General features: G+C 41.1%; 15 protein-coding genes across 22 annotated transcripts in view; 13 read left to right on the forward strand and 2 right to left on the reverse strand.

Moving 5' to 3' along the window:
* Positions 1 to 10,874: 10,874 nt before the first annotated feature.
* Positions 10,875 to 15,480, forward strand: cdcp2 (CUB domain containing protein 2; the record flags this gene model as incomplete). The annotated part of the gene is made up of 6 exons (XM_083782099.1): positions 10,875 to 10,941; positions 11,315 to 11,662; positions 12,057 to 12,398; positions 13,186 to 13,539; positions 14,639 to 14,817; positions 15,171 to 15,480. 6 exons carry the CDS (start codon positions 10,875 to 10,877, stop codon positions 15,477 to 15,479), a joined length of 1,599 nt encoding a protein of 532 aa, XP_083638225.1. The 3' UTR covers position 15,480.
* A 176-nt stretch (positions 15,481 to 15,656) lies between these two features.
* Positions 15,657 to 19,128, reverse strand: tceanc2 (transcription elongation factor A (SII) N-terminal and central domain containing 2). The gene is made up of 4 exons (XM_083782101.1): positions 18,991 to 19,128; positions 18,724 to 18,865; positions 17,579 to 17,772; positions 15,657 to 16,101 (listed from the first exon to the last, which is right to left on the reverse strand). The coding sequence occupies exons 1-4, from the start codon at positions 19,090 to 19,092 to the stop codon at positions 15,913 to 15,915; spliced, it is 627 nt and encodes a 208-aa protein (XP_083638227.1). The 5' UTR covers positions 19,093 to 19,128; the 3' UTR covers positions 15,657 to 15,912.
* An 18-nt stretch (positions 19,129 to 19,146) lies between these two features.
* tmem59 (transmembrane protein 59) lies at positions 19,147 to 25,162 on the forward strand. The gene is made up of 8 exons (XM_083782100.1): positions 19,147 to 19,446; positions 19,719 to 19,824; positions 20,104 to 20,198; positions 20,302 to 20,454; positions 21,146 to 21,218; positions 21,583 to 21,709; positions 22,464 to 22,581; positions 24,339 to 25,162. Exons 1-8 carry the CDS (start codon positions 19,291 to 19,293, stop codon positions 24,489 to 24,491), a joined length of 981 nt encoding a protein of 326 aa, XP_083638226.1. The 5' UTR covers positions 19,147 to 19,290; the 3' UTR covers positions 24,492 to 25,162.
* Positions 24,500 to 27,863, forward strand: LOC310871328 (low-density lipoprotein receptor class A domain-containing protein 1-like; the record flags this gene model as incomplete). Its single annotated transcript, XM_083782814.1, has 4 exons — positions 24,500 to 24,515; positions 27,087 to 27,224; positions 27,338 to 27,466; positions 27,678 to 27,863. The coding sequence occupies 4 exons, from the start codon at positions 24,500 to 24,502 to the stop codon at positions 27,854 to 27,856; spliced, it is 462 nt and encodes a 153-aa protein (XP_083638940.1). The 3' UTR covers positions 27,857 to 27,863.
* Positions 27,864 to 27,889: 26 nt separating this feature from the next.
* lrrc42 (leucine rich repeat containing 42) lies at positions 27,890 to 31,113 on the reverse strand. The gene is made up of 7 exons (XM_083781066.1): positions 30,586 to 31,113; positions 30,051 to 30,182; positions 29,692 to 29,816; positions 28,865 to 28,950; positions 28,670 to 28,783; positions 28,478 to 28,562; positions 27,890 to 28,358 (listed from the first exon to the last, which is right to left on the reverse strand). The coding sequence occupies exons 1-7, from the start codon at positions 30,987 to 30,989 to the stop codon at positions 28,057 to 28,059; spliced, it is 1,248 nt and encodes a 415-aa protein (XP_083637192.1). The 5' UTR covers positions 30,990 to 31,113; the 3' UTR covers positions 27,890 to 28,056.
* On the forward strand, positions 28,319 to 40,116 carry yipf1 (Yip1 domain family, member 1). 3 transcript variants are annotated; one of them, XM_083781917.1, is made up of 10 exons: positions 28,319 to 28,400; positions 31,729 to 31,874; positions 32,151 to 32,305; positions 32,412 to 32,492; positions 32,806 to 32,893; positions 34,556 to 34,672; positions 34,768 to 34,934; positions 35,040 to 35,222; positions 36,915 to 37,017; positions 39,556 to 40,116. In XM_083781917.1, exons 2-9 carry the CDS (start codon positions 31,841 to 31,843, stop codon positions 36,987 to 36,989), a joined length of 900 nt encoding a protein of 299 aa, XP_083638043.1. In that variant the 5' UTR covers positions 28,319 to 28,400; positions 31,729 to 31,840; the 3' UTR covers positions 36,990 to 37,017; positions 39,556 to 40,116. The 3 variants fall into 3 exon arrangements, with proteins under 3 accessions (XP_083638043.1, XP_083638041.1, XP_083638042.1); XM_083781915.1 differs by lacking the exon at positions 28,319 to 28,400 and adding an exon at positions 31,389 to 31,455; XM_083781916.1 differs by lacking the exon at positions 28,319 to 28,400 and adding an exon at positions 31,432 to 31,493.
* Positions 40,117 to 41,713: 1,597 nt separating this feature from the next.
* LOC310871329 (uncharacterized protein) lies at positions 41,714 to 42,463 on the forward strand (the record flags this gene model as incomplete). The annotated part of the gene is made up of 1 exon (XM_083782815.1): positions 41,714 to 42,463. The coding sequence occupies one exon, from the start codon at positions 41,714 to 41,716 to the stop codon at positions 42,461 to 42,463; it is 750 nt and encodes a 249-aa protein (XP_083638941.1).
* Positions 42,464 to 44,766: 2,303 nt separating this feature from the next.
* Positions 44,767 to 55,296, forward strand: ndc1 (NDC1 transmembrane nucleoporin). Its single transcript, XM_083781442.1, has 18 exons — positions 44,767 to 44,902; positions 45,756 to 45,876; positions 46,604 to 46,705; positions 47,410 to 47,584; positions 47,689 to 47,821; positions 47,912 to 48,020; positions 48,103 to 48,154; positions 48,429 to 48,561; positions 48,716 to 48,808; positions 48,920 to 49,001; positions 49,266 to 49,421; positions 50,035 to 50,286; positions 51,513 to 51,628; positions 51,788 to 51,838; positions 53,777 to 53,840; positions 54,019 to 54,119; positions 54,656 to 54,816; positions 54,914 to 55,296. The coding sequence occupies exons 1-18, from the start codon at positions 44,834 to 44,836 to the stop codon at positions 54,975 to 54,977; spliced, it is 2,034 nt and encodes a 677-aa protein (XP_083637568.1). The 5' UTR covers positions 44,767 to 44,833; the 3' UTR covers positions 54,978 to 55,296.
* Positions 55,297 to 56,085: 789 nt separating this feature from the next.
* glis1a (GLIS family zinc finger 1a) lies at positions 56,086 to 90,733 on the forward strand. Of its 4 annotated transcripts, XM_083781206.1 has the most exons (10): positions 57,512 to 57,609; positions 62,537 to 62,608; positions 65,692 to 66,855; positions 72,778 to 72,939; positions 77,975 to 78,088; positions 81,068 to 81,197; positions 82,542 to 82,698; positions 88,190 to 88,341; positions 88,597 to 88,722; positions 89,713 to 90,733. In XM_083781206.1, the coding sequence occupies exons 3-10, from the start codon at positions 65,932 to 65,934 to the stop codon at positions 89,856 to 89,858; spliced, it is 1,911 nt and encodes a 636-aa protein (XP_083637332.1). In that variant the 5' UTR covers positions 57,512 to 57,609; positions 62,537 to 62,608; positions 65,692 to 65,931; the 3' UTR covers positions 89,859 to 90,733. The 4 variants fall into 4 exon arrangements, with proteins under 4 accessions (XP_083637331.1, XP_083637333.1, XP_083637332.1 ...); XM_083781205.1 differs by lacking the exons at positions 57,512 to 57,609; positions 62,537 to 62,608 and adding an exon at positions 56,086 to 56,342; XM_083781207.1 differs by lacking the exons at positions 57,512 to 57,609; positions 62,537 to 62,608 and adding an exon at positions 57,047 to 57,164.
* A 4,851-nt stretch (positions 90,734 to 95,584) lies between these two features.
* On the forward strand, positions 95,585 to 103,567 carry LOC310870137 (uncharacterized protein). Of its 2 annotated transcripts, XM_083781211.1 has the most exons (3): positions 95,585 to 95,736; positions 99,146 to 99,246; positions 99,615 to 103,567. In XM_083781211.1, the coding sequence occupies exons 2-3, from the start codon at positions 99,237 to 99,239 to the stop codon at positions 100,853 to 100,855; spliced, it is 1,251 nt and encodes a 416-aa protein (XP_083637337.1). In that variant the 5' UTR covers positions 95,585 to 95,736; positions 99,146 to 99,236; the 3' UTR covers positions 100,856 to 103,567. The 2 variants fall into 2 exon arrangements, with proteins under 2 accessions (XP_083637337.1, XP_083637336.1); XM_083781210.1 differs by lacking the exon at positions 99,146 to 99,246.
* A 3,796-nt stretch (positions 103,568 to 107,363) lies between these two features.
* best4 (bestrophin 4) lies at positions 107,364 to 115,234 on the forward strand (the record flags this gene model as incomplete). Its single annotated transcript, XM_083782817.1, has 11 exons — positions 107,364 to 107,515; positions 107,597 to 107,697; positions 109,163 to 109,396; positions 109,855 to 110,015; positions 110,456 to 110,533; positions 110,812 to 110,964; positions 111,059 to 111,139; positions 112,373 to 112,521; positions 113,554 to 113,714; positions 114,862 to 114,992; positions 115,160 to 115,234. 11 exons carry the CDS (start codon positions 107,364 to 107,366, stop codon positions 115,232 to 115,234), a joined length of 1,476 nt encoding a protein of 491 aa, XP_083638943.1.
* Positions 114,505 to 125,481, forward strand: hectd3 (HECT domain containing 3). 2 transcript variants are annotated; one of them, XM_083781758.1, is made up of 20 exons: positions 114,505 to 114,623; positions 115,160 to 115,643; positions 116,597 to 116,850; positions 118,680 to 118,815; positions 119,233 to 119,354; positions 119,488 to 119,601; positions 119,966 to 120,054; positions 120,308 to 120,473; positions 120,691 to 120,772; positions 121,085 to 121,267; positions 121,399 to 121,451; positions 122,222 to 122,390; positions 123,229 to 123,342; positions 123,515 to 123,604; positions 123,788 to 123,994; positions 124,146 to 124,275; positions 124,509 to 124,583; positions 124,688 to 124,769; positions 124,861 to 124,932; positions 125,279 to 125,481. In XM_083781758.1, the coding sequence occupies exons 2-20, from the start codon at positions 115,293 to 115,295 to the stop codon at positions 125,361 to 125,363; spliced, it is 2,574 nt and encodes an 857-aa protein (XP_083637884.1). In that variant the 5' UTR covers positions 114,505 to 114,623; positions 115,160 to 115,292; the 3' UTR covers positions 125,364 to 125,481. The 2 variants fall into 2 exon arrangements, with proteins under 2 accessions (XP_083637884.1, XP_083637885.1); XM_083781759.1 differs by having other exon boundaries at positions 119,966 to 120,048.
* Positions 125,482 to 127,805: 2,324 nt separating this feature from the next.
* On the forward strand, positions 127,806 to 129,728 carry LOC310870208 (heat shock 70 kDa protein-like; the record flags this gene model as incomplete). The annotated part of the gene is made up of 1 exon (XM_083781298.1): positions 127,806 to 129,728. One exon carries the CDS (start codon positions 127,806 to 127,808, stop codon positions 129,726 to 129,728), a length of 1,923 nt encoding a protein of 640 aa, XP_083637424.1.
* A 3,518-nt stretch (positions 129,729 to 133,246) lies between these two features.
* On the forward strand, positions 133,247 to 136,408 carry rps8a (ribosomal protein S8a). The gene is made up of 6 exons (XM_083781113.1): positions 133,247 to 133,297; positions 134,119 to 134,225; positions 134,457 to 134,556; positions 134,762 to 134,937; positions 135,935 to 136,064; positions 136,253 to 136,408. Exons 1-6 carry the CDS (start codon positions 133,294 to 133,296, stop codon positions 136,360 to 136,362), a joined length of 627 nt encoding a protein of 208 aa, XP_083637239.1. The 5' UTR covers positions 133,247 to 133,293; the 3' UTR covers positions 136,363 to 136,408.
* Positions 136,409 to 137,989: 1,581 nt separating this feature from the next.
* The window catches only part of acadm (acyl-CoA dehydrogenase medium chain), a 9,727-nt gene continuing 6,053 nt past the window's right edge, over positions 137,990 to 141,663 (forward strand). The window contains exons 1-3 of the mRNA XM_083781264.1: positions 137,990 to 138,104; positions 140,436 to 140,535; positions 141,296 to 141,393. Of these exons, the coding sequence (XP_083637390.1) occupies positions 138,090 to 138,104; positions 140,436 to 140,535; positions 141,296 to 141,393 (213 nt within the window). The 5' untranslated portion in view covers positions 137,990 to 138,089. The remainder of the gene's footprint in view (positions 138,105 to 140,435; positions 140,536 to 141,295; positions 141,394 to 141,663) is intronic.

Genomic DNA, 141,663 nt, shown 5'->3' on the forward strand with positions numbered 1-141,663 from the left:
GGACCCTGCAATGAAAGTTATGAAACACAACCTGCCACAAAGCTTCAGAATCAGAACCAAATACTATTCTAGACTGTTTGTGGGATCTGTAACCCCTGCTTCCACACTTCACAGATATAGCTTTGAAAATATATTTCTCAATTAAGTTTGCCAGGTACTCCCTGGTAAGCTAAAGGCTGTCTAAAATTATTATTAATTCAGGTGAATTAATCCTGTGAATTTATTATTTATCCTGTGGGGGGAGTTCAAATTGTGCACACACACACACACACACACACACACACACACACACACACACACACACAGTCCAAATAATTACAACGCACTGTATCTAACAGTTAGCCAGCCTACTTATTCATTCCATGCAGCAGAGCTATTTTGACATAACTCCAGCATTAGTTCCAGGTTCAAGTTCAAGTTGTTTATTGTCATGCAACATTGCAGTCAAATTACTTTACTTTAAGCTTTTCTCAACAGTGTGAACGCCTCTATATAGGTCCAATTGTACCTTCATTTTCAGTTACGTTCAGTAACAGTAACGTGCTCTGGCTCTTCCAGCTCCACTGGAAAAATGGTTAGTAAGAGATTACACCAGTGTATAATCACCTCCCTTAATGCAAACATTATGTATAACACAGGAAAAAAAATATCTTGACCATATGGATCTTTACAGACAGGGCAGGAAAAGGCCATGAAAGCCATGCATGGCTGCCATTCCCCTTCAGGCTGGCCTTATTATGCCCCTCAAAAAGTATATGCCCTGTGGCCACAGTTTCCTTGTGCCCCATCTGATTTAACATGTTTTCCTCATGCTCCTTTAGTTTCTTATTTATATGGATTTTTATTAAGACAGCAGTGTCTAAGATTTCGAGAATGATATGAACCACTGCAACTGGATATTTGTGATAGTTTGACACAAATCTTGATGTTATTCCCATACCGCAAAGCTGTGACCTTTGAGTGAACGTTGGAGAGAGAAATGCTGACTGAGAGAAGACAGTTTGATGATTAGCAAACAAATAAGACAAGAAACTCAGCATATCTCTGCTGTCGAGAAGAAACCACCCCAACATTTTCAGGAAATAATCTTTTTAAAAATTTCAGGAAATTAAGAAAAACGTATATTTTGAAAACAAAGCAATATACTGCCTCATCAAAGTTGGTGTTGTGACTTTATATATTGTCAATGACTTGCATGAGAGGTGGAGGTAGAGTTAGTTGCTTTAGCAGACAGTTTGAGGGTCCAATGGAGTTAAGAGGTTTTGTCCAAAGCATTTTTTTACCCCTTTCCATTGGTTCAATATTTTGGAAACACTAACACACTAAAATGCTATGCCTAAAAGTAACATAGACCCAAATACCCAGTTTTGTAATGTTACACACATACTGTACCTACCAGCACATATTTTTAGATATGTGTCCAATATCCCAAAATAAAGATGAACTGAACTGAATATAAGCATAACATTAAGTAACACTAGCTAGCTATAGTTAGCTGGCTTTACAACAATAACTCACGGCCACGGTTGTCCAGAACCGCCCCAAAAAGGCCTCTGCCCGGGCTCTGGACCGGGCCCCTGCCCAGGGTCTATATATGGACCTGGCCTGTTCTGACCACACAACACTCCATATTTGGGCATGCCTGACACAGAACTCCAAAGGCCGGCCTGTTCTGACATCCCAACACTCCATATTTGGGCATGGCTGACACAGAACTCCATATAGTAATAAAGGGACACAGAGAGACACATACAGAAATCTGACGTCGGGCTTAAATGGACACAGACATAATATCTGGGTGGGGAATGCATTTCCAGTGTTGACTGTATGAGGTGGTTTAAATGGAAGCTAATTCTTAATCATAGTATACTAGTTTTGTGGATGAAGGATATAACCTATAGGCCTCTATCTTTCAGACTGAATACGATGCCATAATATTAGTCATGACTCCCAATGACTTGCCAATGCCAAGAAGTATCATCATTATCAATATTGTTCTTGGTGGTGGAAATGTAACATAGCATGTTGGAGAGAATTGGAACTTATAATAAGGGAGGCAAATAAATCATGTCTGGCTGCAAGGGCATCAGCTGGGAATACAATGCACAAGGTTGTAGCAGTTCCCCTGTATATTCATTTAGCCTGGGTGGTCTACATGCTGCAAGAAAATTGCCACCACAGCACTGGAAATTGGAAAATGTTAAATAAACTAGAAAAAGAGCACAGGTCTCCGACAGTTCAAGAACGTTTGTGGTGTTTGCACAAAATGTGTGGAAGTAATATAAACATGTGTTGTTCTGTTTTTTTTTTTTTTTTTTTTTTTTTTGGGGGGCAAAATCTTTAAAGGGGCGGATGCGGCATTAATTTTCATCGACATCATGGAAATGTCCGTGCACAGTATCACAGCAATTGGACTCTGCGTTCATGATTTGAGGCATTTTGTTAAAAACGGGCCACACCTGCAATCTTAGCCAACCACGATAGAATAAAAATACAGACAGAGACATACACACAGATCTGTCTTGATCACATGAGTAAATTAAGTGTACCCATTTGCCTTTTTAAGGACTAATATAAGTGGTGCAACTCCGTGTGGGGGTCCCCGGGAGGTCCCCGGAAGTTCCAGACCCACAGGAATACGGCCAGGGTGCCGGCCTGGTTCCGGCGAGCCACCCCACGAAAGAGTTACCATGTGGGTGTGGGTAGCCTCGGAAACCCAGACGTTTTAATTCCTGGAAGAAAGAAAAAACATGTGGAGGTCTCCGGGGGTCCCCGCCCGGAACATCCAGACCCCCAGGAACGTGCCCAGGGGGCAAGACCGATTCCGGCGAGCCGCCCCGTGTCTGAAACGTTTGAGAATTGACAGTTACCGTGTGGGGGTCCCCATGGGGTCCCTCTACTGTATACTGCACTGTACTGTCACATCCCAAATCATCATATAGGCTACTGTATACAGTTAATGTGTGTGTGTGTGTGTGTGTGTGTGTGTGTGTGTGTGTGTGTGTGTGTGTGTGTGTGTGTGTGTGTGTGTGTTAGGCTGCGCAACAGTGACAACGCTATTTCGTGCTCGGACAGAGTGACAGACCCAGGGACACACATGAGCTACTTAATGGAGTGGTTGCACCACTCAAAAATATTCTCAAAAGCATTCTTACGCATATCGGTGCAATTATAGGTGAAGACACAACTGGGCCTCTTATAGCGCCACCATGAGACTGATTTCTTCCTCAGTGGGAATGTGCGTGCACAGTTTCTTGGGCAATAGTGCAAACTTTAGATGTCAGCCTGGTATTAAACGTAACCCCAGTAAACTATGCCTAAACGGTTAAACAAACTAAACCTTATTCCTAATCCTAACCTTAACCTCAGTAGAACGGTGCCAAAACCTAACCCTATTCCTAAACTTAAGCCCAGTAAAAGTATCAAAAATGTGTTTTACATACTGTATAAGTCAGCCACCTGATGGTGCTATAAATAAAAGGCAGATGTGAAAAATGCAGGGCAAAGTTTTTTCATTGGCCTAGGGGAGTGCAGGGAGTGATATGGATAAAAAGGTCATTGGCATTCAGGGAGTGTGTGTGCACAGTTTGGCATCGACCGGGCCAATGGTGCCAGAGATTAGCTGTATACAGTATACACAGACAGATGGACGGACACACACATAGTACTCTCTCCCCATTTGGCCTCAGTGGGCGAACATACTGTAGTGTATAATCATAATCATAATGTTTGGAATTGGGGTTTTAATCATAATTATTATACATAAAAATCACACTTGTGTGAAGTGAGGGGCGCTCTCATACATCATTTTACATCACATTCCGTGCTCAACCAATCAAATCATTGCATTCTGTGCTACAAACACAAACACGGCTTATACACACAGACACACAAAGCTGTGCATAGGAGGGGCTCGTGCCCCTAAAAACACATGTAGGCCTACTATTTAACTACAGCTTTAACACAGCCACGTGCAATAGAACCCATAACAGAGACAAACCTGGTATTAAAATCCAAAACACTTCCCATCACCACTCCAAAAACAAGAACAACAATAAAAGATTATTGGTTGCGAACACTGGGGTGGCAGTGTTTTCTGAAATGTTAGCCAATTCAGAGCTTGCTGTAGGCTCTTGCTGCAGACATATACCCCATAAACCTACATTTAAAAATATTAAAGAAGAAATCACACTAACCAAGACAGCATGGGAATGCTCAAATGTGGCATGGAGATGTGCTCCTCTGTTTTCAGTCATGGATAATGTCCATCACCTCCTCAAACCCCACCTGTAGCTTAGCCGCAATTTGCAACTCTAGATTTTTTTATAATGGGATGAATCTAGAGTTGCAACAAGCTCCATCCACTTCCTATTCATCATTTTTGGTTTGTGATCTGCTTGTCTTAAACGACGTTAAACTCACCAACATTGCAGCTGTAGTCCAAGCTTGAATTATCCTCTTTCAATCTGCCCAGCTTGTTTTTCATAAAAATCCACCGTAGAGATGTTATGAGATACTTTCTGTCAAGACATCCTCTGCAAGTGATTATTTTTCTAAGTGCTGGAGTTTGGAAGCACTCGTCATATGTCACTGAACGGCCCTGCATTCCACCTGTTTCGAATTTGCACATAATGCAGGAGGCAGCAGCGCGACCCGTTAACAAAAACGAGTGCTTCCAAACTGCAACACTTCAAAAGAATCACTTGCAGAGGATGTCTTGACAGAAAGTATCTCATAACATCTCTACGGTGGGTTGTTATGAAAAACAAGCTCGGCAGATTGAAAGAGGATAATTCAAGCTTGGACTACAGCTGCAATGTTGGTGAGTTTAACGTCGTTTAAGACAAGCAGATCACAAACCAAAAATGATGAATAGGAAGTGGATGGAGCTTGTTGCAACTCTAGATTCAACCTAGCCCTCCAAGCAGAACCCAATGGTACTGAAGTTTCTGACTTTTTGACGACACAGACCATTGGGTCCTGTTCCAGCAGTATCCTGCCACCTGGTACGCGGACATACATAAAACATAAACAATGTGGATAACGCCTGTCTGCGCTCTTTGACGACATTTTTTCGTGTGAGGGTTTCTGAATATGTGAGTACCCATACATGCCGCTGCGAATATCTCCTGTGGCGCGGAAGCCGTTAAGTATTTTTAATCTTTGTTTGACCGATTTGGTCGCTTTGATTCTTCTCTTCCTTCCTTGTTTATTGACACCTTATTGTACCGCCTATCTGGCTAGCTAGTGGCGCTATAGCTATGACAGAGCAGATCAGAGGCAGGGACGTAGCCGGCACAAGCCAACCAACCGCACACCGGGAGGCGGTACAATAAACGGTAAAAAACAAGAAGAAATAAAGCGACCAAATCGGTCAAACAAAGATTAAAAATACTTAACGGCTTCCGCGCCACAGGAGATATTCGCAGCGGTTTGTATAGGTACTTATAGTTCACGAATTCAGAATAACTTAAACTAAAAAAGGCCGTCAAACGCCGCAGATACGATCTTAGAGAGAATATTTATGTCCGCGTTCCAGAATTCCCATACGGAAATATAGTTATGAGCAGGGACCCTACATAAAACTCATCCAAATTTCAGAAAAGCTTTATGGAGGGTCCCGAAAGGGGCTAGATTCAACCCATTGTAAAAAAATCTAGAGTTGCAAATTGCGGCTACCTGTAGCTGTACAGGTTCAAGTATGTCCACGCATCATACAGATGTCTGATATTGGTTTTATTTTCCATGCGACTTTCAACTCCTCCAGTCACCAAACTGGAAACAAAGACATTTTGTTCAGGCTTTTGAGTCCATACACAAGGAAGCAGAGTCCTTAGTTAGTGAGAGTCCACACATGTGAGTCCAACTTGTCTGTCTGCAGTTCCACATTTACAGCAATATACAACACACCACAATAAAAAAGAACACATAATAAAGAATATATGTACCGTGTGCGCCTTTGAACCATGTGCAGATGAACTATAATTGTCTCTCTCTCTCTCTGACGTTCCCAAAACATCCAACTTCTCTCCAGAAACTCAGTTCAACCTCTAACCCTTACTGACAGGTGACGCGTGACACTCTGATCATGTGACTCCCTTCCAAAGGGTGCATTTTTACCTTGTGATATAACCTTTTAACATATTTATTGCCATTTGTAATTCTATTTATTCATGAAATGAACCCAAAATATGCATGAACATACATAAGCAAAACCATACAATATTATTTATATTTATAGCTGAAAACCCTGTCTCTCGTTCTGGGACAGTAACACCACCCATGAACATTATAGTATAATGACCTACAGCAAGCTATATTATAGACTGCAGAGAGCAATTGTCAGGGAGAACAGTATGAAGCAGCTACTGTAGCCTACTTTGGTAGCAGAATATCATATAATTTGGATTTACAGCTATAAGAGCTATATTATGCTTTTCCATATTTTCCTATTTATGTCTTCAAAATGCCAAAAAATAAATAAATATCAGCTGAATAAGTAGCTGCCTTACTGCTATGTTTCTCTTTCAATATCTTTATTGGTTTTTCAGAAAATTATGGACATACATCACATTACAATAAAGACAGAATCAACAACATGCCAGCAAATATAGGAATCCAGAAAAAAGTAGCAGTCACGTGTACAGTTCATCATACAGTTTAACTTATTCTCATACAGTTGTCACACCCATAGATATTACTGCTATGTTTATATAAACTGTCAAATATCCCTACAAAGCCCAACAGCGCACGCACGCACGCACACACACACACACACACACACACACACACACACACACACACACACACACACACACACACACACACACTTGATTGATTGAAATATTTATTAACAGTTTATAGAATTACAGTACATTTCAAGCACAAACTCAATACAAAGACTGTTAACTGTGAGTGGACGACCCAATTAAGCATTACACTTGTTTACAACAGGGTCCACATTGTTCAATTCATCAAAACATTTAGAGACTTACAAATAGACACTTCTATGTAGCTAAAGAACAGAACAGGAATTCATCATATAGGAAGCAAAAAGGGAAAAGATACATATACAGTGAGGGGAAAGGGGGGCGGTGGGGGGGATTCAGATTTTACAGAGGCCAGTTTCGAATTGCAGCAATCTGTAGGTGCCCTTTGAGAGCAGTTTTGAAGGAGTCAAGGGATTCACATGTCTTAATGACTGTTGGTAGGGCGTTCCACATTTTGGTGGCATAGGAGCGAAAATAATTTAGTCCCTTGTTTGTGCCGAATCTGGGTTGTACATGGTTTGTTGCACTCCCTCTGGTGTTGTGGGTGTGGATTCGTTTACATTAAGGAAGTATTTAGACAGGTACATGGGTATCTTAGTGGTGTATCGAATCTTGTGGACCAGACCCATTGCAAGATGCTGTACTCTGTCGTCGACCCTAAGCCATCCCAGCCTGTCAAAGTGGGCAGGGGTGAGGTGGGTTCAGGGGGTGAGGCCAAGTAGGAGCCTGACCAGTTTGTTTTGGGAGGTCTGGAGCCTTGTTTTAAGGGCCTTTGAGGTGCTGTGGTACCAAGAGGTGGATGCATAGTCAAAGAAACCTTGTACGAGGGCTCCTGTTAAGGTCTTCAAGGTGTTTTTGTTGACCAGTGAGGAGATCCTGTAAAGGAATCTTGTTCTTTGATTGACTTTTTTGATTACGTTGGTGGCCATTTTATCACCGGAAAGATTGGCCTCCAGGATGGAACCTAGGTAGGTAATTTCATCTTTACGTGTGATAATGTTGTCACCCACTCTAACCAAGAAGCCATCTGCCTTGCTGAGATTACTATTTGATCCGAAGAGAATGGATTCAGTTTTTCCCAGGTGTAAGGATAGTTTGTTATCAGCGAGCCAGGTGCAGATTCTACCGAGTTCAGAGCTGAGGGTCTTTTCAACCTGCAGTTTGTTCCTGTCCGAGACCAGCAGTGCTGAGTCGTCTGCGAACAGGAACAAGTTGCAGTCACAAGCTGATGTCATGTCGTTAACATATATTAGGAACAGTAAAGGTCCTAGTATGCTTCCTTGTGGGACACCACAGCTCACTGGGAGGGGGGGGACACAGTGTTCCGTTCACCTCCACCATCTGTTCTCTCCCCTCCAGGTAGGATTGCATCCAGCTCACTGATGTGCTATCAAAACCAATAGCTTTAAGCTTGTTACACACACACACACACACACACACACACACACACACACACACACACACACACACACACACACACACACACACACACACACACACACACACACACACACACACACACACACACACATTCATTCAATTAAGTGCCAAGAGTCTCAATGGGCAGATATTTGGCAAAATTGGCAGTGTCTGAACACTTTATTTATTTAATTATTAAAGTGGCCCTTATTCAACCTAAAGTTTTCATTAGTTTAAGACGCCTCCTTATTTGGATTTGAATAAGTGGCATTTATTTGCTAATAGGTGATTTAATTGCTCCAAACAAACGATATCTTTCTGAAACACATTTCAGCACTGCCCAGTGCCCACATCCTTGAACAATGACAAGCATTCAGAGAGGATAGAATTAAAATTCAAAGGCGAGGCAGCTCATTTTAGTTCCAGGAACTGCTGTGTGAAAAACACTTGACTGATTTTAATCACATTCTTATTTATTTCAGCTTAGAGCTCTGCATGACTTTCTTTTTCTTGTTTCAGAAGCTGGTGGTGAGTTTCGAAGTGGTCTCGTGGTGCAACAGCACCATCTAGCAGGTTTCATGATGCACCTGCAAATGCACTCTTTGGGCAGTATATATTGATTCAGCCTGCACTCAAGGATTTGTAGCACTTCCAGCCAGGGCAGCACTTATTTATTTGAAGAACAGCCTATAGCTAAGGGTGTTTTGTCTTCCTGTCTGGTCTTCCCTCCATCTACTCACCTCTATTGTTTTGTCTACATGAGTCGGGTGAAGCTGCTGACAGGGAAGAATGAGTCAAGCGCTCTAATATATGACATGCATTTGGCACTTACATCAGAAAACTATGTCTGGAACATCACATCTGCAGCATTCACTTCAACAGTAGCCAAAGGGGTAAACAGCAACACACACACACACACACGCACGCACGCACGCACGCACGCACACACACACACACACACACACACACACACACACACACACACACACACACACACACACACACACACACACACACACACACACACACACACACACACACACACACAGAGAGAGAGAGAGAGAACATGTTTACATTGCCAAAGCTGCTGCCAAAGCAGATATTGTATACTGTAACAAACCAATTAAAAATAAGACTAAGCAATATGTGCAATGTGTAAACAGAGCTGTGCTACAATGCATTAGAAAAACTAGCTTATGAAACCAACACACACACACACACACACACACACACACGCACGCACGCACACACACGCACGCACGCACACACACACACACACACACACACACACACACACACACACACACACACACACACACACGCACACACACACACACACACACACAGAATGTTGCGTCTCCACTGTCCAAGTGAGACAACACTGACTCAGCTATATAAAGTGGTACAGCACTGCAGATTATGATGAGTGAGAGTGGGTAGCAGGAATTACTCAACACTAACAGTATTATGTTCTCTGCCTCCACCATGAGATTTAAATTCACCATGCTTAATCCCAAGATCATGATAATAATGACAGGCTTAATAATAGCAATAAAGTACTTTTGTTCACAGTGGATTTCTTAATCATATAGATAGACCATAACACCCTGCATTTACCATCACACTTCATCATCCCTATCTCAACTCCCCAGAGAACCGTCTCTCACCAGCCCTACCAATACATACTGTACACTGTATAATGCATTAGGGGTTATCCATTGTGCACACTGCACAGTATGATTACCAATTACCATGGTGTGGGTCTGCAAGAGGCTAGCCATACTGTGTGTGTGTGTGTGTGTGTGTGTGTGTGTGTGTGTGTGTGTGTGTGTGTGTGTGTGTGTGTGTGTGTGTGTGTGTGTGTGTGTGTGTGTGTGTGTGTGTGTGTGTGTGTGTGTGTGTGTGTGTGTGTGTGTGTGCATCCCTGAAACAATGACTGCCAAACTTTGTATGCACGCTGAGTTTATTAAGTTATTGGGGCTGTGATAGCAATGAAACCTTGACAAATTTGTAGTCATACGTCATACATGGGCAAATGGTGGCCCGGGGGCAGGGAGTGTGCAGGCCAGGGAGTGTGGAAATATAGTGGCCCTCTCCATTGTCAATGTTGCCCACCCTTGTCATAGATAGACAATTGATGTCATGAATGATGTGACTCGCTGGTCACATGAAGTCAGAGATCCAATATGGAATCAAGTATAATGCAAATTAAGCCATATGCTAACATCTTTGTACTTTACTTAATTCAATCAGTGTATGAAATCAATAGTATTGGTCCCTTCTCTAACCCTAACGCACACATCCTGATCCTGCTAATGATGCCATTTAATACAAGTGACAAATGTGACTATCCTCCTCTCTCTTTCTTTTCAGACCCACAGCAGCCAGTGTGAGTGACAATCATAAAAAATGTATACCGTCTCTGCAAACAGTGTCCTGACAAGGCACTCAGGAACATTCGATATCGGTCATTAAAATTTAGCGAAGGAGGCGAAGGGTGGCCCAACTATCAGGTTTCCCATTCAGGCTGTGGATGAATTTTTCAACGTCCCATTACAGCTACTGGCACCTTTTGCTGACGTCTCTGTGGCTGTGAGCTCTGACATCGCTGTTCCCTTTCTCTTTCTCTCTCTGTTGCTATTGTGAGGCGTGACAAAACTCAAAAGCCGATTCAATAATAACAACATGAGTCTCAGGGTGGCTATATTGATTCATTTACTTTTGCTCGTTCACAAGGCTGACTCCAAAAAAGGTGAGTTGCTATTTGTTATCTTGATGGTAGCCTGCACTTGATGGGAGTACTTATAGGCACTGTATACACTGTGTAGCCTTATGTCCCATAGGGGACGAAGAGGAGTAAGTAAGTAATACGTACTCCATTGGACATCCATTGTTCAATGTCAGTTTTTATTGCACCATCAAAGTGTTAGGAAATGGGAAATATATAGGTACAGTAAAAAATAAATACAAAGAAAAGTAAGCAGGAAAGAGGAAACCATAAATTATGAAGGCCATGTGCATTACCATAGCTCAGGTAATACTTTCTTACATGGCATGCTGTATGCATCTTCCAGAGTTCTTTTTAGAAACTGACAGATGGTTATTTATTTCCCAATAACTTCCAGGTGTCAAATGCGGTGGAATTCTATCGTCTTCATCTGGCAATATATCTAGCCCCAACTTCCCAGGCATGTACCCCTACAACGTTGAGTGTGTCTGGCTGATTGTAGTGGCTGAGGGTTCCTCAATTCTGCTTACTTTCCACCACTTTGAGCTGGAATACCATGCTACCTGTTCTTATGACTACATCAAGATCTACAATGGTATAGCTGAGGATGAGGGGAACCACCTGGGGACATTTTGCGGTGACATCTCCCCACCCCAGTTCACCTCCTCCTGGAATGTCATGTCCATCATCTTCCGATCAGACCGTCATGTGGTCCATAAAGGATTCACCGTAGGCTACAGGAAAGGTGATCTCTTATATTCTAATTGCTTGAGTAGTGTCATCCACCTAGCCACCTTTATCTCAACTGAGAACTAATAGTTATAAACTTTTGGTAAAGTTTTAACATGTACATTTATAAACCTTTTGTGATCTTCATGGTAATTGTTTGGCTTCATATCTTGGCCAGAAAATGAAAACCCTGAGTTGGAAATGTATTAAATGGAAAGGCCCAATATAAAGGTAGTCTGTGCAATTCTGTTTTTACTTTAATCACACTTCCATTATTTCCTCATAACTCCCCACTCAAGGTTTGTTGTGTGTTGTTTCAACATAGAATGTTTTCAGTTGTGTTCTGCAATATTATTTGTTTTCACATTTATAAAGGCACATCCAAATTGATTGATTCCACCCCTCTCTAGATATGTGCGGTGGAGTGCTAACTGGTCTGTCAGGTGTTATCTCCAGCCCGGGTTACCCTCGGGAATACAGCAACAATGCTGACTGCTCTTGGACCATCCATGTCTCCAACGCCACTGTGGTCAGCCTGGTCTTCCTTGACTTCAAGCTGGAAAATAATGAGGGGTGCAACTTTGACTTTGTAGCCCTATTTGATGGTCCCACCATCACCCACCGTCACCTGGGTAACTACTGTGGAGGGGATACACCCCCCAAAACGGTCACCACTTCCAATCAGCTTCTGGTCGTCTTCAAGTCTGACTTCAACATCGGAGGACGGGGATTCAAGGCATATTACTACTCAGGCGAGGCAGTTTGAAATTAAAAAAGGATGGTATAACTCAAATAATAATAGAAAGCAATATAATATAAATATATAATACAAAGTTACAGGCCTTTACATAAAACTGAAGAAATAACCAAATAAAACATCAGAATGAGACATGTGTACAAAATGTGCCATGTCAAATAATCAAACAATCAAATAGAATTTCAAATATTTAATTTGGAAAGCTATTGAATCGCTATTGAAAGCTATTGAATATTAAATATAACCAAACAATCCTATTTCACACATGCGCACGCACGCACGCACGCACACACGCACACACACACACACACACACACACACACACACACACACACACACACACACACACACACACACACACACACACACACAGTATACAGTATATACAATTGGGACAATTTTTATTTTGAACATGCAAAAACAGTAATACAGTAATAACAGACATTCAAGGTTCAAGGTTGTACTTTATTGTTACATCTTGTGTACAGGTACATAAGAGTAAACTTATCTTTGTTTGGCTTCCTTACAGACAATGCAGCAGCATAGATAGCATAACATTAAAAAACAACAAAACCACAGCAAGCACAGCAAACAAGAATAAAGAGTGCAAGAACAAAGATCAAAGTGTAAAGATAATAGTAACATAATACATGTGCATGCTTTCCCTGTAGTAGCAAAGTTAGGTACAGCTTCACAGTAGGTTCCATATATGTTCCATATATACAACACAATTTAGGTTGAGAAGGTGCACATAACATGTCTTATTATTTGTACTTTTGCAGGAGAATGCCAGCAGGTCCTTTCATCACTAAGTGACAACATCAGTAGTCCACACTACCCCAATATATATCCAAACAACATAAACTGCCACTGGACCATTAATCTAACAGCTGGATATCGGGTCAAACTGTTCTTCCCATTCATGGAGTTGGAGGATCGCAACAGTCTAACAGACGGGTGTGACTATGACTCCGTTTCAGTGTATGATGGAGACAGTCAGACAGACTCCCTAATGGGGAGCTGGTGTGGCAGGGAACAACCTCCCACCATCATCTCCAAGAGCAACAAGCTACTGGTTGTTCTCAGCACAGACAGAAATGTGGCTCACAGGGGCTTCACTGGCTCATATGTTGGAGGTGAGTGTAAGCTCACCACATCAACATTCACAGGATACCTACTCCGACCATATTATACACTCACAAATATTCAATGGTTATGAAATGTGTGGAAATTGGCTAGGGTATACAGGAATTCAAATATGGAAAACCAATATTTTTGCCTCAGAAAATAGCCCATTTACATGAAATATAGCACTTTCATGTACAAGGTGAGAGCTAGGCTTCCTTTGAAATCCCATTCTAATACTAATCTATTCCATTTTCATGGACATTCCACTGCACACTACCAATAAATGTATTTGCCATGAACACTAGTGAGATGACTCAATGTAGATGAATACATAAATCATTCTTTGGCGTCTGAAGCCTGTCCTGGACGGGGTATCCGGACGTAAAAACAAATCCAATGTTTGCAAGCATTGGACACATCATAGTGTCTCATCGTACATTGGAAACTGGCATACTTTATTAGACAAGCAGACGTCTAATGAAGTGTTCATGTTCACAAACACCTGGTTTCACCAGCATAGCCCATTGTTTCCCAAACCTTTTAGCTCAAGTCGAGACACAAAAACATTTTGGTGTATGCCAAGGACCCAAACTTACAAAATACAATTAATTAACCACACAAAGCTGATAGCTCAGTCATAACGCATCACAATGCGATGCGATGTGAGCTTCTAGATCTGCTTTTTCCAAAGGTTTTTACATTTATGAAATGTTTTGGAATATTGTTTTATGATCAAGTCTTTACTCATAACCTCTAATTCCGGTCCCGACCCATTGTTTTGGAAACACAGTAAACACTGTATCCTAATGCCATAATAAAGCTTAGAATAGAAAGCTGCACAATGAGCATACAAGATATGACAGAACACTACACAAAGGCTTCCGTTACTTTGCAACCTATTGAGCATAACAAAAGACCAGTATATAATGTGTAGTATTGATTGAATGATTTCAGGGACAGTTATACAATAATGCTAAAAGGATAAGACAAAAAGCACTGAGAGCTCGTTTCCATTGTGGTCCTATGTATTCAACTCATCAAGCAGTAGTACCTTTCTGTCAAACTGGTGTTGAACCATCTAATCTCACCATGTGTCCTTTCTCAAAGTGGTGCCGGTGAACATAAGCTGCACAAGAAGTGAATTTGCAATCCTGATACCCCAGCAGTCCTTACCCCAGCTTGACCGTGAGAGCATTTACCTGGGGGATCCATCCTGTGCAGCCCAGTTGACAGCCACATCATACAAGATACTTGCCCGTTTTGTCAACTGTGGAACTGCTGGCCAGGTGATATTACACCTACAGTACATCTACAAAGTATCAATTAATTAGGACCGCATGGTTATAGTTAAAATGATATGGACATGACAGCACATGCTCTGGTCATTACAGTAGTTCTTGTGTACAGGTGAATTTCACATTGTGAAACGTGGAATCGCATTTTTCTGTTATGTTGTATTATTACGCAACACAAGTATTAATGCCCTTTTTTGTGCACCATAATATTTCCCCATGTCCCTTGTCAGGACATTATATTAACTCTTTGTACTGGTATCACATACCATTTTGATTTCATGACTTCTTTATATATGCAATATAGCAAATTACTTCTGCTTATACCAACTTCTGATCCACTACAGAAACGCCGGAACATCACAGTTCTGGTAAACATACTCTACATTGACTTCTCTGATGGAAAAAAGCAGAACATGCAAGAGTATGAGGTGCAGTGCGATGCCCAGAGGAAAATTGCGACAGTGGCCATCATCTCAACAGAAGAACGTCAGAGGCAAGCAGATCTAGCTCGCCTGCAAGCAGAGCTTGCGAACGGGACAGGGGTGGCTGCAGAGCCTGAGCCTCCTGACCCCAGTGATATTGTCTTCATCGCCATTTGCGTATTGGCTGTCATTCTTATGGTGATAGCCATTATATGGCTGGTGCTTCTTTAGAAATACAATTCTTCAAAGTCAGAATCAAAATGAGGAAGAGACTTTTTTTTCTGTCGTACTATATCTATTTTTGCAACAAAAACTAAAATCGAATAAAAAAATAAAACAGTATTTAAAACAGAGCTACATGAAGAATGTTTACCCTCTGATTAAAATGACCATGATCATCTCTACTCAACATTAAATATGCAATGATTTACATTTACAACAATAAATCAGTACAAGTCTAATTATGTGCCACAAACTAAAAATAAAAAAATAAGCTTTTTATAAAATCTATTTAGAGGAAATTATCTTAAAAAAATGGAGAACAAGTATGGGTGCCAAGGAAAGAAACAGCAGCAATAATACATCCATAATGATATCTTGATAATTACACATCAGCAGAGTTCTTTGCAAAAGAGGTCTTCTATGCTCAGTCCAACACAGCTGGCTATTTCTTATAATCAGAAACCAATTTATCAACAGTGACCGTGCCGTCTTTAACTTGTGCTCTAATCTCAGGCTTGTGTTTGAAGGCAAAGACCAGTGTCCTCACAGTCCTTCTGTATGAACTGCTGACCAACCGCGAGCTCTGGTGGAAAACTTCTCGTTCAATGTTGTCAACTAGACCAGAATCCACCTGCAGGATCAGATAAGCAATAATCATCAACACAACAGATACATTCATTACTCAGGGTTTGTGGTTATTGATAGGTGGTATAGGTGGACGAGGACGACATCACAAACATAACATGCCCATGACACAAATATATGGAGACTATTCTGTCACACAGAGTGATGCACCGAGTAGAAAGTCTGTCGAATTAGTGGATCTACAAATCACTAAATCCGCAAATCCCCCATATATGGCATTCCATAATATATGGGCATATACAAGGGACAGACAGACAGATACAGAAATATATATGGGCATAAACGGGACACTGACAAACAGACCAGTACAATGGTTATATTGTTTCCAAATTGAGTAGCCTACTTCTTGTAAACTTTCCTAATGCAACCATGGCTCAAACCATTCAATCTATAATTACAACACTACTGCATGCCATGCTATCTGAATGCACATCAATGTAAATATTGTACAGATAATTGTATAATCTAATCTCTGAAGTATATTGTATGTTTTTGTGAGCGCCTGTTGTCCCCTGCACACAACTACTTTGCTTGAAAATATTCCTGAAATAGGATTACCTGGGCAAAGTCCTGCATATTTATCATATTTGTTTAATGAACAAATTCTGATTCTGAATTACCGGTATGTAAAAAGAGGCTGTAAGTGACTGGTTTAAACATTACTACAGTAAGAACAACCCCGTGAAATCCTTTAAACTGCATGGCTAATCCTTGCTATATTATGGCTATGTAATGTTATGTTTATCATTTTAATTTTAAGGAATGCACTCATGCACTATTATGACTAACATAATATGATTATTTTTGAGTGGTGCAACCACTCCTACAGACAGCCCTCCAGCTATGTGTGTGGCTACTGTGACAGGGACACTGTGTCCGAGCACGAAAATAGCGTTATAGCGTTTGTTTACCACCAAGTGCCACTGTTGCACAGCCTAACACACAGCCACAGACACACACAGGCCAGGGAGGAGGGTTTGTACAGTACAGTACAGTACAGTACAGTACAGTACAGTACAGTACAGTACAGTACAGTACAGTACAGTACAGTACAGTACAGTACAGTACAGTACAGTACAGTACAGTACAGTACAGTACAGTACAGTACAGTACAGTACCACTCACTTCAGACAGGTCTGATTTTTCATAATGCAAAAGGAAATAGAGAAGCATAGTATGGATTAGCCCTAGAATGGCTGTGATATTACATATGTTTTCCAAATACACAGCCATAGATCGCTCCTATATGCCTGCCGGTGTCTTCAGGCATAAAACGATCAGGCTGCTAGTTGCTACCCGAGCAGGCATAGGATAGGATTGATCTATGGCTGTGTATTTGGAACATACATGAAATGTATAATATCACAGCCATTCTAGGGATAAGTATGGACAAGAAGCAGGAGAAAATGTCTGACTACATTGGTATTTGGTATGTTTCAATTGCAGTGCCCATCAATTCATACCTTTACTTCCAGAGCATCAGCCATTAGTCTTCTCGCATTGCTTCTGAGTCCTTCAGATTTTGGGTCAGAGCGGACTTCAATAGATGGCTTACTGGAATTTTCTTCAATAAAGGTTTTCCACTGAGTATAAACTTGTGCTGCCAATGCACTCACATCAGGGTCAGCATGCTTTCGCATTTTGTTGACAGTGTGACCTTTGAACAGACAGAATAATGCATTATATGTATGTATTACTTAATATGGTGATATGCATGCATAGAAGGCGCTGGTTGTTTGCTATTTGTTTTCTTTCTATCTTATGTTGATTTGTTCAGTGCAGCGTTCATTTCGGGCCCGTCAGTGACAGAGAATGTTGTCTGTGTGCAGTAATCATGATGTTCGGTCATAATAGCACATGTGTGCAAGGATGTATTAGGATGTTGATATTTTTTATTTCAGTTCATATACCTTTTTTTTTCATCGGATATCGATGATTTATTTGTCTTTGAAAAACTAAAAAGGGATCCAGAATAATTCGAAATCAATAAAACTGTATTTATTTTATAGATAGAAACTTGTACCATACATTCATAATACTACTTTTTTACATGCATAAAGTAGGTAGGTAGCAAATAGCTAAACCTAATAATTCAACATTTCAACCTTCACAGAGAAGCTGAGATTTGACAGTTTCGACAGTACTTGCACGCTCTGCTTGCGCACTAGTAGAACAAGCAAGTAGGCACTCGACAGAGTGCAGTTCTAGTTTATTACTATGTTGCCGATTTTAGCCAATCAGGAGAGTATAGGCTACCAATGTATCAGCTTAAAATGTAGTGTTCCAGTTTCAATTTCATCTGCTCAATTGACTTGTGTCATAAATTCAAATTTCACTTGTTTATCCTGCATATTATGCATATAGACTTCTCTCTCCTCCTGATTGGATAAATCTGGTATCAGAAATGTTCTGATAAAGATCTGGAGAGATGGGGAGACCTTGACCAGTTACTGACCATTGTGATCAAACACTTTTTTACAAAAAAATAAATAATGTTTTAAACAAAAAGGATAATTTTACAGCAACCCTGTGTCATAATCATCAAAAATCAAAGTGTTGTAAGTGTAGCGTAGGTAACAAGATACTTCAGATGAATTGAATAGCCTACCTATTTTTGTGGACTTCAGGACCTCCCTGGATGGTATCTTTTTGTTCAGTTCTGTCAGGGCTTGCAGGAGGTTGTCTTTGCTCTGACCAGACAACTCTAACATGGACTTGTAGCGCATGATATCATCAATCACAACCACTCTCTGAAAAGAACACACAGGAATGATTATTATTGTTGTCCAACTTGTCTGTCCAGATGTTTCGAGACCTTCCTTTCATTATGATTATGTTCGCAATCACTCAGTCACTGTAAAACTCAGCTGCTCACCCGTAATGACTCGATTGTAGTCTGCCGATACCTCTTTCCTCCCATACTCTTCATATCATTGGATGTTTCACCTTTGGGCAGCCGCACTACGAATTTATCCATTTCCACGAAACACCAAGAGCTCTGCTTCTATCAACTATAGACTGAAAATATAAATATAAACGTATTCTTCTCGGCTAGTTAACATAGCAACGCTGGCACAAATCTCGTGCTACTCAAATTCACGCGATATCAGCACCTAGCACGACGGAGGAGGAAGAAGGAGAAGAGTGTTGTTTGTTTAGATTTTAAAAAGACAAGATGGGGACTTATTCGTCCTTTTATTCTGTTTTGGGGCTTTCCGTCGTGCTCGCATGCACATTGGCGTCTTCCGACGTCTTTGACAGCGTTTTAGGAAGCACAGCATCGTGTCACAAGACATGTCAAATGACATACAGTTTGCACACTTATCCCCGGGTGAGTACTGACTGAGTATTCATTGTGCTGCTAGCTCTGGTCCATAGCTCTCTAATGCCTAGTTTGAGCTATGGACCAAAGCTATTGTGCTGCTAACCATGTTAACATCTGCTAGCGTAGCAAGTGGGCCTTTCAGTGCTTTCAGATAATCATCATGTAACGTTACCATAACGATTTGACAGACAATGTGTGTATATAGTAGAGAATAATACTGTGCTATTCTGCCGGGGGGCAAAGCGTTGAACTTGAACTGGTTTGTTTGTTTTGTTTAGGAGGAGGAACTGTATGCCTGTCAGAGAGGATGTCGTCTGTTTTCTATATGCCAGTTTGTTGGCGACAGCGAAGACCTGAATCAGACCAAATCTGAGTGTGAATCAAGTACGTTGAGAGATATGTGAGGGTTTTGCTGAAGAACTAATTGGTTTCCAGTCCGCCAAATGGTCACATTTATAATTGTATATAACTCCAGCATCTGTAAAGGGGAAATTGTTCTATTTGCTCAAATGTACAAGTCTACTCAGTCCCACACCCACTCAATTTCCCACACCACTGTTTCAATGAGTTAACTACAGTTAAGACTTCTATGCCAAGTCTGTCCTCCAATCTCCATAATCCTGTCTAACCATCTGTTACCATCTCTAAATGTACATACTGTAGCCTGCCGTGAAGCCTACACCCATTCAGATGAGCAATATGCATGTAACCTGGGCTGCCAGAGTCAGCTCCCAATTGCTGAGCAAAGGCAAGAGCAGGTACGAAAGGGCAGCAAACCACTTCAGTGCTTCTAGAAGACTGTTAGTTTGTCTGAGTGTACAAATGTGTCATCAAACCTACCTCACTTCTTTTGTTTCACAGTTGGTGGCCATGATGCCCAAGATTCACATGCTACAACCACTGACACTGGTTAGAGGGTTTTTGGATGATGTAATGAGCCAGGCCCACAACTTAATCACTTCCTCATGGACATTTTACCTTCAGGCTGATGATGGCAAGGTTGTCATTTTCCAGGTACTGTCTGTCATAGAGTAACGTAATAGTCATATTACCTGACAATTAATTAGAGTTGTTCCGATACTGATACCAGTACCGGAAATGCCTTCATACTGCCTATAATGCTGGGTCGGGTAACGCCGAGTTTGGCAGTTCGCAAGTGTATCCACGACCCAATGTCATGATGATAGCCCATTTAGGTTACACAGGCAAACAACATGTGCCGTGTGTAGCATACAGATACTAAACATAAAATGTAATGCACTATATATTTATGGGTAGCCGGGGTTTGACACTTGACACTAAGGTCTCAGAAGCACTTACCTGTCGGGCAAGTACAGGTCATGTTCTACTTGCCCAAAGGCCCGAAAAGTAAATCATCCATTATAAAATGATATGTTACGCTTGTAGAACAAATTCATGTTAATTCCAACCGATAACGCTGAGTGCGACAGTCACTCGATTGAGGGAAACTGCTAGTTGTAATCGTAAAAAAGGTAGCATTGTTCTTTATGAATAGCCAATAATATTTAATCTATAGAAGAAATGCAAGTGCTCGTCGCGCAACCGTTCGTGTGGACCCCTGGTAGGTACTCTGTACCACCCACAAGCAATTTCAAGTATCGGAAAGGAGAAAATTGTGTTTTAGATAGATAACAGCTAAGGTAACATGACAGTGAATCAAAATATTTTGTTTTCTGACCAACAGACTGAACCACAGATCCAGTTTATTCCCCAGTTTGAGCCGGAGAAAGAAGCCAAAGAACAACCACAGGAGACATGTATGCCCCTCTCATACTGTTAATAAACTAGGGCTGGACATTTACTTAAAAATATATAAACAACCAAAATTAACCAACCATCTTAATGTATAGATTCTTACAAAAATAGAGAAAATAGCACATCTACATGCTCACAACGTGCCGCATTGCAACGCGTTGTGAGCTTGTAGATCGTGTTTTTTTTTTCACTTAATTTTTTTAAATAATTATCCATTGATCGTTCGTAATTGAGGCAAAAGTTTGAAATAATCATGATTTGATTTGAAGGTTATTCATTTGTAATGAGCAGAAAGCACAATGCCTTCATTCAATGTGGAAAAAATAATTCACGACTTATTGGATTCCTCTCATATCTCGTTTAAAGTGCGCGGTTTGAGCAGCCCAATTTACAAAGACTACCAGCGCAGCTTCATCCAGGAGAGGGAGAGAGATATGTTTGCAGACCGCACCGTCAACTACGATGACTACAACATCTTCAGCTGTCTCTCAAGGTAACATAGCCCTATACAAAAACGTTGTCTAACTTGTATCTTATTAAAATCATGTAACCAGTTAATATTTTCAAAGGTATTAAGCGTAGGTCAGAACCATTTCCTCAATACATTTTGTCCTTTTGAGCATCAATGTTCTTTTACAGCAGTGCCTTCCTTCCAGGGGTCATCCATGTGTCCGTACATGGACAAAATGTGTCTGTGGCTCATAGACCATACTGAATGTCAGTCTCTGAGTTTTCTTCAGAATATGTATGACACTGATTTACTATGACAATATGTCACAATACATTAGGAGTCCACTAGGACAGTGGTTCTCAACATTCTTATTTTCAAGGACCCCTTATAACACGCTCAGAGTTATAAAGTAAAGTTCATTTCAGTTTATAGCTCTGTCTTTCTGATAATATCATCCGTTCATTTGTATGTCCATGGCAAAAGTAGACTTTTGACAAAAAAATATGCCACCACAACCAGCATGGCAATCACCCCTGCTTCCTTCATATGCAGTTACAACCCCCATTCTTCAAGACTCATTTGTGGAAAAAGACCATTGAATATCAAATAGTCTCCGATGACCCCATTTTTTAGGATATTTCCATTGGAAAAAAAGCCTAGTCTTATATTTTGGCCAATAGGGTATTTTCCTTCACACTTGAGTGGTGTCAACTTAAGTACAATCACAGTCTTATGTTCAGTCACTGAGCTGGTCCATTAACTGATTTATGTTTAATCCATTATCCTGTTTCCTTAGGAACCCCTGGCTCCCAGGTTGGATTCTAACCACAACTCTGATTCTATCTGTACTGGTGCTGATCTGGATCTGCTGTGCTACTGTGGCAACTGCTGTAGATCAATATGTACCCGCTGAGGTCAGTCTTTGGCCCAAACTGTACCAATGATTCATCAACTACTCGCAACCAAACGGTTGCGAGTAGTTGCGTGAAACCATTATCCCCAGTTGCTTTGGTCGCGGTTTGGGCTTTTCTTTTACACCCTCCAGCTCTTATTTGGTTTCCTAGCGCTTCTATTTTTTACATGAAAACTAAGGGCATGCAGTATTTATAACATATTATGCTGAAGCTGTGGGTTCAGTCTTGAACCATGATTAGTTGCTTGTAATATTGACCATCTAGGGATGTAGCTATCTTCTGCTTCACTCTGGATAAAAGCATTAGATACTGTTAGTGTACATTTAAAGTGTAGTCAGTGGCGCTTTACCTGTGTGTTTCTAATGTAGTGGATAGCCAGTTTCGAGATGAGTTTTATAATGTGTATTAAAAGTGACAGTGCAGAAGTATTTGTAACTTTGCTCTCTTCACACACTTACCTATCTTTCTCAGAGTGAAAATTGTTCACAAATAAGAGGGAGTAAAAGCCAGTTCGAACCCGGGCTCCCCCAGAGTTACTGTCGAAGTGTCCTTGAGCAAGACACTGAACCCCTAATTGCTCCCGATGTGCTAGTTGGTGCCTTGCATGGTTTCCACTGCGATCGGTGTATGAATGTGTGCGTGAATGGGTGAATGTAATGCACATGTAATGCACAATCTATGTAAAGCGCCTTGGTTATATAAATGCACCATTTACCATTTACCAATATACACTGACCGAACCGAATGAAAAGCCGGATTGTCCAAGTGTCTGAACATTTGTGACAACTACCATCATGTCATTGATTGCAACATAAAATGGTTGTGGCTTCTTTGGTAGCCTACGTTCAGCAGTTCATTGCACAGAATACCACGGCGTGATACAAAAAAATAATTACGTGCATGCATAGGTACGGTGCATGCACGTGCACGCTAGAACGCGCCCCCCTACATTCAAGACATAATTTAGTACCCAAATAAATCCATTGGTTACTTGCATAACAGGTTTTCTGGTGGTGAGCGTGCTGTCTGAGCCCGCCCCCTAGATTCACGACTTGTCAAGTACTCAAATCATTTGCATGGTTGCAACAGGTTTACCTGTTGTGTATGGCTATTGGCTACAGTACTCCTGCAGTGTTCTGTCTGCACGCAACAAGAATGTCTCGTCCACCAAGAAGAAAAGATTTGTCCAAAGCATTTTTAGTTTCGCTACTAGTAAAGAAGTTGTCTGATTATTTTAACTCTACTTTTGTGTTTGTGTCTAAATTAGTGCTATACCAATGTGTGTGTGTGGTTGTGTACACGGCACGCAGGCACTCGCGTTCATACTTAATTTCACCCCATAAGATGGTGACCCGGTCAACAAATTCTTGACACAAACTGAGAGTAGTGACCAAAAGACAACAAATTCGACTACAAATTCACACCCACAAATGAGACAGCACCACCACTTCTAACTCATACATTGCCTCTGATTGGTCTACCAAACGTTCCCTTCAGTTTTGTGACGCACGGTCACACACGGAAGCTTAGCAAGCTTCTGCTTCCGGCAAAAGCTTGCCTCCATGTTGCCTGCTCTCAAGAGACGCACGCCCCAGAGCCGAAGTAGGCGTCTACCTTTTTACCGTATGTCTATGTGGGGAGGAACCACTTCAACGTAGACTTGCTATATGGTATACAGGTTGTTGAGATTTTTATTTGGTGTCACTTTTGATAAAGATTCTATACCAATGGCTGTGTTTTCCTTTGATTGATTTCAGAAGCTGAGCATCTATGGTGACGTTGACTACATTAAGGATCAGAAGTTGACTCCATACCCAGCATCCTCCCTGGTGATCATCACTTCCTCAGGGCAGGAGGAAGAGGCTGGGCCCCTGCCTTCCAAAGTCAATCTGAACCAGTCTAACATTTAGGAGCCAATATGATTTTAAATGAGGGTAATTTCTTCCTAATAATAAAGTAAAATTGCTTGTTTCCCTTGGGCAAAATACCCTTGTATCTTGCTGTCTAAATGGGGTTAACTACTTTAAGCACATTTTCTATGACTGTTGTGTAATATCTTTCTTGCATTTGGAATTGAAGTGATGAGCAGGGTGTTTTTTCTGTATATTGGTATAATTGAGGCATTACACTAAAGTAATGGCGGTACAAGCCAAATAGCTTTTGGGGATTTTTTTCCTACTGTTTTCATTAGTACTCTGTTGATGTACTTATTTTATTGAATAATGCTTTGTTAAACTATTTGTGACTTGAAGTAAAGGTTTCAAGGAAAAGCTTAAACCTAGGGTGAAACTGATTGGTTTGAAGTAGATTATGCTTATAATTGCTGACTCTCCCTTTGCGGTCTCGTGTTTCGGATGCAGTGGATAGCCGGTTTCGAGATGAGTTGTATAATGATGCCGTTAATCTGTATTAAAAGTGACAGTGCATAAGTATTTGTAACTTCACTCTCTTCACACACCTATCTTTCTCAGAGTGAAAATTGTTCACAAATAAAAGAGGAAGTAAAAATCCACATTGATACTGTTCTTTTATCTTTTTCCTTATTTGTTTTAAACTAACCATTAAAGATGGAGTGCCACAATTTTTGTATTTTCCAGTTTTTCATGTGTTTGAGGTGACAGTACTTCATTAGACACCCTGGAGTCGTTTTTATGTGCAATGGTGTATAGAGCGTCGCAGTCCCTCCCCCTTTCAGAACAACGAGTGGCCCAGGAAATGTTTCTCCATTCATTTTCACCATAGGCGATTCCAAAAGTATTTATTTAAAGACTGTTACGCCGCGGACAAAGCCAACTCGGATCGTGACAAATCATGACAATGAACACAATGTTTTGGGCCGATAAAATCATTATAAAGAAGAAAATAAAGGCAGGAGACAACACTATTTGTTTTGTTTTTCTTCTTATAAATTATTTGATCGGCCCAAAACATTGTGTTCATTGTCATGATTTGTCACGATCCGAGTTGGATTTGTCTGCAGCATAACCGTCTTTAAATAAATACTTTTGGAATCGCCTATGGTGAAAATGAATGGAGAACCATTTCCTGGGCCACTCGTTGTTCTGAGGGGGAGGGACTGCGACGCTCTATTAACTTTGTATTTAGGGTTTCTTCCTGGAGGCTGAACCCTTGACAGTCAAACGGGCCAATGAAATAGACAGTATCATACTACAGCTGTGGGTGCGGTGGATCACCACCCACCAGGCAAACCTGGCATACTTAATGAACTGGTGGACGTGTCCACATAAAGCATGATTTTAACAAATGCTGTACACTTTTTGGAAAAAGTTCTTGCTCCTTATATTATAATACCTGATGATCATGTTTTAGGGTGGAAAGAAATCGTGGCACTCCATCTTTAAGGCTCTAAACAAATTCCTCCATGTTGGCTGTATAAATTGCAATCATGTAATAAGTCCAGTGATTTATAAGGTCAGAAGTGTTGTACATTAACTAACCTATTGCCTCTTTGCAATATAATGGTCAGACTATATTGGTTAATTTATGAGTGCTATCAATCCTTTTTCCATAAAAGTGACACCTACACAATCTGATGGTGAATGTACTGTAGTCAAGTGTAGGTATTGTTTGGATTTGGTGAGCAATGAATTTGGTCTGCATGTCTGAGCTGGCATCAGAAAAGGTGTAGTCCTCTGTTTAAACTGTAACCAAGTGATGACCACCAAGCCCTCTTGTCATACAAACAGCATATTTCACAGTGCTGTATAGCTGAAAAGCCAAGGTCATGAATTGGCAAATTCAATATGAAATCTAACAGGACCCATCCACAGGTAATGTAAAGTCAAATGCAATATGTGTGATGTTTACAGTATTGGGGTGTTATGTACATATTTTGTTTGATAGTACATGTAATGGTTCTTTTCCATGTCAGAGACATTTGGATGTTCATTCAATTGGAACAGCTACAACACTAGAAGATGGTAAGCGTATTGTTTAAAGTGATTCCAGTATCACTACAACTTTAGTTACTGTGGTTTTTAATCATACATTTTTATTATTTAACTGCCTACCCGAGACAACTATATCCCATACAGTAATCATGTTTCATCTCTACATTGATGTCATGTTCTTACATATTAAATTGTTACAACCAAAAACAGTGTTGAGACTTAAAGTAGGAATGACTGATATTGGTTCACAAACAAATAGCAAGTTTGGAATCACTGTACAATCCAAGATTTTATTTATTTTTATAAATATAATTCTGTGCCTGTGGTTAAGCTGGGTTAAAAGTACCTTCTTATTCCTAGACTGCTGTCTGGAATGCTGTGGGTGCCACTGTTGCAGCAGAAGGACCATCTGTGTTGCTAGTGTTGTGCTGTTATGTCTAGCATTAACTGTGATTGGTGTTGTACTTGCCTTGCTATTAGGCATTCCCAAACAACCACCTGGTAAGACACCATGATTTTTGAATATATTGAATATTCCATTTTTACTAAAACAAGTGTCAAAGGTGTAGCATTTATTTTTCATTAATTCTACAGTGAACCGTTTATGTAGAACAGAAAAGAATGGCACAGGCTTCCTTTGTGATGACAGAGTGACCTGCCTACCACCCTCAGACCTCTGTGATGGAGTCTTGAATTGTCTCAGTGGAGCTGATGAGGACAGCGCCATGTGCAGTAATGTACCATGACACAACTTACTTATTGTATTGTGAATAGAAGGGTATTGGAAAATGAAATGGGGGACAGGGCAAAATTCACAACTACCTTAAATGTGTTCATGTTTTTAGTTGATCTACCCATCCACCTTCCTGGCTATCTTGTCTTTCGATGTGGGAATCCATCCAACTGGATTTTCATTGATCAAAAATGCAACCACATCAATGACTGTGCGGATTGTTCAGATGAGATTGGAACATGTAAGTTTAACAAATGTAGGCTTTTTCTACAGAACAGCTGTAGGCCTATGCTATTTTCTGACAGTTAGCCAAACAAATCTCCTCTCCACAAAGCATAACATACCGTAATGTATGAATATTTGAATGTTAACTTAATTCCAGTTTAATTCAGTAGGGTGAGAGCACAAATGAGCCTACAAATCTGTTTATTCAACATATACATGATGAACTATGTGTAAACTGTGTGTCTTGTTAGATGCTGCCTGTCCGCTTTCCTGTAGCATGGGATGGTGGCCCTGCAGTTCTGTGGAATTCCAGTATTGTGACTGCATCCCACGCAGTTTGTGCCAAGATGGCCAACAGCACTGTCATGACTGGTCTGACGAGTACATCTGCACGAAGATAAGCTAGCTAGGCTGTGGCCCACAGAATATAAATATAGAAAGAAGATTTATACAAATTAAATGAATTTATTTGTAAGAAAGAAATAAAATTACCAAGAAAAAGTGTAGCAACTCTGCACACAACTTTAGAAATGGACCAGCTTCAGCTTAAATATTAAGTTCAGCATGCTTCCTGTTCTTCCTGTTCCAATATTACCACAACATGCTTCAATAGTTGTCCAGCAGGTCCATGTCCTCTGCTGTCAGAGTCGACGAAGAGAAACGCTTTGATGGAGGACTATGCTGTTGATTGTCATTGTTCTGTGATTCACGCTGCCTTTTTTTGACACCGTGTCTGGCAAGCTGTTTGTAAAACCTTGTTGTGCCAGACAGTTTAATCTCAGTCTTCGGATTGTTCTCTTGTGGTTTGCAGAATTGCAGTCTGTCCTGCTTGTCTTTTTCTTCCATCTGCTCCTGCGCCGCCAACGGCATTGCGTGCAAAACATCTCTGACAAATTTCTGCCTGCCAACTGGAAAATAAAGCATTTTAAAGACTATATCTGCTATATCTGGTGAGTGATGGTCATGCTGGATAGCAGTTAAGTTTATGGCTGCAATGTGAATGTCACAGAACGAAAAACACACTCACAAAAGTGAAGCGCTGATTTTCTGGATTCCCCAATCTCTCTCTGTTTTGGCATCTGTGTTGCATTTCTTTCCCATTGGTTTATAACCTGAAAATTAAATAAATATATATTTTAATATAGGATCTTGACTGAAATATTTATACACAAAGTCTAATACTGTATTTCTTCTAACAATCAACTTAAAAACATTTTACCTGTTCTGCCCAACCTTCCGTTTTACATTTTGAATGATCAAAAATCTCCAGTGGTTGCTCAGAACAAACAAGCCCCATTAGGTCCCATATGGTTGATTTTAGTGACGTGCCAAGCTGTAAAAATGAATGACATTTAAAATCTCAACACTGCTACATTATTGCAGGCAGCATAACATCACTGTAAAGTCAACTCACCCTCAACTTAGTCCCTGATAAATCAAGCTTCTCTACTTTTGGGAGGCAGGCAAGATATCCAATAGCCCTTTCAGAGATAGGATTGTCTGTGTAATAAAACAAAAGTAGAATTGATCAACAGTAAAACACATTCATTATATTTTGTAGCCGCAATTTGCAACTCTAGATTTTTTTTACAATGGGATGAATCTAGAGTTGCAATACCCTCCATTGACTCCCCACTCATCCGATTTGCTTTTGCGATCTGCTTGTATTAAACGACGTTAAACTCACCAACATTACAGCTCTAGGCCAAGCTTGAATTATCCTCTTTCAATCTGCCAAGCTTATGTTTCATAAAAATCCACTGTAGACATGTTATGTTTCTGTCAAGAAATTATCTGCAGGTGATTCTTTGAAGGTGAAGTGTTGGGAGTTTGGAAGCACTCGTTTTCATTAACGGGTCACGCTGCTGCCTCCTGCATTATGTGCAAATGCAAAACAGGTGGTACGCAGGGTCGTTCAGTGACTTACGACGAGTGCTTCCAAACTCCAACACTTGGAAAAAGAATCACTTGCACAGAATTTCTTGACAGAAAGTAGCTCATAACATGTCTACGGTGGATTTTTATGAAAAACAAGCTTGGCAGATTGAAAGAGAGATAATTCAAGCTTAGCCTAGAGCTGCAATGTTGGTGAGTTTAACGTCATTTAATACAAGCAGATCTCAAAAGCAAATTGGATGAGTCAATGGAGGGTATTGCAACTCTAGATTCATCCCAAAAAATCTAGAGTTACAAATTGCGGCAATATATTTTGATGAATCAGTGAAAGGGCCATTGACTCACGGGATAGATCCAGGACTTGTAGATGGCTCAGGCCCCTTTTCATCATAATCCTGATGGGTGCAGTCAATGTTTGTAGGCCAACATCTGACATATTGTTCCCTCCGATGAAGAGCTGAACCAGACTACTGCAGAGAAGATTAAATCAGACAACATGTACATCATCCATTGTTTATATTGTTTTCTATATAATTTATCCATGAAAAGGAAAAAGATACGCCCACATACTGATTATCTTCTCTGTACATGAGTTCATTCTTTAATAAAGGCAACGTTTTGGTCCCTCCCAGACCTTCCTCAGGCATCTATATAATTTATCCAACATTTTTAAACAAAGTATTAAGTATGGAATTATTTATTACCTGGCCAATGACCCAGATGTGAGATGCTGGAAAATGTCATGATTGTCTCCTAGTCCACAGCCAAAGAGATCCAGGGACTTCAAACTATGAAACGTTTTGATCTCATCCATCCTTTCTGACAGGAGAGCAAACCTACAAAATAAACCATATGTCCATGCTGCTCAATGATAACTATGATAACTGTAGTGACCAGATGGAAACAGTTTGTAGAATTTACAGTACATTTTAAGCACAAACTCAATACAAAGACTGTCAACTGTGAGTGGACGACCCAATTAAGCATTACACTTGTTTACAACAGGGTCCACATTGTTCAATTCATCAAAACATTTAAAGACATACAAACATTTAGAGACATACAAATAGACATTTCTATGTAGCTAAAGAACAGAACAGGAATTCATCATATGGGAAGCAAAAAAGGGAAAAGATACAATATACAGTGAGGGAAAATGGGGGGGGGGGGGGTGGGGAGGAATATGGTGACATTGGATGGTTATTTACAATGGAGGCGCTACAACACAGCGTACCCTACCTGTTTCGCAGACAAAGGGATCCAAGTATCATGTCCCCATATGCATCACTGAATAACTGCAGGGCCCTAGGGGCCGTGTCTGGTTCCAAAAACACATGTTTCTCTTCAGATGCTGCAAACAGCTTCTCTCCTATTTGGTCAGGGAAGCCAACCAGAGACTCCACACAGTGGATGTTGTCAGCTATGAACGTCATGCTGATATCAAAGAGGGATTTGGTCGAGTATCTTAGACTTCCCTCTGCATTGTACGTGAACACGAAGTGTTCTTTCTTTAGCACTAGAGGTTTTGCCCCATTGCGTGATGATGACACCGACTTTGTCTCCTTCAGTACTATGCCTTTGACGAGACGGAGTTTTCCTCTCTCGCGGACATAAACCGTACTGTCAGCACCAGGATCACACATTTCGACTGCAAAACGAGGTTCTGCAAGAGGGAACCAAACGGAAACGCGATTTATATGAAACGAGTCTGCCCGATTTGTTTTTATTTAGTTTTGTTGTAGCCGCCGTCTGACGGTAACTTCCATGTGTAAATATCTTACCGGACGTTACGTAGAGTTTCTTGTCGTTAGCCTCTTTGCTCTGATATCAAAATAAAGATGAAAGTTGGGGTGCAGTAAATGTATTCTGATGCAATTGTTTATTTTAGCTACAACAATATCAAAACATTAAACGTGCATAAATACACATGTGAAAATATATTTGCCCAGACAGCATTATTTCAAATCACATTAATTTAATAATAATATTCTGAACTCTTACTTTGAAAATAACATAAGAACGCTATTGTTATGTTGTCCTCAATGTCCTGGTCTGACTGCAGCTATACCCCAGAGGAGTGACATGATTTTTGGGACCAAACAGAACAACGTACGTGTTTTTATGAATATATAAATGATGCATTACATGTACGTATTATTTTATATAAGATTAAGCTACTCATCCAGTACTCCCTTAGCATTAGCGATAGCATGGTACTGTCAAAACAAAACGACGTGGCACTGGCATTGTGTACTCAGCTGAGCTAACGTTATAGCTAACTTTTGCATACTATGCTTCACTGAATCTGTATGTATGTACATGTTTTGCTCGAAAACGGGGAATGCTTAATATAGCGTCTAATATGTTTTATGCTTTCCACAGGCTCAGCTGACTTAGCAACAAGTGGTGGTTGCTAACCTAAACTTCATGACAAGTTGTGGCTAAGCTTTCCTTGAGATCATAATCTTCGGGATCTTAAAGAAAATCCTTCTAAATGGCGTCCTTAGACGATCATTTTCAATTTAAAGGTGTGGTTACATTTCAGTTTGCTCTCTATAATTACAGTACATAGTTGAACTTCTCTGATTATTAGTCGTATGATATGGGCCGTTAAAGTTATGACTCAACATCCAACGACGTCATTGCATGCTCTGCATTTATAGTAATACTTTTTAGTAATTAGTACGGTAACATTAATATTATATCAAATAATGACGTTACCTAGTAACATTACTTTATTTCTCAAAGTTTTTTTTGTTTTGTTTTTTAACAAATTAAAGACCTGCATATTTCTTTCTTGTAAGACTTTGAGGAGGCAGACAATCTGCTGGGAGGCAACAGAAATGACATCACCATCAGCATGGAAGATGAGGATGTCCACACACACAAACACAGCAGACTAGCTGGGATGACTGCAGAGGACAGTGAGGACACACTTGCTGATGACGACAAGGCAGAGGTATAGGGAGTAGGGACACGGGAAGGCATTAGTAGTAATAGTGCAAATGTTACAGGCATCTAACATCAATATAACCAACACATTTCTGTTTAAACTTTCTTTGTAGCTACTCGGTGGACAAAAGAAAAGTGCCCCTTTCTGGACGTTTGAATACTACCAAACATTCTTTGACGTTGAGACACATCAGGTAGTCTGTCATATTAATTTATGAATCGAACCAAAATATAAATTATCACAAGTATCCTAAATTAGACCAGCTATTAGGGTTGAATGATTTGCGAACTATTACGAATGGGGTTTGATAGTCAAGCTTCCACTCTGTTTACAATACAACTATCAAAACATACTTTCTAAAGTACGATACCAGTGTTATAGCATGTTTAATCCATTTTCTGACTGACCTACAACACTATTTTGTAAATTGCTTGCATCATTATGATTATTTTTCAATGAATTGTTGAGCCCTATCAATGCCCTGTCAATGCTAACATATCATTCAGGTGAAGGATAGAATCATTGGATCGGTACTGCCATGGCCCGGAAAGAACTTTATTCATCTCTACATTCGCAGAAACCCAGATCTCTATGGTTCGTAACAATAATCATCATCTCATTTTCACACACACACGCACATACTGCTTTCCTTATCAGGCTCAAGAGCAGGCTCTAGTGTCTTTGGTGACTACTCTACACAAGTAAGGTGCACAGGGCATTCCTTGTAATCTTGTGTTGCAAAATGTGTAAACATTCCCTCACAGGAGCCAGTTCTAAATACCCCACTCCCATCCAGCATCACATTGGCCTAAGGTAGTCCATTACTGAACCCAGAAAGCTTGCTTCCTGGGTTCCTGGTTCATTTCTTTCTAAAAAAGAGATTTCTTACTACTACTTTTTACTACTAGGAATTATCATAGGAAATTATGTAAAAATAATAATTACTAGAAAATTCGCAATTTAAAAAAATTGCAGAGTGTGGTTGCCGCAGTGGCTTACATATGCAAATGGAATTGCTTTTATAACTTGGTTGGTTGAACCACCCCAGACATCTGATTCAAATTTGGGATGGATTAGACATTCCGTTCGTGATTTGTGGCATTTTTTGTAAAATGGGCCCCTCCCACTAACTTCGGACGACGATTACGGCCGAACGATACGCACTATCGAAGTTCCGCCGTTCGAGTTTTCATCGGAAAGGTCCAGAGATCACGTGTACAGATGTTTGTGAGATTTGGAGAAAATACATTTTGCGAAAAGCAAAAAGTGTGTTTTGGACAAAATTCAAAATGGCCGAAAATCTATCATGGCGGAAATGGGCGTGGCCTATATGGGGAGATGCGTCATGACCCAAGGAATCCAGGGAATTCTATTTTTTTTCTTTTTTTTACGACCTACGGTTCAAGAGTTATAAGCCAAAACGTAAAGTTATAGCGCCACCATGAGGCCGACCGATAAAATTATAAACTTATAGGTTAAATAATTTTAGTGATAAGTATGAATTTTTCCTCCAAGTTTTGTAACTAAAGTGCCTACAGTCTCTGAGGAAAAAATACTTGAGTGTGAATTTCTGCATTTTCCCATTCATGTCAATGGGAAATTTTAATTCACTAATAAATTCTTAGCAAAACACAAGCACACAATTCCCGTCAATTTGCGTACAGTCAAAACTGTGGGACAAGTAGTGCGCCAAACTTTGTCTTACTCCAGTTGTGGAATAATAAAGTGTTACAATTACTAGAGTCTGGAACCACACTAATAATATATTAATAATTTACATTTGGGGGATATCTTTCACAATAATAAATAAAACATTCTAATGATCACAAAAAACATATATTACAGTTATTTTACTTACTTTTATCAGGGTTAAAGGTCAAAGGTCATAGGTTCAAAATGTCAGCCTCTTATTTATATGCAAATATCATGACCAATGGCATTGCAATGAACATCAATGATGACGTTTAGGTGAAAAAAGAACATAAAAAATAAATTAATTAAAATATGTTGTATTATTGCGACGCTGGGTGTTACAGGGATATGTCATAATTTGTCATATACATGACTTGCATGTCATACAGCTGGTGGCCCCTAGAGGCTGTGCAACTCTTTACACCCAACTGGATAAGAGGTTTGAACCCACTGACCCAGGCCAGAGTCATTACTATAGGTATCCTTAGGATTGTATATTATGTATCCTCAATCCTATCATGTTCCTCTTGCCCTTTTTGTAATGCTTTATTCCTGTTATTTTAGGTCCATTTTGGATTTGTGCTACCCTTGTGTTCGCCATTGCCATCAGTGGAAACATATCAAACTTCCTTGTGCATCTTGGCAAACCAAAGCACAAATATGTGCCTGAATTTAAAAAAGGTTTGTTTTATTTTCTTTGCCATTCATGAACAGAGAGAATATTAATTTTAATTCTAAACATGGAAGTCACTTTATTTTTCTCTGCGTTTTTCCAGTGACCATGGCTGCAACAGCGATCTATAGCTATGCTTGGCTGGTGCCTCTTGCCCTCTGGGGTGTCCTGTTGTGGCGAAATAACAAGGTCATGAACCTGGTGTCGTATTCCTTTATGGAGATTGTCTGTGCCTACGGATATTCCCTTTCCATTTACATTCCTGCAGTGGTAGGTGGTCAGAATTACGCAGAACTACTTGAAAATGAGTTGGACCTTCATGTGCAAATTTGCCTGTGGTTGAAATGATTCCATGTACAATTTCCCTGTTTGTAGGTGCTGTGGATCATCCCAGCTGAACCACTGAGGTGGTGCACCATCGCTGTGGCGCTCTGTCTCTCTGGCTCAGTGCTGGTGTTGACTTTCTGGCCAGCGGTCAGGGACGACCACCCCAGGGTTGCCATAGCAATCATGGCATCCATTGTGGCTTTCAATATCCTCCTGGCTGTGGGATGTAAGGTAATCGCACATGTTCGAACAGTGTCCCGCTACAGTTGCGGTGCTGATTTCACATAATTTTTCACATGACGTAGACCCTGCACTTTAGCCATATAGAAGGTAAAGTTTTGGAGAAACGAGATACAGCAATCAGTGGTGAACCATACCTTTACTGACCCAGTTTCGCGGAAATGGTTGCACCAATCTCATTTACCCTCAATCACCCCTTTAACTTAGCCCCGTTTGGAAAAATATTGGTCACCGTTCGCTGGTGTTGCACTCTACGATTGGATCTACCTTTTAACTTGGCTATCTGTCTTTGTTTGTTTGAACAGCAGTGGAGTAATGCGAGTGAAACAGCCTGGCTCTACTTTGTAGCGACTGATTGCTTGGTTATTTAGCTAAACGTCTAATTTAACCTGTTGTGGTTTGCTTAGCAACATAGCCTTGTTAGACAGTGCGGCCAGCTCTCTACCAAGAGACAAAAACTAAAGTGTCACAAAGCCTCAAACAAGCAGAGTGCATCTCATTATTCACCTGAGCCATAGCATATTCTGATTTATTATCGTTTACTGACTTATTTCTTAATTATACTAACCTGACATACTAGAAGGGGTATGATATTTCTTTCAATGAAATCTAATGAGAGGTATGTCTGATTGAAGGACATTTAATGACAAATGAAATTAATATTTTATTATTCAGATTGGATTGAAAATGATGATCTATCATGTTAAATGTTTTACTACAACAACAATCCCACCCCCATAGTAGAGATTCATAGAATAAATAAATGAATAAAAATAGCACAACACAAAACATCAAAATGTACATCACAGAATATTAACATTGACTGCCAAGAATGGCTGTTTCAAATGACCAGAACTACTTAATATTCACCAAAACAATCACGTTTTCAGGTCATGTCTAGGTTCATGTCCAGGTTCATGAGAATAGGGTGTGGACGTGGTGGGTGTGGGGTAAACAGTCCTGTTCACAATATCTGAGCTGAAGAGAACAGCGTAGCAAAACAAATTAATTGTTCAAACTTCAAAGGATTAAATTAATTCACATTGTCATGCTGAAACATATCTGTCCAAATGTACTGTGGATGTGCCTCTTATGTCATCTCTTATTGCCCCAGGCATGGGTCGATCTGTATATCATGTGATCAATCTTAACTTAATTTATCCTAATTTCATGCCAGATATTAGATGTATGATTTATCATCCAATTTGATGATGCATTTCGCATAGTGGTATTAGTATTCTATCATTAGTATATCATCTGTTTGCTTTTTATTGATCAAGTCAAGGATGTATGGTCACCACACAAACCGGTTTTCCACCAGGGTGCCATGTACTGTATATATCTCTATCTGTGTACAGTATATGGAATGATTATTAGTCGGTGTCACGTTTGCAACCAACTCATGCCCCGGACCTTTAAAGGTCGTTAAGCATATTCCGTGCGTAAACTCAATCGGTCAGGACTGTAGAGGAGAGGCATCAGATGTCTAATTACTGTTTCATGTAATTAGTCTCTGAAGCTTGTAACAAGCTTAATTTGAATGTGAATGGGTACAATTGGAATCAAATGGACCCTTACGTAGGACACATTCTGTGTAACTGTCTACCGTTTGGATTCACTTCACTCATATGAGCTCATGTTTCGTCAATCTCTTTTTTTTCCCTTTTCTTCTTTCCTATCCAGGCTTATTTCTTCAGCAGACCAGAACCGGTTACGCAGGGTGATGTTACAACTCCAGCGATCAAGGCACCATCATAAAGTCCCTGCTCTCGTTCATTGTTTAAAGGTGAATAGCAGTGTCATAGAATACGTTCTGTTTCATAGAACCATCCCTCAACCATTGTATTGTAAGCCCATTTTCTCCTACACACAATTCTTTTATACATTAAAGGGACATTTCACAGCTAGAAGAAACTCCAGTTACAATTTGAAATTTGCACTCTATGTCCAGAAAACAAATGAAGTCTGTGTGTTTGAAATACTAAAATATCTAAAACCACGTATGCTTACCTTCACCCTACAAAAGGAATCTTTAGTGTACGTTATACAGTATCCATTGCCACTGCACAAACTGAACTGTTTTAAATAGACGCTCGTTCACATACATTTCATTACACTTTAATTTATTATGCAAATTATTGATTCTTATTCTTCTGATTAGGATTAGACTTTTTAAATCTACTAGGAAGGCTGAGTCCGAAACGCGCCAAATTCTCAATAAATAAGAATGTAAATGAGCCAGTCTTGGTTGCTAAACAGTGAGGTGATGGATAATTGGGGTAAGTTGGTGGATCATCTACAACCAAGTCAGGGGGATGAGGTGCATCATTGCATGCTCTGATCCAGCAGTTTCCTGATGTGTTTACCGATACTCCTGGTTTGACCTCGGGGGTTAAACATGATATAGAAATAGGGGATGCATTGCCTGTCAAGGTTCAATCCTTCTTAGGTTCAATCCTAAGAAGATGGCTGCAGTTAGAGAAGAAATAAAATGCATGCTAGAGCATGATATTATTGAACCTAGCAGTAGTGATTGGAGCTCTCCCGTGGTACTCGTTCCAAAACCTGACGGGAGTATTAGGATGTGTGTTGATTCTCGCAAAGTAAATGCAGTGTCTAAAGCAGATTCATTTCCTCTTCCCCCGAATTGAGGACTGCATTGATAGGTTTGGCTCTGTCTAAGTTTGACTTGTTGAAAGGATATTGGCAGGTGCCTTTGACAGAACGGGCCAAAGAGATTTCAGCATTTGTGACTCCCGATAGCCTATATCAATTTCGGGTCCTGCCGTTTGGTTTGAGAAACGCTCCGGCCTGTTTTCAGCGTCTGATGAGCCAGGTCACCAGAGGGCTGATGAACTGTGTTAGTGTGTAACATACATCGATGTGGTTTTGTACCATGATACGTGGGACGAACATGTAAATGAAGTAGCCTTGCCGAGCCATGAGGCCCATAGGGCAGGAGCCTATCTCCTGTTTCTGTAGCGTGAGGCAGCTTGATGTACACCTGGCGCCAGGGGACTGGCGTCCCCTGGACATGACGCCAGTATGTCGCAGGGACTTAACCCCAATCCAACCCTTGATGCTGAGTGTCAAGCAGGGAGGCATTGGGTCCCATTTTTCTTTGGTATGACCCGGCCGGGGATCGAACCCCAACCTCCCAGTCTCAGGGCGGACACAAGGCAACTGAGCTGGGACGAACATGTAGCTCAGATAAGAGATAAGAGTGAGATTGGCCAGGCCCAAGTGACTTATTTGGGGCACGTGGTAGGTCGTGGCCAGGTCCACCCACGTGCTGCTAAGGTACACGCCATTACTGATCTTCCTGTACCTCAGACTTTTAGAGAAAGTTTGTTCGTAATTTTGTAATTTTGCGGCAATTACAGAACCACTTACAAATCTCTTGAAGAAAACGGTGAAATATACTTGGAACGAGAAGTGTCAAATAGCATTCGAGCAGGTAAAGACCATCTTATCAGCCTGTGTTAGCTGCACCTGATTTTGGGAAACCATTTAAGCTGGCGGTAGATGCATGTGATGTGGGAATCGGAGGGGTGCTCATGCAGGAGGACAGTGATGGCATGGATAGACCAGTGACTTACCGTACTATTCAAAAAATCTGAATCGACACCAAATGTTCTATTCAACTATAGAAAAGGAAGGGTTGGCCTTGGTGTTGCAGCATTTTGAGATCTATGTGACAAATGGTTGTGGGGAGGTGGTGGTGTATACTGACCACAACCCTCTGGTTTTTATTGAGAAGTTTAAGACCAAGAACCAGATGCTCTTCCGATGGGGCCTGGTACTGCAGCAATACAATCTGAGCATACAACATTACGACACACGCACTCTCACACGCACACACGTCCATCCACGTCTTTTAGGTCAGGGTAGCTCCTATATATCTGTTATTTAGCGAGCCATAGGAGCAACCCGTGACCCTTTTATTTTGGAGTGCTGCTTTTTCCACTTTGGTGGTATTAGAAGTATAACCAACTTAATCATAGCTGAGCACCCACTGCCTAAACAAAAAGGCATATATGATTAGAATATAGTATACTTCTTCATATTTACACATACATTCTCTTTTTTCGGACCCGTGACACACTGTCAGCCTAGGTGCCCCAACGTCTATGCCAGCCGCCCGGGCCTACAAATACATTCTCAATCAATTGTAGCCACATATTGGTATCTTTTAATGTTTGAATGTCTACAAGGGACATTATCTGGGCTTGTTTTCCGGTGTGTTGTCAAACACGTGATACCAGACTTCCTGTACACGATTCTGTCTTCCCCACATCAAGTGTGATTTGTTTTTGAATTGCAGGTTCTCCCGTTGCCTTATTAGAGGGAATCAGGTTGCCGTAAATGGTGAAGTCATGGGTCGTCTGGATTTCACCTAATGCTTGCCTATTCTGTCTTAAGCCATTAAGACCCAATCCGCAAATGAACACTCTTGGAATGGGTTCTAAACTTCTTTAATGATACAGAATGGTGTTACCTCTGCTTACTGTTTCTGGTTATGAAGGCATTTTGTATATATACGATTTCATATAGTTTAATGGGATGTCCATACATTCTTTGTACTTTATGTAAGTATGAGCTGCAAGAATTCCACTTTTGTTAGTTTGTAAATGTCGGGTGTAATACAAGCACAAACAATAACTGCATTTTATCTTGATTAGATGTGCCCTAATTTTAATGCCAAAGTTCTAATTCATGCTAATTTCACATGGGATGTGTAATTTGTGTAACTATCTCTTAAGAATGTTGTCTTATTGTGAGACATTGTATTTGACTGCAATCAAAGTGTGTTTTTCTTCTAATAATGTATCTGTTCATAAGTGTTTGGGGATGGGAAATAAAACACATAAAATTAAACATTCAATGTGTATTTGAATGTTACTTTTCTATCACACAAAATGAAATATATTTATCAAAATATTAATTATTGAAATAACATGAATATTGTTGCTGTCAGGAGGAAACCACCTAACTCCATTTTTTTAGGTTTTTGATTTGAAAAATCACACCTGTGTGAAGTGAGGGGTGCTCTTATCATCATCACATTCTGGCCAATCACAATTTTCTGTCCTCACTTTTTATCCTCAATATGTACATTGCTCAGCCAATCAAATCATGGCTATGTGGTGCTCAGCCAATCAAATCATCGCTATGGGGTACGCACAGCAAGCTGGGCATAGGAGGGGCTGGTGCCCCTGAAAAATATTGAACCAATAAAGTATTAAAAAGTACTTCAGACTAAACCTCTTAACTCCATTGGACCCTCAAACTGGCTGCTAAAATGGCTAACTCCACCTCTCCCCATCTCATGCAATGCATGAAGTAATTTACTATATAAAGTCATAACACCAACTTTGATGAGGCAGTATTGCTTTGTATTAAAAAATATAAGGTTTTCTTCATTTCCTGAAAAGGTTATATTTGTAATCCAGCAACCCAGTTATATTTTCGGAAAAATTAACATTTTGGAGTTGATTGGTTCCTTCCCGACAGATATGTTTAAAAAACCGAGGAAGCTTTGCACACAAACAAAAATAAGTTTCATTGGTGGGACAAGTGTACAATTACAGATTTGCAGACCAGAAATGTGGTCTATAGTGTAAAGGATTTTAGTTGTAATTAATTATCTTGGGTCATCTTCAATGTTTTAACTCAATGTGATATAATGTGTTGGAAGGTAGAATCTATTGTTAATTATATAGTTGTAGTCATTACAATGGCATTTCAGACTTTCCATACCAGTCAGTCCAGGAGGTCTGGGGAAAGTGTATCTATGACTGCTGCAGACAATGTCAATGTCAAGCTAGTACATCTGTACAATTTGAAATTTTAAATATTTAAGGATGCGATTGTAACCAATAGGGGCACAAGTAATTGCAGCATCCTAAGATCAAGCCATTACTCTGTGTGCTTTTGGCTACTGCTACAGGTTTTCCAGTGCATCATTCTGAAAAGATGTGTGGTCTGCAGCTACAGATAAACTCTACACTACAGTATCATTGTTTTGCATGGCTCGACTGCAGTGGAAAATGATATTAATAGCCTGCTCTAGTACTGTGGGCTGTTTTCTCATCTTGTGGTCAGAACACAAATATCCCAAATCAAGTGTGTTTGTAACAGTTTCTGACAAAAAGGGTTTTAATTAACAAAACAGAAAAGATGTTACTTGAAACTGTGTCAAGGGGTGGCGGTGGCCTAATTAATGGTCATTCTAGCCCTAGCTTTGAGTTACACTGGAGTTGGCTCTCAAACAGATAACACTAGTAGCAGAATGTCACCTGCCTCAGACATGTGCATGCAGACTGCCGCTCTTCTTTTTTAAGTGGATTTATGAGTGGATGGTGTCCCAAATGGGAATTATTTTCAGTCATTTGTAAGTAGTAATGATTTGTCATTTCCATTGGATGATATTTTGTAATAATGCACTTTTGATTACTTGATCGGTGAGACTTGAATTCAAGATGGCCACATCAAATGGCAAAGACAAAGTGTCCAAATTCGAGACATTAAGACTGTTGGAAAAATGCAGAAAGGAAAGGGACGATGCCGTACACAGAGAGAGTGTTTTCAGAGAAAAACTGAGAGCATACGAATCAAGGTTCCGCTCCACCGAGGCACTAAAACAGAAATTTAAGACTCTAACAACAGACAACAAGGAGCTGAGGAAACAAGTGAAAATCCTTCGTTCTGAGATTGGACTTGAGGCAAATCCCAAATTCAATGGAAAAACCACAAAGGACATAATCAATGACCTGCATGAGAAAGAGCGTCAGTGTGCTTCCTTGGTTGAAAAGGCTGGAAAACTGAGCTTGACTATTGATGATTTGACATCAGAGTTGGCAAATACAGTCACCTCTAAAACTCTTCTGGAGGACCAGGTCGTATCACTGCAGCAGAACCTGAAGGATATGACAAATAATCAGCGTCGTTTGCTGAAATTGTGGGAGGACAAGAAGGGTCAAAGAGAGCAACTTTCTCTTCCCGCAATTTCGAGACCTGGACAGAAGCCATTGGTCCATAAGGCAATCCAAACAGAGATGTCTATCAGTTCATCCCAAAAGCTGCCAGTCAATGCATTTGAGACCAAGCCGTTCCGTCGAGATAGTGAGAAACGGTCCACGTTGGATAAACACAGTTTCACAAATGGCAATAATCATCATCATGACAAGAAAGCTTTTGTACATGATGAGACTAAAGGATTTCATAACTGACAATGAATGGCACATTGACTGATAGTCCTTGACAGCCTGATTTATATTTTTCTTACTGCCTCTTTGAAAAAGAACCACAGGCCGAGATGGTTATAAATGATGCAACATTGAGACTCTGAAAACGAGGAGCGATAATTTGAACATACTGTAGTTGTTTTATTGTAGGCCACGTTTTTACATTGTTTTTGTTAAATTTTGTAATTATTTTACCATTCATAACACATTTTATAAGTGAATTCACTTGACCATAATGTATTTTTTCTACTTGTATATTTGTATTTGTATATTGACACAGTTTTTTATTATGTGGCTATGGATGTAAATTAGCATTCTTGCTAAACTCCGGCATGTTTACATCTTATATTTTTATACTGATTTTCTGACTGTCTCTATCAAATAAACAAGTGCATAAATGAAGAAGAAAAAATTAAATGAATGCTCGTTTTGTGAGCTTCAGGTTGCCTAATGACTGTATGTGGATACATTTAAAAAGAATCACACCCGTGTGAAGTGAGGGGCGCTCTTATCATATCTTACAACATCAATTACAACATAATGTTTGTTTAAGCAACGGGTGCTTATGTTTGTTTTAGTCCTCAAAACAAAGTCTTGGCGTTTTCATAAAGAAGCATCGTTGAAAGACAAACATTAAAGCTGCATATAGGAGGGGCTAGCGCCCCTCAAAAATATAGGCCTACCTAGGTGATGTAGTGCAAGCTGAATGTTTTGTTACGCAGAACAGGCTTTATTGGGAAATCTGATGTACAAATTAAATGACTGAATGATTCTCAGATTGCCATTATTTGCTGCTGTCGGATCCTAGGCCCAGCTATATCTCAGACATGCTGAAACCATATTAACCCCCAAGAACCAGGTCATCTGGGGCTGGCCTACTGGCAGACAAATATAGCCTGAATCAGATCTGTGCCAAATCAAGATTGAAATCCGATTGATTTAAATGAGTCTGACTCTAACAGGTCACATGACTCATTTAAACAAATCAGATTCCAATCTGAATGTGGCTCAGATCTGATTCAGGCTGCCTAATTGTTCTCAGGTTAGGAAATCCCCAACCATAGCTGTTTTTAAGTCCAATTTAAAAAACATATTTATTTAACATTGCTTATCCTAATTATGTCTCATAACAGCTAGGTCTTGCCTGGGCTTTAAATGGTCTCTTTTATTTGTTTTTATTTTATCAAAGGTGGGAGTATTTGTTCTAATTGATATGCTCCTTTATCTTATTTTAATTGTATCTATTATATTCTTAATTTTTTAAAGTGCTGTTGCACTCTGTATTCTGTAAAGCACTTTGAATTGCCTCGTGTATGAAAGGTGCCTTGCTTTGTCATCAGACCTCCATCATCAGCCTGTCCCCAGTGCAGTAGTGGATTTAAACAAAGTACATTTACTTGAGTACTAGCCCATAGGCTACTTTTTGGAGCATCTGTACTTTATTTATTTATTACTTTCACTCCATACATTTCAAAGACAAATATTGTACATTTTACTCCCATAAGGTACCTTTCTAGGAAGGGGAAAGTAGGCCAAATATAGTGAGCATAGCAGCTCAACAAGCTCACAACGCGACATGTGAGCTTGGGAGGAGAGTAAAATTTGACCAGGAGAAATAGTTTACTTTCTTTGTCATCGACTGGGATTAAGGTAGCCCTGGTCCAGGGTTTACAGCGAGTCTCTCGCTGTAAACCCTGGACCAGGGCTAGGATTAAGGTAGCCCTCCAAGCAGAACCCAAATGCTACTGAAGTTTCTGACATTTGTTCGACCCACAAAATATCAAAAGTTTTACGTAGGGTCCCGAAAGGGGCTAGGATTAAGGTAATCATGGGTTAGGTCTTTAAGGTCATATATGTTTGAGGCAACAAGGGCTGAGAATAGACCATGCTCTGGTTTTAGTATTGTTTGTGCGATACCGCAAATGAAATGTCTTTTTTGTGTACCTGAAGCGTCTCTGTAAATAAAGTTATTTCACTTTGAGGTTGAGCTATTTGCCATTTTATGGACGAGTTGTTCAACTTTGTGTGCTATGGCGTATTTATGATCCAAATAATGTCATTTAATATCCACATGGTAACGTGCTAGCCCTGAAACATGACTGTCATAATCATGACATGTCATGGCTAGTAACGTGCCTGATTTATAGGCATTTGTATATTTATTTACAATACTTCGTACTAGAGTGGAAGCGAGTCAAGCTTCCTCACCCTGGCAAATGTTGCCAACAGGCAGTGAGCGGGGCAGGCTGTAGAGGACTAGAGGTCCTTCGAATGCATGTGGCGCGCGATATGGGCAACAAGCAGTCCAACATGACCGGTGTGTAACTTTGAAAGCGGAGAGCCAACACTGTTTTTATGGTTCATTATTGGCTCTCCATCTACCTCATCAACATGGCACCAGAGCAGAGTGGCTGGTTACGTAACGTAAGTATTATAAGTTATAACAACCAAAAGTATGAAGCCCAGAACTCTCATTAGCCACCGCGCTATCGTTAGCTAGCTGCTCTTATTTTATGCACCTAATGCAAGCAGCTGAGCTCACCGTAACATTTTAGCCACCTCAATGTTAAACTGGATATTTTTTCCAAAATGTTAAAAGTATTTATATATATATATAAAAAATATATAAATTAATTTGGTAAAGGTTCTGAAGTAATTTAAAGTATATGCTTCATGAAACTATAGCCACTTTCAGACATAAACACTGGACCCTTCAACTTCTTGTTTGTGCCCATAATGAGTGTCATGATCTCTTTAATTGCGTCAGACATTTGTGACATATAGCCTATGTTGCAACTTGCAAATGTCTGACTTGATAAAGAACATTTCTTGTTGACAGTCTTTGTCCGAGGCTGGACTAGCTATAGCTCTGGTCCATAGCCAATGCTTCTATGATTCTGCCCAGAATTATAGAAGCATTGGCTATTTGGCTATGGACCAGAGCTAGACTAGCCAGCAATTTATTTTGTGATATTAAAAAAAAATGTTGGGCCTTAAATGTCAAATGTTTTGGGAAAAAATAGCCAAAGGTGCCCACTACCCGCAATGTTTAGGTACCCACAATGCATCCCTCAGGAAGACATCAGGTTTTACATTTTTGTGGATGGCTCAGTGTATTTCTAAAATATCATGACCTCATCGCAGTCATGGCGTGAGCGGCTTGAGCCATCGCATAATTTATGTTGATCAGCTAGTTTGATTATTGAATGTTTAGTTTAGAATGATGATGATCTGCTGCTGGAGTCTGGAGAGTTTTATGTTTGACGGTTTTATTTAGGTGATCTCCTGGAGAGCTGCGGCCAGCATCGCCTGGGCTGTCTCGTTGATGCCTCCAACCACAGCTCTGTTCATAGTGATCAGCAGGTTGAGTCTGCTCCACCCCATTCAGTGGATATCAGGTCAGCTGGCTCTTTGACTTAGTGCACAATGGTTAGATGGTAACCCAAAGAAAAAGAACATTTGTCCCCATTTTTTGAGCTGAACTCTTGCGCATGCTGTTGAGTGTTCTTATAGATACCGGTAGATCTTTATTGATCCCACAGGGGAAATTCTGACGACAGTGACATCACAGCCGTTTTAAGCTACAGATACAGGGCATTAGAAATACAGTAAGATATACATTCATAAAAAGAGTAACATCACAATAAAGACACCCTATACAATCATCCTGTCTGCTAGAGTTGTCCCGATACCATTTTCTTCAGACCAAGTACGAGTACAAGTAGTTCAAGTAGTATTTGCCTATACGAGTACTTTATATTTTTGTTGAGTAACCACTTATTTTACCCCCTTTTTCTCCAATTCAATTTCATTGTCATGCCGTGTACTTGTACAAAATATTCTTTATTTTGCTTATTGGCAATGAAAGATTTTGTTCTAATAGTCAATTGAATGTTTTGGTACTATGGGTACCGAGTACTTGAGCATGTTAGCATGTTACAAGATATTTAACTATCAGAGCTTTTTTATTTGAAGGACCCCCAGGGCCACAGACCCCCATTTGATAAAGAAAAATCCCCAAATCTCTGGGATGCCAACCTACAGTGTAAAATCATGCAGTGTTAAAACGTATTGTACTAGTTCATCACTTATTGTGATTTTCTTCCCCCCCTTTTCTTTTTTTAGATTGCCTTGACATCTTAACAAGTGCTAGCGCTATCTTTTCCTTCATCCTGTTGTTCGCAGTGATCCTGGTCATTGGGTTCTTGAATCTGGAATATTACACAGGTGAGTGACAGCAGTGCACTTTCACCACTTAATAGCCCAAAGTCACCGTCCGTTAAGGCAGGAACACGCCAAGGTGACTTGTCCTGACTGTCGGGAGATCAGATTGGGATCACCCTCGAAACTGCCCCGAAAAACCTCATCTGATTGAGTGCAGATGGCACAGTAGGCGCTAATGGACCGTGTGATCTCGGTTTGTCATCAATTCCAGTGAGGTTAGATTGTTATCGAACTGTACTTTGTCTGGCTACTGTGAGACTAGGCTTTGGCATGTTTTCAGCATGAGCTAAGCTAATTGAAAGAGAGCCTTTGGTCAACAAGAAAGGTAAAACCAATTGAACTGTTTTGGAAAAAACTTTGGTTTCAAGGAGTCTGACTAGGAACTACAAATACTGTGCAAAATTGATTACACAGTCCTTTATTTATTACACATGCACTACACTCACACCCTTGGGTTGGTGTGCTGACCGTGACCCATTTAATACACCTATCTGACAACCATATAGCTTTTTTCCTTCTTCCTTTCTTATTTTTATGATGTTCTTCCTTTGATCATGTTTTAATTTCCAAGCTGTACATGAAGGTGAATGGAAGATGGACTTGCGTTATGTTTGTACGATGTTTCCTAAGCTAATTAAATGTGTTAAAATAAGCCATCTTAACATAATGGAGCAGCACCAATAACTGCCATTTTTGTCTCCTCATAGTCGTCCCATCTATTGCCTGTTCAAAAATTGAGCTGTTGGGTCAGCTACTCCACCCTCGCCAGATCATCCATTCCCTGTTGCATTGCGTCATGGGAATGATAGTGGCCTGGTGTTGTTCTGTAGCCATTGGAGGCAGATATCGGACACTTGGCTACCCATGCACACAATGTGATGGGTAAGCAGTACAAGATGTACTCAGATGGTTTTCACTTTTCACAAACATGTTTCTGCCTTTATCTATCAGTAGTTTTAACAGTGGCACCTTTTCTTTTAATACAGTGGCGGTAGCCCTCAGCTGTATCTGAATGAGCACCTCCTTGTACTGCTGTTAGCAGGAGCCTTTAGTGGCCTCAGCCACAGCCTACTGGGAGTGATCCACAACATGAACTATGTGGCCTTTCACACTGTTCAGGTATGTTATATTACACTCAGATTTTAACTTAACTTTTTATCTTGAAGCTTTGAAAATAAATGTCAATGCTATCTCTTATTTCCTTTTTAGCAATACAAGTTCCTTCGCTTTAAGGGAACATTGCCTTTGGTGGTGAAATGCAGTGCGATCCAAAGCTTTTATTTTGTCCGGAACTACCTTGCTCTATATTACTTCCTAGGTAATTGTTTGTTGTACTATTCACAATATTCACAATGTGAGCAGGATTTATTTGTTAAGCTTGATGTCTCCCTTACTCACAGGATATGTTCCAAGAACATGGATCTGTAAAACACTAAATCTTCACTTAGACAGGTTAGTATGAATTATTTATATGACTGACATTATATTCACTGCATACCTACCAGAGTGGCAGGGTATTGTAAGCGATCCTATAGTTTTTGTTTGTTTGTGGTTGTGTGTTTTAATTTATGTTGGTGAAATAACTACGTTGAAAACAGATTTTTATGAACCGTGGAGGGAATGTTCATTAGGCTACGCTGAAGAGATGATTACATTTGGGGTTGAATAGGTCAATCAAGAGAGGTACAGACATATTGATGACATTTGTTTAACTTGGTGTTTGTAGCTCCCTCCATCCTCTTGACACCATAGCTGGGCTGCTGGACATCTCTCTGCTCTACCACCTATGGATCTGCGGTACCTTCCTCCTGCTGCAGTGGTACATCACTGTGCTGCTCTTCAGAATCTTTGTCACCGAGGTGCAAATGTTTGACTACTGTTTTTTTCTTTTGCAACACCAGGGGGCAGTATTGTAACAAATGTCATTTGTGTTATAGAATGGCCTTCACAGGTTACATATTGGTTTATATTGGTTTTCCTAAATGCTTAAAATATTGTATAATTATTTTGCAGGTGTTGAGTTTTCCGGTGCAATCATCTTTTACTGAGGATGATAATCATTGTCTTGCGAAAGTTCTCACTGGCAAGCAGCCATTTATTTTGAAGGTAAATCAACACATTTAAAATGGCAATACCATTATCAGTTGTCTATCTATCTTGTGTTAGCTGACAAAGCTTTGAAATGCAGATTATTACAGGTCTCCCCTTCTATGTCAGTTTTTAGCGCTGCAGGACTTGGCATTACTGTCCCAGCACTGTCCTACACGACGTCTTGAGGTCTTCAGTCTTAGTCAGCCAGGTTTGTTGCAACTTTGCCGCTTAACACAGAGCAGATGTCCATGCTCAACTACTGTTAACATTAATCTTTAGTGTTCAGCCCTCGTGGGATTGAACAACAAATGGATAGGCCTACATCTGGTTTAATTGTAAATGCTCTTTAGTGCAAGTATGTGTCATACTGTGACAACGATTCTGACATACACTTCAGTGACATACATCACTGAAGTAGAAATGTATTTTCCGTTCCCAAAGGTGAGAATAATGTTAGTCTTGTCTTTCCTAGGTGGCCATCCTCATAACTGGAATGCAGTCAGTAAGGAGTGTCTGTCTCTGCTAGCTGACCTGACTCAGAGGCTTGTTGCCCATCATGACACTGTAGCCACAAATGGCAGGGTTAAGACCCAGTCTACTGGCAGTGACAAGACGTCGAACAGCTCCGGTATATATATAATACTCAACAATACACATTCACATAGGGTATTTTGTTGAGCAGATTTATTTTATTTAACAGAAATATGGCTTCATTGACAACCATAGACAAATAAATGTATAGAATGGACTTTTCCCATTTATGGCAATGCTGTGCTTGCATAACGGCATCCATTGAATGTGAGGATGAGTTGGTTAATCGGGTGCCCCAGCAAAGAATGTGGCAAAGAACATTGAAGTAGGACACTTTTATATAATTAGGCATTTAGCAGATGGACACTTCCAGAGTAATTTACAGATGATGATCAGAGTAAAATGCATGAACTAAATGGTCACATAAGTAGAAGACAAAGAAAGCAATTGAATGGCTTCAAAGAAACTAGGATGCCAGGTAAACGATAAAACATCAAACCAATCAGCATCTGTCTTAACTCTAATCCACATGTTAAATGACATAACTAGTATTGTGGTCAAGCAAAACAAAAACAAATTACGTTGAAATAACATTGTGAATAAGTAACCAGATAAAGATGATTGAGGAAATTGTTGTCTAGGCCGAGTATAGAATTTGGAATTGGCAAATGAAAACCCTGAATCTATTTAATTGTGTATTTTCTTATTAGTAAGTTCTGGTACAGAGGAGGTGATCACTCCCATGAACAGGGCCTGGATCCCTGCCTCAGTGTACATGCGCTCCATGGTGAAATCCGGCCAGGCTCTGACCTCTCCGTTCACGCCAAACGTGGACAGCCCTTTGGCCTCCCCAGGCCTGCGGCGCCTCGCCGGACCACTGGAACCCTCCTCACCTTGGTATGGCTCCGTGCAGAGCCCACACATTATGAGGAGGGTCCCCAAACTCTGGTCCACTTCCACAGGTGAGATGTATGTATAATAGATGATCCTGCATTTTGCGACTGTACTACTCTACTGATAATAGTAGTTTCCACTTATTAAATTCAGAAATGTCCTGTAAGGCTCCAACAGGTTGATTTAATTATAAGTGCAGGTGTCGTGTGCATGCGGTGTGTGATAGGAAATGTAAGCTTACTATATAAACACAATCATTATTTAGTTATTTTATGTTCAAGGGCTTCTAGAGAAACACAATCCATCTACTATCATCTGACAACGATTTAGCCTCTCGGGGCAAGGGACAATGTTTCTGGGCTTCTGTTGTAGCCATGCCATGTCTTCCTCTATCCTGTGACGGACTATCCGATTAGCAACTTGAGATGCGAAGAATGAGAATGGAGTTGAGAGATGACATGTAGGATCAGATTGTTTCACAAGTAGCCAGTTTACACCCAGTTAAAAGTTTGTAAAACGATATAGAGTTGAGACTGTTTTTCGGGAAATACATTCCACCCTTTTTGTGCTCTCTAAGTTTAGTTTACCTGGATGCTAACCTCACATCTGCTTCTCAATCGTAATTGGTCAGCACTACTCAGACTACAAATGTAAACCCGAACACCAAAAAACATTGTCCCTTGCCTACGGATTCTACAATCATATGCAGATATAGCCTGGATCCAGCCCAAAGACCCCGCCCACTCTCTGAGTGGACTGCATCTCTTGGTCTGGAGTTGCACTGTGAACCTATAATTTCTTCGGTACAAAAATGTATTATCCAATGAGAATCGGTGGTGGGGGTGGGTCTAACGAACAACCAATCAGCGCCGAGGCCCGTTTTCAGCGTCATCACACAGCGCAACACACATGAGGAAGAAGGGAAAAACGACAATTATTGGTTGAAGGAAATTCTAATCCCCTCCCCCTTGAAATCGCTCAGACAGGAGACAATGTCAGACTGAAGCTTCAAGAAAGCTACAGTCTGATAATCAGGCTAATGCAGATACATAGAGATTAGAGAAACAAAACTAATACATAATTATTTCTAGGATCCTTGTGATATCTACAGATAACTTTTAACATATTACACACTCAATTCAGACAAAAAAAGACGTTGTATGATGTTTGTACATGTCTAACAGCATAACTGGTCCATGGCATGAAGTCCAATACGGCTGCAACAGTCTTAATCAATTTCATCTATCATGAAAAGTTGAGCACATGCTCACTCTCTTGACTCTCTCACTCTCAGTGGATTCACAGTCTAATGGCAGTCCCCCATCAACCCCATCCCCTGCACCCAGCCCAAAACCAGAAGTCTCCAAACCCAGCCTCCTGGCTCAGTTCCTCCAGAACAGACAAGAACAGGTATTTCACCATGAACACTATTCAAAATCACATGGTAGAGGTAGATGATGTTCCTAAGCACTATACCTGTTACATGACACTCTTTGTCCTGTGTTTTATTTTCTGTCAAGCTATAAAGAAATGTAATGGTATCTTTCTACATTTAATTGTCTCATTCAGGTTAAACATTTCTTGGAAAGGCGGGTGCTGATAATGTATTTGTTTAACAAGGTAAGGTTGCGTGGAATGCGCATGCTGTCTCTCTCTCTTAGACTGGTAAATTATGTGAAGGACTCAAGCTGCCCCCCAACCCCCCCCATTATTGTAGGCATCACTAATCTAATCCCATTTTTCAAACCTGCACCTACAGGCATTACTAATTAAACTGGTTTTCCACCCATCTTGCCATGACAATCAACCCTGCTAATTCCTTTAAGAGCTCCAGTTAAGAAGAGTCATGTAACACTTGGCAGTTATTTGACTACGATAGGACCCAATGGCAGGAGTGGGCAACCTTTTCGGGCACAAGATCACTTGGCCGTTTTCCAAAGCCTGTGAGATCATCCAGTGCCAGCGAGTGAAAAATACTATTGCTTTTGCGTCTTATTATAGGCTGCTCATTTGAATAATACAATCATAGAATGATTCAATACGTCTCTAATAAAATGTAAAAATGATAAGTCAATAAAGTTAGAGGAATTAAAACTAAGAGAAATTGTGACTGACTAAAATTTTAAAACAATATTTATGAAAGACATTTTTTTCACTTCATGAAGAGGTTTGTTTGACAATATGATACCACGGAAAAAATATATTGCACTACTATTCTTTCAAATATAATGTAATCCGTGTTACATAAGCGCCTTGAATATCTCACCACCCTGAAATTATTTCATTTGTTTGGCATAAGGATGACACACAATAGGACTCGGAGGCCGCAGTGCAGTGGTCTTATTAATTTTGCCAAATGGCATTCTCAAAACACAGCTGTGTTGGTAGTTGGGATTTCAAATCCTTCACCTTTCGCAGTTGGCTGCAAAAGTCCTGTCAAATTTATTTGTGGTTTGTCCAAAAGTCTTTCTTCTGTAACAAGTTTCCTTCTTCACCTTGTTACAGATGAGACAAGTACATTTTGTTGTCTGTTGTTGATGTGCTGCTGACAGGGGCATTTGTATGCCAATTTGTATGCCAATATGCAGTGCACCGCTGCATATTGCACTGCTGCCCTCGTGTGATTCATTGGGGTTCATATTAGTTTTAACTGCTGTGCGATCACTCAACAATCCATTGAGATATGGGAAACCGGTCGAACGAAAAATACTTTGTTGCCCAAAGGTGTCCTCGGGTTATCAAATTCTGATTTATTTTTTATATTTGGTCGTTGTACCAGCCTTTACTGATATGGTAAACCCTGTCTCTTACTTGTCCTAATGTCTCCTCAGTAGAAACTAAACTGGTGATGTCATCTGTGATGACCTCCCTAGAGCTTTTGTGCATCCTTTGTCCATCCTCTTAACACGTATTATTCCCAGGACGTGTCCACACGTCTTCAGGTCATTTTTATTGATATAAAACATGATAGCTAAAATCTATTTTTGACAGTGGCCGTTGCTACTAGGCAACACCTTGCTCGTCCGTCCCGGAGCTGGTTTGCTGCGCACGACATTCACTTCCGGGCCCACAAATCTTGCTATTATCTCTGAATCTATGGCGCTGTCTGTGGTTTTGCTCAGAGCGGCGATGTTCTGTCCTAATTTCTAACTTCATCATGCATCTCGTTTGGAATATTAACGCTTCTAACTTATTAGCGCAAGGTAGTAAAACCTTCCGGTTTTGCCAAGTGCTTGGCACTTGGCAAAAAAGTGTTAATCTGATTCTAGTCAAGTGCATGATGTAGTGTGCACCTCTGTGCACTCTCTAAGGCTTAATTTACTTATTTATTTTGTGTGTCTCAACGAAATTTACATATTGTTTATTGAGCGAAAATGGTCATTATTTAAGTATACATTTCTCCAAGACTGCCTGTCCTTCCATCCAACTACCACCTTCAATCCATCCTAGTCAAAGTCTGCATTCAACTAATCCGTAGATCACTGCCAGCTAACCTGGTTTCTTCGCATACAACAGTAGAATTACTGTTGACAAAATAATGGTCATCTTCCACCACAGCTCCCAGAAGCTTCCAGTCAAGCTCTCTTTGCTGACAGCCAAGCTCACATCTGGGCACTGGAAGGTAAAATTATTTAAATATCAAGTCAGTATTATTTACTTTATCTAATGCACAGTAGTAGTTGTTGAGCTGTTCTTTTTACAAAACCACTGCCTGTAAATGGAAAGCATAAATTGACTTGATGAAAAAATGTATAACTTGACGTGAGCTCTCATATTTTCTCATTTCTCATATCTTCTAGGGCTGTCTCACCTAGTAGCAGCCTCCTTCTCCGAAGACCAGTTTGGGGTTGTACAGACTACGCTACCCAGCATTCTCAGCAGCATGCTGGTCCTTCAGGAGGTAATTTGGCTGTTACTTTTGGACACTATGCGTAGGGCACAAATGGGAGAAAAGGGTTTCGTTTATGACATCTGGACAAATAACTTGTTGAAGAGTGGGGTGTGTGTTGTGTTGGTGTTCAATGACAGTAAATCATTACACAATCTTTGCGGAGGTGGCAATGGAAATTGGAAAATCTATTTAGCTATGATTAGATTTCACCATCCTTGCAGTACTCTTGACAGTATGAAATCATACTTTAGTGTATTGCTGTACTCTGGACAGTATGAATCACACTTTAGTGTAGCATACAAACTGAACTATTTGTCACCTTGACAACCAAGTGTAGAACCTTCAAGTTTGCCAAGAGATGTCAATCAACATGTTGAGTAATCAGTGTAGCAAATTATGGAGGGATTTTAGTTTCACACTGACCCACAAGGAAAAAGGTCTTGCAGATCCAGTGCAGTTCGTAAGGATGTTCACTAAAGTACATGAATTTCAATTTAACTGAATTGGACGGACATTGATGCAACTGTCCCATTCCTTGTCTTTAGGCAGTGGACAGGCACTTCAAGCTGCCGCATGCTTCCAGCAAGCCTGTGAGGTCATTCTACAGCATGGGAGACCCTACTTACAAAACGCTGCGCTTCGCTCTTAGAGCCACCCTCAAGACCGCCATCTACAGGATAACAACCACCTTTGGGGAACACTTGATGTACGCCCACGTCCATAAAATGTCTCCAGTATAGTGAAATGATTTCTAAGGATTTTCTCCATGCCCATCATACTAACCAGTTATTTTATATCCTCAGTGCGATACAGATGTCAGTGGAGCACCGGAAGAGATTGCAACAGTTTCTGGAGTACAAAGAGTAACACCTGTGCACCTAGGCTTTCGAGCCTGATTCCTCTTCAAAAGGAGCAAAGTGACAAGCAGAATCACATGAAAGTGCCTCATTTTGTTATTATTCATCATCAACTATACAATGAGGCACGCAGTCCTACTCGTAAGGAGAGCACAACTCTTCAGTAACAGTGACAGATGTGTGCTCCAGTGTTATGGCCTCTTCATCTATGAAGAACTTAAGAGCCGAGAGCTATCCCATAGAGGATTTTTGTACGAGTGCCCCATTTTCAAAGGGTGTCGTTATCGGCTGCAAGACGTCATATCCTGGACATCGTTCTTTTTTTTTTTTCTTAAAAAAAAAAAAGAAAACTTTTGGTACATTCAGATTAGATGTAAAGGTCTCTTTGTATTTCCTTTGGAAACATGAACATGTGGTGTTGGTTTCATGCTTCATACTACACTCTTTTGTTGAATACACATTGTACCCACAAGATTTCTAAATATTTCGTTCTGTGCTTGAAGAGCAAGAGATGGTATGATTCAGAGATGCCAGTGACGAAGCTGTTTTCTGTATTTGTGTCATATGAGATGAAACCCCCACAGTTACAATTTTAAAAGAGAATGTTTCTTTTGTGGATTGTTTTCGGAACATCTGGTTTTGTTTTCCACACTGTCCCAGGAGGCTTGTTTACAACCCTGTGCATCAGCTTTGGTATCAGAATTATATCTCTGATTTGCAATTTTACTGTAAACACATTTACAGATTAAAGGTTCTGAATGATTGTATGTGCTTGTGTTTCTGTCACTTTTGTTGTAAATTACAGCCATATACACAAACGTATACATGCATCCAATACCATCCATCATCACTTATGATAGGATTAGTTCAACAAGAGTGGGGAAATAGCTTCAGTGTCTTGGCTAACAAACGTTGACTTTCAAATGGCAAATGGCCACCCAAAAAAATATATTATTTTGTAAATACCCGTATGTCACGCGTTTATCATTAAGCTACCCCTCACGGACCCGAGTGCGCAATCCAGGTCCATTTGTCATGGAAGGTTGGTTGGGGAGGGGAGGGGGCTGGGGGGGGTGTAATGTGATGAGTGATTTCCCCCAGCGTAAACGGGCAAGAGTTGCTCCAGAATCTTACCTCCCATGGACTGTACTTTGTTCATGGATACATTACACTGTTACAACAGAGAGCAGCCTCGTTCTGGGCGCTGCTGTGTACAGTGCGTTACGTATAATAAAAAAGCGCATGTAATTTCAAGCGCTTGGAATCACGTGAGAGACAGTTGTCCAGTCCAGTATGTGGGCTGGTGTGAAACGGCACGCATGGACTAGCAGCGCAACGAGCAGACGTCGTCACGGAGCGAATTAGCGCAGCAACGGTAAGGATAATGGGAAACTTCCTATAGTGTTGCATTTTGTGTGTGTAGTATTAGCTTGTGAAAGGTTTAGTGTCTTTATTGTGAAACGCAAACCCTTTGGTGGTTGCTTTCCTACCAATTAGTCTGCCCAACAATTAGACTATATAAAGTTACAACCTATTGCTCAACAATTTGCAACAGAGAAGTTATAGGCCGATTGTCATTTTGCCATCGTGTCTATTAACACCCTATTAGCACTGCAATTGCTCCCTAAATTTGAAACCAAAACACATTCGTCAAAGTTGTATTTGGTTGGGGTGGTGGGTGCACAGTGAACGAATGCATAATTGCCTGCCGGCTGTCATAGCCTATCTAATTAGAAATGCTCAATTAGGTGGCCAAGTGTCTATACTGTTCCTGAAGAAAATATTACTATTCTTGGATCTATTTTTATCTTCGCAGGACATCACAATAATCACATACATGGATTACACAAGTTGTTATGATTGTGCAACATCGTTGAAGACTAATAAATACACTATTTGAACTATAGCACCGCCAAATAGGGCACCGTGATATCCCTCCCCCTATAATCAGAATCGTCCTTCCCACTCACTCTGCTTTCGGCTGATTTATGTAATGTGGTTGGAATGAAGCAGCTATGCAGGGGGTGGAAATATGACTTACAGAAAGCCCAACAGACGTGGAGGCTTGTTTAGTCATTAGTCTCATAGTATCACTAACATGGAGCTTTTGGAGAATAACCCAAGGATGATAGTCTACTGTTCATAGAGGATAGTCAATGTTTCCACTCACCATCCAAGCTTGTGAGCTCTGCTGAAGGTGTGAGTTTATAAAGCTTCGTAACTGGCTTATATCTTGAAGTGCTTAGGCCTATTGTGCGCCATAGATGTATGTATACTGAGAGGAATACAGTGTGTTCCCTCATTACAATTTAATAACATTATAGATCTTGGATGTACTTATTAAGTCATTAATTAAAAACTCACATGGGACTAATTTGTGATAAACGAATACATGCAACCCTTAAAAAAAACGGATACTCACCAGATTGATGCATTGATGATGCAGCATTATGGATTTATAGTGATGATGAGACAATCTGTTAATTGATTATGTTTTCTTTCTCAGTTGCAGTCCCTGTATACTATCAAGTGATTAGGTCTGGCAGATGAATAGTACATTCAAAAACATATTTTTGTTGGCCAGTTAGTCCTTTGCAACTCCCAAGGGTGACAGAATTGGATATTGGACTCACTGTGAGTAGGTAATTGTTTCAACATTATTTTGGTGTATTTATTACAACTGTTAACTTGGGATAATTATTTCAGCTTCCAGAATACTCCCTCTGCCTAATTTGTGGGATAATAACAGGACCGGCTATTACAAGGTTGTCTCTTATGTCTTCAGCCTATGATTTTAACATATGATGTAAATTCAACTTTTCCCTGTGGAGGCTATTTTCGGAGCACTTGAATTCATTTTAAGGAATTGGTGTGTGTGTGTGTGTGTGTGTGTGTGTGTGTGTGTGTGTGTGTGTGTGTGTGTGTGTGTGAGAGAGAGAGAGAAAGAAAGAGAGTGATAGGCATTATAAGCAGCTCTTGAGCTAAGATGCCTTAGCTATAACTCCTATTTATTATACATATTATTTTGTTTTCACTCCAAAGAGATTATGTGTACATGTACAGCTGTCAGGATCTTAAGTGTCTGATTCTGTGCTTGTTGGATTGTGACGGGTGATTTATACTATTAAGCGCAACACGTGAGCTTGTAAACTGCCTATTTTTGGTGCATAACACGGCACGCAGTATAAATCAGGCATTAAATATTTTATGCCAGATTGAAAAAGTGTGTCTTGACACAGATCTACATTTATGATCCAGTAGCAACAGAAGTGTAAGTAAGTGGTTGGTGTTGGGAAACACACACTCACAGAGAAAATCTGACTCAATAAAGACAAGTTGCAAAATAATAATAATTCAAATATTTTTACTGGAAGCCACCTAATGCTAACATACAAACATAACAAGTAGAGAAGTTACATTAAAGAGCTCTGTCAAGATTGATGAGGCTTCAGTGACTAGGTGGAGGACACATACAGTACGTAACGCTTCTCGTTTCATCTGCTCCCAGAGGAAAGCACATTTACATTTCAAGGGGTTAGCATGAAAAATGAATGATGAATGTTTCTTGGCCTCTCTGGGGGTCGCTTGGAAGTACAGATGGATAAGTTATGTGAATTTCACTGGCTTTTACAGTGATTTTTAGTCATTACCTTCCAATAGAGTTTGGATTATTCTTGGACAGAGGGCTGGTACTTGTCAGGGCTGGACACATATTTCAAATTATTTATTTGAATGATATGGAGACAAGGAAGTATTGCAAACTCATGAAATTAGTTTGAGATAAATCATTGTTTTGTCTGTCATCATTTCCTCATCTTTCATCCCTAATGGTTTTACAATATGACCCTCAAAAGGTTGATTGCGCTTTAATGTTTTTTTCTGTAATCTGATGTGTAAAATTCAGTCCACCGATGACATCAAGTAAAGGAGTGGCCCACAGTCTGTCAGAGAGTACCATATCCTGCTATCTGATACAGTTCAGCCTGATGTATGGGCCCGTTTAGATAAATACACAAGCTTGCCAGAAGATGAGTCACAAGCTGCTCTTACCTCAGCCTTTGTTGGACCCCCCAAAAAAACTGTAAACCCACCCTTAAGAAAATTGATTTTGAATCATGTAGTGGAGCGAGGGTTTAAATATACAACGCACAGGATGCAAACAGGCATAAATTAGTTTTAACAGATTTTAAAGCTGCTCCTGTTTCAAGATGTTGGCAATTTGTGGACCCCATGAGGAGTCCATAGTCTCTGGCCCTGGTGGTTCTGGTCCACTGACTCCACTCTCAGTAACTTGTGGTTTTGGACCAAGCGACTGTCATTTCACTGGAATTTCCTGCCATCTGTGCATGGCCAATGTTTCTCACAGATTCACCTGCTTGTAAATGTTTAGGTCTGCCAGGATGAGAGAGTTATATGGTACTGTACAGTAGGTGTGTAGATTGATAGAGGATGTCAGGGATACACCTATTCTATTGAATTGAGAGCAGAATAATAATTAATCATTAAATTGTGGTTCATGGTAGAGACACATAAAGACAATATTGGAAAAAGATTCCACACAAGTGATATCATTTGAAGCATGTGTTCCCTTTTCCAACACACAGCTCAATTCATGTCTGTAATGTTATTTTTGAGGGGCGCTAGGCCCTCCTATGCCCAGCTTTTGGTGTGTGTGCACAAACTTTGTCCTACACAAACATTAAAATGCCATTGACAATGAATGGACAATTTTGAGTGTTTGTGTAAACACAAACATTGCGTAACACAAACATTGATGACGAAGGTGAGGACACAAATTGTGATTGGCTGGAATGAGATGTACAATGATAAGAGCGCCCCATACTTCACACGGTGGGATTTTTCTCTCTCTAATATGTGTTGGCCCCTGCAAGGTCACCTGGTCCTGGAAGGGGTAAAGAAATCACACTTGTGTGAAGTGAGGGGCACTCTTATCATCATACATCACATTCCGTGCTCATGCACACAAACACACAAAGCTGTGCATAGGAGGGGCTAGCGCCCCTCAAAAACTATACTTTACTTTACTATATTTTACGGTGTGGTCTACAGTAGGGGCCAAGCCACGCTCGCGCACTTGTGTGTGCCTTCCTGCCTGCCTGTCCGTCTGTCCATCCGTCTGACGGATTAGGCTGAATCTTTGCCCAAATATGGAGATGATTGATGTCATTGCACATCCTAGTACTGATGTCATAAATTGGACGTCTGATTCTGATGTCATATAGCAGACGGGCCACATGACAACAAATACCAACAGGAAAGCCCATTCTGTTATTAGACCCTGTGTTGTTTTAATAATTGTCCTTTCAATTAAAATTAAAATAAACAGAAGAATACACTCGGTCATCCAAAAATATGCCGGTTATACAAATGGAATCCAGTCTCGTCCGTATGATGCCAGCTATCCTTCACCATTATAATAATAACAGCATTATTGATTTGGAATGTTAACTGTCTTACCTCAGAGGAGCATTAGCGACAGCCGGTCTGCTCATTGTGTGTGAGAGCATAGAGAAGGTGACATGAGAGTGGTGTACAATCTGACTGAAAGGCTACACGGTAGTATTCATTAATATATCTAGTGCTTTATGCAAGATTGCTCTCATTTTGTGTTATTTGGGTATTTGGGGAGTTTTAAAGGAGAATATTTAAATTGTGACATATAGTAGGTAAGTAGGCTATATGTTTTGACAACCAAATCGAGATATTTTGAAACTAGAAAATGTTCTCAGTAGAGCAAAGTCTTCCGCCAAAGTAGTATTTTGTGAGCTAGTATAAGGTGCTTGTAGTGCCATATCACTTTTTGGCCGATAGAGGTACCGGTAATCAGTTCTTCCTGGGCCTTGGCTTTCTTTGATACAATATTTGTGGTGTTATGTTAATCTGTTAAGAAGTTACGTGCATTATTACGACAGACCACGCCCACTACTCTTTTGGCAAATAGTCATGAAAAGTTAACAATGTTCTGCCTTGGTCAAGGACCAATCTTTCCAACAAGTTTTCTGCAAATTTTCTGTTCATAACTGCTTGAGTTATCCCACTAAGATTCAGGCAAGCAGGCAGACAGACAGACAGACAGACATGTCGGATAACATTGCCTCCTTGGTGGAGGTAATTAAGAAAATCTCAAATATATCTGATATGCAAAAAATTGTACAGTACTACCCTTTAAAAAATAATTCTGTGATGTTAAAACTCAATATTTATTCAACTTTTATCCTCATCAAAGCAACAGAGAGGCTAGTATCTGAGTAGCCTCGATAGCCAGGCTTTCATTTCGTCTGCGCGAAAGATGAAAGCCTGGAAAAAGCCGTGGGCTGAACAAGTCTAAAAGTGGGAGTCAACCCTTCCGGGTGGGCGTCGCTCTAAATGATGTGACGTAGCGCTGCACTAGGGGGGAGAGGAGGGGCCGGGGGTGACGGACAGATCGATGAGATCCAATCAGGGTGCGCGCATTTCTGAGGCGCGACCCGCCCCTCTAGACGAGAAATGTCTCGCTCTGGGTCAGGCTAGTATCTGAGAGGAGAACTGTGGGCTGACATAGGTGGGAAATGGTGGCATTGTTTTTATTTGATTTTGGGTTTCTTTTTAATTCCAGGCAGAGAGGGCTAATACAGGTTAGGCTGTCTATATTTAATACGTATGGCACATATTGTACTGCATTCACAGATCCAAATGAATCCATGTTATTTTGACTTTAGACCAGATGTTAGAAATATACAGTTGTGTATCAGATGGTATCACCAGCAGAGCTAATGACCTTTTACTTACCCGTTATATTACCCCACAAGGATTCTCATAAATTGTTAGATGTCATTTGTAGTATCTTTGCAGATGTACCAGAAATTGTGCATCTGAACATTTGCAAAAATGTAGTAACCACTTTTCTAATAAACACTCCGGTTGCTACTGGATCATAAATGTAGAACCCATTGCATCTGGACTTTAAAGCTAAACTATGTAACTTATTCTTTTGTGAATATAATTTTATTTTGAGTATGTTAATGGAATATAACTCATCACATTTTGGTGTTTGTATTTGGTCTCCCTGTTCTTCTATTGGGACATTGACCACGACTGTGCAACTCCCCTCTCTCCCACCCCCACCCCCCTCTCACATTAGCAGGCAACATAACAGTGCAGCACTATCTCTCTCTCTGTTTCTGGCACAACAGCGCCACTTTTGCCCCTACTGGTACTCATAGTAACATAGTCACATACATAGTCACATACATAGGTTAACACATGGTTAACACGGACATTGCTGTTCCTTGGAGTGGTTGCACCACTCAAAAAGATTATGCAGCATGCAGAGGTTTGAATCATGGATAAGACTTTATAGAATGTAGCTTTACGTGAAGATAAAGTTAGAGCTAAAGATAGGAAACTATGATACAGTACAATATAGACGCTGTGGTTAGATTAACATGAATTATTGCTCTTGTGTCATGCACACAGAAGGTAAAGGTATATGGATTCCAAATGGGACTTGTTTGGATTATATCTGAAAACCTTTGGCTGAGTGATATGATGTGGCTCATTGTGTTTTAGGAAGTGGATAGCCATATGCTGGGTTCTTTGAACCATATGTCTCAGCGTGATCTTCCGGTTCCATTCTTAAAGGTAGGCAGCAGTGGAAACCATCATCACTATTATTATTTTAAAAATAAAGTGGATCCCATTGTGATGCACACAGCACCAATTGCCCTCAATAAAATATTAGCATGTAATTTCTCTCTGGTTTTCATCTTCCTCATTCCTCAAAGGACACAAGCATGCCTTATGCAAAAGGGGTTCATGTGTTTGGTCCGACGGAGCATTGGTCTGAACGACAACCTACCTCAAACCCTCACCCTAACCTCCCCCGGGGCAGCACACCTAAACCTAACCCCAACCCTCTCCCGACCCTCAACGCACCTCGGACCAATGCTTCTTCGAACCAATGCTCCGTTGGACTATAGTATGCCTCCAATGCAAAAGGCCTGGTTTATGTTGTTGTAACGTACGACAGTGTTGCGTACAATAATACATAAATCTACAAGCTCACATCACATGCTGCCTCACATTGTGATCTTGTAGATTTGCTAATTTCGGACTACGAATTCTTTCAACCTGTATCTCTTAATGACAAGGTGGGGGGAGCTGCTGGTTTGAATTTGTATATGTTTATTCAAAATTGCATTACTTTCACAACATATGACATGACAATTTGTCAGATGTGTAAACAGTTGGTTTCAGTTATATGATGTTAGAAAAGGCTGATTGTCTTTGGCAAGTGACCTTCACTCTGATTACACTGGATTGGAAAAACGCTTATTTCCTCATGCTCTGGTAATTATCAACTTACTCTCTGCTATGTTTAAGTGGCAAGAGTTTGTCTAAATTAAATGAAAAAAATATGCATTTCAATAAGTAGTTTATTTGCTATTATCATCATCATCATCAAGATATTTAATGCTAAAAAGTAAAAACCCTTTCTACAGAAGCATTCTAAGGACGTGAATATCCTTTTCAGGAATACATGCCTGTTATTTATTTCAATGAGGAACCTTTTTCCCATGTTTCAGTTCAACAAAAAGTGTGTAATTCAAGAACCGAAGTGCTTATTGTTGAGACAAGTACACATTTACTTGTCCTGAAATGCCACAGCTGTGTTTAGCTAACCTCAGTGAGCAAGGCTTTTTAAAAGACACCATATGAGATGCCTGCTATTTTACAAAGTCTGTTGGATAAGTTGGGGCTTTGTGGGACACTTTTCTTAGGTTTACTGTCTGACTCGTCTTTCTGGATCAGAACCAAAGTCATCCTTGAATAGATACCCTGCTGTTTAAAAAAAATTCCCCTTTTTTCCCTATGTGTGCAGCAGAGCTTATGCCCCACTCTTTTGCTATTTTAACAGCATAGTTGCATGAGATTCTGTTTGGGTGAAACATGATTCTGATTCTGAAGATTCAGATTATTATCACATGACACAGATCAAATGGTAGGTGAATATCCAATAGTTCTTTGGTCCTTCAGTATTCAAAAGCTATTTGGTAAATCACGATTGGACTGTTTTAATTGCAGGTCATCTGGGCGCCCACAGATATCCCACTAAACTCCCATGGATTTCTGTGATTTATGCTATAACACAGGTACCCAATTAGGTAATCATTTCAACCAGAGCTTGCCAAACCACGTCTGTTACATAAGTATCATTAATCCTGCTGTTCTCCTCGACACACACTGACACATTTGGACCCTCAACAGCAACATCTCTAATTAGCATCTAACCACAGTTCCCACGATTGGCCCGCTACATGACTCTGGTGAGGGGAACTCCAGCGATTTACGGGAAGAATCATAAAACTGTAAACCAGAGTGTACCAGGAAACTAAGGGCATAAACCTACACTTACTGCCTCCTTCCTCAGCTAATATAACTAGAGAAGTTTACGTACTGATCATCATGGTCGTGTCGGTTTTTTGGCTCATAAAATGTCTTCCAGACGCATAAAATCCCATCAAATCTTTCCGATGACCAATTATATATGGCAATGATCCTGTTGCATATTAGATCATCAGTGTCTGGCAGATGACACAGAGCAGTGTTAGTTAACTCTATCTCAATGAACATGCAAGGACCATTGCACAGTGGAGCTACTGTATAAGTGATGGGAGGTGGGGCCTTCCAGTTTGGAGGTCTGTTTTCCAGGCCCCTGCGCTGCAGGTTAGTTAGTGGAGAGATGCGGTCCATTACCCTCCTCACCAGTTGCAGGCCAGCCGTCTCATCTGGCACCGGGTTCCAGGCAATCTGCTGCTGTACAAATGCCCGGCTGTTCGCTGTCAGGGTGGCCTGTACGCCTGCCATTATGAACCAGGCCCGACTACCAGTGTAGCTCAAAGGAAGCCAAATATACACTCCTCAGTGACAGACTCCTAGAGTCCTAGCCCGTTTTAGTGAGGCCTGTTGACAAGAAGGTGGGTTGTCCCCTGTTTGTTTGGGTTTGATTTCATCCCTGACCTCGTGTGCTGGTTACCTTGCTCCATTTAGTGTTAATGACTGGATTTAAGATTTGCAGGAGGCTGGAAATGAAATGAGGAACATGCAGAGTGCGACAACGTTTCTCCAAGGGCCAGTTTTATGTTTTGTTAATTCATGGCAGGTTAAAAGCATTTGCATTTGGCGAAAGGGCCTTTCTGTGTGGAGTTTGCATGTTCTCCCCGTGTCCCCTAGGGTAGGTACCCTCACAAAAAACATGCAGTAATCCTGGTCACTAAACTGCCTCCCCCTGGCCAGCCGGGGCGCCTGATGGAGGGGAAAGGAACTGGTTGGAATAACGTGTTCCTTCCACGCGCTACGTCCAACCAGGGAAACTCCCCCCTGTCAGGTGTAAAAGCAACTTGGACACTCAGGCATGAAGGAAGCATGAGTTCAAGTCCGTTGCTCTCCCCTTGTCCCCCATATATGGGGACTAGGTTGGTGGAGGGTGTGTAGAGCCCAGGATCACATTAGATGATTGACACAGGGGTGAAAAATGGGTTACAAAGTCGTGGGATAAAAAATATATATAAAAAGAAAAAAAGCATTTGCAGTCACTTTTGCCAATTCTGCTCACAGTTTTAATTTGTAGTAATGTTACAGTGTGTGCAAAAATGTTTTATATTAGTGTTTCTTTCTATCAAATGACTCAAGTCAAGGTTTGTTTTGTTTTTTGTCTCCCACAGTGCACAAAGGAGATATTGACCATGCACCAGTTTGGCACCTATGAAAGAACGTTGAGTAAACCAGAGTCCAAACGAGCATGGCCAGCGGCAGTGTATCGGCTCATGAGCATTAAAAGATGCTCTGGATCTCCTCTCTAACGATGGAGACTTAAACAGGGTTTTCATCAGCTCCATCTGAATCAACAACAACAATTTCACTACAGGGATCTTTTTAATAGGAAAAAGGAAGAGGAGGATAACATGTGGCCCCCAGATCTTGGGCCCACAGACACCCAACTAACCCTACCTGGTTTTGGCAGTGTATTCGAGGACACAGAGGATTTTGAAGCTCCATCGTCCCCTGGGGAGCTCTGTCATTCACTTCCGTCTATCCATTCAGGGGGTGTTGGTCTGTGTTATCATCCAAGGACTTCCCTGTCTCTTACCTCCCTGGGGCTGGACCTCACCTCCCTCCTCTGCTCTTCCTATAGGACAAACGGATCTCCTATAAATAGGACATTGGAAGACTTTTCACCTACATTTCACACAGAAGCGAAGCATAGTGCCCAAAGGCAGGAAGGTTTTCACCAGATGCACTCCACCTCCCCCTCCTCTTCCTCCTTCTGCTCCCCCTCCTCTTCTGTCTCCTCTACCTCTTCCTCATCCTCACTATTGCTGACCTCCTCTTCCCCTCTTAGTAGCGCCGTTGGGGCCCACATATCCCTCAACAAGTGTCGTCAGCACCAGCAGAAGCTTCAGGTTGAGTATCACTCCATAAAGCAGGAGCCAATAGATGACTTCCTAACATGTGAGGCAGACTTGTTTCAACTCAGCAACCATGCTCAGGGGGAGCTGTTCCATCTGAGCCAACCCCTCCAAGGCGAGCAAGGCCTGACTGGTGAGGACCGATCCCCTCTTCAGTCTCCGAGGCTTCCTGGACCTCCTGGAGCAGACGCGACAATGGACCAACAGGGCCAGTGTCGCTGGATCGACTGCAGTGCAACATATGGCCACCAGGAAGAGCTGGTGAGGCACATTGAGAAGGCGCACATAGACCAGCGGAAAGGGGAGGAGTTTGCCTGTTTCTGGGCGGGCTGCGTGAGACGTTACAAGCCCTTTAATGCCCGCTACAAGCTTCTGATCCACATGAGGGTACATTCTGGGGAGAAACCCAACAAGTGCATGGTGAGTGTTGCCACATTCATTGTATTTTAATTAAATTTTTAATTTTTATTTATTTGATTACAGTGGCCATTTCTCTTTGGTCAAACATACTTTGTTGTATGCAGCCTCAGCCGTAGGCCTACTGATAACGAATGGCTATCCGCACATAATTATCTCACATGTTAACTGGGATGCTATATGCCATTTTACTTGTTTTATACTAATATTTATTGCTATGTATATCACATAGAAGAAAACCTTTCATTCAGTATGCAAGCTTTTATCACTTCCATATAAATGCCACAGTGGTCTCCCATAATCCCGGTGAAGAACAGCCTCTTAGGGGTTTTTGCTGTATGTAAATCTTTCCTTACAGGTGCCATTTAGGAATGAAAAGAGTTTGAAAAGCTTTAACCTAACTGGGTTTGAGTTCTTACTGTACATCACACCACAGCTTAATTCCAGACTGCTTTAGTGATGGAGAGACTGTCTCTGAGAAGAGAGAGAGAGGGATGATGGTTTCCTCTCCTCCAGACGGGTTTCCCTTACTCATCTACACCAAAGCGAGAATCGTGGCTCTGTGCTCTCTCTCTCTGTCTAATGAATAGAGAGTGCGACAGCTTAATGAAGAATACAAAGATCTGCTTGTTATTTTCTGGTTAGTCAAATACACAGCATTCATCTCAATTAAACAATAGTACGTAACATAACAGCTGACGTTAAAGCAAAACACCCCAAGACATATGGATTCTGACAGACTGATTCTAAAATACTAAGCACCTGACCATGTCACTGACAATCATAGATGTTTTGTCAAGACCATTCTGGAGATGAGACCTGTCAATACTTTCTTCTTTTTTTCCCCAATTTAGTCGTTATGGCAATTGTTTCCTCCTCACACACATTTCTGTGTTGTCACTGCTGTTGTATCCTGACTCAACCAGTGAGGAGCCCCCAGCAGGAGGTCGTATAGAGCCTTCGTCCTACTCCTCCAGTGAGGAGCCCCCAGCAGGAGGTCGTAGAGCCTTGGTCCTACTCCTCCAGCCCCCAGCAGGAGGTCGTATAGAGCCTTCGTTCTACTCCTCCAGTGAGGAGCCCCCAGCAGGAGGTCGTAGAGCCTTGGTCCTACTCCTCCAGCCCCCAGCAGGAGGTCGTATAGAGCCTTCGTTCTACTCCTCCAGTGAGGAGCCCCCAGCAGGAGGTCGTAGAGCCTTGGTCCTACTCCTCCAGCCCCCAGCAGGAGGTCGTATAGAGCCTTGCTCCTACTCCTCCGGCCCAACACTCCCTGCTGACAGGTGCACTGCCAACCCACCCAGCTTCCCTCCCCCGAACACGGACCAAAATTGTGTATGTGTAGATGGTCGACAAAGCCGGATGCACCTCATTGGCTTTGAACCCATGACCTCTGTGGTGGTGGGCAGGCACTTTAACCACTGTGCCACCCGAGCATCAAGTCAATACTGATGCCTTCAAAAACACCACTAGTCTACACAAGGCTCCATTCCCACCCCTACAGAATCCAATCTCTGAGCGACACCATACTGGTGTTTCTGGGTTGTTGTTGTTGTTGTTTTTACACATTTAAATACACTTTCTAGTCACTAGTTTTATTAAAGGACAGAATTAGAATAGAGCTTTGAGACCTGTGACCCATGAATAAAAAGGACTTTGGCAAAGTCCACGACAGAGACAAGACTAGGGCTGACGACCTGTCTTTTAAAATGTACAACAGTCCCCTGGGCCCATGCATCATCTACAGTTCACATCCTGAAGCACAACCTTGGTCATTCTTGGGAGAGAATGACCGGTGTCTTTCCCATGATGACCTTGTGTTTTGTTGCCAAATCTCTCTCTCTCTGTCTCTCTCTCTCTCTCTCTCTCTCTCTCTCTCTCTCTCTCTCTCTCCCCCCCCCCCTCTCTCTCTCTCTCAGCAGCCCTCAGATGAAGTGTGAGTAAGACTTTCTGTAATTCCCCCATGGTTCCACTAATGTCATCATACCGTGTCTTCCATTAGTGCTATTCAGACAAACCTACACTACTACAGGACACAAGGCTGTGAAATTGAATTAGTTCATTAAATATGACCTAATCTGCCGCCAACTTGTAAATATATTAATGTGGAGTTTTGCCCACTGACAGATTAATATGATTAAATAAACAGCAGAAAGCATCACCACAGAAAGGAGTTATTAGTCACGCTCGTGAGACTTGTATAAAATCTCAATGTGGAATAAGTAATTTTATTTTCATACAACACCTGAGCCAAAAACATGAAAATTAAGTCACTCCTATTGCAGTGGTGGAAAAGGAATATTTCTTATGAATATACTCTGTGTTTGTTCATGAATTCATGGTAATTTACCAGCTCATAACGTCAAGTCTAAGATTAGACAGGTACTATTCATGTTGAGCTCCCTATGGCGGTTTCAACGTAACCATGGAAGAATCAGCCATGCATATCTTACAGTGTTTGGCCTACATACTGTATACTGTGTTCAGCATTTTAGTGGCTTTACATATAGCACATACGTTTCTTTCCTGCAGAAAGATATACTGGTATGTATTTCTATTATAAGTATTCCCTCAGATTTGCCTCCAGCAGAAATCATACCAGACAGTGATGAAGTATAGCTACTACATGAAAACAAAAACATTCATCTTTCCATGGAGAATATAGTGAGGTCAATAGGGCTGGGCGCTATGACAATATTACAATATATGGAGCTGCGCCTGATGCTATGATGACTACGAGGTTAGAACTCGTAGATCTTATAGATCTGCCATGTTTTACTGTTTTTGTACGTCACCATTGTACAACAAAGTATAATAGGGCCTACAGGGTTGATCTTTTTTCTCCTTGTGTTTTTTCTTTTTAATATAACAAATTAAAGGGGTTTGGGCTTCTCGATTATTTGATTAACGGTTACCTAGTGAGCAAGATTAAGTCAGTTACTGGTTCTAAATATGGGTTTCTATATATTTTGCCCGGCCCATCTGGGGTCTGGTCGTTGCAATACAAAACTGAGTAGAGTAGAGGTTTGTCAAGAACAGTTTGAATACATAGACCACCACATCCACAAATACAATGGCAGTGAAACTGTACGCTGTATGAGACACAGTATGTACGTATTTTAAGTCACTTTGAGAGAGTGAGTGTATTTTTGATGTCACTTAAAATTCACAATTTATTGAAACAATGCTTAAATCAGCCCCATGGCATGTGGAATTAATGGAAGGCATTGTTTGGAATGAAGTTCCATTTAGAATATTCAGAGCCTTTCAGAGAAAGACACATTATACTCACAAGCCAAGGGAATAAAGTGCATAAACGTTTTCATCTGAAAGCTTAGATGAAGCTGTGCTTAATTTTCTAACCATGTGAACAACATGAGAAATGTTTCTTCTTAGGAGCTACATATAATCGGACGGATATAGTTTCATTTGTTTTATTTTTTTGTTTCATGGCCTTTAAACTGTAGTAGCCATAGGGTTGAACTGTAATGGGGAAGATTGGATGCATATGTAGCATCCTGCAGTTCAAACATTTCCTTTCAAATTACTCAAACGAAGGTAACTGCTGTACTGTAAGTGCAGTTTCGTCTAACTTGACATAGTGGATTGTAAAAGTTGCATAATGTTTGTTGTGTTATCCTCAGTTACCCAGGACATAATATATTGCATATGCAATGGTTTGTGTGTGTGTGTGTGTGTGTGTGTGTGTGTGTGTGTGTGTGTGTGTGTGTGTGTGTGTGTGTGCGTGTGCGTGTGCGTGTGCGTGTGCGTGTGCGCGTGTGCGTGTGCGTGTGTGAGTGTGCATGCACAGTTGATGTGGACATAAACCATTCAAATGTTTCAGAAGGATCACCTCTACAACCCTGTATTTTTAATGAGCTGCTGTTGACTTTAGGACTTTAGGTTATTGTGTGCAGGTTCAGCAGGCCTTGGATTGAACAGCATACATTTTGTTGAAGCTCGTTAAACTCAATGAGCTGAATGACATTTATTATCTCATTAGTGAGAGCCAATAAAACTGTGGAATGAACGTAAGGAAGAGAAAAACGTTTGTTTTTGGATTGTCTTGAAAAGGATACAGTATACTGTATGCTGTCTGTGTTGCAGTATATAAATCAGACCCTGTTTAAATTAGTTGTAAATAATTATTTTGGTTTGTTTTAATCGGTTTGGAGCACCATGTGGATTGGATTTAACACATTGGCACAGTTCACAATGGTGTCAGGGAATCACAGAAGTATATGCACTTTTTTTATGCACACTATATTGACTTTATAATGCCCTCCTATCATTGTTTATTTCAGCACATACTCGCTGTATGGTTCTGTGTGGCAAACCCGCGCATCTGGCACGACAACATGGTTAAAACAAATATTTGCAAATGCGAGTAACTGATTCAGTTGCATCTAAAATGTATGAGACATTTGTGATGGTGGAGGCGCTGTTGCTAAAGACATATTGATATATTTCTATGAGGTTCTGGGTCTATGATACCATGCTACGGTGGTAAATAGTGCATTTATATAGCGCCTTTATTCAAGGCGCTTTACATAGATTGTGCAACACCGATGGCGGCGGAAACCATGCAAGGCATCAACCAGCACATCAGGAGCAATTAGGGGTTCAGTGTCTTGCTCAAGGACACTTCGACACTAACTCTGGGGGAGCCCGAGTTCGAACTGGCAACCTTGCGGTTACCATCCAGCCACCATCCAGCCACTCTACCCCTGAGCCACCGCCGCCCTGGTGTGCTGGTGTGCAGTGACTAGCTGTCTGTGAGGCATCAGGCGAGGTGGCTGCCCACAGAGTGTGTGGTATTTACTTCTTCTCTGGCCCATGTCCAAGAGAAATGCTTTTACCAGCAGCTACTGTAACAACGTTTCTCATATCATGCTCTTAGCATTATGTATGTGTCTTTGTGGTTTGTTCCTATATGTGCCTACACGTGTGTGTGTGTGTGTGTGTGTGTGTGTGTGTGTGTGTGTGTGTGTGTCTGTATGTGTGTGTGTGTGGTTGGTTATATTTTTGCTTGTGTTCATAAAGTATAGTACAGTATACAGTATGCTTATGTGAACAGTGAACACAACCTTGCACTGTATGCCCGTACTGAAGATACCTGAAGCTTCATTTGTACTCAGCCGATCTACAAGCCCTGCATTGCATTGTGAGCTTGTAGATCTGCTGTTCTTTAGAATAGTTCTGCCATTGTTTATTGCAAGTAGATCTGCTCTTGTCGGTGTGAAACACTCACACGCAAATAAGTATCATTGCAGTGGCTCTGTCTCTGTATATTGTGTTTTACTGAGGCAATTTGTCCCAGGGCATTTACATAGAATCTGATGACCCGCTTGTGGATTCCTGAGTCATCACAAATCTACTACTTGTGTATTTACAAATACATTTTCAGAAAGAAAGGTTGTTGCCATGCGATGCATCATCATTTTGGAGATTAGCTATTTTCGCTATTTTGGGGAAGAATGAATGCCCAAAAATAGGGACACTACGTTAGTATGAATGTTGTTATTGGTTAAAGACAAGAAATCACATCTGTAACATGTGTCACATGTTGATGAAATGGCATTGAATGAGATGTACTTAGCGTCGTACTAAAATCAGAGTAGTCAGCAAAACATGTTCAGAGAACATTTGATGTTATGAATGGCACAAGACAAATAAGTTTATTTTCAACTATTTTATTATTATCGAACGCTATAGGGGTGGGACCCCAAATGACGCCTGTGCTGACATAATATACATTACACCCTGAACGTTAGTCAGGGCCCAGCCTTTGAAGTGACTGTCTGCCACAGTCCTACCTGTGCAGGAAAGGTTATTTTTGTGTGTGTGTGTGTGTGTGTGTGTGTGTGTGTGTGTGTGTGTGTGTGTGTGTGTGCGCGTGTGCGTGTGCGTGTGCGTGTGCGTGTGTCCTAGTTTGAGGGCTGTTCTAAGGCGTTCTCACGTCTGGAGAACCTCAAGATTCATCTGCGGAGCCACACAGGAGAGAAGCCCTACATCTGCCAAAACCCTGGCTGTCTCAAAGCCTTCAGTAACTCCAGTGACCGCGCCAAGCACCAGCGCACTCACCTGGACACGGTCAGTAAGCTGTACTAATATTGTGGTGTACTCAAGTACTGTACTTAAGCACAATTTTGAGGTACTTTTACTTTCCTGGCGTATTTCCAATTTTCTATACTTTTACTTCTACTCCACTACATCTCAGAGCAGGCCCGGCGCCAGGATGAAATGACTGAGGGGGCAATTGAGATTTTTGAGGGGGCCAAATTTTGCGATGAAAATGCTTCAATCTGGTGCACTTTGAGCTCAAAACGTGTCGCAGTGCAATGCATTTTGAGCTTGTAGATCTGCTTTTTTGCTATTTATTTATTGGAATCCTGAATTATTTTTCACTTTTTTTATTCGAATTCTGGAAAAGAATACATTAACTTTATGATTATGAACAGTGGACCGTGTGCCGGGGGAGAGTGTGACAGTCTGATGTGACAGAAGCTTGCCCTGCACACATGCGTTAAAATATATATTAATTAAAAAGTCAAATGTAAAGTAATGGTACACGTACACATTTCAATTTCAATGCAAAGATATTTATTGTCTTATTGGCATGATAAACATACGTTTGCATTGTCAAAGCATACAATAATAAAAACTGTTAAGAAAATGTATATATATATACAGTGGCTTAGGCTATATACAAAAAAGGCCTCAGTAAGACAGTTTATAGGCTATCAAAAAAAAGAGAGGCAGGCGGCAACGATAATTTGTGGTAAAAAATATAATAAGAAATGGAAAAGGGTATATTTACAGTTCAGATATACAAAAATTTGTCTCGGAATTACAGCTTGCTTAAAAAAAGCTGTTCAATAGTCCTTGTCAGTATAGCTGCAGTCTTCTTTTGGATGAGTTGAGCAGCATTTCTTTCCATTCGTCTCTGAACTTCTTAGTCAAGTCATTCTCGAATGCCAGTTGGATCAGATTGGCTTTCCGATTGTGTAGCATACTGCGTCGGTGATCAGAGAATACATTCTTCAGCGTGGAGAAAGAATTCTCGCACATAGCAGTCGAGGCCCCAAATGTCAGTGCGTCGTGTTTGAATGCAGTCAGCACCACTGGCCAGAGAGCTGCGTGTTCCAAAATAAGTTGGCACAAAGTCACTTTCTCCTGCTTCTTGTCCGCTGAGCCTGTGCCTGGGCGCTCAAAAAAGGCACGTGCAACGGTAAACTGTGCCTCGTTTGTTTCAGTGTTCGTCAAATCCAGTAGTGGCTTCACTTTGCTGGAATTCAAAAAGTTCTTGCTGGAAGGGTCGAGTGCATCCAAAGCTTGGATATACGTGCTGTTGCGCTCGCTGAAACGCGCGGTCATTTCACCAAGAACAGAGTCCAGAATGCCAAAAAACAGCCGCTTGCACTCCTGTTCTGTGCTCGCTTCACGTTGACCAAGACTCTCCTCGACAACGAAATCCTGCAGAAAACAGCTGACTTGTTGTTGCCGTTTTGGACGTCCCGGTGTCGCATCATCAGCTACAGTGTCAGCCCACAGTTGATCAAATTCTGCATCGGCTAAATCGGCTATTTTCACTTATTTTGGGCTTGTTTTCATATACCCTACATTTAGCATTATATTGATCAATCCTTATCCTGTAGAACAAGTACATTATCGCGCTATATTACATATCGATGCGATCTGCGTTATTATGACCTTAATTTTCATGGCAGGTACATTCCAAAGCAACTATAATAATAACCACGTTATGGTGACATAATGTTACATTAAATACATTCAAGTCTTCTTCTGCTGGAACTAGGAAGCCATCACCAGTGCCCCCAACTGGAGCCTGGAACATTAGCATGAATTAGCTTCTCTCAAGGGATCTTTTTCCATAATAAAGAAACTTGAATCACCCTGACCACTGCAACAATGACATAGCACCCCTCCCCACCCCAAGGATGTCCGATAGGTGATGAATGTTGTTTTTCCAGTTCTAGATGGGAGCTCATTAAGATCCTGCTGCATCTTGTATGAAGATGCATCCTTACCTACTTCCTTTCAATGCCTGGAAATGTACCATTGTTTTGTCTGTAACTATAGTTATAACCAATAACCAAAAACCAATCCATCGCGCAAGGTAGTTACATTATCGCGCATTATTAGTTACACACAAAAATATATATATATATATTATATTTATTTAAAAAAAAAATCCACTTTTGATCTAAGGGGGCAGAGAGGTTGATCTAAGGGGGCAAACACCCCCTTTGCCCCCTCGTGGCGCCGGGCCTGTCTCAGAGGCAAATTGCAGAAACAGAGACTATTGCACTTTTTACTCCAATACAATTATTTGAACATTTTAGTTACTAGTTACTTACTTTATTTCTTTATTGATTGGATATTGTATTAGTCATGTAAACAGCACGTACATACGTACAGTAAGACATTAAAGCTAAAAGGATAACACAAAAAGGTCCAGGGAACTTGTTTCCATCGTGGCCTCTTATGTATCAATTCATATTATACAAAATTAACAAAATAATTCATATCATCTACAAATACAAACACTATACAGTATGTACAAAAGGTAAATTACATTGACCCTTTTGCTCTCCTGACAGGTGTTAAGTAAACTGATTACCTTGTGGCATTGATACTTTTACTTAAGTAATGTGAGTACGTCTTCCAACACTGCCTAAACTCTGGATCCAGCCACAACCTTCCAGTCACGCATGGCTTCAGTTTAGAATGAGTTTAGCCACGTTGATTGTTTATTGGACCGCAATGAGTACTGTAGTGTGAATGTATGAACAGTAACCCATACACGCCCATGTGCGCACACACCAATTCCAAATATAAATTCATGTCTAGTACAAAGTACAAACCTCTCTGTCACACACGGGTATGTGCTCACATACAGTACACAATAACGTATTTTAACTACTTTCACCCTAAGTAGTTACCCCATATTTGGGTGGAAATCTTAAAAAAAAACGCCAAAGGTTTTAAAAAATTCTAAACATTTTCCAAAATGGCATCTCTTACAAGCTCAGAACATGTCACATCACAATGAGTGATGAGTTTGTGCATTGGCCATTTTCAAACAAATTTGTATCTCATTAGCAGTAGCGCTCTCTTGCTTGTTTTTCATCTCCATATTCAGTTACATGAACACTTTCATTCCTTGAGATTGTGCAACTAGATTTCTGTATGGCAGATCTGTTCTATAAAACACTTTTTTAATTCTCTTTCCCCCCCTTTTCCTTTTCTTTAGAATGGCAGGTTTGAGTGGTAATCCAGCCAAGTGCACATCTCCTGTTACACTTTAATGACCAGGGAGAGGATAGAGCAGTAAACACTGCGCATGAGGCACGATTTTCTCCATTTTGTGGTTTCTATTCATAGCCTACTGGCTAATAAAGGCGGCTCAATCAGTCTGTCCATGGTATCTCTCAAAACCGTCTGGACACATACATGTAATATGTATTTATGTATTATTTATTTTATTTTGGAACAGGTAATCAATATAGAATAGATTCTTATTTAGTTCCACATTTTAGGACACTATGGATTAAAGCACATAGATCGGTTTACTGTAAATACAATACATTTGGGGAATATGTCAAGATTTTACCCCGTATTACATTTCGACCAATCTGGGAACCCATCGGCAAAAAAGGAAGAACGGCGCCCGCTGCTGTTTGTTTCATATTCATTCATAATTCATGTTGCCTAAAAATGTGGATAACAGGATGTTGGCCCGTTTGGTCCACACTCAGCCCTCCTCTTCAGGGACTCACTCTTTCCCAGGAGTTTGGGCATGGTGGACAGGGTTTTAGGCATAGTTTTAGTGAAGGTTTAGACTAAATCAAAGCGAAACACCTGGGAAAGAGGGAGTCAGGCTGACAGGAAATGGGGAGAGAGATGGGGGGGAAGACATGCAGTAAGGGCCGTCGGGAACAGGAGTCGAACCCGCGGCACACTGCCAGACTGGATTACCAGTCAAGGTGCCTGGACCATTGAGCCATGGCCCATGCCCGCTATATGTTTTTTGCTTGAGGGTTTTGACAGAAAGATTTTCAAGGGTGTGAGTAGTTATTCTTGTATTGTCCCATTTCATTTCATCTTTGTAAACCACAGTCACTCTCATATTTAACAAAAGATGACCAAAGACCAAAGTCACTATATCTAGCCGCATGGGGCCCTGTGTGAGAATGTTAGTGCTTTAAGATTCCAGCAACAACATTTTGAACATAAAATACACATTGCATTGTTGTCTTTTAATAAAAGGTTTTCATAAAAGCATAACTCACTCCACCTGGTCAACTTGGCAACTGCTATGCAGAAATGTTTCCGCTTGTTCATCTTAGCTACAGTACAGTACAGCTACAAGAGTTCCAAAGGAGTGTTTTAACTGATGGTAGGCTACATCAAGCTATATATCAAGGAAGTATTGCAATTAATTTAAAATAAATACAAATACTTTAATACTTTAGTCATTTGTACAGAGCAATTTGCGCAGTGTTGTGGCAAAGATTTAGGGTTAGAAAACCTGAAAACAAAACAAGAAAACACATTTTATGGGGGGTTGACTATAATATGCTGTAACACAGGATTACATTTTCTTTTCCATTTACCGGTAAATTAAAATTTAAAATGTACTTGAACTGCACTGAGCCAAGTCCTAATCTTGATGTGAACTTCAACTCTCCTTTCTCCTTCTCCCTTTAAGCTTACAGATGAAATATAGTAGGTATGGTAAGATTTACTACACTGGGATGTAAAAGGTTTATAACATTGGGAGGATCCTAAATATTTGTATATATTTAGCACACTCTACTCCACTGCTGTATATAATATCCCACTTGTGACACACCTGGCAGTGATTCCGGATCACCTAAACCTGAACTTGTATTATTTGTATACACTTGAGGCTTTACTATTCAAACTTGTTTGACCCCAATATCCAACGCTACAATCTTCCCCAGGTGTGAAACTTTGCTTTGATTTAAATGATGTACTCATCAAATGATGCTCTTATACTGACGAACGTTCCTCCCCACACCTGATTTCTTCTACTTCTTCTTCTTCTTCCGCATTGTCTCTTTCATTGGTGGCCTCACAGAAGCCATACGCCTGTCAGATCCAAGGCTGCACCAAGCGCTATACGGACCCCAGCTCCCTGCGCAAGCACGTCAAGGCCCACTCAGCCAAGGGGCTCCAGGAGAGGGAAACGAAGGTACCAACAACACTCCGTTCGGCAGCTGGTTGTCGTGAAGGGGGGTAGTGGGGGCGGGATAGGGGGGTCAAAGAGAGAAGGAAAAACATTGTATGAGGGATAGCAAGAGAGCAGTTAAGGGGGAGAGTGTGAGGTTGAAGAAGAGAGAGAGAGTGATAAAGAGAAAAATGTTTGCGAGTGAAGAATAGGGTTAAGACAGATAAGTAGAATATGGAAATCTCAGATGGAAATGAGCAAGAAGGAACCTTTGTGGAAGGAGGAGAGAGACAATAAGTACACAAAAACTTTGTTTGCCCATGACAGAGAAAGAGATATGAGGGGAAAGGTAGGAGGAGGAGAGAAAGAGAAGAGCAGGAAGAGGAGGCATGAGATGGGGGGCTTGCTTAGTGGAGAGAATAGGATGTGTGTGTGTGTGTGGTGTGTGGTGTGTGGTGTGTGTGTGTGTGTGTGTGTGCGTGAGTGCGTGCGTGCGTGCGTGCGTGTGTGCGTGCGCGTGTGTGTGCGTGCGTGCGTGTTAGTGCGTGCGTGCGTGTTAGGAGGGGGGGCTGTAGTTGGAGTGTGTTTAGGATTCTGTAAAGATGAAATGCAGCGCAACACACTGTATTATTCGTTCACATTCCCTGGAAGTGGAATAGGGGGCCTATTGTTCGATGCTATCTGGCGCGCTGTTTGTTTTCTACGGGTCATAAGTGACAGTGGACCACTTTGGCATGCTATTCCTATGCCTCGTTTCATTTAAGCAGAGACACGTGTGCTTGTATGTTTGTGACACGCGGGTAACACGCATTGGACCTGAAGCTTTTTCCCCCCGGAGACTTGGTTGGGACTTTCTCTTGTCACAACAAACACTTAATTAATTCAACCACTTACAGCTCTGCGTTTCCTCAAATGAATTGAGTCACAGTTTTTTGAAGTATGTGTGTTCGTAAACATTGGTTTATTTGTTTGATTTCTTTTTTTTACTGATTAAGTGTCGCTTTGCCCTCATTGTTTTGTTGTTTTGCGACTGTCATTAGAAAATGTCCTTTTAAGTACCGGAGATGTCTTTGGGTTTGTTCTGGACAGGGGGCTCTTTTTTTGTTTGAACGTTTTGGAACAGTCTTGCCTAAAAAGGACTCTAGTCATGCTGCATTGTAGTTGAATCACCAAAAAGCCAAACAAGAGCCAGGCTGTGTTTCATAGAAAATGAACAGGAGAATACCCTTAAGAGAACACATCTTACATCTTCAATTAGTCTAAGAAATGAGGATTCATAGCAAGAGATAAGTGAATTACCTCATAATTTAGGGTTATTCGGGTTCCATTACCCAAAATTGGAAAAATGTGTTCCTTCACAAAACAACAAGGCTTACCGTAATCTCCTTCTCCTTGTACGCATGTGGAGCATGTGTGCTTCCGCACAATATTAAATATGCCTTTGATACCTTTGATACATTTGTGACTGTGGTTTGCAACCAAGACAAATTTCCTGGACAGCTACTGTTCTGATCTGGGTTTCTAGGAATTCTTTGTGAATATATTATCTGTTCAAAGTTTTGTTGAATTTATTTTGACCACTATGGTAAAAAGAAATCTGCACATATTCTAGACCAGGGCCACTATACTTACAAACTCACTCCAGAGGGCCGAAACCTTTTATATTCTAGACCAGGGCCACTATACTTACAAACTCACTCCAGAGGGCCGAAACCTCTTATATTCTAGACCAGGGCCACTATACTTACAAACTCACTCCAGAGGGCCGAAACCTCTTATATTCTAGACCAGGGCCACTATACTTACAAACTCACTCCAGAGGGCCGAAACCTCTTATCTCCGTTTTTTGTAATTAATGCCCTACTTGAATCCTGAAAAGTAACATTCTTTTTTTTAAATGCATTTAGTTATACTTAACTTTATGAACTTAAACACAAATATTAGACATAAAAAAAGGCATTGCAATTGTAATACTAGTAAAAGCTACTAATATAGACGTAATATAGTTCTAGGCCCTCCACAAAAACAAAATCCTTGATTGTGCGTGTTAAAATACTTGATTATGCGTGCTAAAATCCTTCATTTTACAATGAAATACCTATGCAGGTTTGTATGTGATTTTATGCTGGGAAATTGCAGAAAGTTGTGAAATATGTGGAAATTAGCAAAATATGTGGAAAATATTTAAATGCAAAATAATAATAATAATAATAAATTGCATTTTTATAGCGCTTTTCCAAGTGCTCAAAGCGCTTTACAATGGTTCATTCATTCATACATTGGGAGGTGAAGCGGCGAACAGTCGACGCCAGCGTCCTCACTTCCCACATTCACACACCAATGGTGGCAAGCTCACACCAACCAACTCATTGGAGGCAATGTAGGGTTCAGTGTCTTGCCCAAGGACACTTCGACATGTGGACTGGAGGAGCCGGGATTCGAACCGCCGACCCAGGGATCATTGGACGACCTGCTCTATCTCCTGAGCCACAGCCGCCCTTGCTGTAAAGTTTTGAAATATGCAAAATATGTGAGAAGTTACAGATTATGCAGGATTTATGTGATTTTATGCAGTGAAATATGCAAGGAAGTTGCTAAATATGCAGGAACTTTGAGCTATTACGCACTTTTTTATTGACACGTGCATAATCTCCGTCATTTGGCCGATTATGTGATCCCATAAAGTAAACGCATCGTTCTGGATGGTCTCTAATATTCTGTCTGTGATGTCATGTGAATTGATTGAGTGGCTTAAACTGATGGTCTCATTCTTATTCCCTTTATACACTGTTTGTTCTATGGCTTTTTTAACACAAAAAACACACCAGCGAATAACAGCCCATGATATAATGTCAATGGAATCTTGATGAGTTATATGACATGTAGCAGGGGACTATATATGGAAGGACTGAACAAGTGTTTTTGATTGATCTGACAAAGATCCACTATGGATCAAAACGCTGTCTATACTTTTTGTTAAATTAATTATTTCTTGTTTGACAGGTTCAAGTGCACTCTGTGCTGGAGCCGGACATGTTGAGCGAATGTCTGGCCAGGCAGCATCTCCATGGCTCCGCCCCCGCCCAGCTTAGAGGCAACAGATCCCCTGCTCCCAGTCAGGACGACTACACAGGTACTGTACTGAATGTCCACATGAAACGCTAGTGAAATACGGCGGAAATCTCCATTTTGGTGTCTGACACCTCTGAGGAAATGAACAAAAACAAAGAAAATGGTAATAGACCAAACACACCTGGGCTGTTTTATTTTTGTATTTTAAAGCTGTCTCTCTCATGCCCTCATATGCTCCTTCACTCCCTCCCTCTCATTCCTTCGATGATAGCTCATCATGCCAGTGTTTACCTTGTCCAATTACCGGGCAGTGACTGTGGGCAAGTTGGCCCTTCTCCCTTTGCCTGTCCCTCAAGCCTCTCCAAACTGTTTTTCCAGCCAACCTCTCCTTCTTTACGCTCTCTCCCTCTCTTTGAATGGCTGAACCGGACTCAAGAAGCTGTCAGGTACACTGAGGCTCAGTTGGCAAAGGAGGAGAGAAAGGGTCCAGGAGAGCTGTCCATGTCTATTACTTCAGACTACTTGCAGTCGTACCCAGAAGGCTTTGAGGAAAAAGTCCTCAAACGGCACATTGCAAGCTGTGTTTATTCAGTGCGAAACAAGCGTGCCAGTGTTTAATGTTGAAAGTGCCCAAGAGGACCGTGTTCTTATCAGCACCGGGCAATTGTTCCACGAAGTGTGCCATATAAGCTATTGGCTGCATTACATTTTCTATTAAAAAAATAACCTTTTATATTCATTGCTTGTTTGGCTGTTCTGTTCTGTTCTGTTCTGTTCTGTTCTGTTCTGCTCTGCTCTGCTCTGCTCTGCTCTGTTCTGTTCTGTTCTGTTCTGTTCTGTTCTGTTCTGTTCTGCTCTGCTCTGCTCTGCTCTGTTCTGTTCTGTTCTGTTCTGTTCTGCTCTGCTCTGCTCTGCTCTGCTCTGCTCTGTTCTGTTCTGCTCTGCTCTGCTCTGCTCTGCTCTGTTCTGTTCTGTTCTGTTCCGTTCCGTTCCGTTCCGTTCCGTTCCGTTCCGTTCCGTTCCGTTCAACAATTGCAAAACTGTTGTAATGACGATGTCCGTGTATGTATAGTTTGCCACTCTCTATGCAATGACTCAATGCATTGTTTTCATAATCAAATCTGTCTGCAATATGTCTTCTTGATTCTTTCGATTATATCTCTGATTCAATCAGATTCCAAGACACTGAGCTCATCTGGCAATGGGTGACGCAGCTCAACTACTGTATACGTATACTGTACTCAAAGTTTACCCTTGTTAATCATTTATCTACTTTTCTGTTTTTAGTGACCACTAAAAACAGCTTTATGATGACATATGGTGCAGTCGTCGTCTAAAACAGATCTCATGTAGCATTACATAAGTTATATATCACGATTTTATCATCTTTTCTTCTCTTCTCCAGGCGTGTACTCCGTTTCCAATGCTGTCCATAGGAGAGTCAGCGCTGAGATTATCCCACAGTCTTTAAATCCTTGCTCCAAGTATGCAAGGTTGGAGGGAAACTTCAGCGCCAACAGCCCCCTGTCTTCACTGGTGACCCCAGGCAACATGAGAGGAGGGTGAGCGCCAGGCCTTCACTGATATGTCCACAATTTGATGTCTGTTTGAAGAGTTTCTTGCTTAAATGTCATACCCACCATAATAAATACAGTAAAGGTGCCCGAGTAACTAGGACTAACTGTTGCAGCGACAGAGATCACCCTCTCCAACCAGCATCCCACCCGTGAACATGGACAACTGTGTTCATACAAGTGCTCCGCCAAGCTGGAGGCACCCAGCTTGGCGGAGCACTTGTATGAACACAGTTGTCCATGTTCATTGAAACCCCAGTCTCCGGTTGTGGGCAGGAACCCTACCCTGGTGCCGTCACCATATGCCCCATAACTAAGGTTCTTAACACTTTCATATGTCATATGAGATATTTAATGGTGAGAATAGTATTTTAGTAAAGAACTGCATTTTTCCTGCAGGTGAATCCATTGGAGTAGGTCGGAATGTACGTGCTTTGTCCCAGTAGCCATTTGTAACACACTAGGCCACATTTCATACTGTATCTATATTTCAACTTATTTTTAAAGCCTTAGAGCAGCTACTTATTTAAAGATTTCATGCTCATTTTTGCTTTGCCTCTCTGTCTACTGAGCACATTCCCAGAAATAGAGACAGCGATGTGTGCCTATGCATACTTGAGTAGACCAGAGACTTTATCACCAGAGCTAGAGTTATGGCTTTGCGGTCGCTCTGATTGGGTAATTGGAGGCCGCAGAACTTATGTGTCCCGTAAACCGAGACACGTCTCATTCAGCCCAATGAAAAAAAGTGACGGAGAGACTAAAAAGGCGCAGCTGTAATGCTCCAGGGCAGTGGTTTCCGGACAATTAGCCATCAAATCATTGCTCATTGTTCCTTCACCTTGCTTGTACTATTAGCTGCTATTGGCGTGATGCACACAATCATTTGCCTTCCATCAAGGAGGGTGATTAGGCCATGTTCACATGGGTGATGTTCGATGCTTGCACGAACATATCTGGCATTTTGCTCAGTATTCCTGTATGTTCATTATTCCTTCATGTTCCTATAGCAATAGCACATTTTCCCTTTCTTTTCCTTTCATTCATAAAGCACATAAATATAAATATTTACAAAACAGCGAGTTAAAACTATGTTACTGATCTGCTGTGCATGTTAACCATATATACTACGTCACATGACAAATAGCAGATCTACAAGCTCACAACGCATTGTGAGCTTGTAGATCTCGTAGATCTTTTTTCTTTTAAATTGATGCATTAATGTCGTTAAAGACATACGGTAACTGGACTCATGTTGAACTTGACACAGCATCTATTTGTCACTACAGTCTGAGAATATGCGGCCAGCGTCTCCATAAATATACTCTCTCTCTGTGTGTGCATTGACGTTGTCTGTACAGAGGCCGAGGATGTCACAGAGAGGCTCAGTGGTGCCCGCGGTACAGAGCGGCCTGCCAAAGCCAATACCATTCAAGCACTTGTTTTTCCCCCGCAAAAAATGGCTTAGCAAGACGTTAAACGCGTAAAATAAATGAGCTTTGCTTCGCAGCGCGGCCCGGCATCAAGCTTCTTACCTCATGGCGAAGTGTTTATTCTGGCCGCAGTTAGGCATTTTAATGTCTTTTAATTATTGAATACCGGTGGGATTCAGAGGCCCATGTTATAGCCTGTCCATCAGCGCGTGTTTGTGATATATAGTGTTTGTGTGTTTTGTGGTCACGGGACTGAGCCCAGACTTTTCTTTTTTTGGTGGGTGAGTGGGTGGGTGGGGGGCTGTATATCCATTAGATACAGGCAGACTAGCTGGGATGGCTTCCACACAGAAAAGTCTGTTATATACATATGAAGGAGGGAGTGGTAATAAAGTTTACATTTACAGAAGCTCAAAGTGGCATGGGATTCAAGTGGTCTGATTTAACTGAAATGTTTGACAGGCTAAAACATGCATACTGTATGTTAAACGGCCGACAGTACTGTGGCTTAGCTGTTAGAGGGGAAGTGGGCTGTGATTGGAACCTGATCGGTCTGGAGCCCATGGAGGGGTTGAGGGGGGGGGGGGGGGTTTGAGAAGTGTCATCCATCATCAATGTCCACCGTTGAGGCGCCCTTGAGCAAGGCACTTAACTCAAATTCTCCAACAAGACTCCCTCAACGAATAACGTTGCGGGTGTTAAAATCCAGGGTTGCTCAGTTCCCTGGGTAAGAAAATGAAGAATGTTCATGTTTCTGAAGGCCCAGCTGTTGGCAGAACATTACACTAGACCTACTCTAAATCGTTGCTTGTATCACATAGACTAAATTATGTACATTTGAATCCAGTAAATCTGTATCTATAAGGGACTCCTGACAGGATTCACATAGATCTTAGCACAAGGGGCTGTCAGGTTTTCCTGGCCAAATCCTAAATAGCTGTTTGGAATGCACAGACTGGCACCTATGGTAAACCTACTCATCCCTTCCTCTGATCCAACCCAACTCTACTGCTATTGAAAACCATTCATGGATTAACGCATCGCTGCACCTAATATACATATAATCTGTGTGATGACTAAGTAAGACTTTAAATGCTGCATGGAGGATTCTTCTCATTCCGAGTGCCTCCTGTGAGGGACGGCAGCTGGCAATAGTTAGCTTGTGATTCACCCTGGACCGTGCAGAGAAAGAGAGAGGGAGAGAAAGAGACAAAGAGAAAGGTAAAGAGTGAGTGAGCGAGAGAAAGCAAAGAAGAGAGAGAGAGAGAGAGAGAGAGAGAGATGGGGAGAGCAATAGATAGAGCGAGAGAAGGGGTTTCGTTGTAAAAAATATGACCAGTGTAACTTGTGCTGACAGCCTCTCTCTCAGGACTGGCCTCTCTGTTAAAATCATGCAAGTCAAAAAGTATGGGCATGCTGACCGCAATAACGACAGATCCAGCTTGCAGACCACGCAGGGCATGGCTCAGACATCTCAACTATGTTGTTGCAACGTTGCAGGAATGTAAGCGATGGAACAGACACGGTTGTTTATAGTTAAAGGTCAGTTCCATACGAGCCGTAGATTATCATTTTGGGAGCCGTCAGCGGGGAATTTAGGGAAGTGTCGAATTCTTGGGGCGCGCAGTCATCGTGGCACAGCCGCGCGTGCATTTATTTCAACGGCTCATAGTATATCAAAGTGCAGATTTGTTTACATAACCCTACACAAAGCCTGGTCTTTATTACCTCGGCAAGCCACAGCCATCTGTAACGTATATCACTTTGGGTTTCTGAAAGTCCATCTGATTAATTTTGGCTTTTTACGGTACTCCATAAGAGACTGTAAAATTTAAGGTAATGTCATTTGACATGGGAAATGGGCAATAAAGGGGACTGGGGAAGATAAATGATAGATATGTAAAGAAAATCTCCAAACATTTCCCTTTTTATGGCTGGTCAGACCTGAATATAGGGAACGCATGGGCCAGCAGCCATCCGTATTCTCTGACAAGGCCTGGCTTGTTTATCCCATTCTGAACGGGCACCCATTTTGGTGTCAGCATCATGTTATGCTTTAGCTATTGAAAAATAGCAGATCTACAAGCTCATATCGCGCCACCGAGTGGCGCGATACGAGCTTGTAGGTCTGCTATTTTTGAAAAATCGAAGAGCGACTGACATTTTTAGAATCTGATCTCAGGTCAGAATGGGTTATTCAGACCAGTGTGTGTCCGGCGGAAACCTCGTATGAATCTGATCTCAGGTCAGAATGTGTTAAGAAACCCCCACTAAAACCCCTTCCAGCAGAAACCAAGGCCATCTGGCCCTCTGGGGACCAATACGCTACAGTACATCATCCAAGAGAGTTCTCAGGCCCTGGCCCACATGAAATGCTGAGTGCAAACTCTTTGAAGGAACAGAGGGGGGGCTTTCAAATACCATACGGGGGCTTTAAGCTGCCTATCTCCTCGGAGAGAGATTCCATTTGTGAACTTTTTTTCCCTCGTCTTCGACTTGGCTACCCTGACTCACTCGTTTCCATGTTGAGTCAGGACACTGTTTGCGCACAGTCAGCACATTCTTTCAGCGTGGCGATGGATACGACTCCCTACACAGACCGCCTGTATACCCTCCCCACAATAGAAACTGTTCCACTATAAGTTGAAGTTTGTTTTTAATTGTGTGTGTGTGTGTGTGTGTGTGTGTGTGTGTGTGTGTGTGTGTGTGTGTGTGTGTGTGTGTGTGTGTGTGTGTGTGTGTGTGTGTGTGTGTGTGTGTGTGTGTGTGTGTGTGTGTGTGTGTGTCTGGTAACACTTGTGATCTCCAGGAAGAATAGCACTCCCCTAGATGCCAGCTGATGAGCATCCAACAAAAACAACCTCACTGTTACCTCATTTCCAGCTTACGATTTTTAATACTTGGAAATGAAGTGTGCGTGTGTGTGTGTGTGAGAGTGCGTGTGTGTGGACCCAGAAAGAGAAATTAAGCTTCTGGGAATTCTATGAGTATGAGTATTACAGTGTTAAAGCATTTTACATGTATATGGCATATGCTGTATTCCTGTTCATGATGTCTGCGATGATTATGATAATATTTTTTTGTCACGTGAACAGCTGTTTTTTCTCACACTTCCAAGAGCTGGGCGATATCTTTTAACATTTATTACATGACTTGCTTGAATACTTGATTCTGATTGGTCAATCACGGAATGAGCACCTAGCTCATATCAATCTGAGTTGCTTGATTTTTGCTGTATCCCAACATAGTGGCCAATGGCCATGTCAACAAACACAAATTTAAATTTACAGCTAAACAGTACACTCAAGAATGTTTTTCAAAACATTTGAGGCAAGAAATAGAACAAAATGCAGTAACAGAATAATCAATATTGATTCATCTTCGATCAACACTTCCAACCGGTGTTTTCCGATTGCACTGGACGCACCTGGCATAAATTAATGGACTACTTTCATTGCCGAAAGCAATGAAATCCTTTTTAAACCAATCAAATAATTTTGTTGTTACTCTTGGTCAATGTATTAATTTATTTATAATGTACCCGTGTAATTAGCGGGATAATCAACGGGGAGCAAGTCATTCTTGATGAATAAACCGCTTCATGGTGATAAAGACCTAATCACTCTGTCAGGGTTTATTTCTCAATAATGACTGGCTCGCTGTTGATTATACCTTGCGTAATAACCAACTCCCTGTCGATTACCCCTTGCATAATATCAAAAGCGCAATATGAGCTTTCATCTGGGACTTTGGTTATTGTAACATCAAGATATATAACTTAAATGTGTTCTGTTCCTGGTCTTAAAAGGCTGCATCTAGACTGTTCCTACTCTCAACCTGTTTGGACATTATATCCACATTACTAAAGGATAATACAAAAGTTCAGGCTTTTGAATATCTCAGGAAAGCACCAGAATAGCTTAGCCATCCCCAAAATATTAATAATATATATATTTATTTAAACTAAGATTTACTCCAGCCCTAATATTACCCTTGTGTTTGTTTAGGTGTTTAAATAGATTAACTTAACCTTTACGTTGCTATAGGGATATACAAGCATCCTCTTTCATGCCCACTGATGGAAGCCCAGTGAGGACTTCAGTGGACTATCCTGCTCTGCCAGACAGACCAGACATCATACGAATGCATGGCTTCCACAGGATCTACAACCAACAGGAACTTCTCTCAGAACAGCAAGGTATATAAACCATCAAAGAGCTTGTCAATGTTACTGGCCTTGCAGGATGTTCATATGTGCATTTGCTGTTTAGTTTTTTAGCATTTCATTGTTATTAATTCACTGGTTTTTAAGATGACACGTTATGAATGCAATAAGTTATGTTATGATGATCTCACAGCTGTTTGTTGTGTTGTTGTTTTCCACCTCCTACACCTCATTTCCCCTGTTTTTATTTACGTATATTTGTTCTCTTATGCATTCTTCTCCGGTAAGGCTGTCTGTATGGAGATGGGAAAATGGAACAAACAATAAGTGACGGAGGCTTTGAGACGGCCAACTATCTCACAAACCCCTGCGCTTCACACTCTGCAGCTCAGTCTGCAGTAGATCAGATGAAAGGTTTGTATGTGGGGTCCATCCTCAACACTAAACAACTTACAGTGATTATTATTGTTGTTATTAATATTATTATCTTAAACCTTGACTCTTAACCTTTTCAACACAAATGTTAAATATGGAATCTTGTGATTTAAAACATGATCATCGGGTACTATTATTAAAATTGTGTTTTTAAGTGACCACACATGCCAGTTCATTAAGTATGCCTGGTTTTCAGGTAGGTGGTGATCCACCTGAACTGAAGCCGCACAAAGCTAACCTTGAACCTTGAACCCACAGCTTTTGTTGTATGATAAAGGGAGAGGGGTTAGTTACCACTAACATGGTATATTTTGAATGGCCTTTTGGCTCAAAGGCTTTCAGCTTTCAGGAAGAAACCAAAAATACACAGGGAAGACATATTTCAATATTCTAATATAATATGGGGACATTGGGGGTCTATTAGAATTATAATGTTAACTCCATAGACATCTTCTTTTTTCTTCTTCTTTTTTTACAAATGTAAAAACGTGGACAATACAAGATAAATGATAATACATATATTTTTTGTAATGCTGATGTCCCATTAGCCAAGAATTATAATAATAAAAAAAGATTGTACAAAACGGGCCACTCCTGAAAACTTTGGAAGACAATCTTAGCCAGTCAGGATAGAATATGAGAAATCAAACAGACCCGGCCTGATAACATGACTATAGAGATCATGGGTACCGATTTGCGTGAGATTTGGATAAAGTCTGACGGATTAATATAAAAAGGTCGGCCACCTGGTGGCGCTATAAAAAGAAGATGTGAAAAATGTAGTTCAAGGATTTTCCTTGGGATCTAGACTCTAGACACTCTCTAGAGAGAGTGTGCAAAGTAAAAACAAGTATGGCATTTGGGCATATTGCCCCAAAAGCAATATGCTTTTTTTTGGTTTGTTTTTTACTTAACAGCTTTGGGGGGGAAAGCTGTTTTAAGTCTTCTCACCATTTTGTCTCTTCTCAGGGTTTGACTTGTTGCAGGACCTCCAGGGTCAGGCTGGGGGTGGGGGCTATTCCACCTCTCCCTGCCCAGATGACAGCTTCCTCTTCCAGGCAGGAGGGGTAGACCGCTGCCTCAGCCAGATCTATTCCATATACCTGGACTCATGATGATGCAAAGCCCAGCGGGTCTGACCAGAACACAGACATACACCAAAAAGCAAGCTTTTGAGGGGACTAACACAAAGTGACAGATATGCATTATAGTGACTAGAAGCTCAAACCCAGCATCGGATCATAACAACCAACAACAGCCTCGCGATCATTCAAACTTTTGCCCTTAAACAAGATGCCGAACCGCAATTGACTCACTACTTGGTTAGACTGGTCAGCTAAGTACCTTACATAAAATTAAACGGACAGAAATTATAGACTTTGGAACAAGAGAAGTGCAGCCTCTGTTTCTGGAATGACTACTCTCTGTACAATACTAGTGCCAGTGATACAGCATGCATGGATCACACTTGAGGTTAATAAACTGCCCAAAATAATCAAAATCAAATTGTACCTCTATTAGTTCTTCTGGATATGGACTGAGCCTGAGTTGGATGGGATACAGAGGCCCTGACCAAAGCTTCATGGAGACCCGCCCAAGTAGCACATCATTTATACTGGCAAACAAACAGACATCTACACAGTTACCAGACATGTGCCGTTATTTTTTGTTGTTTTCTTTCTATTGCTTTCGCCTTTTTGTTGTTGCATGCACACTGCATTTACATGTTTGTTGTCTCGTCTGTAGCAGCATCTTCCTAAGAATTTGTAATTTTTGTATATTTTTTATTACAAGAGAGTGAGGTGTGCATTGTTTACAAGTATTGTTTGTGCACTCTTTTCTGTTTTTATCAGAGACAGTTAGAAAATGACCAACCAGAAATGTTTACATTGATTCTGTAGCCAAAGAGAATCAGATATTTCATATTTCTTTTAACGTATACTGTATAAGGCATAAACAAATAAACAGCAATTGTGTATGTTCTTATGAATCCTAAATGTAAATTATTGTATACTAACAATTCATTGCTTTATGATTAGGCTATGTGGCAGATGTGCTTCCCTATTCAGACCTCTAATGTTCTTTCCAATACTGCCATCTAGTGGCAGTAGGGTTACAACAATATCATTACTGTAGTCCTACATGCTTTTGCAAGGGTTGAACATCTCACAAATTTCAACAGAAAATCTTGAAAAATTGTATTCCTCATTAAAATATCCTAAATAACTTATAAAAAGTCCCAATGAGATCCAAGAAAGTATTTTTCAAAGGTGTTTCTTAACCACACCCTGTACCACTTTATTTCATACTAAATAATACCGTATTTATTATTTTATATAGTATTATTGCATACACAAGGTAACTAAAACTGCCACTTACATGTAAATGTTGGCATTGATAGACATGAATTTTAAATATTTTTTGTTTACATATAACTTTAAATAGCCCTTTTTATATAACATTTGTCAACGCTAATCAACATGTTGGTGCTTATGACCATAACCATAAACATTTTTACACTTTTAAGTAAAAATTACATTGCTTGTCATCATCAGTGTAAGTTCTCTGGCTCATCATTGTCATCATCATCATCATCACATGCAGCCTGGTATGGATCCTTAGTGATTGCTACATGCAACAGAGAGTTCCAGTTGCACTATAGCCCTCCAAGCAGAACCCAAATGCTACTGAAGTTTCTGACATTTGTTCGACCCAGTGCATTGGGTCCTGTTCCACGTCGTCCATGCCACCTGATTAAAACATTTACTGGCTCATGTTTACATGTTTACCGCCTCTCTGCGCTCTTTGACGATATTCTTCAGTGTGAGGCTTTCTGAATATGTAAAGTATAAGTACACATACATGCCGCTGCGAATATCTCCTGTGGCGCGGAAGCCGTTAAGTATTTTTAATATATGTTTGCCCGAATTGGAAGCTTGGATTCTTCTTTTCCTTCCTTGTTTATTGACACCTCATTGTACCGCCTATCTGGCTAGCTAGTGGCGCTATAGCTATGACACAGCAGATCAGAGGCAGGGACATAGCCGCACAAGCCAACCGCACACCGGGAGGCGGTACAATAAACGGTAAACAAACAAGAAGAAATAAAGCGACCAAATCGGTCAAACAAAGATTAAAAATACTTAACGGCTTCCGCGCCACAGGAGATATTCGCAGCGGGATGTATAGCTACTTAAAGTTACCGAATTCAGAATAACTCAAGGAAAATAATGCCGTCACATGCCGCGGGTCCTATTTTAGAGAGAATCTCCACTTCCGCATATAGGAATTTCCATACGAAAATACAGTAGTGAGCAGGGACCCAACGTAAACCTCAACAAAATATCAGAAAAGTTTTACGTAGGGTCCCGAAAGGGGCTAGTTGCACTAGTAAGTCAGTTTGGACAGATACACTTCCCCATCACTCCTTTTCCATCCTTGTTACAGCAGGAAGCTGGTGGATGCCCCACTCCAGGTAGGGAATGAATGAGGCATATAATACCCCAAGTGAAGTACATTGTGGTTTCGTTCTTCTTGAGTGTGGAGAGGATGTTGGATTTTGCCGTACTGCTGTGTTGTTAGTTGTGACTAGTAGCCTACTACCGGTCAATGTTCACACCTCTTGACCTATATGGTCATGAAATGTGGTTCTTGACCAAAAGAACAAGATTGAAAATACTAGTGGAAATGAATGCACCTTGTTCTCATACAACTGTGTGGCCAGGATAATCCTCAAGATTGCAGATGACAGGCATCACATAAAGGATAAACCCAATGATAATTTCTTTACCCGCCAGCAGAGGACTCACACCTTCCTCACCCCTCATGATGAACATGGCCCCAGTGTGCACATCACTGAAGACTTGCATGAACAATGCATGGACACTGTGGCGAGGAAGGCTAGGCAGGGGCTACAACAGATACATTTCAAAATAGCTTTTACCACCTTCTACTCAGCTACCACTCAGAGCCTTCTGAGGGCTGTCGCCGTTTGGTACAGGAATGGCTCTTCCCGGGTCCATGGAAGGTGTTCAGATAGGAATGAACTGTCATCCCTGCAGGACTCATACATCAGAAGGTGTTTGAGCTAAATCATTTTAAAGGACTCACACCAGCACTGGACTATTTGTGCCACTGCAGTTCAGGCAAATTCCGGTATTCCCTTTTAGAGATTTATTGTAAAATGCCTGTGTTATCTATTACATTACTACAGAGAGACAGTTTTGTTTCCCCTCAGGCTTTCAGAGCCAATGACCAAACTGCCATGTCAAATGCCTTTCATCTGTAAATACTCGCTCACAATTCTCTGGCACATACCGGTAATTAATTGTATGTAATTGGATTGTATCTTGTTCAGAATTGCTACACTTCAGCACATGCAGTAATATTGAATGCTTTTGCACTATTTATATACTTTAAGCAGCCTTCTGCTGAACACATCAGGTTATAAAATCTTCTAAACACTTTAAACTCTTTAAACTGTACACACTGACGCACACTTTACACTCTTGATGCACTTTACTGATCTTGATATCACTTCATTATAGTTATTGCTGCTTGTAGTTTGTACTCAGTATTTATTTTGATATTTTTTTCAGCCCTGGTCAAAGCTACCTTGAAATCCAGTGCGTGGTCAGGGAGGTCACCGAGGTAGACCACACAGCAGTTCTGAGGGACCCTGGCCAGGACTCTCTCCGTTAACTGCAGCTCGAAGGTAGCGGGGGGGGGGGGGGGGGGAGCGTTTCAGAGGCCTTGGGCTCAGCCTCAGGAGATTGCTATATCTGCACTGCGGAGGTCCACCGAGCTGAACCAGCTGGAGTGATGTGGTCCAGTGCATCATCAATGAGGGGAAGCGGGTAGGAATCCTTATGGGTCACAAAGTTTAGCTGCCAGTAATCCACTCCATTTATTGTCCTATTCACGCACAAGAAAGCGGTCAGGGGCTGTTGGAGGGTTCAATGATCTCCTGCTGCTGCCATTGCCCACACCTTCTGTTATGCTGTTGCACTTTTTTGCTAAGGGCAGTTGCCATGGGCGAAGACAGATGGGGTGATTATCTCCGGTGTGTCTATCTCATGTTGGACCAGCAGGTACAGTCCTTGTTCTGGGCAGATATCCACAATGGATGGATGGATGGATGGATGGACGGGTGGGTGGGTGGATGATAGATAGATAGATAGATAGATAGATAGATAGATAGAGGTTGGAGTGACCATTTTGCCCTGCATCTGGGTGGCTCACTCTGATGGCACAGTGGAGAAGGTGCGTCAAGTTAATGTTCAGTATAGGAAGGCAGAATAGATTCTATACGGGACAGCAGTTCCCTCACTGTGACGCCCTTCTGTCGTTTAACCACGATGATATAATAGAAGACTATGCCCTCTGAGTCTCTGCATCAGTAGCAGCCAGAACGAGTGAGGATTGTACTTTCTTGAGTCCTGTGGTGTTGCCTATTGTCATGAACCACCTTATCCTCCACCCACTCTGCTCGCATGTTGGCATGAGCAGTTTAATCCCGGCTGGTGCATGGCATAATTATATAGCCCATTCTACAGCATGGGCTCAACGTGTTCTATGTAGCCTAGTGGTGTGACAACGTATAAGCTTGTAGATATAGGCTATATGGTGCAAGACACCGGTACGCAACTAGCCTATAAGATTTCTTCTCGTAGATGCATTGTATCGATTCCGACATAGATTGAAAATGTCAGAATCGATAAAATACATCTATGAGAGTCTACATCTTATAGGCTAGTACGCAACTAGCCTTAATATAACTCACTCAGCTAATGTTTAAGATTTCTTATGGACATGCACTAGCCAACTGCTTACATTATGGTACTGTACATCCAACTCCAGTTCACATGTCAAACATATAGTTCCAGAGTTTCCTGTTCGTTGATTGATTGTGGACAGTGGACAATACTGAAATCTTTGTGTGGACATCAGACAATGTTTTCTTTTCTTTTTTTTTTACATGGCAATGGAACATTTTGGCATCACAGACTTTATGCTGAAATTGGATTTCTCTGGACTTTTGGTATAAATTACATATTTAATAGAACAGTTGAAATGTTTTTTGTTGTAATTTGTCCAGGGTCATGACTTGGGTATTTTAATGCCTCTACTACAAGTAGGCTATATAGCTAAAAGCCTGTGGCCTACTTTATTCCTGTGGTGTGGTGTGAATGGTTCTGATTAACAGAAATATAAGTCATCTTCAATTCCCACTGTAACCATTACACTAACAAAGCTCTACTAAAACTGTGGGGATTTATTTAAGTAAGGCTATCTAAGTCTAATGGTTACAGCAGTAAGGCCTATTTCACTTAGTTTTCTTGAAAGTTCCTGTTACACCTAGTGGAAAAGTGGCTTTGGAAATCAAATGTAGACAAATTTATTATCAATAATGCTTTATAATTTAAAATTTGAATATGATCATGGATGTAGGCCTACCTATTTTTGTAAGTAGGCTATGACACTGTATAAACTACGACATTAAACCTGCATGCACTTGTGGTATTATTAGCCACCAGAGCGCGCACTATACCATTACAAAGTGCCAGTAAGATACTGGCTATCTTATCTATGGCTTCTATCTGCGCTTCTAGACTTCTACTATTTTTTATTGGAACAAATCATAGTCATAGAGACACTGCGCATCTAAAGTTTCAGTCGCTGATGATGAACAATACACACGCACGCGACGCGGCATTGATTGAGCGCACGCACGCGTGCCGAGTCCGACACAAACACGGGAAGCTGAATTTCCACATTCCGCTTGGAGTTTAGCAGTCAGTCAGTGGAGGGAGCGACACACCCAGTCAGATCCAGTAAAGGTTAAACAGCAGGCTAAAAGCTCTCTGTGATGCGGAGAGGAGAGGTCCCCGTTGCACTGAACCTGTCCGTGGAAACCGAATGAACCCTTCAGCTGCCCATGAGGGCAGCAACACGTAGAGGGAAAGCAACAGGTTGCAGCCATGGCGTTCAAAGGTAAGGGAAGTCCTCCAATTTTATAACGACTTAAACAACTGCTCACATAAATCACAGTCAAGTCATTTTGTTTTACAATCCATTATTTTTACATTATTTATTGTCCATTGCAACAATTTCAAAATGTAGTTTAGAAGTTATTGACGATTTATTAATCGTTACGTTATAATAATATCCTTTATTATAAATTATAATGTAGTTGTATTAATATTGAATTAATATAATAAATAATAAGTGTGTGTGTGTGTGTGTGTGTGTGTGTGTGTGTGTGTGTGTGTGTGTGTGTGTGTGTGTGTGTGTGTGTGTGTGTGTGTGTGTGTGTGTGTGTGTGTGTGTGTGTGTGTGTGTGTGTGTGTGTGTGTGTGTTAAAAAATGCATAAGCCTATATCATGCACTAGTCACACCATTTAGCCTACTTGGCAAATGGATTGATGTGGTTTATGACTTGTGATAATTCATGACTTAAACCAACTCACTTCCATGCTCTGCTTTAAAGTGTTCTAATATCCTGATGTGGAGTATCTTACATACATTTGGAAAAATGCAGATTTAAACATAGCAATGTAAAGGTTCGATAGAAAAGCAGGCCGTTATCTTTGAGGAAAGTCTCAGAGAGGATGTAAGCAACTCACATCGTTACACAGTGAGGTAATTTTTTTGGTGCTCCAGCCTCCAGAATTAAACCATGCTCCTCTCTCTGGTTGTACACTCCTGAGACATTCCCGAGAATGATCCCTATGTTTACATAACGCATACAGAACAGTAACACTGGTAAGTGGACCACGCTACAAATTAAAGAGTCATCGCCTCACACTAATATACACAGTAACATCCTCAGTATTCATGCAACTCTGAGAGTGAACAGGTCAGTTTGATTGCATTTGCACACACAGACTTACGAATATAATAAACGCACGCGCGCGCGCACACACACACACACACACACACACAGAGTAGATCCCTGACCTTTGGCTCCAGACTCCATAAGTAAATAGGCCTATCATATAGAATCAATGGTTGACCTGACTTCCACCAAAAAACAAAAGCATGGCTAATTGTCTTGTTTAATCTTATCAAGCTAGTTGCCTAGTTGTCAAACCTTCAGACTGTGATTGTGTTCCCAAGCAAGATATAATCGTTTCAGCTATGTTTAAGCACTCCTTCAGTGATTTAGATCTACAAGGCAAACTCACAACACGTTGCAACACATCACATTGTGAGGTTGTAGAATGAAGATCATGTTCTATATTCACTGAATGTTGCCTATTTTTCACCGCAAGTTCTCAGCTATTATGACAAGCATGCCCACTTGCCCAGGAATTGCGATACCAGGGTTTGTGATTGGTGAATGCACTGTAGTGAATAACACAAAATACTGGAAAAATATATATTTGAAGAAAAACACAAACGTAACCACACATATTGCCTAATGCAGTATTACTCAATGCAGTTGTGTCAAACTACTTTTCTGTGCCTTTTCACAGTGACACAAAGCTTTGAATATATAACTACTGATAGCTATCTTTTTTGAACAAGGCAAAGAGCCATGTGCGATGCAAATGACTTTGGAGATAATCTCCTGCACATGGACAATAGCCACCCCAGACACCAGTTCATAATGTAAAATCATTCTGCCTGCCTGCAGGGACAGTATAGTGAATAAACAAGCAAATGTATGGTTGCAGTGGAACACGAACACACACACACACACACACACACACACACACACACACACACACACACACACACACACACACACACACACACACACACACACACACAGCCAGCCCATAATCTCAAAGTGATGAACAAACAAGTCAAACATGTGATTTCTTTCTTTCTTATGCAACCTCTTTTGCTTATTTGTTTCTGTGCGCTTTGTTATGGGCATAGAAGGGCATACCGTATAATGGGTACTCTGACAACGGTAACATCGAGTACAACAGGTATTGCATCGTTCCAAACTTAACAATGGAGGTTAACTAATTTGAACGCTAATGATGTGTGAGGAGAGCTGAAACGTGGATAAACAACTCAGCAATAAGTAGACACAAAATACAGTTTATGACCTGTAGTCACGCTCTGCCTCAAGTCAATTTATTACAATATTTATTCTTGTGAGTGTTATGCTTCACCTTGATCAGTACGAGATGAAATTAGAGAGCTCTTTGTATTGAAATGAGGTCTCAAAACAATATAATGTACAGTATGAAATTTCTGTAATCCAGTGGAGGTGCGTTTTATTGTTCATGGTTTTATTATTTCTTTCTTTCTTTGTTTATTCTGAAATTGAGATGCTGGCACGCTGCTATGACCAAATTAGGGTTTTATTCTCTCTTTTATTTCGCCTGCACAGTTGACTGTTTTATCTCATACTGTGATTTTGTGAATACAGCCATTTCACATTATGTTTGTTAGTTCTCTGTCTTCCAACATGGCTGCCTGTAACATAGCAACCCTTGTTTCTTTAAACGGCATTGAAAGAGACAGCGCGGTTGCTATCTGTTTTTACATCTGGAGACTCCCTTCCAGGACAGGCTAAGTTCAAACGCACCTCCTGCAGGAGACTTGGCTCAGATCTGAACCCATGTGATTTGGTGTTGCGACCGCATGCCCTTTCTGACGTTGACCCAGAGCAAAAACATAATAGTGTCTTTCTTGTTACTGGATATTGTAAAGAAGTCACAGTAACATTAATATTATTTCCCTGTGTTTACCTATCATCACTCCACAGAAATTCACCATTTTCTTTAAGAAGTGGTTACCAGGTTACAGGCAGCCATACTTGAAGAAACTACATAAGCATTCCGTGCTTTGATTCTAAAATGCAGTTGGGGCATCAATTGTGGAATTTTGAAAAACTACTGTGTCCCAGCATGCATCTACCTCCAGCTGACTAGGGTGCTCCTGTTTTAACCCCACCAAATGGAGTATCTGTGTGTTGTTGGGGTGTTAGCACATTCCATCCTTCTCACTGTGGAGCCGCTTTCCACTTCTATTGTGAAGGGTGAGGAAGTGTGATGTCACTGGCAAACACAGGCACCGCTCCCCCTCTCCCCCCCCCAGTCTCTCTCTCCCTCTCTCTCTCCCCCTTTCTCATCCTCTCACGCTTCCTGTCTGATTCATATGAAAGTGACCCTGTGTTGAAAATGCTAATATCTTCACATAGCATTCCAAAGACCATGCAGGAAGTTTGCTGCAAGTAACGAGTGACGTGTATCTGCCTGTATTTATACAAGTCTGTTAAAACTGTATATTTAAAGCTCTCATCCTTACACCTGCGTTGCTTCATGTGGCTTCAAGACTGTATAGTATATCTGTATCTTACATGCTTTATAGTAATTGTAAATACATCATTTTCTGGCACGCCAAAGTCATCGCACCTGTTTCCTCTCTCATATCCTGCTAGTATGAAGGTCTGAGGTGGACTCTTGCTCCCCAGTCATCTGCATTACCATGGCAACGTCCGTGCTAATCACAACAACCAGGAGTCCTTAGAGATGTTGCTAGGTACCAGGCCCCTTCTACGTCTCTGTGGGACTGTATGGAGAACGTCCACAAAGACTGGTGTGTGTGCGCGTGTGTTGTGTGTGTGTGTGTGTGTGTGTGTGTGTGTGGTATTTTTATACAGTATGTGTGCATATGCTAGTCTATGGGGTTCGCTGTTGGTCTGTGTGTACTATGTATGCGGGCTTGTGCATCACCAACCAGAACAGCAGATGAGAGAGTGAGGAAAAAGAAAACTTGTCAAACTAAAGACTAATAGAGAAGCTGAGATTGATGAACTGTATTCCGATGACTTTCAAATTCTCTCTCTTTGTAATGAAGTCTCACAGTCTAACTTGTCTTGTGTTCTGTTCTGTTCTGTTCTGTTCCAGAGATTGTCTGCTATTGGGGTGTCCTGTTGCATTTCATGTTGCTGGTAAATAATGGAATTGTGGATGGATGCCTGTGTCCTGAAGCCACCATTTTGGACCAGTTTCCCTCAGAGATGCCCACAGAGACTTGCTGCTTGAACTACTCTGGTTCCACGTTTGGCCGCTTGCCTTGGCCCGTGTTTACCAATGAGACAACCATAGAAATCTTGGATCTGTCCCATTGTAACATCAGTCACGTTGACATCATTGGCACCGGAATATCTGTTGTGAGAGAGGTCTACCTGAGTCACAATGGATTGACCACACTGCCAGGGGGATTCCTGACCAGCCAGACTAGCCTGAGGCTGCTGGACCTGGGCATGAACCTGCTGCAAGAGCTCCCTCAGGGCTTCCTTCAGAGCGCTGACAGCCTCCAGGAGCTACGCCTTCAGGGGAATCATCTGCGCTCTCTCCCAAGCTCTCTGCTCCAGAAGCCAGACCTGCTGAAGCTAGAGCTGGATGGTAACCCCTGGGTCTGCTCCTGTTTTCTGATCGAGAGCCTGCAAGCAGGGTATCATGACAATAGGACCACCAGCCTACAGGATTTAGTTGGGAACCTGACCTGCGCGTCTCCCAGAAAATTGGCGGGCCGGATGGTGTGGTCAGTGAGTATAAGCGACGTGTGCCGCCCGCCTGGCCTCACCGCGCTCTTCATCCTCCTCCCCCTCCTCATCCTCTCAACCCTGGTACTCTGCTGGTGCTGTGGGAGGAAGAGGAAGAAGAAGGAGACGCCAGCCTTCAGCACCTCCAAGAAGAAGCCCTCCAGCTCCAACTGCAATGGCCAGAAGCACCGTTCCAAGCAGAAGCCTGCGCCCAGAGGGTCACCCGTCAAACCCGCAGACGTCGGACGCGAGGGGATCCTGAAGAACCAGCTCCTGCTACGCCCGGCCTCCACCCTCCTGGGCAGCACCAGAGACATTTACGAGGAGGTGGAGATTAAGCTGGGCTCAGTGGAGTCGCTTACCCATGCCTCCTCCTCCGCCCGCGGCTCCACCCCATCAGAAGTGAGGCAGGGCCCCCATGGCATGGAGACAGGCAGCAGGGCGGAGCTGGACACGGTGAGCGTGACAGAGGTGATGAAAGACTCCTCTGACAGGGAGAAGGCCTACATGACCCAGTCCACTGAATACTACAGCCTTGTGCCTGCCATCGACCTGGACGACTCTGACCATGCCGATTACGAGAGTGTCGACCTCTCGTGACACTAGCACAGAGGCAGTAAATGGTCTGTGTGTGTGCTCGTGCGTATGTGTGTGTGTGTGTGTGCATGCGTGCTCGTGCGTATGTGTGTGTGTTTGTACGTGTGTGCGTGATAGATAGACGAAGAGACAGTGAGTTATCTGTTGTCACACACAGACAGTCTGGTCAGAACACTGTTGTATCACAATGTAAGAGGAAGTGATATAATCCCAAGCTTTTCCTGTGGGACCTGAGGAGCGCTGTTGCTGTTTGAAAGGGAGGCCCACTTTTACTCTTGTACTGACTAACCATGTAAAGACTTACATTTCACTGCAAATACAGACCTTTTGAATGGTGACTTTTGACAAAGGTTTACACAAAGACATTCATGATGACTCCATCGTAATACACCAAAGACTATTATTCTATTCAGAATGGCACATGTACATGTGTTTGACCACCATATGCAATCAACAGAGCTCCTGCCATCTGCATTGCTTCCACTTGCCACACCCAAGTAAAACGGACATGTGTAGTACATACAGTCCAGTACCAGTTTTACCAGTTACATATGATTTTCCACACTTGATGCACTGGAGATTAATATAATGTACCGTAACGACTTTCAACATGGTGTTGCTATTTTGAACTTGTCATTAAGGGTAAAACTTTTCAAAGATTTCAAAAGAAATTGTGAATATATAGAAAATCGACAAGCTCACATCACATCACCTTGCTAGCTTGTAGATAACCTATTTTCCACTGTTTGGTTATGATGTAGCTCAAGTGGTTAAGGCTACGCCACTAATCGGTGCTAAACAGTGATTAATCACGCTACAATCGCTACTATTAATTGTATGTGACTTGAGGAATGTACAGTATAAACGAGACAAATGAATAACTCCACATTAGAAAAGTAATGTAAAAGTGTAAAGTAAGTACCATAGACTGTAAAAAAAATAAGGACAAAGCGTTCTCCGGGTCTGATATGGACGTAAGATGAAGCCAGTCAGTCCTTGAATTGTAAATCGCCATCTTTCTAGATCCGTTTGGGCCCAGCTGGCCATTGGCTGCCCAGACAACGAGGCGGGACTTCCCCCTTCTTCTTCGTTGGCTTTTATTTTGACTCGAACGGGGGGTGGCTCACGATCATAGACTGTAACGGTAGCCACGCCCCTCAGAACATACGCGACTTCATGGTCATTTTTTTAATAAATGGGACCATAATTTTCTAAAAAGAATATTATGACATGAGAAATGAGACTTTAAACTAGTGACTGGAAGCAGAAAGTATTCATGACCATGTTTTAGATATGTTTAAGATATTTTTTTGTGGCTTACGCCTTTTATTGGTTTTTTTTAAGGGACAGACAGTAGGCTGACAGGAAACGGGAGAGAGATGGGGGAAGACATGCAGTAAAGGCCGTGTCGGGCTCGGGAGTCGAACCCGCGGCACACTGCGACTGGATTACCAGTCGGGTGCCCAGACGGTTACGCCACCGCCTGGGCCCATGACCATGTTTATTAAGGTAATACAGTCTAGGACGGTGAAGTTGGGCCCAAATACATGGACCTCTATGGAGATATGGGTTTTTTTGCGCCCAATGACAGCGCCACAACAGGCCATTATATGAACTTTCAGGAAGTCCCGATTTCCTTAGTGGCTTCACAAAATATCTGTCTGACTGCCCCCCTGGTAAGTACACATGTAAAAGTAGACATGAGAGGGAAATGCTGACTTTCTGCCACTCCACTTGCTACAATCCACACTTGCACACTAAAGTCCTCGCTCAGTGTTAAATTAACACTGAGGCTTCTTGGAAAATGGCAGGATCAAAATGCTGGTAAAATGCTGGTGTTAGATAGTGATCTTTGTGCTGTGGCATGATTCAGGCTGGCTCAGTAAACTGAGCTACAGAGGGCCACTGTGTTAAGGTGCTAAGCATAATGACAGTGCCGGGGAACTACACAAAAGGAACTAGTTGCACTAAATATTGGGGTCAACAACAAGGTGCAGAATGTACAGACACTATTGTTGTTAGGAGGTGGAAACTAGATTGAATGTTCACTCTCACCGATTCTGGTTTTGTGTTTTAATTGAACGTTGTACAATAAGAAAGAGAGAGGACAGGAAGATGGGAGGGGAACTTCCTGAAAAACAACTAGTTTTTATCACCTTTTCACCTTTCTCTATATATTGTAAGATTTTAATGTATTTCAAATTATAAAAGTTTTGGTCAAAACACTTCGGCAGATGTAGCAGAACTTGACAATGGCTCATGCTAATTTGTTTTATAAATCTGGGAAACCTTTGCACTGTGGTAAGATATAGGCTACTATGACCTATCAGCCTATTTGAACGAGCACAAGAGAATTTATGGCATAGACATTTTGTTATACAGTAAGCATTAACACTTTCAATGACAAGCTACTACAGGTCATGTCAGTAGATGAATGTTGCGTTAACTTTCAAAATGGGACTACTGCTACCCAGAGGCACTGATATTTATCCATGTTGACAAGTGTATTTTGTTGATACTGCTTTTTTTGTCCACCATGCATTTCATTGTTTTTTGTCGTGCTTTTGGGAGAAAAATAAATATTATTTTCAAATCTTTGCTTCCTAAGACTTTGGTGGTGTTGATAACAACACACACTGGCAAGTTAATGGCACATCAAGTAGGCCAAGATATGTCATAGGCCACCATAAAGGCAGCTAAAGTAACATTGAAGATTTTAATGTGCATTACTACTGTCTGCTATTCAATTAAAATATTCTACAGATATGTATGTTCTGTCTCTCTAATGACCTTCAGGCATGAGTGAAATTCTTTAGTAAGACAGTGAAAAGATTGTATTTAGGGTGAATACTGTATGTCTTGAGGACAGAAAGCTATATTATTATATAAGCTACGTAACTGTTCCCATGGGAATAGTGTCTTGCTCTTTTTTATCTGAGCGTCCTTTGTGGCCCCTCAGTTTGCTCTGCCCCTACAATGACCTAAGGCAGCCTCAGCTACCTGAAATCCCGTTTCTACCCAGCTCTAATTACACTCACAGTGGGAGGTTGTAATTATGGCGTTGGGTTACTCAAACATCAGCATGGAACCTACACCCTCCTCTCTGGTTCTCAGAGGTCTTAGCCCCAATCAGTGGATCCTTTGGCTGAAGCCAGGAAATGACTTGGCAGAAGTGGTCGGGGTCTCCTCGGAAGCCTGTGTGCGAGATGTATTTGATCTAGAGCAAGATCACAGAGCAGCCATTGTCCTTAGGTCTGATACAGAGGACATCAGTTCCCAAATGAAAGTGGGATAGTAGTACCCTCACCTTGTTGAATGAATGTAGCAGTGAATAGTTGTCCATCTTAAAGTAATGATATTAACCTTAAAAACACAAAACATCATTTTTAAAATCAAATATGAATATAATGACTTAATTATACTCCTCACACCAAAGAAGGTATAGGCTATACCACGGTGTGTAGGCCTATATGAGTCTATAAATTAAGTTATGATTATTGGTGAAACAGTTAACAAAAACGAATCGATTTGATCAATAATTGAGTGCCACAGACGAAAAACAGTCTAAGTCCAAATTTCATTCTGACCCCTCCACGAAAAGGCCTAGTTGTCCTGACCCCTTATCTATCATTTATACATTATGGATTAATAGTGTGGACTTTCGTCTGTGGCATTCTTCATTTAATAAAATGTTTATTTATAGAAAGTATGGTCACCATTGTTGCATCATCGATTTGTTAATCGATATATTACAAAAAGTATATTAATTGATTGAATAATCAATAAGAAAATAATCAATCGTAGCACAATTTGCAGGAAATTATGATTGCTATGATTAGTTTTCTAATTTTATTTTATCCTATGACCTTTTTGATTCATTTATGAGATAAAATAGCCTAGAGGTAGTATATATTCCATGGTAGGATACTGTCAGAATTAAGGGGCTGCGCCGCCGCGGCCTGCGGCCAAGAGTAATGTTCTGAATTACAAGAGTGGCATCCAGTGGTAGGAATGGGAAGTGCAGCATGTCAGACGCTCTGAAAATGGGTAGTCTCGAGACAGACTGTGTGTTGTGTTGACCGAGGACGTTGTTTTTCCTTTGTTTTGCAGATTAATTGAAATGGTGGAACAAATCAATCAATACAGGTAGCTAATATATGCGATTGCGATATAATAAAACGTACACAGCATCTGCCTTATAGTTAGATGAGCATGATTTGAATTTGTACGCAACTAATGAGAACAAGAGGGAAGTATAGGCCTAATAGTAGCCTAGTTAGTAGCAGGGCCATATAAGAAATATTATGTCTATGAGCAGGGCTGCCAACATTGGACTGTGTAAATCCAGGAGATTTCTTTGAGGGAAGCTGAGCAGGGGGCCTGGGGTCCTCCTTTAAGTAGATGTATTTCCTGTGTTCTGGTGAATTTGGGGAGTTTTTTGTAGCTCTGGGCCATAGCCTATAAGCATAAGGACTTCCTTAACGCTATATGGACCAGAACTATGGAGTTTGATACTTTTATCAGGCTTGCTTAACTAGCATTGGAAAATAATGGGTACAGTTTCAGTCAGCCCCAAAGTTTTCTGGTAAAATGTGGGACTTTGATACAAAATCCAGGAGAAATCCAGGTGAATGGCAATGCAGGAGACTCCTGCAGGATCCAGGAGTGTTGGCAGCCCCTGACTGGGCTCCCAAGGAAGAACAGATTGCCCCATAAATATACTGTCGAGAGAGTAAACATAGCAGGAATAAAACGGTATGGAAAGCAGAGCCTGATTTACAATATTGACTAGTGAAACGATGTGAAGAACAAATAAGTCAACTGAGCACATCAGCCAATGACAAAGGTTGAATGAAGGTTGTGTGGAATGATTTAGATATGCATTAGACTGTCAGGTAGGTAGGTGTTTTGACACAATGAATGAGTCGTCGTGAGTCGTTATCAGTGTCACTGATCTATGATGAAACTGTAAACAGCAGTGTTCTGGACTACCATTTCCCAGTAAATTGCTTGAATTACAATTATCTTATTTTACAAGGTATGTTGGGGTTTTAGACAGTGAGTGCACAATGATAGAAATGTTTTTTTAATTATATGGTTAGAAAAATCACACCTGTGTGAAGAGAGGGCCGCTCATCATGACGTAAAATAGACAGTAGGTCTTATTTGCTCAGACACTATAACGCAAAATTGTCCATTAATTGTCAATGTTTGTGAAAGACAACATTTTTGCACACACAGCAAAAGTGCTAGCCTGGGTTCCAGCCCATTTTGCTGCGTTCCACGGATCTGAAAATGTCACTTGAGTTGCGAAGTGACAGTTAATTAAACAGGGGCCCCAAGGTCTACTCTGTAAGCCTACTTGGACCACTTTTTTCCCTCCACACCAAATCTCTTCACCAAAAATAGCCCATCTACAAGCTCACTCACAGTCACAACGCAACGTTGTGAGCTTGTAGATCTGCTAGTTTTGGTTAATGTTCCCCCAGAATATGAATGCTCGTGTTCAAGTGGCAACCGATATTAGTTCATCTGGAGATCATAACCTATTTTCAACATGTACAGCTATCCATAATTCATTGTAATATCACTTATTATTATTATTACTAGACTAGTGCCCGGCTGCAGAGCACCGAGTCGGTAACGAAGTTGGAGATCCATGCCCCACCCAGCTATGCAATACCTGTTGTACCCGTTCCACCCATCTGTCTGTGTCCCTTTTATGCCCATATATGGAGATTTCTGTATCTGTCTCTCTGTGTCCCCTTGTTCCTATATATGGAGTTCTGTGTCAGGCATGCCCTGCTCTGTACAGGACAGGGGCCCTGTCCAGAGCCCGGGCCGAGGCCTTTTGTGGCGGTTGTCCAGAGCCCGGGCAGAGGCTTTTTGTGGCGGTTCTGGACAACCGTGCGTCCAACGGACTCGATACCCGGCACTGCATTCCCTGTGGGGGTGTGGAGTGGAACATGTGTGTCAGATTTGAATCGGTGGGGCGAACGGTTCTCGAGTTACGTGCATTACAGATGTACACACGTACGTACAGACAGACGTACAGACAGAGACATGGTGAATTTATAGATAGATAGATAGATAGATAGATAGATTAGGTTATATCAAAAAATTATGTTTCATAAATAAATAACGGGTTACCCTCAAACAAAAGTGTCAAAGACCTTGGATTCTATGAACAAAACCACAAGTTTCCATAGGCGCTCAATTTGATTTGGTTCCCACACAATAAAGTTCACATGATGGATGATGACAGCACTACAGCACTATGATGACAGCACTACACTAAACTTTATAATGAGACGTAAGGGTGAGTCCTCTCAGGACACTCACACTTGATTCTAGAACGGATACAGGTGGCTTTACAGGTAAAAAGAAATTCTCCATCCTTCTATAAATCTATGATGTTAGAATTAAGCTATTCAACTAATCTATGTTCAATTTAAAAGGTGCCCTTGATATTTTTAACAGGACTTTCCTGCCTCACTACATTAAACCAAATATGACGGTTTCCTACAGCCTTGAGGTGGCCAATGCAAAGTTTGGCGGCTTCTCCAAGCTCCTGTTCCGATGGAAAGGAAGCATCTACAGGCTGATTTACAAGGAATTCCTGGTGTTTTGTGTCATGTATTCCTTTTTCAGTGTGTTTTACAGGTGATTGCATATATCTGATCACGTTATTCACCTGTTTGGTTACAGTGAAGGCAAGCTCTAATGATATGATTTTCCTTGCAGGTTTTTTCTCACATCAAAGCAGCAGAATCAATTTGAACTTGTAGCACTTTACTGTGATCAGTTTACCAATACCAACTTTATCCCTATGTCATTTGTGTTGGGTAAGTCGCACCAGCTTACTACTATCTGCCTCAAGACAAGACCTTTGAGAGAGGAGCATTTTGCAGCTCAGTCAGTGTTATACACTATTTTAAATTACCATCAGTGTGACTAATATATAAAAAAGGGCATTAGTTAATATGAATGGAATACCTCTTGAATGTGGTTGAAATTGCATAGGTTTTCAAAGGGCAAATTCTAGCACATGTAAAGCCCTCTGCTCCATATCCGAAGTTTAACAGCGTTGTAGTTTCAGCAAGTACCATCTCGCTGAAAAGCCATGCCTCTCTAAACATTGCTTACAAGCAATAGCAAGAGCATAATAAGGGACATTAAATTAATTCAACAAGTATGTTTGAGTAAGTAATGTTTAAAAATTAAAACAGTCAAATTTAAGCATAGGACCCTCAGGGATTGACTGTGAGTTTGAATCCTGTAATGTTGCTGAAGGCATAGGGAGAGAGTATGTTTTGCACTCTGTTCGTGTCCGTCCGTCCGTCCAGCCGGCCGTCCGTGTACAGCTAATGTCCGGCACCGTTAACCCGGTCGATGCCAAATTTTGCACACACACTTCCTGGATGCCAACGATGAACCAAATTTTCCAGAATGGGGCCACCAGGAGGCCGACTTTTTCAAAAACATTTTTTTATATTACTCCTCCAGATTCTGTCCAAAAATCCATCAAATCGTTACACACTATGGGCTGTATTTTGCGTGTCTTAAGTACCAGGTCTTATTCCCTAACTTGAGTAAACTAAAGACCTGGAGGCGTGATCAATGCCATTTGGCTATTCTGAGTGGCCAAAGAGGATTGACCATGCCTACAGGTCTTTAGTTTACTCAAGGGAATAAGACCTGGTACTTAAGACACGCAAAATACAGCCCTATATCTCTAGAGTCGTGTTCAAGACAGCTCTGTCCGATATTTCATATTCCATCCTAATTGGCTGACATTGGCTTTCAAAGTTTGCAGGATTGGCCCGTTTTGAACAAAAAGCCTCAAATCATGAACACAGCGTGCAAATTACGTGAAATCTTTCACAGACTTTCCTACTAGGCTGAGGAATATATCCCACCCTTATCCCACCCCACATGTTATAGCGCCACTAACAGGTGGATTTTTGCTAGACACATTTTTGGAACAAAATCATCCAATTGCCATCCATGGCGTAAGAAGAAATGCCACCCTTTTCACATTGGCTATTTATAGCGCCACCAGGAGGCCACAAACTGACCTGCCCTGGTGGAGACCTGTGCCCCGAGGGGCACTTCTTCTAGTTTTCAATGGGACACACTGTGACAAAGCTACCAGCCAAGTGAATTGACATACAGCAGTAACAGCACTCACAATAGTGAAATGCACATTACCGTCAGAGGTAAGATTCACACATTAGACTCAACTGGACACCAGGCAAAGCATAACATTTTAAGACTGTGGTACTTTGTTGTTCTTTGGTAACATTACAGGATTCTACGTGAGCCTGGCTTTCAACAGATGGTGGGGTCAGTATACCAGCTTCCCGCTCCCTGACAACCTGATGATGGTGGTGTCTGGAAATGTTCACGGAAAAGATGAGAGGGGACGCTTGCTGCGACGCACACTCATGAGATACGCTAACTTATCATCAGTTCTCATTCTGCGTTCCATAAGCACGAGAGTCTGCAAACGCTTCCCATCTCTTGAACACATTGTGGAATCTGGTAGGTAATGTGTACTGGCATATTTATGAAGACCGTCAAGAAGGACGTTCACAGTAAAATCTTTAACCCATTCTGACCTGAGATCAGATTCATAAGAGGTTTCCGCCGGACACACACTGGTCTGATGAACCCATTCTGACCTGAGATCAGATTCTAAAAAATGTCAGTCGTTCTTCGATTTTTCAAAAATAGCAGACCTACAAGCTCGTATCGCGCCACTCGGTGGCGCGATATGAGCTTGTAGATCTGCTATTTTTAAATAGCTAAAGCATAACATGATGCTGACACCAAAATGGGTTAATTCCGAGACAAAATAGACCAGATGGACCTCAATGGATAAAAATGAACACTGAATATTTTATTGTGTGGTGTTTTTGTAATGTAGTGGGTTTTCCTTTAGCTGATTTTGCTGAATTAATTCCATAAAGGTTTGTGGAGCAATTAATTTCTGTTTGTAGGATTTATGACCCCACAGGAACTCAAAATGCTTGAGTCAGAGTCACTGCACTGTGATTTCAACAACTACTGGATGCCTTTGACTTGGTTTACAAATTTGGCATCCAAGGCACGAGAGGAAGGCCGGGTGAAGGATGACGTAGCTTTGAGACTGCTCATGGATGTAAAGTATTTTGTTGTTTCTGTAAATGGACTAAATAATAACTGTACACGTGGAAACTTTTATATATTCTTAGAGGACATCTAATGTGGGAGTCAACACTTTACATGCCCTATTGAGAAACTTGATGTACAGATGTATGTGTCGACTGAATGAGTCTTATAATTCTAATATTATACTGCTGTCTAACCCCAGCCTCAGTGTTACAAGACATATAGTCAACACTGATATGATTGTCTATTGTAAAGATGGATGTTTTATGGTATAGGGGTGTTCTTTATGTACAAGTATATATATAGTGTTTTTATGGTGTTTGTTTTTACACAAATAAAGTTGATTGATTGATAATTGCTTCAAAATCTCTAATATACAGTACCATGCACTGTCCTAATTTTATAACATTTTAGAAAATGTCCTTTCATTAACTGATACTCTGTCTGTAGGAGCTGTGTAAGTACAGAGCAAAGTGCAGTCTATTGTTCCACTATGATTGGATCAGCATCCCTCTGGTCTATACTCAGGTAGGCTGTAGCAGTACAATTTTACAGTACAATTTTACAATAGAGGCTTTTGCAATACAAAAGCCAATGGCCGGGTTTAATGCGTTTGTGAAATGTGAATAAAGACAGCCTTTTACATTAGCAGAGACTGTGTAACTACACTATATGTCCTACATTCAATGTTAGAATTTGTTCACTGTTTTGTGCTTTTTTTTGCGGGGTTTACATATGTTGCAGTGCTAGTCAGCCACTTTGGGAGAAAGTTGAACTATAATAATGAACTCACTAATCAATTACAGGTTGTTACTGTAGCAGTGTATTCCTTTTTTGGTTTCTGCCTGATTGGCCGCCAGTTTCTGAACCCTGAGAAGGGATACAAGAATCACAACCTGGATATGTACATACCCGTTTTCACTCTGCTCCAGTTCTTCTTCTATGCTGGCTGGCTCAAGGTGAGATGACAAGTGAATTCTTGAATCAATCAAATTAAACACATTTTGTTATGAAAACTCAGACTGCATTAAGTACTGTATATATTTTCTGCAGGTGGGGGAACTCATTATCAATCCATTTGGAGAGGATGACGATGACTTTGAAACAAACCAACTGATAGACCGAAACATCCAGGTGATGTTTCGCACAAGGCTTCTTTTCAATACGCAGTACCAGCATCTACACAGTAATATCCTAACTCTGAGAGTGTAAAAATGGGGCCATTCCATCCATTTTACACCAGTTATGGCTCCACTCTTAAAGGGACACTTCACCCCTTTTGCAACGAGATCTTATTTTAATGATGTTTGGGAGACAATAAACACTTTCCTGGGGTTTTTATGTGGGTAATATGTGTTTTTAGATATTTCACTATTTCACTAAGTGTCCATGGGCTCCATGATGTCATGGACACTGGGCTCACTTATTTCCTGGACTACATGTTGTCTCAGTAAGACAGCCCTCCCCCTATCCACAAGGAAGAGCAGTGGACCAAAGCATTATGGGAATTGTAGTCCAGGAAGGAGGCAAACTGCGCTCTTCTGGATCGGACCAGTAAAGAAACATGGGGAAGGTTGCCATATATTAGATTAGTTGATGGGTGGCTCTTCCAAGACAAAATTTGCGCTCTCATTAGAAGGCGGGTGTGTGCCATCCAAACGATTCTTTTGTTTCTTTGAAAGTGTCTCGGAGCCATAGAGTAGAATCGGCTCAACGGTCGTCCTAAATATTTTTACTTTTAACATCTTACTAATTGATGACCAGATCTTATGCATGTCATTGCAGGCTGACCAGGCCATACCCTTCCTAGTTTGAAAGTTATATGAACCCAAATACTTAGTCATCAACCCGTTTCAGAGGAGTGTTGTTAAGTGAAATACTAAAATTGAAATAATACTAATAATAATCTATAAAAACACATATTACCCACGTAAAAACCCCAGGAAAGTGTTTCTTGTCTCCCAAACATCATAATAAGATCTGGCTGCAAAACGGGTGAAGTGGCCGGGTGAAACGGGTGAAATTAATACTGAAGGAAGGTTTTTAATGTGTAATCTAATCTCCCAGAAAATCTTATTTTATAACTACACTGTTGATAAACCAAATGTCTTCACCAAAAATAGAAGATCAAGATCTCACAATGTGGCATGACAAATTGGGTTCAGAATCAAATCTTTGAGCCTTCTACTCTAAATCTCCCCTATGCCATTTCCCTCTCTACTTCCCTACCGTCCATCTTAATATAAATGTCAATGTGGAGCAGACTACCATATATATCCCTTAATGACACAAAGTATATTTAGGAAGACTTTTTTTTTGCATTGATGGAGGTTCATACTGCTATTTGGTTTTCTATCCTATACACAGGTGTCAATGTTGGCAGTGGACAACATGCATCAGAATCTCCCCCCAATGGTGAAGGATAAACATTGGAAACAGGGATATTTCTCCATCCCATACACAGTGTCCACAGTCGACACGAAACCTAATTTCAAAGGTTCTACCTATGACATGAGGTAAACATTCACGTTTTATTGCTCTAGTCTTTCCCAGTGATTATCAAACTTTTCAATTTCAAGGCCCCCCAGTTTGATAGGTAGCCATGGACCCCCCTGTAAATCTATATAAAGTGTTAATTTAACCCGAAGAGTGTACAAATCAGATACATTTGGCTCCATTTGTACACACTCAGAGTTACAGACCTGTAAGGGTCCATTTGGTTCCTAAATTTCAATCATTTAGCTGGGGGCCCACTAGAATAGAACCCCCTCAAGGACCCCTTTGGTTCCCTGGACCCCACATTGAATACTATGTCACAAATTAAACAACACTCCAATTGCATGCAAGGCTGTTTTTGTTTTCTCATCTGTTCTATATTTTAGCAGGTAACTAAGGGATGAATTAATTATGCTCAACTAGCCTGCTTATGCGTAACAGTTATTATTTTGTAGGTATGGAATCACAATAAGGTTATCAATAATAGATTATTATATCTACAGAGCCTAGTCCCTCCACATGCCAGAATTGTACGTCTCAGTCCCGGCATAGTAGTTCCGGAGTGGTTCCAACGGATTATGTGGCCCTGGTCTTTCCCTAGTGGGACTGATCGAGGGTAGCTACTGGGACTTAAGTCGGGACTTGATCACCCCCGCTGGGTCATCCGATTGAGGGGTATGATGTTCGTGAGACCCGGGCGAAACCCTGATGACCTTGGATACATCACTGAGGATACGTCCCAGTTGCATCCATGCAATGTATTTTCGTTCTTTTTATGGGTCCTTTATAATAATTAGGCCTAATTACTTATTACAACAGGCATTACTTTCCCAAAATAATTACTGATGATTACCCATGCTGATTACACTGCTGATCATGCTTAATACAACAATACAATACATTACCTCTTTCAACCTGGTGTCTCCATTTTGGGCATGCCATTATTGGTGGAATTCTTCTACAAAATAAATACAAACAATCAACAATTATTAATAATAATATCCAAAAAAAACAAGTGGTTAAAAAAGGATTTGTTTGTTTGTCATGTTCAGGATGAGTGCTGAAGACCTTGAAATCCACCAGCCATCAGACACACCATTAGAGAACTTACCTCTCAGGGGATATCTGGGTGATGGTCTTGTGCGTAAAGCTAAGGGCATCCTGCGAGGAGGGAGCCTTCCATCCCTGCTAGATTGCCCGAGAGAGGGAGATTGTCTAGAAGATACTGATGTCCATCTCCTTTCCCTCGAGGGGGACGGGAATGTCTCTAATCAGAAAGAAGCCGAGACACCCATGATTAAGATTTCTGTGGAACATATTGAATGAAAATGAGCTGACCTGTTAGTAATAGTAGGCTATACCAAAATACATTGCATTGTTTTGAAGAATGCAAGAAGAATCATATAGCCATTGGGACAAATCTCTTTTGTTAGATTGTAATTCAGTCTTAAAATAAAGAATAACCCTGAGGAATGTTCAATGTTTTTTATTGTCTGTCTATGTAATAGTCTGTCTATGTAATTCCAAATATCCTGGGTGTCAAACTGTCACTCATTCATCATATTTGCCTATAATGTAGGTATAATATCCTGTGACCTGTGTTAATGGGTAACAAACAATCAATAGCAATAAATACAGCCTTCACTGTCATTCACTGGGCAGTGTGCCATGGAAAGAGGATGTTCATGGAAAGAGGATGTTCACGCAACACTGTTCTGTTCTATTCACATACAAGAGAAGTTATTATTGTAGGTATAATCATCTAGCATGTCTGTCAATCTATCAATGCCCAGTACTTGACTAATTTATTAATAATTTAATATTTATGTCAAATAATCGTACTTATAGAAGTTATAGTCGACTGTCCGAGTGTCCGTTCACGTTCATGGATGAAAATATGAAAGGAGCAGGGTAACTTGTATTTTGAAGTTTGATTTTGAAATACTAACGAACAGCACACTTACGGTGGGTGCAGTGGAGCTTTTATTTTGGCGTGTGGAACTCGGCACCACGGAACTCGCGAAGGGTCAAAAAGGATCAAAGGTTCTTCCGTGTTGTTTTTTACAATGCAACAAGCCAACGAGACTTGAAGTCATCTCCGTTACATCTCTGAAGACTTCAGGTACGTAAACACCGTTATTCTGCAGCACTATACACAGATCCAAGCGTAGCGATGTCCTCTCTTTACAGGATCATGGCACATTTCCCCTAGCTGACGTTCCAGCACATATAGTAAAACGATCAATATCAGTTCAGTCCACTCGCTAACGTCAACGTTCTGTGCTTTTTTTGCTAACGTAAACGGTAGCTGACTGTTGCGAAACAGGAACTTTGATTGGGCGTTTTGGTTTAATTTATAGTTGAAGATCAGCGCTTGTTGTCGGCAAGCGGCAGACAGTCACACCCGTCCTGCGAGCTCCGTCGCACGACGGTGTCTCTGGCCGACAAGAAGAGCTACCCTGGTCGGCAAGCAATACCGAGCCACACCGTCGTACGACGAAGTATTGTGACTTGGGCTTTTTAGGCACAGCGTCACGTCACCATTACATTACATCCCTACCCTGATGGCAGCGTTCATCATGGTTGCTGGGGTACCAACTGGCCCAGAGCCTCGATTCATAAGAATGTTCTGCTTTGTCTTGTTTGTTTGTGTGACAGGAACTGCATTACTGCATGAAAACAAAGGCTGGAGTGAACGCTGTAATGTCAGGTGCGGCCCCCCTGCTGTGTTGACTGCAATTGCCACCCCCAACCCCAGTGTTGGAGAGCTGGGGTTGACCTGCCACGAGAGATGTCCCTGGGTGACAACCCTCGCGTCCTCCTGGGGAGGATTCGCTTCCTGAACAGGTGCATCGAGTGCTTCAGGAACAGTGAAGCCCTGCCACAGTGTCTGTGTTATGTGCCGAAGGAGGTATGCTATAAAATCTGTAAAGATTCTTCATCCACCACGTCCGCTTCATCCGGTTCTGCTGCCGGCGCCTCGACCACTGGGAAGACCTTGGTCTCCGTTTGGGAAAGTCCACATCAAAGCATCAGCAAGAAATTATGCAAGTACAACATTGAACCAAAGAAAGGGACATGTATCCGGACGACGGGAGAAGAATACTGTAACAGTCAAGGCCTTTGGGTCAAAATAAACAAGGTAAGCAGCAGTTGCAACCTCCTCCAGGTTAATTATTAGTGTGGTTGCCTAACACATCAAAAAAGGAAAAAGATATGCACAATTGCACATCTCTACAGTTTTTAGATGTAGTGCTGGATCCAAAAACGATCAAATGAAGAAAAAAGCCAATGTCTGCACGCAATATGTCCAAGAATATGTCCAAATTTCCAAGAATTGTGAATTTTCTAGTTGCTGTATGTTTATGCGTCCAGTTTACCTCATCATCCTGTTGTCAGATCCATTAGATTAACCTTTAAACTCCTTTGCAAAATGTTCCTTAACAATACAGTAGTTTTAATGTCTAATGCTGAGTTCACAAAGGCAGATGCAAAAGATGCTAATCTTTGTAGCTGAAGTTGAAACCAGCTCAACGTCTTTGTAGATGTACAAATGTCAGATGTATCTTGTGTCACTGGCTTCCATAGCAAATGAATGGTAGACTGTATCTTACATCTACCCGTGTGAATGCAGCATTACATATGTTTTCTCCCAGCATCAGCCAGGTAATGTTTGCTGATCGTCATGCTACCATCACCCTACCATCTTTCTCCACTGAACTGTCTACAAAAGCAGAAAGGACCTTTATGATCCATTAAAACCGGGAAAGCATAAAACGTTGTCTCTTTAAAAGTAGCATATACATATAAGGTCACAGCAAGTTGATAGATCTGCTATTTTTGGAAAATTGTGAAAGTATATATATAAATCTATAAATATATATATATATTTAAACATCTTTAATGCAAATATTTGCTTCCGCTGGTCCGGAACAAAATAATTTGAGATGGGGGTCGGTGCTCCTTGACATGAAAATGTCTGAGCGCCACTATTATTCAACTGCTAGGATTGATAGACTATACATATGTTATGTAGAATGGACCACCTCAGGTCTTAAAGATACTGCCTTCATTCCACATCCACGTCCCCCCCAGGACCAGCTGGAGGAGCACCGTGTGGGCCAGGAGCTGGAGGAAGGCTGGATCCTGGTGTGTAAGCACACGGATGGAGGCGACAGGTTGGTGCCCGTGGAGTCTCAGGACACCATGACCAGGCACCAGCAGCTCTTCGGCTACGACCACAAGCCCTGTGATCGGTGGGAGCAGGTGGTGGATGTGGAGCACACCCTGCACCTGGGATTCAAACCCAAGGTGGCAGAGAGCGACGATGCTGCCATCCAGAAGCTTAGGTGAGTTGGGTTTGTGTGACACGCCGAATGAGACTGAAACGTCAGGTGTGTATCGTATATTTGGTGTGTGTGTGTGTGTGTGTGTGTGTGCCCCTTAGATAGCATTTCTGTAGACTTAGATAGCATCTGATACAGACTTATAACATGTTATGTAGACGGCACTATAATTGCATTGTATATAGTCATAGCACGCCATAGTACATATGTATAGCATAGTAGTATATATATATAGTTTATATGTATAGTCTCATAATATAGATATTCCACTGTTACTTTCTTAGCTTACGCATGTTTTATGACAAATGCTTTTGTGATGTATTCCCATGCTTTTGTTCTTGATTATTGTAAGTCGCTCTGGATTAAGAGCGTCTGCTAAATGCCTAAATTGTAAATTGTGTGTTTTCTTTTTGAGCGGTGCTAACCACTCCAACGTGTGGCTTTGTGTGTAGCCCCCCCATGACATCATATGGCTTCCAAGTCGATGGCAAAATGAACGTGTGGCTTTTTGTGTCTACCCTGTTGACATAATCATTATAAAAGGCACCGCTCACTTCACACAAGTGTGATTTTATTCTTGTCTCTCCTGCCATAATTATTCATTTGTTTTCTTTCTGTGTAATATTATATTATTGGGTATATATTTTTTCATTTAATTCCTATATTCCTATTTCCATTACTATGCTTCTGTGTTCAATCTGTTGATTTATTTTAGCCTCCTTTCCCCTATCCCTCAAGAGGCCTTGCCAAAAAAACGTTCTTAACCTAATAATAATGGATTGCATTTTATAGTGCTTTTCTAAGCACTCAAAGAGCTCTACAATGGTCCATTCATTCATACATTGGGTGAAGCTGCAAACAGCCACCCAAGCGTCATCACTTCCTACATTCACACACCAAATGGTGGCAAGCTACTGTACCATGTGTGGCACTGACCGACTAATTGGAGGCAATGTGGGGTTCAGTGTGTTGCCCAAGGACACTTCGACATGTGGGCAGGAGGAGCAGGGATTCGATCAACCTTCTGAGCCACAGCCAACATAAATTCTTTGAGCCGAATGCGAACGGAAATAAAAGCCTGGGTACCGAGGCTACGGCCACCTTGTTTAGCATGGTTAAATAAAGGCGAAAAACATCTCTCAAACTAAACTGAATATATTCGCAAATATTAGCAGACAAATATTAGCAGACAGGTTGGACAAATAAATAGTTGTATACATAGTAAGAGAAATCTATGAAAATCTGGGATCTAAATCGTTACCAAGAAATGTCTTCACCAATGTGTTTCTAAATGTGTCTAATAACATGTACTAAAAGTTTGAAATTCAACTCCCGTGGGAAATTGAGTTATTAGCATAATATGTGACCATACCCATAACATCCTATATAAGGCCAAAAAGTCAAAATTTCATAATTCTTTCAGTAGCATGTGACATATGAAACTAGGGGGTTTTCATGATTCTGAATCCATTCCAAGCATTAGTTTTGCACAAAAAACACTAAACGCTAAATTAGGCCATATCCACTTATCCAACTAATGCTTGGAATGGATTCAGAATCATGAAAACCCCCTAGTTTCATATGTCACATGCTACTGAAAGAATTATGAAATTTGGACTTTTTTTCTTTAAATAGGATGTTATGGGTATGGTCACATATTATGCTAATAACTCAATTTCCCCCGGGAGTTGAATTTCAAAGTTTTAGTACATGTTATTAGACACCTTTTAGAAACACATTGGTGAAGACATTTCTTGGTAACGATTTAGTTCCCAGATTGGTCAAATACCTGATACTAACAGTTGACTCTCCCTTCTCTTCGATCCTCCCAGATATCTGCCACCTACCTGGACATATGAATGTGATGAAGACTTGGTGCACTACTTCTACGACCACATAGGGAAGGAGGATGAGAATCTTGGGAGTGTGAAACAGTGTGTGACCAGCATTGATGTATCTTCATGTTCAGTGAGTAAAATGCTTCTTTCAGACCTCAATACTGTTTGGTGGTGTTGTTCTGGGGGTCAGTCCAAAATGGTCAATGGAGCTCTACAGAATCAAACACGTACACGTGTTAGTTTGGCACTAGGATAACGGCAGCAATTTAAAACTACTGGCAGAGGAATTTAAGTTGCTTATGACCACAAATCCACTCTGTCATAGCAATACCACATATTAATCCACAAAATGATTTGCCTTGCCCTTAATGAGAGAATGTATGTGTTTGATATCTGTGTACATTATATAGGAGGACCCCAGAAGAGGTGCCAGTAAATCTGTATTTGTTACATTTTTAACAGACTTTTGTGTAGGGAGACTTCAACGGAGGTGGCAATGAATGCGTACGTTTTTCTTATTTAATAGAGTTATCATCTGTGTCTGTAGGAGGACCCCAGCGGAGGCGCCAGCTGTCTTACTGATGGAGACACCGAAACGTACTGGGAGAGTGACGGCATGCAGGGACAGCACTGGATCCGTCTCCACATGAAGAGGGGCACCGTGGTCAAGTAAGACACACATCACCGAGTATCATTAACCACATATACAGTACACAGGGAAGCAGAGATAAGACCTATTAACAATGCATGGGCATCAGGGCGTGCCAAAGCATTGATTTTATATCGTTATTGTGCCATGCAGTAAGCTGATTTTGACTGTCGACTCCACGGATGACAACTACATGCCCAAGAGAATCACAGTGTACGGAGGAGAGGGGGACAATCTGAAAAAGCTGAGTGATGTCACCATAGATGAGTAAGCATTTTAAAGCATTTCTACAAAACTTGAGCAGGATGATATGAATATGGCTATATTCATGCTGTTGAAATGAAATATATTACATACCCTGAAGAAGGAAGAAGTAGTTACTAGTTACCTGCCCAAAACATTGGTTTCTGTACTCATCAATTATTGGCACTTTGGCAGTGTGTGCGGCCACCTTGTCCCTTGAAGACTTATTCAGAATGAAATATATTCTCATCAAACACCATCTGTCTTCTTAATTTCTTAATACCAGCAGCAGATTCAGCACTATATCTTGACTTTATTTATAATTGTTCCACACTGTCTGCTTGGTTGAAATGTATTCCTTTTTTGTTCCCTCTCATCTTGCTTCTAGCAATCTGATTGGAGAAGTGTGTGTGCTGGAAGATATGACCTCCCACCTGCCTGTCATTGAGGTCCGGATAGAAGAATGTAGGGGTGAGGGTTTGTACTACTTACTTACTTTTTTGCAGTGTTTCATGCAGTTACCTCCATTGTGCACCTCTGGTTGCAAACATCTGAATAGTTCTGAGTCAATTCAACTTGGTACTGTTCTGTCAATTTGAGGTGGTCATTGGACAATTGGATAGCATTCTGACTCAATCAGAAAGAAATTATTATTATTCCAATAGTTTCTAACTAAGATAAGATGAGATGATGTGATACCGTCTTTCTCCTTCTCTTATTCCCCATGCAGATGAGGGCATCGATGTTCGGATCCGAGGCCTAAAGATTAAGTCGTCGTGCGAGAGGGACCTAGGCCTGAATGCTGATGTCTTCCAGTCCTCCAACCTGGTGCGCTACCCCCGTCTTGAGGGAACGCCTCCCGATGTCCTCTACCGCAGGGCATTGGTCATTCAGAGGTAGGGACCTGCAAAAGCTGTGCGAAATTATTCTTGTCCAGACATTTCCCCCAAAATGCTATATTATAATATATATCAATTATATATATATTATAAATGCTATATATATATTCAACTTATGGGCTAGTTTACTTATGTAGCTCTTAATCATGACTCATCAATCTCTTTTTTTCTGGGTTTGTGTAATATTGTCTATTTTTTATGTATTGTTCTGCAGGTTCATCTCTCTTCTGGACAGTCTGCTGCCTCATCTGGTTCCTGCCTGGGATTACAGCTTGGGCACATTCAACCAGATCAAAGTGAGTTATGTGGAAACTGTATAAAGAGTGAACAGTGTTTTAAATTGACTGCTTTTCCTTTTTCACTTCTGCTTTACATGATTATTGTAGGGCACATGAATATTTATTATTTAGCTACTTAGTTATTAAGTTATTTAGTTATTATAGCTCTGACCTTTCCAATCATTATGTTGATGATGTAGCCTACAAGTTGAACCTGCATCATAATGTAATGAAAAATGAATAAATGAAAACCTGTCACTGGCACTGCACAACTCCATCCAAAACCTCACTGTTTTTCATTCTTGTTCATGTTCTCTGGCCCCCCCTTAGAGTATAAAGCAATTCCTGCTGCTATCTAAGCGCCGTTCGGCTCTCATCACACAATGCCTGAAGGACTCTGAGACCAGTAAACCCAACTTCATGCCCCGCCTCTACATTAACCGGCGCCTTGCCATGGAACACAGGGACAACCCCTCCTTGGAGCCCAGCTGCAAGAACGCTGTCTTCACACAGGTAATGGCACATTATCTCACTATCTAGCTTTTTATCAAGTCGTCCTTTTTGAAGGAAATTATTATTGTTATAGTGATTATGTTGTGTGTTTGTGTGTATACAAAGCTTGTTTTTATCTTCACATATTCTAGGTGTATGACGGTCTCAAACCATCTGACAAGTTTGAGAAAACATTGGATTACAGGTGAGGTGACCTTTCTTTGCTATAATATATATATGAAAAAGATTATAGTTAAAGTGCACTAATCAGCTACAGCCAACAGGCACATGTATTCCGCCAGCATCTTCCAAAAACAATACCGGGAGACATAAACTTCCATTCTTACCTCGTGCTGGTCACACTAAAGTCTCCATAGAAGCGTTAATAGTCCAAACAATGGCATGTTGAAGTCAGAAATGAAGACAGAACATTGCCCATGTGGTTAAAACCGCAAGGGTGCAGAAGTATGTAGAGGCCAATTATTATTTCTTTTGATTAGAAAAAGTTTGATTAGAAAAGACGTGTGTACATCCAAGGACAACATGCAAGACTTGACGCCATAATGAAACAGCACACGTCTCTATCATCATCTGTGATGAGCAGATCCACTTAATTAGGGTCACCGGCCCCTCATACGTTGATCTAATATATTTCGCTAAGATGTAGTGTTCAGACAATTTGACATATTTTAACGAATTAAAGGTATATTCAGTGATTTCACTCAAAAAACCTTAGTTTTAGTTTTTGGCCTGGGACCCAGCCTTTCGTCCAATCAGGATAGAGAGTCAAAAACGAAACCTAAGGTTTTTTGACCCCCAGGGGTTAACTGGGGACAGGGAGGAACTCCTTATATGGTCAGAACACTCTATAGTAGAGAGGATTATCACAACAAAACAAAAAAATAAGTGATATTTGAATTAAGTGAAATCACTGAATATACCTTTAACAGTAAAGAATTGTTCTTGGTCTGTCAGGTGGCCTGCACGTTATGACCAGTGGTGGGAGTGTAAATTCATCGCAGAGGGAATCATTGACCAAGGTGGTGGATTTCGAGACAGTCTGGCTGACATGTCAGAAGAGCTCTGCCCCAGCTCAGCGGAGTGTCCCATGCCTCTACCGTTCTTCACCCGTACATCCAACCAGGTACTACTCGCACACTCTGCTTAAGAGTCACTTCTTGCTTGCATGACAGTGGACCTCAGCATCCTGTTAGTTCGCCCCAATATAGTCATTGACAATTCCCCCATGTTTATAGTCCCGGTCTGCCAAACCATTCAGTAGCTGTTGGTCGCGGGGAGGGTGTAGACCAGGTTCCCAACCACCGGTATGCGGACCGGTGCTGGTCTGCGGGACATCTACCACCTGTACGTGAGAAGGGAATTCCAGACGTGACTCTACCGCACGTTACCAGGATCATTCTCCAAACAGCGGTGAAAAGTACCAAGGATTCGTCAGTGATATCACTGACTATGGTTTATAAACCGTTTCAAGTCCGTGTTACTTAACAGTGACATCACTGTCGGATCCGCTGTATCTTACCGTACGTAGCCTTAGTTTCATGTGTGCTCATGATTAGCGAGCAGCAGCGTTAACAAGCTGTAGCCTATTTTGTCACGCTCCGCTCGCGCTAATGAGAAACTAAATGGGATTATAATATTTCATGTCAACATTCAAGTACAATTATCAGAAGATGTAACCCAGGTAAAATAATCTGTCACTCAGCAAGTTTAACTAAAGTTTTCCACCTGTACTGTCCAAAGTCATTTCTGATACAGACATAGCCTTTTTTATCCTATCATTTATCCTATCATTGTTGATATAACACCATTTAGGTCAATGATATAACATACATTATGTTGTGATATTATAATATCGCAGTGGGTACTTGAGTCATTGACTGGCCGTCAACTGTGTCTTTGTTTTGGTACAATGATGACCGCACTGCAGATATTTTCTGATATTTTCATTATATTTCTTCCAGGGGTCAGGAGAGGCCAGGGATTTTTATGTGCCCAACCCGTCCTGTAAAGAGTTTCACAAGTTTGAGTGGATTGGGCAGCTCATGGGAGCTGCTCTCCGAGGCAAAGACTTCCTGGTTTGTGAAATCACTTTGTTGGATAGTTAACCCATTCTGACCTGAGATCAGATTCTAAAAATGTCTTCTACATCCTGACAGTTTCATTATTAACCAAGGTGCTATTATCACCTGGAATTACGATTTAGCTGATTGGGAAACGTTGCGAAATAGGTTCTGCTGTCTCTTTCAGGTCTTGGCTCTACCTGGGCTGGTGTGGAAACAGCTGACTGGAGAGGCAGTGAGCTGGAACAAGGACTTCCCTGCTGTTGACTCTGTACTGGTAAGCACTACAGAATAGGGCTGAAGAAATGGTTGTTTCTGCAGTTCTCTCTGGAGCATCATCCTTATCCGCAAGAATGGCCATGCTACAAAAAAAAGAAGATAATCTCAGTCAATACACTATCAATAAGTCATATAGTTGAATGGGTGTTGTTGATGTAAGTTTGCATCATGTGGTATTCAGGTAAAGCTGCTGGATGCCATGGAGAGCATGGACCAGGACACATATGAGTTTAAGTTTGGTGAGGAGCTGGTGTATACCACCCTTCTGAGCGATGGACTCATGGTGGAGCTCATCCCCGGGGGGAGCAACATAGCAGTCCGCTATGAGGACCGCAAGGCGTTCATCCGCCTGGTGCAGAAAGCCCGGCTAGATGAGGGCAGACAACAGGTATGTTTTGTGAGAGCGATATATTGCTGAGGAGTCCACAGTGTCCTATTTGTAAGAATTCAGTTGTGGTTATCTGTGATTATGTTACGTTTATATACTGTACATCTATCACTAGACTGAATGATCATTCTACTCTGTGTGCGTGCGTCAGATTTCAGCCATGCAAGCAGGCCTTTTGAAGGTGGTTCCCCAGGCTGTGTTGGACCTGCTTACTTGGCAAGAAGTGGAGAAGAAAGTGTGTGGAGATCCTGAGATTACTGTGGAAGCTTTGAAACGACTCAGTGAGTGTTTTTAGGAGGTCGCTCACCAACACTTGCAGTCAGTAAAAGCTGTTGCACTGTAGAGTACTTTCCTATTTCCATATGATTCCAAGATACATACTATCAGAGAGACAGTAGGTGTAAAAAATAAAAGATATGATACTTATCATTGGTCCTTGCCTAAACGGTATCAGATATTACAATAACACAATACATTGCTTATGCTTATGTTGATGTTCCTATTTCCCCAACAGCTCGATATGAAGACTTGGAACAAACTGATGTTAGAGTGCAATACTTGTGGGAAGCACTAATGAATTTCACCAATGGTCAGTTTACCCAGATTATTCACTATTCTATTGTATGTACTGGCAAACACATTTAATTGTTAATTGAGACTATAATTGAGACTTCTTGTGAATTCTGCTTTTAGAGGACCGTAGCAGGTTTCTGAGGTTTGTGACCGGGAGGAGTCGTCTACCTGCTCCAATCTACATCTTTCCCGATAAGCAAGGGTAAGTAGGGTCCTACTCCCCAAATGAACGCAGGTTTAGGTCGATTGTATTTCATTTTCTAAAACACGTTTTTCTTCTCCCTCTTCTCCAGCTCTGAAACGACAGATGCACTTCCACAGTCCTCCACATGCTCTAGTACCCTTTATTTACCCAACTACCCAAGGTAAATGCCAAAATGAGTCATTCTGAATCTTTGGAATAACAGAATTTGAAATCTGGTATCATATCATCATTGTTTTGTGAGCCAGAGTCACAAGTTCACTCTTTACACAAAATTCCCATTGACAATGAATGGAGAATTTACATCATGTGTTTGAGCAAATCGCCATGTTACATCATGATGACACATGGGTGTGATTTTTGTAGTTGTAGATGAGTTTTGGTTCTTATTGAACTGTTATTATTATTGTTTCTTTAATTTTGCGTTTGACATTTACTGGCACATATTGCTGTCTAACCCAGTGTGTCCTTCATTTCTCTTTCCTGTCCTCTGTCTCTCTGTCCTGCAGTGCAAAGGTTTGTGAGGAGAAACTCCGCTATGCTGCTTATAACTGCGTGGCTATTGACACAGACATGAGCCCCTGGGAGGAGTAAAGTCTTTTGCTTCTTCACTAAAGGAGTTCTACACACCCATACCCTTAAAATGACTGGTGGAGGGAAAAAGAAGTTTAATACCACATCTACACAATTGCCAATCAATCATAGCTGTATATAATAAAGAACTATATGAAAACATGAGCCTGTCATTTGCGTCCAGGACTCCACAAAGGTCATATTATTTGTTAACATAATTATAAAGTACTACTCAAAGGGACTGGTTGTCCGAGTTTAGAACCCGCTGCAATGGTGTTCGGTAAGAACTTAAGTTAACTGAGATGTCTAGATCCCTGACACAACAATATATTTTGTTGTAAGGCCAAATTTCCTAACTACCGGTAGTGTGAAAGGTGATGGAATGAATGCTGTTTGAGGTGATGGGAGGTTGGATATGAATATCGCCTCGTGTCGTGACGAGAGATGAAGAGAGGAGTAATGTGCTTGCCATTAAGCTCAAGGGTAATATGACAGAGACATCTAGTCTCCATATATGGATCTTTAGATCTCCCGGTCCGTATATGGAGATGGTGATGTTGGATTGGATGGGTTTGTAAGATATGTCGGATATCTGCATATATGGGGCACCTCTCAAATACCCATATAAGGGAATACCCATGAGGGAGTGAAGGCCTTCATTTTCATAATAAATATGAAATGGGTTGGGGAAACTTAATCTTTATTTTATGCAGGAATTGGTTCATAAATGATCTTTGTTTATAGTATTCTGACCACTGAAATTCACTTTCTGAAGTGTTGTACATGATGAATATGTTGAAATGGAATTATAAGTGGTGGTCAAAATGTATTGACATCTAGAGATGAAATGCATCCAGTCTAGCGAATAATGACTCATGGGGAGCCCATCTGTATGTGTGGGGTCCCCCATATGAAATGCAATGGCCTCAATACAATAATTGGGCGCCTTCTCTGATTAGCTATAGGAAGCTTCAATTTGATCAGGTCTATTTTCTCATAACTGGAGCAAGTAATTGGAAATCAAAGGAATCAGAAAATGCATTGAGCCAGCGAGGCTTTCCTCACTTTGAGTGGCACTGAACGTGGAAGCCACGGGTGTCTTTCTGACAGAATTACCAGTGTGGTAACTGCCTTTCTGACAGAATTACTATATAATTAATGCATTTCTGATAGAAATACGGTGTGCTAAATGTATTTCTGACAGAATTAGCAGTCTGGGAACTGCCTTTCTGACAGAATTACCATCTGATTAATGCATTTCTGATAGAGATACAGTGTGATTTCTGAACCCTCTAACACTAACCCACTACCCCTAACCTCACAGACTCGCGGTTTAAAACTTTACTTTATCGGGGTTTTTTTGCGGTTGGCACAAAAATAACAGCGCAAGCAGGATTCTAAATCAGGAGGCGTGGATTGAACGTTGAGTCACTAGACCACTATGCTACGAGGCAGTTGGCAGAGTTGCTTCTCAGCACGTAGTAGAATATGACAATGTCTAGCTCATGTAAAAAGAAAGAAAATCCCCTCCTCATATTTCTGTCAGAAGCCGTTGAGTGCTGATTTTACCCTTTTGCCACATGCAGTGGACAAGGATGAAGATGGGTATTAGAGCAGTAGTTCTCAAACCTTTTAAATTACATTAGTATGTGGCCTGTTTGACCATGCATGGACCCCCATGTGAAAATATTTTGTGCCAGTGACTGTGTTGTTAAATGTTTATTTATATGTATATTTCAAAAATATATTCGGTTTCTAATCATATCTTTTCAAGATGTTTTGAAATTAGATCTATTAGCTAAGTGGTAAAACTGATTCATTAAGTAGTTTGGCTGGGGACCCCCTGGAATCACCTCAGGCTCAAGGACCCATGTGGTTCCCCAGGGGCCAATTTGAGAACCATTGCGTTACAGGTGGAGGACTGTGAACAGAGATGGGCAAAATACATTGAAAATGTATTTTGATACAAAATACAAATACTGGGTCAAAAAATGTATCTAAATACAAAATACATCTTCCATCCCAGCGAAATACAAATTACAAAATACAAAAAAAGTATTTCAAATACGTATTTCAAATACTGTATTTTATACTGAAAGCAATCAAAATGTCTGTTGAGCAGCTTTGTTCAGAACAAAGCTGCTCAACAGACATTTTGATTAATAAATTGCTCATACCATGCTGTAAAATGTGGATGCCCTTCAAATGCTCCTGTGGATGCTAACAGTTGTCAGTGGACGTTGCTAGGATACAGCATGTTGTATCTCAGCAATCACAATGTGAGGTCATAACTGACATCACACCCCACCTACAGTATATAATACTTGCACAACTCAAATTCAATGCCATTTCTGTTAGTTTTGTGTGACTTCTAAATTTTTATTGTAAGGAATAGCTGAATAATTTCTACTGCTAATAATTTAATACACATTATTGTCTAATTCTAGATAATTATTATTCAAGATGTCGGCCGCAAAAGGTGTTGCTATTGGCATTGACCTGGGGACCACCTACTCCTGTGTGGGGGTTTACCAGCATGGCAAAGTAGAAATCATTGCCAATGACCAGGGAAACAGGACCACGCCCAGCTATGTAGCTTTCACCGATACTGAAAGACTCATTGGAGATGCAGCAAAGAACCAGGTGGCTATGAACCCTTCCAACACCGTGTTTGATGCCAAGCGGCTGATTGGCCGAAAGTTTGAAGATGCTGTGGTGCAGTCAGACATGAAGCACTGGCCGTTTGAAGTGGTGAGTGATGGAGGAAAGCCCAAAGTTCAGGTCGAATACAAGGGGGAAAAGAAATCCTTCAACCCAGAGGAGATCTCCTCCATGGTCCTATTAAAGATGAAAGAGATTTCAGAGTCTTACCTGGGCCAGACGGTGAACAATGCTGTCATCACAGTCCCAGCTTACTTCAATGACTCTCAGAGGCAGGCTACAAAGGATGCTGGTACCATTGCAGGGCTGAATGTACTGAGAATAGTCAATGAGCCAACTGCAGCTGCCATCGCCTATGGACTAGACAAAGGAAAGGCTGAAAGCAATGTCCTAATCTTTGACCTGGGTGGGGGCACCTTCGACGTGTCTATCCTGACAATTGAGGATGGCATTTTTGAAGTGAAGTCTACAGCTGGAGACACTCACCTGGGTGGGGAGGACTTTGACAACCGTGTGGTCAACCACTTTGTGGAGGAGTTCAAGAGGAAACACAAGAAGGACCTCAGCCAAAACAAGAGAGCTTTGAGGAGGTTGCGCACAGCTTGTGAAAGGGCTAAAAGAACCTTGTCATCCAGCTCTCAGGCTAGCATTGAGATTGATTCTCTTTTTGAGGGAATTGACTTCTACACTTCCATTACTAGGGCTCGCTTTGAGGAGCTGTGCGCTGATCTCTTCAGGGGAACATTAGAGCCTGTTGAAAAATCGCTCAAGGATGCCAAAATGGGCAAGGGACAGATTAATGAAATTGTCCTTGTTGGAGGCTCCACCAGAATCCCCAGAATCCAGAAGCTCCTGCAGGATTTCTTTAGCGGAAAGGAGCTGAACAAGAGCATCAACCCAGATGAGGCTGTGGCTTACGGGGCTGCCGTCCAGGCTGCCATTCTGTCAGGCGATGAATCAGGAAATATTCAAGACCTGTTGCTGCTGGATGTTGCACCTCTGTCCCTGGGCATTGAGACAGCTGGAGGAGTTATGACGGCTCTCATTAAAAGGAATACCACCATCCCCACTAAACAAACCCAGACCTTCACCACTTACTCTGATAACCAACCTGGGGTCCTCATCCAGGTGTATGAAGGAGAGAGAGCCATGACCAAGGACAACAATCTCTTAGGCAAGTTTGAGCTCTCAGGAATCCCACCTTCTCCTCGAGGAGTTCCGCAAATTGAGGTTACCTTCGACATCGATGCCAATGGCATCTTGAATGTGTCTGCAGCGGATAAAAGCACAGGCAAAGAGAACAAAATCACCATCACCAACGATAAGGGCCGCCTTAGCAAAGACGAAATTGAGAGGATGGTGCAGGATGCTGATAAATACAAAGATGAAGATGACAAGCAGAGGGACAGGATGGTTGCCAAGAACGCCCTGGAAACCTACGCCTTCCAAGTGAAGAGTAGTGTGCAGGATGATGTGAAGGGGAAGATCGGCGAAGAGGACCAGAAAAAGGTCATTGATCAGTGTGACCAGGCCATAGCCTGGATGGAGAACAACCAGTTGGCTGACAAAGAGGAGTACAACCATCAGCAGAAAGAGCTTGAAGCAGTATGTGCACCCATCATGAGCAAGCTGCATCAAGGAGGAGGAATGGGAGGAGGAATGCCAGCAGGCAACTCACAGCAGCCTCCATCGGCGGATGGCCCAACCATAGAGGAGGTTGACTAAATGACCCATTATGGACCTCACCGCCATGGTTTAAACAAATGGCGGAAAGAACAGAACGAGCCAGAGAGAAAAGATGGAAGGGGAAGACAAAGAATGTGAACGGATGAAAACTGTGTGAGGGAAAAGACTATAACGATCTCTTTCCAAGATTTTTCATCTTGTCTCCAACTAATTGGGGAGAGTTTTTTTTTTCTTTTTTTTTCTTTCTTGTTTTTTCCCTCTTGTTTTAACAAATCAATTGCTATACAGCATGTGATGAAACTATTTGGCCCTTTTTTCCCTTTCATTTGACAGTTTTTATAGAGAACCATACCATAGTTATTTTTTCTTTAGTCAATTTTATTTCTATTTCGTATAATTATAATTATAATTGTCACAATATATTATATTATTTGTAAATACAAAAATAAATAAAAATCTAAATATAATAATATATAATATATATATAATATATATAAAGAGAAAAAAAAGACTGGTCACCAGCAGGATTTTTTTTTGGTCCGCAAAGAATGTTGCTTCTCAAAATCTAGCCAATATACAGTATAGAACTTAGATGCCAGTCTAACATCAACGACCACATATTTGGGGGCATGTCTAACCTAGAATTCCATATTTGGGCATGTCACGGGCCTCACAGCTGACTCACTCTTCTAATCAACATTGCAGACATCAGAGCGGAACCACTGCCAGACGATAATATTTGAAAGTAGCCCTATACAAGCTTGTAGCAGTAGCTCGTTGTCAGCTTTTAGGTGTGGCTATTTTCAAATAGCTGATGTAAAAGTTAAAGATGCTATATTAATTCATATTGCTGGGGATGGCCTGGGAACCCATCAAGGACCCCTGGGTGTCCCTGAACCCCACATAGAGAACCACTGATCTATTTATGACTCAATATCCGATCAGTGCCAGATTTCTTGTACATGCTGCAGTAGGCAGGCCTCCACTTCCCATGAAAAGAGGGTGCTGTTTTTCCTTAGTTTTTCCAATTGGTACTCAGATTGCTTCCCCTATTATTATGTTTTATTCTACTTTTACAAATAGTGGAATGGTTGCTCTTTGAGTGAGTGATGTGGGCTACAGCAGTTGTAATCAACGTTTTTTTTTTATGTCAAAAGGATCCCCACAGTAATGGCCATGGACCCCCATCTGAAAATATGTGACCAGTGTTGGAAAGTTACTCAAAAATGGTAATATATTACCTATTACTATGTTATTACTGTTACTTTTTAAAGTAATATTATTATTTAACATATTACTTCCTGCCAAAAAGTAGCCTACTAGAGTTACCAGTAACCAGTAATTACATATTTTGTCCCCACACGTCTCAAGATTTCCCCTTTCATTTGACAGTGAAAGGGGAATTCAGGTCAAATGTGCGCTAAATCTTCCCCACACATCTCAATATTTGCCATTGACAATGAACGGAGAAATTATGTCAGAATTCCGCTAAATATGAGGTAAATTAAACATCAAAACATTAAACGCCATTGACTTGAAGGGAAAATGTACGTCATATGTAAACGAGCAAATCGGCTAACCAATCACAGGCAACTGACATTCTGATTGGCCAGTATGAGATGATGTATGATGATAAGAGCTGATAATTCCGCTAAATATGACGTAAATTAAACATTCAAAACATTAAATGCCATAGACAAAACGTACGTCATATGTAAACGAGCAAATCGGCTAACCAATCACAAGTTGGGGAGTGCTTGGCCAATAAGGGACCACCTTATGTAGCAATTGAACCCGGCCGGGGCTCCCACTCGCCAGACCAACGCGCAACCTACCGTGCCAATAGGGCTGAGCCCGATTGGCAGGGCTGTTGAGACTGGGTCTTGGCTGGGGGCTACAATCCCCCCCTAGTTTTTTGAAGCACGTCCTCGTGCTTCTCACTTCACACGGCCGCACACGATGTCCCTCATGTCCCTCACGCAAGGATATCACGTCTTGGTCTGGCCTGGTCTCGTGGTCTGGGGTTGGTCTGGCTCCCACTCGCCAGACCAACGCACATCCTACCGTGCCAATAGGGCTGAGCCCGATTGGCAGGGCTGTTGCGGGCTGGGTCTTGGCTGGGGCTACACTAACATAAATTGATGTACGATGATGACAAGAGCGCCCCTCATTTCACACAGGTGTGATTTTTTTTTCTATAAACAGCTTTTGTCCCCACACGTCTGCATAGGTGTGTATACTTGCATGTCTTTAAATATTCTGATGAATTGAAAATACCTTATGTAAACAAGTCTTAGTGCTTTTTCTCGTTTTCTTTTTGCAGATTTTGTATTGACCTGTAGGCTACATTAATTGAACTGTAGGCCTACCCATTCTACAAACTGTTAATACAATGATCAATCAATCAATCAATCAATCACGTACAGTACAGACAACTTGAGACAAGTGTACGTGCATTGTTTCCGTATCCACGAGTCTAGATCCAGACAGATCAGCCTGCAAAGAAACTCATCCCAACAATAATAAACACAAGTCCACAGTACCACCAAGGCTCGTGAAGAGTCGTTAAAATAGTAAAGTTACTTTTGGAAAGTAGTAGGCCTATCCACCCATCATAGTAATATCTAATATTATTACTCAAAATGTGAAGTAACATATATTAGTAGGCCTAATAGCCTATCTATAATATTATTACTCAAAATGTGAAAGTAATTAGTTATATTAGTAGCTAGTTACTGGAAAAAGGTACTTTACTTCAGTTACTTTCCAACACTGACAGGGGCCCCCATAGAAAGTTTTTAACAATAGCCTCTGGCTCTGGCCCTGAATCGCTAGCCATGCCCATTAAAAAGATATATGTTCTGAACGAAATTAAATTTGTCAAAAGTGTCAGGCTATAGCCTATCCATCTTCAACCTAGCCTGGCTCCAGCCCTGAATCGTTAGCCACGCCCATTAAGAAAATATATATATTGGCAATTCAGAACTTGAATTGAATGATTGAATAATGAAGTGAAACGAAATGAAAATTCAGACTAATTAGTGTAAAATGTGTGGGGGGGAAACAGCGCCCTCTGCTGTTTGTTTAGCTTATGATGAATTTTGATGAATTGAAAATGGTGGACCCTGTGAATACAAATTTCAATCATCAAATTTCAATGTGCGGGGAGTGGGGACTGACTTACTGACTACAACTTTTGCAGAATTACAGTATATTTCAAGTACAACTCAATACAAAAAACTGTTAACTGTGAGTGGACGACACCATAAATAAAGCATTACACTTGTTTACAATAGGGTCCACCATTTTCAATTCGGTTAACATCCTGATGTGAAAGAAAATATTTATTTAAAAGAAGAAAAACTAAATAAGGTTGCACAATGGAAACAACCCCCTGCCCCCCGGGACTTTTTAGGATTATGCTTTTTTGTATATTTTTATTTTATTTTATTTGTTCTAATATAAATAAATATACTGCACTGCCTTTTCTAATTTATATTCAACGAATAAATCCAATAGCACTCTCGTAGATTATCGCGATAAAAAGAAGCTTCAAACTTTCCCATGACCCCTTGCGATTCCTCTTTCTAGCCGGCGCCTGAGAATGGGTACGTGTTTTCATGCTCGGTTTGGAGAGAGAATCTTTATCCATCTAATGTTTTACACAATGAAAATGTTAATAACGGTTTGTCATGTTGAAGCTTAATATTATATTAACATACACATGATCATCTTAGTTGTTTATGGATATACTTTGGGGTTTTATTAAGTAATTTAAGCGTGATGTCTGAATTGCTCACAAAAAATGGCTGCTCGCATACACAGGCCTTGGCTATTGATGCTATGCTACACTTAACTTTAACTATTGCGGCTTTCATTGTCGGCTACTTTTAGTTTTCCTGGAAGTATATTTATATGTTTAGAAATGTTTAGCATGTTGTCTGGAAATTAATTTATTGTGAGTTGTAATCTGGTGTATCGCAGTTAGCTTCCCCTGTTAGCATCGTATACTAGGATACATCGGGTACCTAGCTGGTACACCACTAAACATTAGTTGGAATGCTGCAGTGCTACAATTAATTATTATTAACGGATATTTCGGCATTTGCCCAAACATGTACATGTTGTAGCCGGCACGCCAAATTTAACTTACGGTAACTGTTTTGTGAATTATGTGAGCGCAAGCAGTTTAGCTAACGCTATATAGCACCAACCCACGTTAGACCTTGTGCAACGTTGACATGTGCAGCTTTCTAGTCTACACAACAAATGCTTGATTGACATGATGAATTAAACGGAATCCGATGTAAATATGCGGATAACACCTTGGAGAACTGATTTCTCAAGCATTAATTTGAACTGTTGATACAGCTGTCATTAAGGCCATTCCTCATCTAAAACGATGTTTCTATTCCTTGGTCCCATACAGGTATTTCGCGGGACAACTGGCATAAACGCCGCAAGACCGGCGGTAAACGCAAGCCCTACCACAAGAAAAGGAAGTATGAGCTTGGTCGCCCTCCTGCAAACACAAAGGTGAGCAAGGCAGCTGAACCACCTATAGACCTGACCCTCAATTTGATGTTGCGTGGGTGATGAAAACATGAACTTCTTAGGTAGGTTTCTCGTTGGCCGTTTTGGTTTTAACATTTGGACCTACCAATGTTAGGACTTGTTATAGTTACTCTGACACGTTAACGCAATTACTGTTGGATCTGACCATTTTGTTAAGGCACATGCTGAACTTGGGTACCACTTTTCTCCTAGATCGGACCTCGCCGTATCCATACAGTGAGGGTTCGCGGAGGAAACAAGAAGTACCGTGCCCTCAGGTTGGATGTTGGCAACTTTTCTTGGGGCTCTGAGTGTAAGTTTGTGTTGCATCATGAAGTATTTCAAATATGCAGGAGTACCTGTCTTTCTGTGAGGATAACCTTGTCAGTTCTGCTACTGAGTGAAAGTGATGATATTAGTGACTCTGAGATAGAACAGTCCTGCAAAGAGAATTTGTCATGTTAAACCTCTGTAGATTTCTGTAGTTTATGCTAATAAGCCTGATTGTTTGTCCACAGGCTGCACCCGCAAAACTAGAATTATTGACGTAGTCTACAACGCCTCCAACAATGAGCTGGTCAGAACCAAGACCCTGGTGAAGAACTGCATCATCCTTGTTGACAGTCTGCCATTCAGGCAGTGGTATGAGGCCCACTACGCCACTCCTCTGGGACGCAAGAAGGGAGCAAAACTGGTATGTCTCATTTGCACTGTGGTGAAGCATTGATTTTACAAGATATGAAAACCTAATGTAAAATTTAGATAAAAACAACATTGTCCATGTGAAGGAAACTGATGTATTGGTAGATCACGTGTAGTCTATTACGTGTAGTCTTTATAATCAAAGCTGTATTTTAATTACATGTTTAGCTCAACTCACGGGGATAAAACGTTTTAGGTTTTAATGGTCTTAACTGTCAGTGTGGATATTTACGACTGAGGAAGACAACTTACTGAACTCATTGTTGTGGTAGCAGTTGTCTTTTCAATGTTAAAGTTTGATTGGTTAACATTTGTCTTGCTTGATGATGTCACTTTGTTGCTGGAAAGCTTTCTGGCAGTGGTGGGCTAAAGATTAGATTAACATTTTTGTCGCAGAAAGTTTGATCCACTGCACCAAAATCTGAGCTGGGAAGTGAATAAGCAAAATTCTAAACTGTTTTAAGTGCCTTTTGAGCAAGACTGATTGAACCCCCCAACTGCTCCATGGAGTTGCACAGTGACTAGCAGTTTAGGACTGGTTGTACTGGGCAGTGTATTGCTGAAAAATGTCCCACAGTCCACTTGGATTTTTCTTTTGTGGAAATTTCACTTAACCAGATTAAATCATCAAATGTCTATACCGCTTACTTAAATTACTCATTGCAGTCATTTAGTTCCTGAGTACTGGAGCCATCACTTAAACTATGGAATATGGAAGAGGGACTTGCATGTAACGAGTAGATGGATTGATGGATGTAGAAATTGTCTGGATTATTGTGCTCGCAACTGTCCACACCAGATTAGAATTTTGTACCAGGCCACTTTAACATGTGTTATGGCTCATTGGATTACAATATTAACAAGAGCCACTCCTGGAGCTTCAGATGATGACAAATTGTTAAAATCGAGTGCAACCACAGCCTGTCGGGTGTATGCTTGGAACATAAGTGTATAACTGTCTAATGTGTTGGCATGTGTTTACACTCCAGACTTCTGAGGAGGAGGAGATCCTGAACAAGAAAAGGTCCAAGAAGATCCAAAAGAAGCTGGATGAACGCAAAAAGACTTCTAAGATCAGCACCCTCCTCGAGGAGCAATTCCAGCAGGGCAAACTTCTTGGTGAGTCTAGAAATCTGTTAAAGCTTGTGCAGTTTCCAATTGTTTTGGTCACAGTTGAACACTTGAACACGCCAAAATAAATCAAAATCATATTATGGTACTTGATATTGTGATGTAATTAACACAATGTATGACCTGTCACCTAAAGTTCTGCTGTTAAATAAATCCTGTTGTCGTCTTCCCTGCAGCCTGCATTGCCTCCAGACCTGGCCAGTGTGGCAGAGCAGACGGCTATGTCCTCGAAGGAAAGGAACTTGAGTTCTACATGCGCAAAATCAAAGCCAAAAAAGGCAAATAAATGTACAGCAGTGTAATGCGTCAATAAAGTCCCAAATGTTCCATAACCTGTCTGCTGTTTTCTTATAGAACATCTCAACATTGTCAATTTACTGCAAAATCGCATTCCAGCTCTAATCTAGGTCAACCTAGCCTGTCCCAGGTTTACTCATCGGCTAAGGGAAAAGCCTGGTCACAATATAAGGCATAGAGTAGAGTGCATAGCTGTGAATGTCTGTCCACAACATCCGTCAGATTGATTTCTCCCTGATACAATATTTGTTGACAAATCACAACACTTGTTTCATACAGAATGTAAAAGGATTTGTAAAGAGTCGACATAATTTCCTTGAGCAGTATTTCTGTCAAATTCCACCAATGCACTCTACAGCGCATATTGTGCCCAGCGTGAGGTCAACCTAAACCCAGAGACTATTGGGGCCACATGATGGATTGTTAGCAAATGGTGGTGCTGAAGAAAGTGAAACTTGTATAGTCAGCTTCTCATGTGACTTTACATCAGACACTTATATGGGGCTAGTGTAGAGAATGGAATAGACTGTGAACTATTGAACTTGTGTACATGTGTGTTAATGTGTGGTTAAAGAAGTTTTGATTGCTGTTGTCATTTTAACCAGTTGAACCCAAGCATCTGTTCATTTGTGGAAATACTTTTTAAGTGGTTAATGTTAATCTTGGTAATATGATGATTTACCCTGACTGTTTTGAGGTGGCTGTAAATTAATCTGTCAGTGGTGTGAAAAGCATACTGTAGGTAATGTATACACAAAGTTGATGAGACGTTAAGGATGCCATCTGTCCAGAATCAAATTTGTTCAGTGCAAGGCATAGATCATATTTCGGTCAGATGAAAAGTACATGCACTGGATTTTTTTTGTCAGAAAATTGGTCATGAGAGTACAAAATTCAGTCAAGTGACTTGAGTCAAATGACATTTACAGCTATGAGAACATGCCCATACATTAGTATTTCACTGGGTTAAGTATAAGAAGAATTTAATTGTAACATTTTCAGTTAAATTTTACAGCTTCCTGGTGAAGATCCAAAACTCATATTGAAAGTAGAATGCCTTCAATGCCACATTTAAAGGGCACAGGAAAAATGAGACGTAACGATGTAGAAACCATTTACAAAAACACCAGCAGGTGGAGCTATTGTGCATGCATGACTGCAAATCTGAATAAAGACTCAATTCTGCAATGGAGTCTGCGCATGTTTAAAGTGACTGGCACATCGAGTGGCAAAGCAACATACAAAGTCTGATTGCAATCAGATAGGACTTTTCTGTTTGGATGCATGGGTTGTTTTTTGCCGCTCGGTAGCTTAGAGTATAAGCTCAGTAGGCATTCCTGCATAACTTCCGGAGTTGATGTCACTCGCGAACCCTGGTTTAATTAGTTATTGCGATCATCTTGTTGATGAACAGAACCACAAGATTATTTATCACTTTTAATTGGTCTGATATCGGGGTTGTGCAAGGTTATTTCAGGACGGTAAGCTAATATAATAACTGATCTACAAGCTAACAGCGCGTCACACCGTGACGCGTTGTTGGCTTGTAGATCTGTTCTTTTTTTAGCAAACCAAACGCATGCGCGAAATGAAAGTAGGGCAAAAGTCTCTGACAGATCCATCACGTGGTTCAAGGGAGTGTTGCCATTGGCAGTTTAAGTTGGCAGAATATATTTTCTTTCAAGAGGTACAAGGTATTCTGTAGAAACGTCAACAATGCTCTTCAACAAGGTAAATGTATAAGTTAATATTGTCATTTACAAATCAGTATTTCCGTGTTTTAAAGTGACAGATTCAAGCTCGTCATGCAGTAGGTAGTTAAATTTAAGTTACACATTTAATAACAGCTAAAGCCAGCGACCACATTAACCTAGCTAGGCGGCTAGTTCACACCGATGACATCAATACAATGCATTTAAAATGTGTTCATTGCCAGTAACTTCTTAAGTTACACCCCTTTAATGCATTCTAGTATGCGTGTCAATGACAACATGATACTACTTAAAGTATCTAGGCATGATTTTAATTTCAGGCAAATGTAGTAAACGTCGTTCTTGTGGGGATTTGCTGACGATGTTAGGCTAAATGTTTAACTTAGTTGGTGTAATGGTACTCATACCTGTTCTATGGTTTATTACCAGCTGATCAGAGCTGAGTTCGTTGTTCTCAGTGCCTGTTCTGTTCGTTTCACCCCATCCCTACCAAGAATTGGTTATTTCACAGTGTCCCTTGAAGGTCAGGGACAGGGTTGATTTAAGGATAACACAAACAGCCCTAAGGTCCATTGCGGTCACATGTATTCCGTTCATCAAGGCATATAAAGACAAGCAATAAATAACACACAAGAGATCCTTTTTTTTTATGGCGGTTTTGAAGCACTGTTTGTATGGCATCAGTGACGTAGAGTCTGTGGGGGCCGGGGGGACTTATAGCAGTTGGCCCCCATGAGGAATTGGACCAGGGATCTCGGCCCCCATGAGGAATTGGACCTGAATGAATATATATATATATATATATATATATATATATATATATAATAGGGATGCACCGAAAGGGAAATTCTTGGCCGAAACCGAATATAGGAAACAGTTGGCTGAAAACCGAATATCCGAATATGATTAATATTATACATCTTTTTTCCTACCATTGCTGTCATGGCCGTACGTTAAAGCTACCTGATTTATGGCAAAATAAATGGTTATGGCAAAACTTAACTTAAATAATAATCACTATTATGGGTCCATAAAACATTTATTCAGCCCTTTTGAATGCATTGCCTATTAGAGCTGAAACCGAATAGGCCAAAAATGCATTTTTAGCCATTTTCTGCCAAACATTTTCTGCGGCCGAATATTGGGTGCATCAGTAGTTAAAATAGTATGTTTATACAGAGTAAGTAAAGAATAAATAATCTCTCAATCACCTGGTAATGACTGTGACACAGTCCTGTAGCTGAAAGGTCAGAAGGTCAGTCCTTGCAACCACAATGCTTTCTTACCTTTGTAGTTGTTATGTCTCCACCAAAGAGGTCCAGGTGTTGTTTGTGCAAAAGCTCCTTATTGGCTATTTCCCCTACCATAAGCCCTACATGAATTGCATTGAATTGAATGGGGCTATGGGGTGTTGTGCTAATTAGCTTATTTCCATCGCTCAAAATTATATATTTTTTGTATATATCCTCTCTTCATAATGTAAATAATATCCCAAGCGGCACACTTTACTACTTATTTAGATGGAAATGAGTGAATTAGCACAACACCCCATAGCCCCATTCAATTCCCATTAAATTCAATGCATTTCATTGAGGACTTATGGTAGGGGAAATAGCCAATAAGGAGTTTTTGCACAAAAAAACACCTGGACCTCTTGTAACGACTACAAACAAAGGTAAGAAAGCCTTCTAGCATGGAATTCTCCTTTAACATACCTACACCCGCACAGTATAATTGGTATGAAGTGTAACTGAATATCGCTGTTTTAGTATCTCCACTTAACCCATTAAGACATTAAAGAATAATCACTATTATGGATCCATAAAACATTTATTCAGCTCTTTTGAATGCATTCATTGCATACACTATTCGGTGATATATTTTCTATTCGGGCCGAAACCGAATAGGCTGAAAATGCATTTTTAGTGGTGTGTGTGTGTGTGTGTGTGTGTGTGTGTGTGTGTGTGTGTGTGTGTGTGTGTGTGTGTGTGTGTGTGTGTGTGTGTGTGTGTGTGTGTGTGTGTGTGTGTGTGTGTGTGTGTGTGTGTGTGTGTGTGTGTGTGTGTGTGTGTGTGTGTGTGTGTGTGTGTGTGTGTGTGTGTGTGTGTGTGTGTGTGTGTGTACACACACAAATATTTTTTTAGCAGAATGATGGCTTCCTTTTTTGCATTGCAACCTTTCAGGAACAGAAAGCCTGCTGTTGATGATGTCACTGGTGGACGGGTTTCTGAACTGCCCACAGCCTTTTTTTGTTGCTATTTCATGACCATTAGTGAGGACTGATGACCAGTGATGAAGTGGTTCTTTTTAAGGCTATGTACAGATTGGACTACTCTGTTGACTCCTTCAGGTGCTGAGAGCCGGTGTGCAGGCTGGACTCAGGCTCCAGAGCACTGTTGTCAGTGCAAAGCCTGCATCCCAGCAGATATCATCATTGGGGTTCTCATTTGGTGAGTTGAGCCAGGGCAGGCAAGAGTGATCTTTTAAGATTATGGATTAGAGATGCTCTGATACTTTTTTTTGAGTGATGCATCCACTCCAAGGAACAGTTATGTCCTAACGACCTGTCTGACTATGTCCCGATGTTTAGAGTACCAATAGGGGGTGCTGCTGTTTTCCTTCTGTGCAAGTACTTAATTTATAGTACTCGCCGATACCGAGTACAGAATAGAATAGTACTTTATTGTTGAGCAACCACTTATTTTATCCTCCTTTTCTCCAATTTCAATTCATTGTTATGCCTTGTATTTGTATTGATACTATGTAATGTTCAATTACACAGCTGAAAATGAACTCTTTTGTAAAAAATAAATAAAGGCTTTATACTCTATTTGCATAATTTGATTTCTAAATGATAAAATAATGCAAATATCTATGAGGGTGTATGCCTGTCAACATGTTGGCCATATTGCATATAGCCTACTCACTTTGAATTTGATGCATTTTTTGTTGTCATATACATTTAACAATAGGCTACACATTGATTCTAAATATTACTTTCAAAAGAAATTACCAGCCATGTGTTCCTATAACTCGTTCTAACTCCAACAGGCGCACTCTACACACACACACACACACACACACGCTCGAGCTCCGCCTCAGTCCTCTCACAAAGCATGAGCATTTCTCTTTCTCACTGTCTGTAGCTCAGATCCTTTCTCAACTTCAGTTTCATACAAGCCAGACTCCTATTTCTATTTGTGTCAACAGAACTCACTGACCAGCAAAAAGAGTTCCAGGAGCTGTCAAGGAAGTTCGCACGTGAAGAGATTGTTCCAGTTGCTGCACAATATGACAGAAGTGGCGAGGTGGGTATAATAATTAATCGGCCTGGGCAAGGTCCAGGCACCTTGGCTGGTAATCCAGTCTGGCAGTGTGCCACGGGTTCGACTCCCGTTCCCGACGGCCTTTACTGCATTTCATCCCCCCCATCTCTCTCAATTTCCTGTCAGCCTACTGTCTGTCCCCCCATAAAAAATATTAAATAAAACAAACTTATAATAATTATCATAAAAGCTCATTGAACATTTGAGGGAAGCAGACGAAACCATGAATGATAACCCCCTCAGAACCTCTCA

This window comes from Protomyctophum parallelum, assembly GCF_964188405.1.
Source record: "Protomyctophum parallelum genome assembly, chromosome: 14".
In the NCBI taxonomy this organism is placed as follows: domain Eukaryota; kingdom Metazoa; phylum Chordata; class Actinopteri; order Myctophiformes; family Myctophidae; genus Protomyctophum; species Protomyctophum parallelum.

What these genes read in the sequence shown, in the direction of transcription:
- tceanc2 (XM_083782101.1), bottom strand. Translation starts at nt 19,092, where the DNA reads ATGGATAAATTCGTAGTGCGGCTGCCCAAAGGTGAAACATCCAATGAT. An exon ending in CTACAATCGAGTCATTACGG is followed by an intron (nt 18,866 to 18,990) that starts GTGAGCAGCTGA and finishes TGTTCTTTTCAG; the next exon opens with AGAGTGGTTGTGATTGATGA. An exon ending in CCTGAAGTCCACAAAAATAG is followed by an intron (nt 17,773 to 18,723) that starts GTAGGCTATTCA and finishes GTCTGTTCAAAG; the next exon opens with GTCACACTGTCAACAAAATG.
- tmem59 (XM_083782100.1), top strand. Translation starts at nt 19,291, where the DNA reads ATGGGGACTTATTCGTCCTTTTATTCTGTTTTGGGGCTTTCCGTCGTG. An exon ending in AGAACAACCACAGGAGACAT is followed by an intron (nt 21,219 to 21,582) that starts GTATGCCCCTCT and finishes TCTCGTTTAAAG; the next exon opens with TGCGCGGTTTGAGCAGCCCA. An exon ending in ATCTTCAGCTGTCTCTCAAG is followed by an intron (nt 21,710 to 22,463) that starts GTAACATAGCCC and finishes CTGTTTCCTTAG; the next exon opens with GAACCCCTGGCTCCCAGGTT.
- lrrc42 (XM_083781066.1), bottom strand. Translation starts at nt 30,989, where the DNA reads ATGTGTGATCCTGGTGCTGACAGTACGGTTTATGTCCGCGAGAGAGGA. An exon ending in ACATCTGGGTCATTGGCCAG is followed by an intron (nt 29,817 to 30,050) that starts GTAATAAATAAT and finishes TCTTCTCTGCAG; the next exon opens with TAGTCTGGTTCAGCTCTTCA. An exon ending in TATCAGGGACTAAGTTGAGG is followed by an intron (nt 28,784 to 28,864) that starts GTGAGTTGACTT and finishes TCATTTTTACAG; the next exon opens with CTTGGCACGTCACTAAAATC.
- yipf1 (XM_083781917.1), top strand. Translation starts at nt 31,841, where the DNA reads ATGGCGTCCTTAGACGATCATTTTCAATTTAAAG. An exon ending in CAGAAACCCAGATCTCTATG is followed by an intron (nt 32,894 to 34,555) that starts GTTCGTAACAAT and finishes CTGTTATTTTAG; the next exon opens with GTCCATTTTGGATTTGTGCT. An exon ending in TCCTGGCTGTGGGATGTAAG is followed by an intron (nt 35,223 to 36,914) that starts GTAATCGCACAT and finishes TTTCCTATCCAG; the next exon opens with GCTTATTTCTTCAGCAGACC.
- ndc1 (XM_083781442.1), top strand. Translation starts at nt 44,834, where the DNA reads ATGGTTCATTATTGGCTCTCCATCTACCTCATCAACATGGCACCAGAG. An exon ending in AGAGTGGCTGGTTACGTAAC is followed by an intron (nt 44,903 to 45,755) that starts GTAAGTATTATA and finishes GGTTTTATTTAG; the next exon opens with GTGATCTCCTGGAGAGCTGC. An exon ending in ACTCTGGTCCACTTCCACAG is followed by an intron (nt 50,287 to 51,512) that starts GTGAGATGTATG and finishes TCTCACTCTCAG; the next exon opens with TGGATTCACAGTCTAATGGC.
- glis1a (XM_083781205.1), top strand. Translation starts at nt 65,932, where the DNA reads ATGTGGCCCCCAGATCTTGGGCCCACAGACACCCAACTAACCCTACCT. An exon ending in AGCGCACTCACCTGGACACG is followed by an intron (nt 72,940 to 77,974) that starts GTCAGTAAGCTG and finishes GTGGCCTCACAG; the next exon opens with AAGCCATACGCCTGTCAGAT. An exon ending in ACTTCTCTCAGAACAGCAAG is followed by an intron (nt 88,342 to 88,596) that starts GTATATAAACCA and finishes TTCTCCGGTAAG; the next exon opens with GCTGTCTGTATGGAGATGGG.
- hectd3 (XM_083781758.1), top strand. Translation starts at nt 115,293, where the DNA reads ATGTCCCTGGGTGACAACCCTCGCGTCCTCCTGGGGAGGATTCGCTTC. An exon ending in GAGAAAACATTGGATTACAG is followed by an intron (nt 121,452 to 122,221) that starts GTGAGGTGACCT and finishes TTGGTCTGTCAG; the next exon opens with GTGGCCTGCACGTTATGACC. An exon ending in TCCGAGGCAAAGACTTCCTG is followed by an intron (nt 123,343 to 123,514) that starts GTTTGTGAAATC and finishes TGTCTCTTTCAG; the next exon opens with GTCTTGGCTCTACCTGGGCT.
- rps8a (XM_083781113.1), top strand. An exon ending in GCCCTCCTGCAAACACAAAG is followed by an intron (nt 134,226 to 134,456) that starts GTGAGCAAGGCA and finishes CTTTTCTCCTAG; the next exon opens with ATCGGACCTCGCCGTATCCA. An exon ending in CCAGCAGGGCAAACTTCTTG is followed by an intron (nt 136,065 to 136,252) that starts GTGAGTCTAGAA and finishes TCTTCCCTGCAG; the next exon opens with CCTGCATTGCCTCCAGACCT.